The sequence below is a fragment of the Dipodomys spectabilis genome, unplaced genomic scaffold (assembly GCF_019054845.1).
Source record: "Dipodomys spectabilis isolate Male_0828 unplaced genomic scaffold, ASM1905484v1 ptg000002l, whole genome shotgun sequence".
Classification (NCBI taxonomy): Eukaryota; Metazoa; Chordata; class Mammalia; order Rodentia; family Heteromyidae; genus Dipodomys; species Dipodomys spectabilis.
In genome coordinates, this window is record NW_024870679.1 from 17,216,375 (window position 1) to 17,360,553 (window position 144,179).

At 38.8% G+C, this 144,179-nt stretch overlaps 1 protein-coding gene and 1 pseudogene across 5 annotated transcripts; one reads left to right on the forward strand and one right to left on the reverse strand.

The window, feature by feature from the left end:
• Nucleotides 1-40,383: 40,383 nt before the first annotated feature.
• On the forward strand, nucleotides 40,384-118,977 carry Znf644 (zinc finger protein 644). Of its 5 annotated transcripts, none has more exons than XM_042674948.1 (6): nucleotides 40,384-40,480; nucleotides 66,205-66,265; nucleotides 96,482-99,507; nucleotides 99,703-100,305; nucleotides 115,616-115,718; nucleotides 117,283-118,977. In XM_042674948.1, exons 2-6 carry the CDS (start codon nucleotides 66,222-66,224, stop codon nucleotides 117,473-117,475), a joined length of 3,969 nt encoding a protein of 1,322 aa, XP_042530882.1. In that variant the 5' UTR covers nucleotides 40,384-40,480; nucleotides 66,205-66,221; the 3' UTR covers nucleotides 117,476-118,977. The 5 variants fall into 5 exon arrangements, with proteins under 5 accessions (XP_042530882.1, XP_042530903.1, XP_042530895.1 ...); XM_042674969.1 differs by lacking the exon at nucleotides 117,283-118,977 and adding an exon at nucleotides 101,235-101,285 and having other exon boundaries at nucleotides 115,616-115,674; XM_042674961.1 differs by lacking the exons at nucleotides 115,616-115,718; nucleotides 117,283-118,977 and adding exons at nucleotides 101,235-101,285; nucleotides 102,769-102,986.
• On the reverse strand, nucleotides 74,258-74,348 carry LOC122113189 (annotated as a pseudogene).
• Nucleotides 118,978-144,179: the final 25,202 nt, after the last annotated feature.

A 144,179-nucleotide genomic window follows, 5' to 3' on the forward strand; every position in this document is an offset into this window, starting at 1 on the left:
ATTTCTTCCCTTGAAGTTGTTCCTCTCGGGTACTTACTAACACAAAGTCTAATACATGGTGATCAATTCTGATTAGGGCTACTAAAACCTCTGTCTTCAGATCAACTCTCCAAACTGAGTCTGCCAGATCCACCAGGTTTACTGTTTTTTAGCTCCCTGTGCATGCCACCGGCTTCCAGGCCTGTGATCCTCCTATCTCACCTTTAGCCAATGACTGCAAAAGGATCAAATTCTGCCTTACATTCTGGATCTTGTTCCTGAAACATCCTGTCCACTTCCCACAGAAAAAAGGTGGCTCGCTCTTTGTCACTCATTGTCTTCTCGTTCCATCCATTTTAAAGAATCAAGTCACATTACCTTTGGATACAGTTGGCATTCTACACCAATAGTTCTGAGAAAACAGTAACCTAATGAAAAATAATGATAATATCGTGAACTTACTCAGTCAGATCACATATCCTTCCTTCTTTTTAATATTAATGATAAAAAATGTTCTTCCTTTTATATTGCTGTAGTATTAATAGAGGAGAATTGCTATCTTTTCAATGTGCTTGAAAAAAACAAAGTACGTAGCCCTCTGTTAATGACTGAAAAGTGTTTTGGTTTACTGATGATATATATATATATATATATATATATACACACACACACATATATATCATGTATACACATATGTATTCTATATATATATGTATTCTATGTATATACATATGTGTTCTGTTTATACACATAAATTCTACATATACTTAATATACCTAATATGTATATATGCATGTAATGCATTATGTATACGGACATATATTATATATGTAAATCATCTACAAATCACTTCTCACAGTGTACAGCAAGAGAGAAGGAGATAGAGGAGGAGAAGAAGGACAGATGTAAGAGGATTTGGGCAGAATCCAGAATCTCAGAGTGTCCACCTTCTGCTGACACATTCTGTAGGGAGGTGAAGCAGGCACCCGCAGGAAACAAGGCTGTGGTTGATACATTCATTTGTTAAAAACCAACGACTCCTAGTTGAAACAGGCAAGACTGGCTCCACCAGTTCAAAAACAATGATTTCCAAACTTCCAGGTGAATGAGAACAGCTGAGCTCAGAGCCACCCCCTGAGATTGATTCAGGAGAACTGGGGCTTCTGCATTTTAAGGGAGTCTCTGCGGAAGGAGGTGGCCTCCTGTTTGGCAGGTGGCCAGCCAAACATTGGAAACACTGCTGAATGGCCAACACTGTCCATTCTGCTCGCCCATGTATCCAAAGGCTCGTCCCAGCCTTGCTTTCCCAGTATCATCAGTCCAGTCAGATATGCAACTCTGACCCTCACACTTTTTTCTTTTTTTCTTGGCACCTTCACAATAAAAAGGCTGTCGCAATCCTAGATGACTAGGTCTTCTGAATGAACGGGGGTGGTGTGCTTATGTCTGTTTTGGACAGCTTATTGAAAACTCACACATACTGAGTCTTGAGACAAAGCATCGTCTGGGTGACTTCCACCTCCCATGGTGACCTCCACCTCCTATAGCTGGTCTTTTCCTTTTGAGAGGCAAATACTTTTCCCCAGCGCTGGTGATCTTGTGCAGGTGGTAAGGTTCCTTTGGTTAGAGCAAATCTACTCATGTTTGTGTCTGATCAGCTACTTGAGTTCAGTATACCCAGGTTCCCAGAAGCCATGGGACTGAAGATGTGGCCAAAACCCTGAATCTGTCCCATTTAGAAAATGGAGAAAGAAGCTCATGCTGTTGAGTTGTTATGAAAATCACCTAGGTGCACTGACTTTAGCTTCTGCTCATGGCACCCATCCATTTCCTTGTTTTCACCATCTCAGAGTGTTGCTGTCGGGTTTTAATCCCCCCTTTGCAAATACCCAGGCCAATATTCATGCAAACAGGCTGAAAGAAGGGGAAAACAACTGATCCTGAGGCCCCTCAGCTGTTTGCTTCCTGGGGCTGATACAGAATCGGGAAGACTTTTGAAAAGGCTTTGCAGGTAGATAAAGCCCTCAAAAAGATTAACTTACAAAATGCCAGCTCGGGGGCCAACCACACTTCCTAAACACTTGAGCCTCTGGAGGAGTGAGTTTTAACCGTCTAGGAACAAAGCCTAGATTTGGCATGCTTAGGAAGGAAAGCAGCAGCACAGAATTTCTTTGCTTATAAAATAATTGGAAAAAAAAAAAAGAGGTGTGTGAGTGAGGTATGTGGGGGAACTGTGCTGAAAGAAGAAAAAAAGGGAAAATATTTTGCTTTAAAAAAATTTCTGTGAGGCAGATAAGTATTGGTCTTTACTAAATCCTGGAATAAATGAATCTCTCTAGCAACAGGGATGGGTAGAAGCAGAGAGAGCTTGGGATAGTGGGAGGGTCTTCTGCATATGGAATAAATAACTTGAAAAGGAAAAAGGAGATTAAAAACAAGAACCTTAGGGCATTTAATAACTGTGGCATTATATTCTTGCTTCAGGTGGATTATTAGGGATTATCTGATAAAAGCCCAGTGTAATGTTATCTTTGGTTAGTCCTTCATTTTCTCTCATTTAAAAAAATCTCTCCTCCGCTCCATGTTTTTCATTTGGTTATTGATAGATAAACCTTGAAAGCAAAAAGTATTTCATTTATTTTTAGAGAGTGGTTGTTGAGGATGGAAATCAAGGCCATGAGCACACTAAAGTACCCCGCTCTATCATTGACCTATATTCCAGCTATGCACAAATATTGTCCCGATGGGAATGTGGCTTAGTGGTAGAGTGCTTGCCTAGCACGCATGTAGCCCTGGGCTCAAATCCTCAGTACCACATATACAGAAAAAGCCGGAAGTGGCGCTGTGGCTCAAGCGGTAGAGTACTAGCCTTGAGCAAAAGAAGCTCAGGGACAGTGCTCAGGCCCTAAGTTCAAGCCCCAGGACTGGCACAAAAAAGAAAAGAAAAAGATTGTCCTGATAAATGGTAGACTGTATACACCAACCTCTGGTATAGAAGAGAAACAGGCTTTACTGTCAAAAACCTTTATAAAAATCAAAATGGTCGGGCGCTGGGGGCTTGCACCTGTAATCCTAGCTACTCAGGAGGTTGAGATCTGAAGATCATGGTTCCAGCCTAGGCAGGAAAGTCTGTGAGACATTTATCTCCAATTAACCACCCCCAAATCCAGAAGTGAAGCTGTGGCTCAAAGTGGTACAGCATTAGTAGCCCTGAACAAAAGAGCTCAGGGACAGCACCCAGGCCCTACTGTCACCAGACAGAGATGAGGGTTAATGAAGTTTTCCTTCTAAATGTAGGAACTCTTCACTTCCTTGACTTGGATCAAATAAGAATATCTGGACAAGCAAAAGGGCAGGGACACCCTCTAACAGAGTGTGAGTGCTTTCACAGGGAGAGACAGAGACAGAGAGACAGAAATAGAGACAGAGAGACCCAGCTCCTTGGGCTGTTGAAGTGTTTATAGGGTAAAGGCAGGTTGTTTGGCTTCAAAGTTAGGTAAAGATAGGTGCTTTGTCTTTGCTCTAATCACACGTGGTATTACTTCTGAGTTTCCAAGTAAGAATGTGTCCTGCCACAAAACAGATCCTTATACTTGAGGTAAGAAAGGTGCTTAAGTTTGGGGGAAACATTTTTTTTCTCAGGAAAGTATATGTCCTGCCAGGCAAATATTACTTCTTGGGGTGAGGAATGCATCCCTCAGGAAGGAACACATCCCGTTGTCTCTCTTTGAAGCAAATATGGCATACCATATTTCTTCATACCGTATTTCTGAGTTGCCTTCACCAGGCCTCAGTTTCCTTAAGTTATCCTTTTTCATTTTCCCCTAAATGACTTTGGAGCACTGAAGATGGCTGGAGATGAACTGAAGTGTTGTCTTCCCGTGGCTATCATGTAATAAGTCTCCTTTCTCTCCCCTTCATTAGGTCCATTTGTCATATGGGAAAGAGTGCCTACATCTCATTTGGGACTCTTGGACTCTGGACCTGGGGTCTAAAACCTCAGTTTCACCCAAAATTTCTATAGCAGTGGTTTGAAAACAGAAATTTGTTTTTTTAAAGGTGTTTTGAAGCTCTGTTCACAAAGCACAAATTTTTTAAAGACACAAAGTCAGACCCAACAAAGATGGTAGAAGGAAGAAGAATGGAGTTTAATGGGAATGAGTGGCCAAGCAGCTGAAGTGCTGGAGAGGAGGAGAAAAGTTCACTAACTACTAAGAATGGAGATGGGGGAAAGGAAACTGAGCTGGTCCAGTAAGTGGCACAGGGGATTGGGGCCTTGAGTACCTGAAGAAGTCTGGCCTAAGAGTATGTAGCGGTGTGTGTGCGTGCACACATGCCTTGGAGCTTGAACTCAGGGCCTTGGTGCTGTCTCTGAGCTTTTTTGCTCAAGGCTAACACTTTCCTACTTGAGCTCCACTTATGGCTTTTTTTGAGTAGGTTATTGGCGAAAAGAGTCTCCATGGAGTTTCCTACCTGGGCTAGCTTTGAACCACAGTCCTCAACTCTCATCCTCTTGAGTACCTAGGGCTATAGGTGTGAGCCACTGGAACCTGGCAAGTCTGTAGGTTTTTTTTTTTGTTTGTTTGTTTTTGAGTCCAGTCGTGGGGCCTGAACTCTGGGCCTGGGCCCTGTCCCTCAGCTCTTCAGCTCAAGGCTAGCGCTCTACCACTTGAGCCACAGCGCCACTTCTGGCTTTTTTCTTTTTGCTTATGTGGTGCTGGGGAATTGAACCCAGGGCCTCATGCATGCAAGGCAAGCACTCTACCACTGAGCCACCTTCCCAGCCCAAGTCTGTAGTTTTGAATGCTTCCCCAAAGATTTCAAATTGCCTCTCAATTCAGAAGTTCCTCTATTAGGGTGTCATGTTTTGTTAGCCAGCATAACCATCTGCCCAGGCTAGATTCTTTCCTTCATTGTTCATGGTTTTATCTTCTGCAGAGACATGAACTAGACATTACAGGCACAGTTGCCAAGGACCTACGCAAATATTTCACAGATGAAAAAAAAAAAAAAAGACTCTAACCGGGGCTCACTAAACAATACTTCAGCAGGGTGCATAGGTGCTGACCACTAATCCCAAAACTGGGAAAGCTGAGGAAGAGGTAAGGAGATAGAGTTCAAGACCAGCCTGGGCTGTGATGTAGCAAGTTTAAGACCAACCTAAGCAACTTAGCAAGACCGTGTCTCAGAATAAAGAGAAAAACACTATCCCACAGTACTTTGGCGTGCTGAATATGGGATGGGACTGTATTTAGGATGAGATTATGTCGTATCAGAAATCAAAAATATCACATCAGAAATTCATTTGATGTCATTTAATCTAGTAAATATCATAGTTTAGCATAGCCTGTCTTGAACATGATCCAAAAATGCTTGCATTGTCTTGCCATGGGTCATCATGAGAGAATGTCTTGCTGCATGTCATGAGCTAACCCAGAGACAGATCAAAGTTCAAAATTTAAAGTATAATTTCTATAGAATGCATGCTACTTTCTCATCATTGTAAAGTTAAAAAAAATAAATAAAAAACCTTGTAAGGTGAACAATCAGAAACCAAGTTTCTTCTGATCTCCTGACCTACTTTCTTCTATTCCCATTACTCCCCAAAGGCAGTCCATGGAAACTAGAACCCCTCTTTCTGTTTTTTGGTGGCTCCTTAAGGGCTTTGTTGGCCAGAGCGAGAATGAAGGTATCACCTCAATCTAGGTCCATTTGTTATGACTGGTGAGTTTAACTGTATCCTTACACCCTTCCAGGACCAAGGACACTGGTGAGTGACCTTGATGAATATCAGAACAAACCTGTTTTGGAGACAGGCCTACGGTTGATCTTGGGGTCTAGGGTCACTATTGTTGAACCTCAGGTAACTGACTTTGAGCTTCTTGGGGTAGAACTAGGGTACCATAGGGAAAGTGTTGGATAAGCTTGGATTTGGCACGATCCACATCATTGCACCTTGGCTTCCTCTGAGTTACAGGTTGTAAGCTCATAGCTTTTGTTTTATTTATTTATTTCTCAGTCATGAGTTCAAACTCAGGGCCTGGGCACTGTCCCTGAGCAATTTTTTTTTGTCAGTCATGGGTCTTGAACTCAGGGCCTGGGCACTGTCCCTGAGCTTCTTTTATTCAAGACTAGTGCTCTACCACTTGAGCCATAGCTCTACTTCCAGTTTTCTGGTGGTTAATTGGACATAAGAGTCTCATAGACTTTCCTGCCTGGGCTGGCTTTGAACTGCAATCCTCAGAACTCAGCCTCCTGAGTGGCTAGGATTACAGCTGTGAGCAACCAGTACTTGGCTCATAGGTATTTTTTGAATCCTTACTAAGGGCTGGGGAAAATTGTAAAATGGCACAAGGCCCACCCCTCCCCCCTATAGTATTTTAGGACAATATCATCAATGACATTGTGTATAAAGGTAAGACAACAAATATGAGGATAAAAATATACCTTAACTGTATCATGTGCTCAAGGCCTGTCAGTATGCTAAATAAACCCTTACAACTGAGTATTCTCCTTGAGAGGCAGAAAGTGACACATTGGACCACACCATTGATAGACTTCTATCCTTTTGTTCTGGGCTGGCTGAGAAGGATGTGGCTTGTTGCTTTCAAATCCCACAGTGCACAGCTTATATAACCACATCCATAATCTCGTACAGCCCTCTCAGTGACCCTGCAAGGGTTAGGCAACGTAATCAGTGGAGCACTAGACAAGAGTCAACCTGGAGTTCCGCACTCACCTTGTGGTTTTGATAGAGTCCCTTGCTATTTTACTATTTCTTGGCTCACCCGTGAGTCAGGATAGAATTCTTGTTTTGTGGAATTCATACTCCTGTGTGAATCCGAAGGGAGGCTATGCAGCCAAGTGTTAAACCACAATGCCCTTATTACCAATATCTGATCTGCCCTTATTTGGAGAGATTAAATTAAAAATAACCCCAAAACTAAAATTGGCAGAAATGGCCTGCCATGTGTAAGATCTCTCCGCTTACCAGAGGGAGACTGAGACAGGAAAGTGGGTCAGTGTGCTTTCCTTCCCACTGCCCTGCTTCCTGGACTGCTGACCTCTGCAAATCCTCACCACAAAGGCAAAGTGAGAGAAAGCTGGGTCAAACAGACCCCTGTGGTCAGGGTTCTGTGGAGCCAGAGCCGACCTGGGCTCCAGGCACTGTACCACATCCCCATAGGCAAAGTCATGGCCTCTCTGTGGGAAGTGTCCATACCAAGCCAAAGCCCTTGGAGGACAATCTAACCCTTTGCTACATCCAAGTTTGTACTAGGGGGAGGAGCGGGGGCAGAGGGGGGTAGGGAAAGGAGGTGGGGGGAGGGAGACAGGGTTTGAGGTGTCTGTTAATGTACTTGGCAGCCATTATTGGTTGGATAATATAGCTTGGCTCGAACTCTAGGTGATGCTCATTACCATGTCTTAAGAGCTTCATTATCTGGTTCAATTCTCACTACAGACCTCTAAGGATCTAGATGTTATTATTATCACCATTTCTCAGGAGAAAAAGGTTAGGCCTTAGGTTATGCTTCTGAAATCAGGCAGCAAAATAGTCTGTCTTGCAAATCTGGGTTCTTCATTATTACAGTGTTTCTTTGAAAAGAATGTGGGGGGGGAAGGGGAGGGCTGCAGGACAAATATGTCAAAATCCCTTCCTGTTCCATTCCCTCCCCCAAATCTCACCCTCTTCCATCGATGGGAACGGGGAGGAACTGTAACAGTGGGAACGCAGAAAGCTGCCTTTCAATAAGGCTAACAGCTGATTCCTATGAATCAAGAATCACAACTTGGAGCCAGATACATTCTGCCAAAAGATAAGAAAGAAAAGTGCACTTTAACCTTCCATACTGAATGTTTTGGCATCGTTGTAGGCAACAAAAACCCAAACCCTCCCCACCTTACAATTCACCAAATAACCTACGCAGCCTCTCTTTCATATCTCTGTGAGGGACAAGGTTGTTCCTGTTGATTGACAGGGATTTTAGCATGAATATTTAATGGGCAGGGCAGCGGGTACACTTGACTAATGTAATATTTCAAGCTTTACTTTCACACTGAAGGGATTAGGCCTCCCTTAATGCATGTCTACATCCTGCCTCAGCCCTTCCAACATTTTCCACATAGATAATGCCAGTTCTGGGAGCCTGTATTTCCCAGCCCTCAGTAAGCTAGCACTTACTCTCTTCTTGAGATGAGGTCCTTCGTGCTGATGGAATGGCACTGGGCCATTGTCTTATCATTTCCTTTCCCATTCCTCTATGCCCTCTTGGTTACAATGCACTGATGAAATCAATTGGTTAATTGTCATTCATATGAATCATTTTGCCTTTACCATTAACCATTATCTATCCTCTCTCTCCCCCCCTCTATATGTATGTGTATATATGTATATATATATATATATATATTTCATTCAACTCATGTTATGAAACTTTAATGAAAGACTAAATACTTTCACCCCTAAGAACAGAAACCAGGCAAGAATGTTTCTTTTTGCCTTACTCTAATGCAAATAAACGCATTCAGATTGGTAAGGAACAGAAAAAGTTTTCATACACAGATCACACCATACAGTAGGTGGAAGGTCTCAAAAGAATTTACAACAGACTACTTGAACAAATAGGTAGGTTGTGAGGTCACAATACACATTCAGTTGCCAATACAGAAAGCAAGCAAGAAAGCAAGCAAGCAAGCAAGCAAGCAAGCAAGAAAGAAAGAAAGCTATACACAAACCCATTTTTATACATTAGCAGCAACAATAAAATTAAGAAAATGGTGTCAATCATTGAACCAGAAATATAAGTAGTGATAAACTTAATAAAAGAAATAGAAAATGTACATGAAAAGCTATAAAATAGCTGGGTGCCTATGGCTCTTGCCTGTAATCCTAGCTACACAAGAGACTGAGATCTAAGCATTGCAGTTCAAAGCCAGCCTCAGCAGGAAAGCCTGCAAAACTCTTATTTCCAATTAAATACCAAAAACTCCAGAAGTGAAGCTGTGGCTCTAGTGGTAGAGCTAGCCTTTAGCCAAAAAGCTCAGGAACAGAGCCCAGTCCCTGAGTTCAAGCTCCAGGAATACCCCAACACAGACACACACACATACAAACAAATAAAAATAAACTATAAAACATAGATGAAATACATTTAAAAAAGCATTTAAATGGAAAGGCATTCCATGCCCATGAACTTTCTACTATTGAGGTTGCAATTTCCCCCAATTGATTTATGAATCCAATGTGTTCCCACCAAAAGCAGAGCATCTTTCTCCCTTCTTTAAAAAATTGACAGATTAATCCTAACATTTGTAGAAATTCAGTAGACCTAGAAAATCAAAATGTCAGAAAAGAAAGCAAAGTAGGAGGACCTATCTTTATAAATATAAAATTTTATTGTAAGTTCACCATACTCAGCACAATATTGTATTAGTGCAAAGGTGGACATGTAAATCACTAGACAGAATCAGAGTCCAGGAATAAAGCTTACATTTAGGGTGGATTAATTTTCAACAAACATGTCAAACCTTTCCACCAAATAATACTGAAATAATTCATTATCCAGATGCAGAGAAGTGAATTTACCTCATAACAAGATTATCTTGCAGACCAAGATAAGATCTCAGACTTAAGAACAATAGCTAAAACTATGAAACAGGGAGAAAATATTTGTGACTTCAGATAAGGCAAAGATTTCTTAGATATGATATCAAATGTAAACTTGTTTCAAACAAAAGTTTATCAAACTTTATAATTTTAGTACTTCAGAAAAACCCATAAATCTAATCAGGCACTTGTAACAATAATATGAAACAGCTTTTATAGCTTTAGAATGAAAGTAGAAAACATATAAAGGATTTGAATGGACATTTCTCTAAGGATACACCCCCCGCCCCCCCCCCATCACTACTTATTAGGGAAATGCAAATTATATCCAATTAGAGGCTTGTGTGTTGGCCCATGCCTGTAATCCTAGTTGTTTAGAAGCTAGAAATTGAGAGGACAGTAGTTCAAGGCCGCAAAACGTTAGTGAGATTCCCACCTCCATCTTAATAAATAAATCTAGCCAGTATAGCATGTGCTTATGATCTCAGCTATGAGGTAGGCTGTAGGTAGAAAAATCTTGTTCCCAAGTCTGGCCTAGGGAAAAAATGATAGGCTGAAAAGTCTATTTTAAAAGGGCTTTCTAAAAATTAAATCCATGTCTTTGTGTGGTGTGGTGTGGTGTGGGATTGTGTGTGTGTGTGCTGGTTCTAGGTCTTGAACTCAGGGCCTAAGCACTGTCCCTGAGCTTCTTTTGCCCAAGGCTAGCACTCTATCACTTAAGCCCCCATTTCCACTTCAGTGGGGTAGTTGATTGGAGATAAGAGTCTAACTGATTTCCCTGCCTTTGCCAGCTTTGAACTAAAATCCTCAGATCTCAGCCTCCTGAGTAGCTAGGGTTATGGCGTGAGCACTTGGCAAAACCATATCTTTTACTTTTCAATGAAAAAAGTCAAAGAACAACCAAAATCATGTTTAGGAGTTTGTCTGTTTTCAGTAATCAATTGTTTGAGATATACTAGTATAGATAGCTAAGAGTTGTATAAGATTGAGTTTTAGGAATGCTTAAGTTTATCTGATTTCCCACCCCCCAGGTTATCCCTTAGCCAAAGAAATTTCCAAATAATTTTCTCATTTCAGCAGTAATAGGCAAGAAAAGAAGACTAAATCCTTGAACTATTTACTTAGATGAACAGAAATACCTTTTTTTGAGATAATGGATATATGAGATTTAGCCATTAAAGGGTTAGGGTGAAATGAAAATCCTTCTAGTAATAGTTGAATCTGAGAAAATCTTTCAAGGAAATTAAATACTTGATCAAAAAGAGGAAAGGGTTATTGGTGAGAGCTGAGATTAAGCAAAATAATTGTCTGAGAAGAGGTCTCAATTAAAGAAATAAGTAGCTAATAATATCTGCTCAGGGATCTGCTTTTCCTTGAGGTGTCACTTTGGGAAAATGCAGTAAGGTTTCATTTTCTTTTAGTGAAGTCAGGGCAAGGTGCCTTCCCTCTACAAAATGTAAAGCTTACATGTTTTACATTAGGAAAAAATTCAAACCAAGAAGGGATGGAAAAACCTAACCCCAAATTGGAGTCAAAGACATTTGGAAAGCATGCTCCCACTAAATTGTCTTTTGTAAACTGGAATGTAAAACATATCAAAAGAAAGATAGTCAAATACAGGTGCCTTATGCCTGTAATGCTAGCTACTCAGCAGGCTGAGATCTGAGGATCATGGTTTGAGGGTACTCTGGTCAGAAAATTCTGTGAGACTCTTTATCTTTAACCAGCAAAAGCCTGTAAGTAGACGTGTGGTTCAAGTGGAAGAGCTCCAGCATTGAGCAAAAAAACTAAGGAGCAGCAAAGAGTAGTGCTCATACCCTGAGTTCATGTCCCAGTAATGGTACAAACACAGAAAAAAAGTAAAATAGTATTGATTCACACCTGTAATCATGAAACTACACACCTCTATCATTGAGTACATTAGCTCATGGGAGCCACAGAAATCTTCAAAATGATCCGATTGTTTGAATCTTGTCATTGTGACTGATTCATGACATGGTCTTGAATAAAGAGGAGAAAGAGGGAAATGGGAAGAGAGAGAGACTTTCCTAACAATATTTTTCTACCAAACAGTATGAGAATATTTTACCATCATCATAATCACCACAACTAATACATATTCATTGCCAACCAGAAATTGTAGGTGTACCATGTGCCGAGTACATCAGACCAAGTACTTCGTTGAATTTAATTCTCATGAAAGTACTATGGGTTGAAATATTATTAGTCTCACTTAAAATTTTAACAATTAAGAGAGATACATGAAAGTACATCACACAGGCTCTGGACATTGCTAGCATTCAATAGAAGTTTGCTGGGTTTTAATCATCTTCCTTGTTGGAAGTGAAAAAAGTTTTCAATTTCAGTTAACATTACATGCTGTGGTTCCTCTAAAAAAAAAACAATAGTTTTCTGGACTTATCAGAGTTTCTTACGCACAGGTTTTGCGCCAGGAGAGGCAGCTGAAAGAATATGGAATGTGATGGAGAGTTTGAGGAACCTCAATTCACATCTTGGCTCTGCTGAAATTAACTGAAATCATTTTCAGTTCTCTAGGACTCCGTTTCCTAACAGGTAAAACTGAGATGCAGCTACCTCTCTCCCAATAACGTAGTTGGAGGGAAATTAAGTCAGGCAACATATAACTGACATGTCAAACATTGAAATAATGTGAATTTCTTTCTTTCACAATTACATTATGTCATGCCTTAGAACATCATAAGATTTGGTTGAAGAGTGGCTTCTGATTGAAGATTTTGCATGGTGCCAGGTAGTTATGGTTATTTTTTTCAGGCAGGCAGAAACTGTATAAATTTGCCAAATTATTAGTTGTGAATATATTGACTACTTTAGTGGGAAAAATGATTTTGGATTTGGGTTTATATGTGTGCTTATGATTTGACACTGTGAAGAGCTACTGATTCATGAGCTTTGAAAGGCCTTCTGGGCATACTGTATATATGTGTCACAATTTGATCTGGAAATAAATGTTTGTTTGTTTTTGGTGCTGGTCCTGGGGCTTGAACTTAAGGCCTGAGTGCTGTTCCTGAGCAAAAGAAGGCTTGTGCTCTATCACTTGAGCCATAGGGCTACTTCCAGCTTTTTCTGAATATGATATTGGAGGTAAGAGTCTCATGGACTTCCCTACCTGGATGGACTAGTTTCAAATTATGATCCTCAGATCTCAGGCTCCTGAGTACCCAGGATTACAAGCGAGAGCCACCAGCACCCTGCATAAATAGCTTCTTTGTTTTGTTTTCTTTTGTATAATTTACAGCTGCCAATGACTATAGACATTTGAAAAGACAAGCTCAGTTTGTCCTATTATAATCGCATCTCACAGAACAGTTCTGGGATCCCTGATAGGGGTGGATTTCCTTTCTCTCACCCCTAATTCTCCAGTAGATGCCAGATGGGGATCCTCTAATCCAATACAGTCTTGATGCCACCTACCTGGAGCTAGCCACAAACCTCACAGGCTGAAGGCCCAGTCCTGGGCCCACCTCTGACCTGAGATGCTTGTTGCATGTTCGGGTTGAAGCATGTACTTCTGACTAGCCCGATTGACTATCATAGAGATCCCCATAGCCCGCTCATGTTTGATTAAGTGGCTAGAGAAATAAATTTGCCCATTTATTATACATACTAGTACAGAAGATACAGATGAATGGATGCGATAACCAGAATTAGGTCCAGGAGAAAGAACAAGGCACTTCCATGCCCTTTCTGGGTGCTTTACCTTCCAGGTACCTCTCTCTATATAAAGCTATCTGGGAGCCTCCTCCCTCACACTTCAATCTTTTTGTCTGTCTACATATGGAAGTTTCATTATGTTAGCACAACTGATGAGATCATTGGTCAATAGTTTGTCAACTCAATCATTAACGCTTCTCCCCTCCCCACAGGTCTAGGACTGGGACTGGTTCTCTACTATCTGTTTTGTTTCCCTGGCAATCAGCCTCCATCCTAGCTAGGAAACCCCAGCCAGCAGTCATCTCATTAGGATACAAAAGACACTTATCACTTGATAGATTCTAAGGACTTAGGAGCTATATATCAGGAAATTGGAGAATAGATCAAATATATGGATTTCATAATATCACACAATTGGACTTTTTTTCCCTTTCTCAATACTGTCCTCATTAATTGCTGTAAACTAGCTGTTATTCTTCACAATGGCATAACTCATGTGTATATGCTTAATATGTGCTACATTTCTTTGGAGCCCTTGTGCTCCACAGAAACCCAGAGACCCAGATATGGCAAAAAAAAAAATATTCCTAACACATTACTTCTAGAACTAACTGGTCTGGAGATCTAAACCAACATGGGATTGATTGGATGTAATTCCATCTCCTGGAAAGATTTTCTAATATAATTGCTTAGCATTACATTTACTGATTGGGTTAATTTGGATAGAAGTGAGAGGGTTCCCCCCTCCCCACTCACCCCTGTGATAAGTGTGAATTAGAATCCCAGGCTGATTTTACAGAGGAGATTAGGTTATTCATTTCACTTTAATGGCCTTCTAGGGCTCCAGTTCCATTGTTGGTGAAATATAGTATTGCCCGGTAAGTTGATACCCAAGCTTAATGAGTTTCTTGGGAGAATTATTATTAAATGGGGTAGACCTAAGCAGCAAACCCCACTAAACATACACACACATATCATATGATATTTATTTTCTTGGGTCATGAATTCCCTACCATTGTATCTTCTTTCTGGGACACCCATTTCACGGGAACAAATAAAATGTCCATGATCATGAAATATGTTCCACATAACCCGTACTAGAACCAGATTCATCATAGACATCCAGTGCCCAGCAGAAGATGGCTTGGTACATACAAATGCAGACATTTGATTGTAGACCCAGCAAAAAAAAAATACACCAGAAGCTAGGGCAAGAACATGAAGCTGTATTGACAACTGTAGTAGGCAGAAAACGTGGAATTTCACTGGAGCCCAAATTTAGCCATTAAAACTCTAGATCCCTTTATCTCATGCAGGAACTATGAGAACACCAAGTGATGCCTAATTCCTTGGTCAGGATGAGAGTGATAGAGGAAAGCAGGGGAGGAAAGAAGGAAGACAAATCATCACACAGAGACCTAGAGATGAGAGAGAGCATGCGTGAGGGGGCCATGGAAGTGACTACAAGGCTGCAGGAGAAGAAAGAGCAGCCCAGAGGAAGAGTAATGAGAGGGACAGCCCATGGAGAACAGGTCACAGCCTGTGGAGTTGAGGGCTGATTCATTATAAGGGCAGTGGGAAGCTTCTATGTTAAATGAGGAAGTCGCCCGATCAGATTTGCATTTTTATAAGTTTTTGTCTAGTAGCAAGATAGAGAATAGGGGGGTCTGAAGAAAGGAAGGGAAGGAAAAGAAAGAGACAAGAAGGATTTCCCAGGTTTTCTACTTGAGCAACTGAGGGTCTGGGGTTAATTTATGAGGCAAGACAATGCTGGAAGTGTTTATTTTATTGTCTTTGGGAGTGTTTTTTTTTTGGGGGGGGAGATGGGAGAGATGATGTGACTTAAATTTTGACATATGAATTAAAGATGTCTGGGATGCATTGATCAGCCCACGCTACAGATATATATCTATAGATATATATCCATAGAAATGTATTTCTTGCAATTCTGAAGACTGGAGGCCAAAATGAAGGTGCTGGCAAGATAGGTTTCTGAGAGACCTCTCCTCTTAGCTTAGTTACCACTCCTCTCCCTCTCCTCTCTCTTTCTTTCTCTCTCTCTCTCTCTCTCTCCCCCTACCCACCTTTTCTCTCAGAGAAAATGGGGTGGGGAGGAGCTCTCCCTACAGCCCAAACTCACTTCCCACCACCTCCTTTGCCATTGAAATATAAGGGCAATGGGAAGCTTCTGTGTTAAATGAGGGAGTCACCTGATCAGATTTGTATTTTTATGAGTTTTTGTCTTATATTTATATTACAGCAAAACACTGATGTGAGTAGTTTTTCATATGCCCAGCTGTTTCTAGCTGCCCGAACTCTTGTTCACTCTAGCCCCTTGGCTTGGAATGCCATCTTTCCCTCTCTGGCTCACTTATTTTTCCTTCAGTACTGGGATTTGAACTCAGAGTCTTGCCAGGCAAGCACTTTACCACCCCCAGCCATGCCTCCTGTTCCTTATGTTTTAGTGATTTTTCAGATTTCTTTTTTTCCCCAAGGACTGGCAGAGTGGTTCAAGTAGTAGAGTTCTTGCTTAGAAAGCATGAAGCCCTGAATTCAAATTCTACCAACACCGCCACCAAAACCAAAAAATAGAACGAAGATTCTCTCATTAGTGCCTCCAAAATGTTCCTGTGTACCACATTCATCCTTTTCCATACAAATGTAGGGGTTCCATTCAAAGTCAATTACAGTTTTGGGACTCAAGCCATCTATATTCCTTGCTATAAGCTCTGCAGGTAGGTAATCCTTATAAGTAGCAAAGTTTAGAATCACTGAACTAAGACATAGGCCAAAATTAAATCTCACACATTGCCAGTGATACCTCTTTTTTAAAACTGCCTAGCCTAGAATACCCATTAGCAAAGCACTTTTCTATAAGAATGAGATTATGTCTCAGCACATCTTTTCATTTACTTCATACTCAAAATAAATATTCATAACAGGTTCTTGCTAGCCTGTTTAAATGACCATCAGGAGTGTATAAAACCTTCAGAATGCTTGACAGCCTACCCTTCAAAAGAATATAGAAACTGGAAATCCAATTATCAGATGAATTCAAGAATTTCAGCTGCCAACTGTAATTTAAATCACAAACCTAATATTCCTAACCAACACAAACAGTTTCACAGTTACCATAACAAAGCAGCAACAAAAACAAAACAAACAAAAAATGCCTTCTTGATAGATGAAAGCATTTTACAGATACCACAAATATACTCTCAAAGTTTTGTTTTTTATTTTTGTCAGTCATGGGGCTTGAACTCTGGGTCTTGGCATGGTCCCTCAGCTCCTCAGCTCAAGGCTAGCACTCTACCACTTGAGCCACAGTGCCACTTCCGCTTTACTGGTGGTTTATTGGAGATAGGAGTTTCATGGCCTTTCCTGCCTGGGCTGGCTTTGAACCATGATCCTCAGATCTCAGCCTCCTGAGTAGCTAGGATTACAGACTCTTATCTCCACTTATCACCTCACTGGCCAACCACATCCTTGACCTCAGTGAGGTCCTCCGAGGTGAACAGGAAGCCCATATTGCCTTAGATAGGAGGCCACAGTTTTTCCAACACTGGCTTGTTTTCTGATGCCCTTGGATGTCCTTGTGAATCTTGTTCTGGCCTTCCTTGGGAGAAAAGGGAGGCTCTGCTGCCTTGGGAATCCCCCTTGTCTACTCTCCCAACTGAAGTATTCTGGACAATCCTCCAAAAGTTGAATAACCCCAAGAAGTTGTTTTGACACATCACCTGCCTTCCTTAAGCATCTCAATGGAGGAGCAGAGATTTCCTCACATGGTTTAAATGATGTTTGGCAAAATGAAGGCTCAGCATGGTTTTGATCCAAGACCATGATGGAAACATAAGTTACAAATTCCAAAGCAATGACTTTTACATGTTATTGTATTAGTTCCCTATGTCTGCTGTAAATTCCCACATAGTTAGAGCCCTCAAGCAAAACATATTTCTTCTATTACAGGTCTGGAGATCCAAAGTCCCAAATCAGCCAGGCCCTGGTGGCGCACACCTGTAAACCTAGATGCTCAGGAAGCTGAGATCTGGAGGATGGTGGTTTGAGGCCAATCTAGGCAAAAGAACAGTCCTCAAGATTCTGTCTCCAAAAATAACCAGCAAAGAAGCAGGGCTGACAGTGTGGCTCAGGTGATAAGGTGCCAAGTAAGCAAGCCAAGCAGCTGTTTTGCTCAGTTCAAGCCCTAGTACTGCCCAAACAAACAAAAACAGAAGTCTAAAATCAGTTTCACTGAGCCTGAATCAAGGTATTAGCAGGATTGCCTCCTCTTGGAGGTTCCAACTGAGAATCTGTTTTCTTTTGCAGCTTATGGCCATTTCCTCTGTTTCTCTTTCATTACCTCTGGTTCTAGCAATATAGGCCTTCTTCTCTGTGTGGTACAATCTCTTGTCCCTCCCCCTTTTTTTGCCTGTTCTGGGGCTTGAACTCAGGGCCTGGGTGCTGTCCCTGAGCTTCTTTTGTTCAAGGCTAGCACTCTTCCACTTGAGCCACAGCTTTTTCTGTGTATGTGTTACTGAGGAATCGAACCCAGGGCTTCATGCATGCTAGACAAGCACTCTACCACTAAGCCGCATTCCCAGCCTTTGTCCCTACCTTTTGTAAGCATACTTACAAAGTGCATTTAGGTACTACAGCTATGATCCAACACCTTTTTGTCTCAACATTCTTAGCTAAATCCTCTGCAAAGTCTCAGGTAAGGTAGCTTTCATACTTTCTGTAAAAGTATTGGGGATTTCTCTGAGGGTCATTTGAATGTTTTGTAAACATTTAAATTACAGACATCCTTAAATAATACATCCCAAAGTTTATACCAGCGTTAATTTTCAGTATTCTCTTAACGTTTATTCTTGATTTATATATTTGTAATATGGATGAGTAATAATATGAATATTGCAAATATGGATTAGACCAAAGATAGATATATTTCAGTCAGGCGCTGGTGGCTCATGTCTATAATACTAGCTACTTAGATATGATATGAGATATTCAGATCAAATTCAAAGCCAGCCCAGCAGGAAAGGCCATGAGACTCTGATCTTCAATTAACCACAGAAAAACAGAAATGGTGCTGTGACTCAAAGTGGTAGAGCACTAGCCTTGAGCAAAAGAGCTTAGGGACAGTGCTCAAGCCCTGAGTTCAAGCCCTACAACTGACAAAACAAACAAACATAAAAACAGAGATACAATATATTTCAGAATACCTTGTAGATGAGATTATTGTCAACTTAGAAATGCAGACACCATTATAGGACCGGAGAATACACTAAGGAGTTTCAGGAATGTTTTTCTACTCACAGAAGCAGATTCCTATGGCCACATTTAGCATAGATAGACCGAATCTCAGTTGATTGGCTGAGAAACAGACCTTTCAAACCATACTAATCAGACTAATTTTTCCCGAGAATTTGGAATTTTATATTTGGAGATGCAAATCTTACTCCTAGCAAATGCCTAAACTCAGGCAGCAATCTCTTTCCATGCATATAAAAAAGAAAAAAACAACAGAGAAAAGTAGGTTGCAGAAAGAGAAGAATGAAACAATTACCTACGCAGAGAAAGAGATGAGTAGGCATGGAGTTCCACAGAGAAAGAAATGGATACAGCACACCGTTTTCTGTTTTGTTTTTTGTCGGTCGTGGGGCTTGAACTGGGCTTGGCCACTGTCCCTGTGCTCTTCAGCTCAAGGCAAGTGCTCTACAGCTTGAGCTACGGCACCACTTCTGGTTTTCTAGTGGTTTATTGGAGATAAGAGTCTCATGAACTTTCCTGCCCGAGCTAGCTTTGAACTGTGATCCTCAGATCTCAGTCTCCTGAATAGATAGGATTACAGACACAGCACACCATTTTAAGCCCTTTTAGGTTCTAGTTCTTCTTGAAATTCGACGATACATTCCACTCACCAGTTTCTTGAGCTGGCCCTACAATGTTAGAACCTCTCCCTCTCTCTTTCCCTCTATCTCCTTCCCCTTTCCCTTCTGCCCCTTCCTCCCTGCCTCCCCGCTGCCCCCCCCATCTTCTTCTCTCTCCACTCCATTCCAGCTATTTGACTGTACACATATGCATATATATGTTACTTGCTATGAAAATACTTTTATTAAGACAGGGTAGAAACTTGGCAAGGAACATGGTTGTATATTTTTTGCTTTAAGATGTGGACACTTCTAGAAGTCTTCACTTTAATGAAATAAATAAATACTTATTTGAAGCTTTCCTTCCTTTCTGTTAATGGGTTTTTTTTCCTTTTTCTCTTTTTCAGTGATGGAATTTGAACTCAAGGCATTGTGCAGGTTAAGCAAGTACCTCCTATCACATCTAAGTTTCTTTTGTTTTATTTTTTTAGGGTAAAACCATTCTACAATGAATTTCTAGGTGGACCAGCAAACGTTGAAAAATTAATGAAGGATTTCAATCATAGGGAAATTATTTCTGTCATTGCCTGAAACAGTATTTTAAATTATTATTATTTAATTAATTTTAATTTATTTTTGGCAGTACTGGGACTGTAACTCAGGGCCTGGGTATGATCGCTAAACTTTTTGGCTCAAGGCTAGTGTTCTACCATTTGAGCCACAGCTCCACTTGCAGCTTTTTGCTGGTTAATTGGAGATAAGAGTCTCGTAGACTTTGCTGCCCAGGGTAGTTTCAAACTGCAGTCTTCAGATCTCAGCCTCTTAAGTAGCTAGGAATGCAGGCATTCTGGCCTAAATTATTGCTTTTTAATGGCATATATTTATGAGACACAGTGTGATATTTCAACATATATGTACAACATGCACTCATCAGGTTGTGGTAACTAACACTTCCATCTCCTTATTATTAATTTGTGTTTGGAGATTTGGCTTCTCTTTCCTAGCTATTCATAAAATACATAAGGAGTTATTTGAACAAGTTGCAAACTACCCTCATGTTGCAACATGAGCTTTGGTACTCATTATCCAACATCCTTTTACCCTCCTTTCTTCCCACTTTCCCAGCCTCTTGTAATCACTAGTTTACATTCAGATCAACTTTTTTTATGCATCCACATACAAGAGAAAACATGATATTAATCTTTTTGTTTCTGATTTATTTCACTTAACATGATGTCCTTCAGTTCATCTGTTCTGCTATAATGTAAAAGATAGAATAGAATATTCCTTTCAGGGCTGGAAAGGTGGCCTCAGTGGTAGAATGCTTACCTCGCACGCATGAAGCCCTGGGTTCAATTCCTCAGCACCACATAAACAGAAAAAGTGGGAAGTGGCTCTGTGGCTCAAATGGTAGAGCGCTAGCCTTGAGCTGAAGAGCTGAGGGACAGTGCCCAGGCCCAGAATTCAAGCCCCATGACCGTCAAAAGAAAAAAAGAATATCCCTTTCATGAATAAATAATATTTTAGTATATGTGCATAAATATATATGTATATATATTATGGGTAGATATACACATATATAGCACATTTGCTTTATCTCTTGATGGGATCCTAGGCAAGTTCTATTGACTATTGTAAATAATACAACAATAAACATGAGAATGCAGATATCTCTTAAATATGCTCATTTCATTTTCTTTGGATCTATAACTACAAGTGGGATAGTGGTATTATATGATATATATATACTATGTATAATATATATAATTTATGCAATATATAATGTGTTGTATTATATATATATATAGAGAGAGAGAGAGAGAGAGAGAGAGTGCATATGTGTGTGGTGTGTTGGTCTTGAGGCTTGATTTCAGGGCCTGGGCACTGTCCCTTAGCTTATTTGCTCAAGGCTAGTGCTCTACCACTTGAGCTACAGCTCCACCTTTAGCTTTTTTTCTTTGGGGGGGGAGTAGGGGGGAGGTAGTTAATTAGATATTGTCAGATCTCAGCCTCCTGAGTAGTTAGGATTACAGGTGTGAGCCTGTATCCAATCTAGATCTATTTTTTCCCTTTTGAGGAATCACTACTATATACTCTGCAGTCACTGTTCTCATTCACATTCCCTCAATTGTGTGTAAGCATTCTCTTTTCCCATGATAACACATTTTTCCATCCAAACCATTTCTCCAAAAGATATGCTGTTAAGACTTCATTTATAATTAAATAGGTCTTTGTTTTCTTTTGATCTTCCCAATGAATTTAGATTTGGAACAATCTGAATTATGATACTTGCATCTATAGATTTTGTTTCAAAGTCTAGCAATACGAGAAAAGCTTTTTCCAATTTTTATATCTTCACACTATTTGAACATCAATATTTTAGGAAGGAAGTTTTCTTGGTTTCCTTTGAGCTCTGAGCACCAATAAAGCACAAAAACATCAGCATGATCCCCTGAAATAATAACCTTTACATTTGTGACTTATTACTTTAAAAATGACACTCACTTTCTGGAAAACAAAATGAGGTCTCAGGTTTGTCCCAGAAAGCTTTATAGGATATAAAAATACAGGATAACAAAATTCAGCCATTTTGCTATTTCTCAAAAAATTGTACAGTTTAGAAGCTCATTTATTAGATTAAATCATATTTTGTATGATCTACTGATTTTCTGCTATTTTGATTTATAAAAAAGTCACTTTCATATTGTTACACTTAAAAGCTTTCTTCCTATATCAATCACAGTTGATGTTGACCTATTTGAGGAAAGCTTTCCAGTGGTTTGTTTTATGAATCCTTTCTTGGATACTGTCTATTTGTTGAAATATTTATGGATATCAAATGCATTTTTTGTTCATAGTGGCCAAAAAAACTCAAGTTATTTCTGTTTCTCCTTCATATTTATAAAATTATTTTAATAAAAACAATAGAAGCCATATGTGCTTGTGTACATTAAATTCCAAGAGATTACTTTTGTTTCAAAATCTTTCCTGAGTAGTCCTCCTATTTTTTGCCTCCTTCTTTATGCTTGAGTGGAGAACATCTGTTTCTGTTTTCCGTTTCTGTTTTCTTTGTTATGTGAAGTAGAATATCTATGTTCTCTTTTGACAAGAGAAGAATGCTTCAAAAAGTTTTGTTAAATGCCCTTTTATTTATTTTCATTAGTTTAAAAAATTGCAATTGTTATCCAAAAGGGATGGACTGCTTTTTTGGAAAAAAAATGCAAACAAACAAATACAAAGTGAAAAGCTTTTTCATTCCCCCTACTCCTCCCTGATCACCACTGAGAATAATTGGTAGGCTTATTTTAGATCTTTGTGTTTGCACACCTGCATAGGGGTATGTTTTTGTACTGAAATGTGTGTGTATATATTTATTTCATTAAACAGTGGTCCCAAACATTGTCTGGCCTGTATATAGTAAGCTCTCAACAACTTCCATGATCACTATTCTTTCAATATTTATTTGTTTGTTTGTTAGCTTCTCTAGTACTGGAGATTTAAGCCAATGTGTCATGTCTGCTAGGCCAATACTTTACCACAGAGCTCTAGTTTCAGTCCTCCAACATGTTAATGTTTTTCCAGTAGTTATTTATTGAATACTACCGTATAATAAATACTGGGTATGTATCCAGAGGAAGAGAGACACTACACAATGCTTGCCTCAAAGGCTTGGAAATCTGGAAGGAAGCCAGCTGAAGGAGGAGGTAATTGGCAGGCAGTATGATAACTAACCTGGAGGTGTCTCCTGAGTTCAGCAAGAATCTGGACAAGGGCCTAGAGGTCTACCTGCCTCCTCCCATGGGATGGTGATTTCAGGTTTCACATTTCTTCCTTTCTTTTGTGTGTGTGTAGAGGGGGGTGGGGGAGTGTGGGTGTCTGGGTGTGTGGATGTGTGAGAGTGCAGGCCCTGGGGCTTGAACTCAGGGCCTGAGCCCTTTTTCTGAGTTTCAGTGTTCAAGGTGAGTGTTCTACCTCCACTTCCAGCTTTTTGCTAGTGAATCGGAGATAAGAGTTTCATGCCTAGGCTGGCTTCAAATCCTGATCCTGAGTAGCTAAGATTATAGGAGTGATCCACCAGGGCCCAGAAAAGTTTCACATTTTGAACCTCTCTTCTGCTCCAGCTCCACACACAAAACAATCTGATATCTCCTCTTTGATGCCTAACAGACATATACTTCACAAAAATATCAAGAGAGCTCTTTATTTTTATTTGTTTATTTTTTACCTTAAGCCTGATCAGTCCTTTGATCTTAGTAAATGGCACCAGCCGCTCAGTAGCTCAAGCTTAAGCTTCCAATCAGCAAGAAGGAGTTCGGGAATCAAAAAAATCCAAAACAATGACCCAGACCTTCTTTCCTGGCTCATCTACCAGCAAGTGCTCTCAACTTCCGTATCAGGGTGTTTCTCCAGTTTGTCTACTCAGCTGTGTCTAAGCTGCTTCAACCGCCCTGTGCTGCCTCGACCTTCTAACAGCTCTTCCTCCCCTAAAGCTGGAGTCAGGCTTTTGATCTGTCAAGGAAACCATGTCACCGGTTCTCTCCCATCCTTCCCAAACCTTCCCTTTGCACTTAGTTTAACTTCCCAAGGCTTACAAGGCCCTGCGCAATCTGCCCTGATTCTCTCTGGTTTCATCTGGGTCCACAATTGATTCCATGCTGTTCTCTCACTAGGCTGACATCCTTTCTTGTCTGAGTTATTCCAAGTTCCAGCATTTTTTCATTGAGTTTCCTGTGTCTGAACTCTTCTTCCTCAGCGCATCGATGTAAGCAGCTAATTCTCATCCTGTGCATCTGCTTGCTCCCATCTTTCCTCCTCCTCCTCCTCCTTTTTTCTCCCCCCCTCCCTTTCTTTCCCCCTTCCTTTTTCCTCCTCTTCCTCCTCCTCCTCCCTCCTTTTTCCTCCTCTACTTTTTTTGTGCTACAAGGGTTGAATTCAGGGCCTCATATTTACTAGACAGGTGTTTCACCACTAAAGCTCTTTATGCCTCAGTCTTGGTTTAGATAGAGTCTCATGCTTTGGCCCAGGATGATCTGGTATTTGATCTTTTTACTTATATCTCCAGCATCTGGGTTGTTGGTTTCAGGTGGTGTCCTGATCAATCTTTACCCAGTCTTCCCTAGTTCTGAGATCCTCTCAAACTCCACCTCCCAAGTAGCTGAGATTTACGTAGAGATTTCAGATAAGAGCCACCACGCCCAGTCCTCCAAAGTTTTTTCAAACCGCTTTATCTACCACAGCTTCTCTGATAGCTAGCAAAACACTCTTGCATCTCCCTATTCATTTCTCTCACAGTACTTACCACAATGCGAATCTTAATTATGCATTTGAATGCTTATTTCACTCATTTTCTTATTTTCTTCCCTACTCTGCACTGAATTAGAAGCTCGGTGAATGATTCAACTATTATAAGTTTTGTTCACATCACTTAGAACAGTACCTGGTACTCAGGTGCTTAATAAGTACTGATTAAGTGAATGAAAGAAATATCTAATCAATATTTATCAGATTACTCCAGTCAATACATATTTATTAGGTGGCTTCAGTTGCTGGTTGAAGTGCAGGACTTCATAGAGTGAGGGTGGCTTTTGGTGTAGGACATGAATAAAGAGCCAAAGTCAGCCAGGTTGACACATTTTTGGAAGGTGAAAAAGGAGGAGATACTGGAGGGTCAGGAGGGGAAGATGGAAGGGGGGAATGTGGGAGAACAAGCTAGACGAGTAGGCTGGGAATAGAATAATAAGATATTTGAACTATGCTATGGAAGTTAGATTGAATCCTTGAGTGACTGGAACCATTGGCTGATGCTGAGAAATGAAAACTTGGCCTGTTTCATTTTCTGGAGTTGCCATCATAAATTACAAGCTAAAGCGACACCTGTATGGGAGAATCTGACCTGAATCCTTCTCTCATTTAGTAGCCCTCTTCCCCTTTCAGCAACTTTATTCTTCCTCTGCTACCATCTTTCTGTGACTCTGGCTAGAGAAAAATTCTCTATTTTTAAAATTACGTGTGATTGAATTAGATCACTCACCACAGGAATATCTCCCTGTCTTGAGATCTAAAATCATAATTGTCTTGGTATATAATATAACATAGTCAAAAGTGGAAATATTATATATATATATATATATATATATATATATATTTGTCTATCTGTTTATTTCTAACTAGTGAATAATCTCACCATCCATCTCCTTTTTTTCTTTCTTTCTTTTTTTTGGCCGGTCCTGGGGCTTGAACTCAGGACTTAGGTGCTGTCCCTGAGCTTTTTCACTCAAAGTTCATACTCTACCACTTGTGCTATAGCTCTACTTCTGGCTTATTGGTGGTTAATTGGAGATGAGTCTCACAGACTTTCTTACTTGGGATGGATTTGAACTGCAATCCTCAGATCTCAGCCTCCTGAGTTGTTAAGATTATAGGCATGAGCCATTAGTGCCTGGCTTCTCCTTTCTTTTTCTAAGACTTCTTTTTGTCTATTATTGCTAGTTACCATTGAGCTATTAATAAATTACTTTAATGTTGAGTATTTTATTATTAAATATATGGGAACATTTCAATCCTATTCGTGTACTATCAGTAACATTATGACAGCTTTTTTTTTGAGGGGGGCAGGTCATGAGGCCTGAACTTTGGGCCTGAGTGCTGTCTCTCAGCTCTTCAGCTCAAGGCTAGTGCTCTAATATTTGAATCACAGCGCCACTTCTGGCTTTTTCTGCTTATGTGGTGCTAAAGAATCAAACCCAGGGCCTCATGCATGTTAGGCAAGCACTCTACCACTGAGTCACCTTCCCAGCCCAATATATACATAGTTTAAAAGCTGTTACGGGGCTGGGAAGGTGATTCAGTGGTAGAATGCTTGCCTTGCATGCATGAGGCCCTGGGTTCAATACCTCAGTACCACATACAGAGAAAAGGCTGAAAGTGGTGTTGTGGCTCAAGTGGTAGTATACTTGCCTTGAGCACAGAGAGGCTCAAGGACAGTGCCTAGACCCTGAGTTCAAGTCTCAAGACCGGCATAAATAAATAAATAAACCATGTTTATAAAGCAGGAGCTGGTGGCTCACACCTGTAATCTTAGCAACTCTTTATCTCCAATTAACCACCAGAAAACTGGAAGTGGCATTGTGGCTTAAAGAGCTAGAGTGCCAGCTAGAGTAAAAGAGCTCAGGGAAGTGCCTAGTCTCTGAATTCAAGCCCCACATATATGTAGATATGTTTATATTTGAAGATGGGTTATAGATTTACAAATGCAGTTGGATTTCATATCTCCTTTTTCCTCTGAAAATTCTGTTTCCTTTTTGTAATTGAAGCGCTGAATATAAGACATATAAAGTGTTTATATTTGTTGTGTCTCATTTATTTCTTTCTTATTCACCAGTTCTGTAATTGAAGCTACAGAGTGTTAGATTTTATTATCTGCAGGCTACTGCTTGCTCTTTTTCTTTGGTCTACTCTATCTTAGCGAAAATGTGTTTTGCTTCTGCAAATAGAAAACAAAATTAAAGAAAAAAAATTTTCACTCTATGTTGAAGGAAGGCTTGTTTTGTTGCTATTTTATTTTTTAACAGCTATTTTACATATCTAGTATTTCAAAACATATTGACAGTAGCTTTTAAGTATTTAAAAAATTCTTGCAGTTTTGCTATAGCTACAATCAAGGCAAATTAACATTAATATTTTGGTGACATTGTTTAATATACATAAGCTTTCTGGTTGCAGTAAGAACAACCGTCTTAAGACAATTTATTTTAAATATAGCAAGGAAAGACTTAAGATAAATTGTAACTTATAAAAACAGTTATTTTCTGTTATTTATTTATTTATTTGTTTATTTTTGTAGTGGTGGGACTAGGTTTTGAACTCAGGGCCTTGTGCTTGCTAAGTAGGTGCTTAACATTTGAGTCATGACCCTTGCCCTTTTTACCTTAGTTATTATTCTAATAGGGTTTTGCTTTATGCCTGGGCTGGCTTGAACCACATCCTCCTATTTATCTTCCTATTTACATTTCCCACCTAGCTAGGATGAAAGGCATGTATCACCACACCTGTCAGGTTACCCTCAAAATATGATCTTTACAATCTTCATACATAAACCACTCTATCCCATTCACCTTTTATTCTTTATGCATGAAAAGTGTTGTCATAAATAATTCTTGCAGAATAATCTTTTTGTATGTATGTGTGTGCTGATCCTGCGGCTTGAACTCCACTTCTGGCTTTTTGGTGGTTAATTGGAGATAAGAGTCTCACAGAAGCTGGGTGCCAGTGGCTCACACCTGTAATTCTAGCTACTCAGGAGGCTGAGATCTGAGGATCGAGGTTCAGAGCCAGCTGGGACAGGAAAGTCTGTGAGACTCTTATCTCCAATAAACCACTAGAAAACCGGAAGTGGTGCTGTGGCTCAAGTGGTAGAGCACTGGCTTTGAGCTGAAGAATGCAGGGACAGCGCCCAAGCCCAGAGTTCAAGCCCAACGACCGACAAAAAAAAAAAAAAAGAGTCTCACAGACTTTCCAACCCAAACTGGTTTCAAACCATGTTCTTCAGATCTCAGCCTCCTGAATAGCTTGGATTACAGGTGTGAGCCTTTGGCTCCTGGCATACAATGCTCTTTCAATAAATGAAAAACTACACAGTGCTAGGTACTGATTTCCTGTAAGATTATATATTTGGCTAGATAATGTTGGCTGACACCTATAATCTTCTTAAGGATGTGATTTCTGGGGGTGGGGAGACCATCAAATAAAAAAAAATCAAGCTTCCCCACATATATCTGGTTTCTAAAATCATTATTTCAACTAGTATGTTAAAAAAGATACATTGACGCTGGGCACTGCTGGCTCACGCCTGTCATCCTAGCTACTCAGGAGGCAGATATCTGAGGATCAGAGTTCCAAGCCAGCTTGTGCAGAAAAGTCCTGTAAGATTCTTATTTCTAGTTAACTACCAAAAAAAAAAAAAAAACCCAGAAATGGAGCTGTGGCTCAAACTGGTAGCATGTTAGCCCTGAGCACAAAAGCTCAGAGATAGCATTTAAGTCCTGAGTTTAAGTCCCTGGACTGGTATGTACATGCAAACACACACATGCACGTGCACGCACACGTGCACGCACACACACATTGCAAACATGCCTAGGAGGAAGTAGATAGCATATTCATGGAAGTATGGGAGTAATACTATTTTCCTTTTAGGTTTACCTAAACTCTGAAGCCCTCTGCCCCAAGGACAGGATCTTGATTAAAAAGTTTCAGTCTAGGCTGACCAAAAAAGCCTGTTCTCTCCACAGGCAGGCAAGCCCTAAAGAGAAGGCAGGAAAAGTAGATTTTCTTAGACCCTTTCTTCTCCGCAAGTCATGGATCATATGGAAGCCAGGAAAATGTAAAGAAAGCCCTCTTTAGGGAAAGCAGAGGAACGAAGCATCCTTTTCCTAGTAAAATGTAAGATGAAAGCCTATTGATTTTATGTCCAAAATATCTCTGACAATATTGCCTTCTCTCCATTTCTATTACCACCTCCTGGATCCAAGCTAACATCATCTCTCACTTCTACCTCTGCAATCGCCTTCTCACCATTTTAACTACTGAAAACATCTATTCTCACCTCCTCCCAACCTCCTCTCTACACAGCATCCATAGTACCATTTTCACAATGCAAATCACGATACTGTATATTTTCTTCCACCCCTTTCCACTTTCCCTCTTAACCATGGCCTTTAGCATAAAGTCCCATATCATTTTCAGAGTTTACAAGACTTCCTCCTTCAGTCTGACCCTACCAAAGACTACTGTCTGATTTTATAAGTTGCCCTTTGCTTTTCCATCTCCAGTTACACTGGCTTTCTTTCAGGCCTTGAATGCCACAGGGCCTATGATGTGTTGTTCCCTGACAGGAACTCATTTCCTCTTTCCAACTTAGTGTTAACTTCTGTTCTACCATCACACCTCAGCCAATCATTAGTTGGGGGAGGGGGTGGCGGGGGATGGGGGAGCATGGCTTTTCTGTGCCACTGAGTCCTTTCAAAGCACCATGTACCTCTACTTCATTCTAGTTTTCAAAGATGAGTTTACATTTGTAGGTGTGATTATTTGATGACCTCTATCTCTTTTATTAGGTTCTGAGCTAGATGAGGGAAGGCATCCTGTTGCTTTTTCCAAAGCTCCCTAGTTCCATACTTGGTCCCTGGCCTATACGAGGTTCTTGATAAATGTCTGTAATGCTGAAACCCTGAGGTCAGGGTAAAGATTAGGCCTAGAGTGAGGTTTGAGGGTTTCACTAAAGCAATGACACATTTAAGTGAGACTTTCAGGTTGACTGGCAGTAGTGAGAGGAGGGGAAAACATTCTCAACAAAAGGAACAACACATGGAAAAACCTGTGGAGCTAGCACTAATCAGTACAGTGTGTCCAGGGCACAGAAAGTCTGGGGATTGATGGTAAAAATACACAGTCTAGTGAAGAGTTCAGAATCTATTCTAAGGGTAATGAGAAGTTTTTGAAGCTTCTTTACTTCCCTCCCTACCTCTCTCTCTTTTCCTTCCTTCCTTCCTTCCTTCCTTCCTTCCTTCCCACCTTCCCTCCTTCCTTCTCTCCTTCCTTCCTCCTATGCTGAGGCTTGAACTCAGGGCCTGGTTGCTGTCTCTGAGCTTCTTGCTCAAGGCCAGAACTGTACCACTTGAGCCACAGCTCCACATCTGGCTTTTTTGGTAGTTTATTGGAGATAAAAGTATCATGGACTTTCCTGCTCTGCTGGTTTCAAATCCTGATCCTCAGACTTCAGCTTTCTGAGTAGCTAAGATTACAGGCATGACCTACTGGTGCCCAGCTTGAAGTTTTCTTTCTTTCTTTCTTTTTTTCTTTTTTTGGTCGGTTGTGGGGCTTGAACTCTGGGCCTGGGCTCTGTCCCTCAGCTCTTCAACTCAAGGCTAGCACTCTACAACTTGAGCCACAGTGCCACTTCCGGTTTTCTGAGTGGTTTATTGGAGATAAGAGTCTCACAGATTTTCCTGCCAAGGCTGGCTTTGAACTGTGATCCTCAGATCTCAGCCTCCTGAGTAGCTAGACTAAAAGTCGTGGGCCACCAGCACCTGGCTGAAGTTTTCATTTGGGAATGAAATGGAGAACCTTATATATGCTAGACAGGTGCTTTACCACTGAATTACAACCCCAGCCTCCTTTTACCATTGATAAAACAAACAATAGTGTTGACCAATGAAGTGTGATGATGAAAGAAGAGGTAGATCAGAAGCCACTGCAGGGGTTTTTTGTTTTTTGTTTTTGGGTCTGGTTGTGGGGCCTGAACTTTGGGCCTGGGCACTGTCCCTCAGCTCTTCAGCTCAAGGCTAGAGCTCTACCACTTGAGCCACAGCACCACTTCTAGCTTTTTTCTTTTTTTTGCTTATGTGGTGCTGAGGAATCGAATCCAGGGCCTCATGCATGCAAGGCAAGCGCTCTACCACTGAGCCACCTTCCCAGCCCAATAAATTGGTTTTGTACATTCTAACTTTGGGACATTCATAAGACAACCAAAATGAAGATATTCCCTCAACAACTGGAAATATGAGTCAGTTGGAAACAGGAGTAGTTTATAGTCCTCTTCAGAGATCTGCCAGGAGATAAAAATCAGGGAATTATGGAGGTGGTCATTGAACCCCTTTAGGATCTATTGGTGATGGATGAGACACTGCAGACCTCTTTTTTTTTTCCAGTCAGTCCTGGGCACTGTCCCTGAGATTCTTTTGCTCAAGGCTAGCACTCTACCACTTGAGCCACAACACCACTTCCAGCTTTTTCTGATGTGGTACTGAGAAATCAAACCCAGGGTTTCATCCATGCTAGACAAGCACTCTACCACGAAGCCACATTCTTAGCTCTGAAGACCTCCTTTTTTTTTTTTTTTTTTGAGTAAGAAGAGCACCTCAGATAGTCCTGAGGAATTCCAAAATGTGCTGATAGATGAGAAGGACATTGTGATAGGAACTGAGAAAGACTTCCCAAAGAAACTGCAGGAAAACCAGAGCTGAGTGGTGCCTGTCTGCATAGGAGGAGATCTCCTCTTATATTGGCAATCAGATTCTGCCATCTGTACCTCAGTTTGGGGGGAGAGAAATAAAACCTTGTCCCACCTTTCTAGGATGCCCCTTTCCTCTCCTTTATTTTAGGAAAAAGAAAAAATAATTCCCACCCATCACCCGTCTCTAAGAGCACTTCCACTTTTTGTATAATCACCTGTCCATGAATGTCTATCTTCTTGCTGCACCAGAAATTGTATCTGGCACATAAATAGAGTTCAATGAGTACATGCAGCATAGATCACATTAAGAATATCATTTATTGAATATTGGTTTGGAGTGCCTAGGCTAGTGCTTGATTTAAAGTCTTCTTAGAACAAAATGAAACTTTCCTAGCTACTCTAGGAGTCTGAGATGTGAGGAGAGAGCAGTTCAAAGCCATCCTAGGCAGACAGATCCAAGATTCTTTTATCTCAAATTAACCAGCTAAAAGCCAGAAGTAGATGTGCGGCTCAGGTGGTAAAGTGTCAGCCTTGAGTGGAAAAAGCCACTCAAAATGGTTGAGGCCCTGAATTCAAGCTATAGTACCGGCAAACAAGAACAACAAAATATACAACACAGAAAAAGAATGTGTGAGAAGCCAGATGATTCACACTTTAAGGAAACTAAGGCTAAGAGAGAAAAGTAATTTCTCCAAAGTCACATAGTAAATTGCAGAGCTGTACGTTACCAGCAAATAGACCTGATTCCAAAGTCCATGCTTGTAATGATCACCTCTCCCAACCCAAGTAAACATTCACATTTCTCCAGACTTTCTATAAGGGAGACATTTTTTGAGCTGGCAGCTTTCTAAATTCATCTCAAATTCTAGCACCTAAGCCATAGCCTACTCTCATTCCAAGAATGTTTTACCCTGGGTCTGACTGAGCCTCTCTGAGCTATCTTCCTCCCCTACCTGCAGAACCTAAGTCTGCCCACCTGAGAAAATTCTGGCTCTTTAGCCAGAATTGCTTTCCAATTCTCCAATTCCATTTTTCCTTCTAAGAATTTCTTTGCCCCCTCCCTCGATTCCCAGGATTGCTTGGGAATCCATTGCTCTGTGTATTTGTAGGGGTTTCCTATCCAAGATAGTGTGGTGCCTGATCAACATGAAACCCACTTGTACAATCACTTAAAGATAGTAAGGTAAATAATTTGTTTGGATTATTTCTTATTCGGGTCATGGGGTTTGAACACAGGGCCTGAGGGCACTGTCTCTGAACTTTTTGGCTCAAGGCTAAGAATCTACCACTTGAGTCATAGTACCACCTCTGGCTTTTTTTTTTTTTTTTTTTTTAAGATTATTAATTGGAGATTAGAATCTCATAGACTTTCCTGCTTAAACTGGCTTCAAACTGTGACCCTCAGATCTCAACCCTCTGGAGTAGCTAGGATTACAAGAGTGAGCCACTGGTGCCTGGTACAACAAGGTTTGGATTGGGCATGGTATTTCATGCCTATAGTCCTAGCTACTTGGGACGCTAAAGTAGGAAGATAGTGTGAGCCTAGGAGTTCAAGGCTAACTTGATCCACATAGTGAAACTCTCCCCTCCCCTTCTCCCCTGCTTCCCCCCCTCCCCCATATACTCTGTCTATCTCTCTCTTATACATCTTTTAAATTAAGTGCTGGAGGTTGACCCTACAACCTTGAACTTCATCTATTTTTTTCTAAAGTTAAAGTTTCAAAAAGCTGAGGAAATTATAAATTCCAGCACCAATTCTCTCTGTTTGTTTATTTGTTTGTTGTTGTTGTTGTTCTGGTCCTGGGGTTTGAACTAAGGGTCTGGATGCTGTTTCTAAGAGTTTTGCTCAAGGCTAGTGTCTTACCAGTTGAGCCACAACTCCACTTTGGGTTTTTGAGTGGCTAATTGGAGACAGGAATCTCATAGACTTTCCTGGTTCAGCTGGCTTCAAACTGTGCTCCTTAGATCTCAGACTCCCTGAATAGTGGGGATTACAGGCATGAGCCATTGTTGCCTGGCTGACTTTCTTCATTTTGAAGAAACTTATTCATGGATTTTGTCTTATTTTCAGTTAATATTTCAAATATTTTTTCTGGCAAGTATACTTGCAGGCAAAACATTGAAACATTGATATTTGGCTAGGTTTATACTTTACACTTATTTATGAATGGTGATCATCCAGGAATTCCTGACCACATCACTTACCATGTAAAATGGAGAGCCGGTGCCTTGCTCTGCCTTAGGGAGGTATCTGTCACATGAGTATATCACTGATACTTTATCTCTTCCAGGATATTGCAGGCAAAACCCTCTTTTCTCATTTTGTTCCTTCTTAGAAAAATCTCATTGTCACAAGAGAAACAAGAAAACTTTCTATCGGGAGCTATTATTTACTATTTCTATCAGGAACTATATATTCAGTGTGAGGGAAAAAGTTGCTGTTTTGGTTTCAGGGCTTCTTTGCAACATTTTTTTCTTATTAGTCAGATTGGCTATCATAACTCATTTCCAAAGTTTGCAGCCAAAGTCATCAATTTCTGTTACCAACCCTTAGGGACATCATTTTCAGGTTTTTTGTCCCCTATAAAAATTTATGCTTTAATTTTTTGGATAACTGCAGAAGAGGAAAGAATTTGGAAATATATGTCTTCTTGGCTTTCCTGCATTACTGTTTGGCATTCATTTCTGGTGTATCTTTGCAAAATATGCAGTGTGCAGTGCACAGTCAGCCGATGTACAATCATCTCGTGGGCTTTCTTACAATGTTCCAAACAAATTTACAAAAGTAAAAGAAACTTTTACTGCTGGGTGCTGGTAACTCATGCCAGTAATCCAGCTGAGATCTTAGGATCTTGGTTCAAAGCCAACCCAGGCAGGTATTCCCCTCCCTCCCCTCCTCCCTTCCCTCCCTCCCCTCTCCCCTCCCTCCCTTCCTTCCTTCCTTCCTTCCCTCCCTCCTTCCTTCCTCCCCCCCCCCCCCCCCCCCCCCCCGCTCCCCCTCTGTCCCTCCCTCCTTCCCTTCTTTCTCTCCTTACTTTCTTACTTTTGCCAGTCCTGGGGCTTGAACTCAGGGCCTGGACTCTGTCCCTTGAGCCTGTCTTTACTCAAAGCTAGCATTATACCACTTGAGCCACAGTGCCACTTCCTGCTTTTTCTGCTTATTTAGTAGTGAGGAATTGAACCCAGAGCTTCACACATGCTAGGAAAGCACTCTACCACTAAGCCACATTCTCGGCCCCTCTTCCTTTGTCTTTGTCTCTATTTGTCTGTCTCTTTTTCTGGAATTGAACTCAGGGCCTTGTGCATACTAAGCAAGCTCTCTACCTTTGAACTATACAGCCCCTGAAAAGTCTCTTCAAGAGAATAAAGAGATAATTTAACATTTCATCCTATTTGATGGCTTAATAACACATTACTTAATATGTAAAGATTTTCTGACTATCTCTTATCCAACCTGGTAATACAGCAATTTAGCATTCATGTTTAATGAAAGATTGATGTGAAGGTTTACTGAATTTCAAGGGAAGAAAATACCTCTCTTCTCTAACAGCGCACCAGATGGCTGCATATACTTCTTTTTTGCTCTCAGATGTCTAATTATGGATCCTAGGATTGCTGGCCACATTTTCTCCCAACTTACAGCATAGACACTGGAAAGGAGAAGCAAGACGTGGGTCAAGATTGAAAATGAGGACATGTGACGTGACCATCTCTCATATGAGTGGCAGATCTGGAGCTGGTGTGAGTCCCTGGGTGACCTATGCTTAGGAAGCACTTGGTCTTTGCAGTTTTAGAGGATCAAATTGCTTATCATCAGGCTTGGAAATCTGAAAGCAAGCACAATGCATATTTGGACTACGGATATTCTATACCACTAATAATTATTGAATCTGGGTGCTGGTGGCTCATGCCTGTAATCCTAGCTACTCAGAAGGCTGAGATCTTCCGATCACTGTTTGAATCCAGCCCTGGCAGGAAGTTCTGTGAGACTCTTATCTCCAATTAACTACCAGAAAACCCAAAGTGGAGCTGTGGCTCTAGTGGCAGAGTGCTAACCCTGAGCACAAAAGCTCAGCACCCAGGCCCTGAGTTCAAGCCCCAGGATTAGCACAACAAACAAACAAATAAATCATGAAAGAATGAAAAATGTCTGGCACAATAGCAGAGCAAATGCCATGGACATCCGAGTGCTTCCAGAATACAGTTGGGGAGATGTTTTCATTCTTCTTGTTGTTGTTATTTGTCATGGGGCTTGAACTCCAGGCCTGGGCACGGTCCCTGAGCTCTTTTTGCTCAAGGCTAGTATTCTACCACTTTGACCCACACCTCCACTTTTGATTTGCTGGTGGTTAATTGGAGATAAGAGTCTCACGGCCTTACCTGCCGTGGCTGGATCCTCAGATCTCAGCCTCCTGAGAAGCAAGGATTTCAGGCATGAACCACCAGCACCAGGCACGGGAGATGTTTTCTGAGAAGAGAGGGTAGTGTCTTTGTCTATACTACTGATGTGCCCCAGGAAAAGTTAGGTAACAATATAAGGATGTCATTGTATATTCTTGGCCTCTGTTATCAGCAGAACCCTAATTCTATCAAAATGGCAAGCGTTCTGGGTCTAGGCTCTCTACAGCAGCTATTTCAAACCTGCTCTACATTCTTCAAGCCATCTGTCTACCTCCTTCGTGTTGCTTTGTATAGAAAGCCTTGCTGTCAACTTATAGACCAAATGGATACCACTGAGGAAAAAAAGAATGCCATCTGCAGGACACCCCACATAGAAACAGGTCAAACAGAGGTTTTGTGCTCTGTTCTCCAAGTCTACCCTTAATACTCTTCCTATACAACCTCTTCAAGCAACTCCCTTCACACCCCTCCTTTTCTCTCCCTCACTCTCTTTCTCTCTCTCTCTCCCTCTCTCTCTGAAGCTCTCTTTGAAACATATCGAAGCAAGTAAATAATAAGTATAAAACATTTTGATAAGCATTGATATATATCTCCTGTGAAATCATCACTACAGTCAAGATAAGCAAGCCCTACAAATATTTCTTGTGTCTTATTTACTGTTTGTTTGTTGGTTGTAGGGCTTGAACTCAGGGCTTGGGCACTGTCCCTGAGCTTTTGTGCTCAAGGCTAGTGTTCTACCACTTGAAGCCACAGCTCCATTTCCAGTTTTTAGGTGGTTAATTGGAGACAAAATTCTCACGGACTTTCCTGGCCCAGCTGGCTTCAAACCACGATCCTCAGAACTCAGCCTCCTGAGCAGCTGGGATTATAGTAGTGAGCCACCAGCCTCATGTCTTTTTATAATGCTACCCCTACATTTGCCTCTTCCTCCTCCACAATAGGCAGCTACTGGTCTGCTTCCTGTCACTAATCTGGTTTGCATTTTCTAACGTTTTTGTCTCAGACAGTCATCACACAATTAAACAGTGAAGATTCTGAGAGAGATTGGCTTCATACAGTCATCTGTCAACAGGCATTTGGATTATTTCCAGCTAGGGGCTATTACCAAAACAGCTTGATAAATGTAAACCTTTGTGCAGGTGTGCACTTTCTATTTGTTTGTTTATTTAGATATTGAGGGTCTTACATTCGGCATGCAACTGGTTTAACATTTGAGTAGTGCCCTGAGTCCTTTTGCTTTTTTAGTTTTTCAGATAAGGTCTTGTGCTAACTTTGCCATCCTCAAATGTGAACCTGTTATCTCCACCTCCCATCCAGTTTTTGGCAATCAAGGCCACTTATGTTCAAAATAGAATCTCACTAACTATGCCTGGATAAATCTCAAACTTCACTCCTTTTTACATACTATCTTCAAAAAAAAAATCTAGTTCCTTATTTTATTCAATACTGTTCATAGCATATCTGCAAGGAACTGTCTTTTTTGCTTTTTCCTGGTAGCAGGGTTTGAACTCAGAGCCCTGTACTTGCATCAGTTTAGCTGATGTTCTACCACTTGAGCTACACCTGTAGTCCAGCTTTTTGTTGAGTGTTTTGGAGGTAGAGTCTCTTGGACTTTGTTGCTGGGGCTGGCTTCCAGATCTCAGCTCTAGAGTAGCTAGATTATAAATATGAGCCACTGGCAACTGTTTTTTCTTTTGTTTTCTAACAGTGTATTGTACAGTGTCTTACACAGAGTAGATGTTGGTGGGATTGAATGGAATTATTTACTGTATACCTACTATGTGTAAGGCTGGGTTGGGATCAGCGTGGGACAAAAATAAATATAAAATTTGGTTTCTGGGGCTGGGAAGGTGGCTCAGTGGTAGAGCGCTTGCCTTGCACGCATGAGGTCCTGGGTTTGATTCCTCTGCACCACATAAGCAAAAAGAAAACTGCCGGAAGTGGCGCTGTGGCTCAAGTGGTAGAGCGATAGCCTTGAGCGGAAGAGCTGAGGGACAGCGCCCAAGCCCAGAGTTCAGGCCCCACGACCGGACCCAAAAAAAAAAAAAATTGGTTTCTGTTTGCATCATTCTCTATTGTCTATTCTAAACATCCTCCCTACCTCCACCACAATAACAAACATACTGAACTATTCGTAGTTCTACTAAAGTGGTTTGTCTTACAGTTTTGGTATTCAGAGGTGGGTCCCAAACTAACAAAATTCCAAACTTAGTTTCCAGGATAGTAGATTAGTTGAGGTTTAATTCTTTGACTAGAATTTAGAAGTACTGGAATGAGATTTTTTTTCTCCAAATATTTCTTTATTGAGGTTGATTACATAACTTTCATGGTACTATGACACGGTTATACTTAGCTAAACTCACAATTAAAAATATTTTTAAAGTCCAGTACTGTTATATTTTCATTTTAAGCATGTCATAATTTCATTCACAGGAATAATTCATGGATTCATAGATTGTGATAATATTGTTAGATGCTTAACATATTAACAGTAGTTCATTTTTGATTTATCCTTTTTTTTGGTAAAAGATTTTCATAGTGAGTAGGTGTCATGATTTTTCTTCCAGGGTCACTGTTTCCACATTTTGATTTTCATTCTCAATTGCAATTTCATTTTAATGTGTTTAAATGTTTTGGCATTGAAATATACAACAGGTCCTTAGAATTTTCCAGTTGCCTGAATTATTTTTTTACCTTTTTGCATTCTTATTCAAGCATTCTGTACTTTGATTTTCTCTCATTCACAGACAGATTTCTAGATCATTTTTGATGATAGCTTATTTCTTTGATTACTTCTATCATCATTCCTTTATAGTCTTACAGTATAATTGCTGATTCTCACTATAAAGTTTTATTAGGGAGACAGTTTCTCGAACATTGCTGAATTGAATGGTTGTTAACTGCTTGTGGTGTGATCTTTCTGCACGTCAGGGGTGTATATTCACAAGAGTTCTTGTTGGTGAAGTGTTGGTTTTTTGTTTTTGTGCCAGTCCTGGAGCTTGAACTCTGGGCTTGGCTCTGTCTCTGAGCTTCAAATTTTGTTCAAGGTAAGCACTCTACCACTTGAGCCGCAGCTGCACTTCTGGCTTTTTTGAAAAGTTTATTGGAGATGAGGGTCTCACAGAGTTTCCTGCCCCAGGCTGGCTTCAAACTGTAGGCCTCCTAAGAAACTAGGATTACAAGCATGCATCACTGACATCTGGCTGGTGGTATTTTTTTTTTGCCAGTCTTGGGGCTTGAACTCAGGGCCTGGGCACTATCCCTGAGCTTCATTTGCTTGCTCAAGGCTAGAGCTCTATCACTTCCGGCTTTTTCTGTTTATGTGGTACTGAGGAATCAAACCCAGGGCTTCATGCATGCTAGGCAAGCACTCTTATCACTAAGCTACATTCCTTGCCAGTGGTAAGTTCTCTTGTAGTGACATGTGAGAATTTCCACAACGCATGTTTTTGCTGTCAGTCCAAGAGTAAAGAGAGACTGTCCAGTATTTTTTCACTTTTTTGTTATAATAGAGGTGATGTATGAAGGGGTTACATATACACAAGTCATGTAATAAATACATTTCATTTCGTACAGTATCATCTGTTCCCTCAAGTGAATGTCCAATTTTAGTGGATTCTGCAAATGAAATGATCTAAGGAGCAGGGGGATGAGGGGAACAGGCACCACTCATTTGTCTACATACTGAAGGCAATCTGTATTTGGAAAAGAGCCCAAAGAACTGCAGGATTCTGAGAAAATGACCCAACCTCTCTTTGCCACATTGGGTTGCAATGAAATTAAAGAAGTTGAAAAATAATGCTTGGTACATAATAGCACAAACTCAATTGTTACTATGATTAGCCAGTGTTCTGCACTGAATATTGCTCAGTGGAATCTGTTCGATGGAATCCATGCTGGCCTCTGATGCTGATGGAGGCACTCTCCTTGACACGAGACTGTTTCTCATTCTGAATACCAATAGCGGTAGTGGGATTGGAGGATCATGGTTCATGATGGCTGCTCAACGAATGAACACGTCTTGAGTTCTCCAGGAGAAAAATATGAGATTCCAAGAAGCCAAAGGGTTGATGAAGGCCTGATTCAAGATCTCGGGGGGTGGAGGTGGGGGTCACAGGCCAGCAGGGCTGCCTCTCAGCCCTCAGCAGGCTGTGGTTGATGCCTGTGAAGAAAGGGAGAATTCCAGGATCCTCTAGGGCTTCTCGGGAAGAGTTCACTGGCATCTCAGAAGCTTCTGGTATAACTTTAACTGGGAGAACCCTAATATAAGTGTCCTCGCCGGATCCACGGCCATCTTTTAGGGTCAGGATCAGCATTCTCCCCAGCAGGCTCCTGGAGATTGCCACACTGCCTGGCCATCCTCTGTAGGCCCAATGGGTCCCCTTAAGACCCTCAAACCTCCCCCTTTGCCTGGCACCCACTGCCATCTCCAGCTGTTGGAAAAGAAAAGGCCTCTGTGCCAACTGGTGGTGGAAAAGCAGAGGCGAGGCCTGCTGCACCTTAAAGGGCCCGGGCATGCCCGGTGTCCGGGTCTTCCAGAGTTGGGTCACCACCATATTTGGAACGTGCTCACTCCGGGGGCGGGAACGGCCCCAGGAGGGGAGTGGTCCCGGCCAGCCGCGGGGGAGGGGGCGGCCCCACTCCCCCCCACCCCCAGCCCGGGCACTACGGTGCCCCAGGGGCGCCCCTTCCTCCCCGCCCCCAGTGGGTCCTAATTGGCCCGGGGAAACCACGCCGCGCCGCGCCGCCACCCCCGCGGCCCGCGGGGCGGCCGAGGCGGGAAAGCCGCGCGCCTGCGCCGTGGGAGCCGGGCCCAGGCGGGCGCGGAGGGGGCCGCGGAGCCGAGCCGCGCACGGAGCGGCGCGTGACGCGGGGACGCCGCGCGCTCCCAACGTCGCCCCGGTTTGACGCACACGGCACCAAACTGTGAGTTTCGGGGGTGATTTGGTTGGATTCGCCGGGGGCCCGGACGGGGGTTTTCGGGCCTCGGGGGGCGGGTTGGCGGCGGCGGGGCTGAGGGTGGCGGCGGCGCTCGGGGCGGGGGGACCCGGCCCGCGGCGCCCGGGCCCGGGGAGCTACGCCCTGGGCTGGGTCCCCACCATCCAAAAGGACGCCTTTTGCCGCACAGGCTAAGATGGCGGCGGCGGCCGAGGAGGCGGAGTTGGTGCCGCACCGGGAGCCCGGGCCCCGGGTTCGGGGAGGCGGCGGCGGCGGCGGCGGCGGCCGCGGGGGGCCGCGGAGCCTGAGGTGAGCGGCGGCGGCCGCCGCGGGGCGGGACCGGCGGGGGGGGGGGGGCGGAGAGGCGCGGGCGGGGGAGGGCGGGCGGCCGCGGCCGTCGGAGGCGCCCGAGGCAGCGGACACAAAGGCGCCGGGCCGGGCCCTGGACGTAGGGGTGGTGGTGGTGGGGAAATCTCTCGAGTCACCCGGAGCCGAGCGGCCCGTGCGCGCCCGCGGGAAGGGGCCGAGGTCGGGCGGCCCGGGGAGCCTGTGGCGGGCGCCATGGCGGTGCTCTGACTCCCGAGTAACGGGGCGGTCGGTGGGGGGAGCCGTCATCCACCCGTGCGCCCCGCTCCCGGGCGGCTACTCAGCCCCGGCCCCTGCGCCGGCCCCGGTCCGAACTACACGCACCCCTCCCCCGGGCGGCGGCCCCGATCCAGTCACCCCCCCCTTCCCCACCTCCGTCCTGTCCCGTCCCGTCCCGTCCCGCCCCGCAGCTGCTCGGGCCCGCTAGGTGCCTGGGAGCCACCGCACCGCCGCCAGAGGTAAATGAGCTCGCCGTGTTGGGGTTTCCCGGGCTCTGGTGGGTGTCCAGCTAAAGCTTTTTGCCTCTCCAGGTCTGACTCCCTGGCCTTTTTGTGTGTCCCTGGGAGCTTAATCTCAGCCAGAGGAAAATGCAGGTGTGCGAAAACCCGAAGATGAGTTGCCCCAGACAGACCCTCCTTCTCAGTGATTGGAAACTTAGTTGGTGGAGCTTTAAAAGGTTTCTGGTTACCAGACGGGCCACAGACGACTTGGGATCCATCCGTGGTTTTAAGCCACCATTAGTGGACAGAAAAAGAGAGAAAGTTTTTGGCTTGAACGGTTTGACGTGCTATTTGATTTACATGTAGTTGTTATAAAAACTTTTTCGTATTTTAGACTTCAGATTTTGTGTGGTCATTAAACTCAACGAGGTGGGGGAGGGTATACGCAACCAATTAGGGACCTGAAACAGGGATCTCCTTCTGTAAGCAAGTTAATAAATTTCAACAGAAATACCCAAACATATCTGTCTGGCCAGTCCTAATGCCAATTTTATTGAACCTGGGTGATGAATTAGATTTGCTTCTTTGCAGTAGTTTATTCCCACTGCAGAGATGTAGTTACATTATTGAGTACTGTAAGAAAGAAACATTAAAAAAAGGAAAAACCCCCAAGCAACTAAATTTCCTCAAAGAAAGGAAACAACTTCTTTGCCTTCAGTGCCATTTGTAAATCTCCAGGAAACTTAATGTCTGCAGTATTGTGTCTTGGTAGGTTTCATGAGAAGTTAGTGTTAAGATTGAGGTTTTAGTTTAGCTATATTTTAACAAGTGAAATATGAATGGCTAATATTATTTAGATCCCTTAGATTTTCTATGTTCAGAATGACGTTTGAACTTTTCATTACTTATGACTTCCACTTCTTTTTTTTTAAAGGTATATATTTTCCTTTTTCAAGCTTTTTCTTTAGAGAGAGGACAGTCTTGTTAGTTGAGTAGAGGATCTATTAATATTAGTACAATGGTACAATTTCATAGTGGAAGGACTCTACTTAGTTCCTCTTCAGTACATTGAGGACAACTAAGTTGGTGGCATAATGGAAAATTTTCTATCAACATCTGTCCCATCGTTTATTTGTAATATTGCTGGGGTGAGGTGAATATTTACTACTTATAATGGTTTAAAAAAAAACAGTTACTGAGAAATACTTGTTAATTAAATACTGCCAAATCACTGTTGTTTATGAGTTGTGAAATTTTCCAATAGCATATTTGACCTAGAAATATAAAAATTAAAGAAACATCTAAGCACTTGATAATCTTTGAAAGTCGAAAGTAACTGCTGTTATTACCAGCCACTAAGGAAGAGAAGAGATAAACACTGAAAACAGTGGTGCCTGGTACCTTTCATTTTGTGATGGTGGTTAGGGTGGAAAATAAACATGCCATTCAGACTGAAATTACTTGTGCACTACTATTTGCTACTCAACTCTGTTAGGAAATTCAGCAAATAGTAATATGTAAGATGGGATCCTACAGTGATGTGTTTTCCATGTAAAATTTGACAAAAACAGTTAAATTTGTTTGGAGGTTCTGCATTATTTTAAGTGCTTTTAAATTGTTGAGTTTCCTAAGTAGATAAGATAGCTCATAATTTTCAACACTGTGTGAGTAGATTTAATTACACTTTGTCTTCTCATAAAGTTACTTTTTTTGTTGTTGTTGGTCGTGGAGCTTGAACTCGGCCTGGGCGCTGTCCCTGAGCTCTTCAGCTCAAGGCTAGTGCTCTACCTCTTGAGCTCACAGTGCCCACTTCCAGCTTTTTCTGTGTATGTGGTGTCAAGGAGTCGAACCTAGGGCCTCATGAATTCGAGGCAAGTACTTTACCACTAAGCCACCTTCCCAGCTCCTGATAAAGTTACTTTGAGGTTATTTGTAATTACACAGTGAATCTGTCACTTGGAAATCTTAAGTGCTTTTTCGAAGTTTAATTTGTCATTCAAGGTATGGGAAAGAGTTTGGGTTGAATTGAGATTAATGGGTAGAAGAAGGGGAAAAGAAAGATTCAGGGAGAGTCACAACATGGTGAAGACCCTTCAGAGAACATTCAGGTCTATCTGGCATCCTTAAGGATTATTTGGTTCCATTTACTTCGGACATGAATAGGAATGAGAATAGATCTTATTCTGTGAGAATACTTAGGTTTTCTTTTCAATCAGGTGGTAAGGCACTTGTAGCATATCTAGAAATTGACATTTTGAAATATCTAACCTTAATTTATAGTACACTTAGTTCTAGCAAACTTGTTAAAAAAGTGTTGTCTTTAAAAAAAAAATCATTAGCCTTGTAAAAAAAAAGCATGAGAATGAATGATTCTATGGTTTGGATACTCAATGTTTTACTATTTTTCATGTTTAACCTAAGTATAGAGCAAAGTTAACAGGTGTTGCTTTAATGGAAATACTTCAGAAGTGGTATTTCTTAAAGTTAATTAGAGGTAACTAGCTATTTTAAATAGTGCCAACCATTTATACCATTGAATTTTGAGGAATTTGTAAATCCTCAAATTGATTCTATCACTAGCTCACCCTGCTGGTTAGCTAAAGTATTTTCCTCTTCCCTGTCTTTAAAGAAACAAACAAGTATTGCATTAGACCTAAAAGGTAATGGGACACCCGATCATTCCAGCCTTTTTTTCTGGGAGCTGGAGTCCACTTTGAAAGGATGTCTTTTCTTCTCTTAAGGCCTCAGTTGTTCATCCTTTCCTTCCTTTCTTGTCCTTTCCTATCCCTCCCTTCTTCCCTCCCTTTTTTCTCTTTTCTCTCCCCCTATCCCCTTTCTTTCCTTTTTTCATTGTCCTTGGCTTGAACTCAAGGCCTAGACCCTGTCCTTGAGCTTTTTTGCTTAAGGCTAGTACTCTACCACTTGAGCCACTACTCTACTTCCTGCTTTTTAATTGGAGTTAAGAATCTTATAGACTTTCCTGCCTGGGCTGACTCTGAACCATGATCCTCAGATCTCAGTCTTTTCTAAGTAGTTAGGATTATAGGCATGAGCCACCAGCTCCCAGCTACTCTTTAATTTCTCATCTGTCAAAGTTGAGTTGTGTTGATGATGAGTTAGTATGCTTTTGCATTTTAAAATTTTAAACAAATCCTTTGAGATTAGAGATAAGCTAGATGTTGGGGTGTACACCTGTGATCCCATCATTGGGGGGGCTGAGGCAGGAGGATCTTGAGTTTGTGGCCATCCTGGACCACAGAGAGACTCTGTCTCCAGAATTAAAAACAACAACAAAAAGGAGACCCTTTTGACACTTGAGAAATCTTACCAAGAAAAACAGAAAAGTCCTATGAGGTGACTTCACAGGAGAAAAGCAGAGGATTTCAAGAGAAAAAGGAGGCGCCTACTAAAGCAGAAGCAGTAGCAGAGCATACTTCTCTTGGTAAGGGAAAGTGACACTGTATTAGGGTTGGCTTTTCTAGAAATTTCCACTCTCCTCCTACTAGTCTTCCTACCTCTTGCATGTCTGTACCCGTGGTCTTCTCATTTCATTCAGGATTCTTGCATTTTTGGTATTTCATAAAAGTATAGGTAAGTGATTAGTTCTATAAAATTGACTTTTACTAGATTCTGGCAGAATTGGCTGTAGTTGGTTAGAGTGATACAGATTTGTGTAGTACGCTTTCTTCAGGAAGTATTTAAATGGGGAAAAGAAGTATGGGAGAGACTTTTTTTTTTTTTTGCAGTGTGGGAGTGGGGACTGAGGATGAACCCCTAGTCTAGAATTTGCTGAATACCCCTACCATTGAGCTATAGTCCCAAACCTGTGAATACTTCTTGTACCAGATAAACTTGTTAGCCAGACAGACAATTATTTGTCTAGCTTTTTAAAAAGATCAGTATTTTAATCTTCCATGGTATTTATTGTTATATTTAGAAGCTTCATGTGTGCACATATGTATTACAGGTTTCTTGAAGATGATGTTCAATGTGACCAGTACTTTTTTTTTTTTTGGTCGGTTAGTTGTGGGGCTTGAACTCTGGGTCTGGGCGCTGTCCCTGAGCTTTTCAGCTCAAGGCGAGTGCTCTACCACTTGAGCCACAGTAACCCTTTCTGGTGGTTAATTGGAGTCTCATGGATTTTCCTGCCTGGGCTGGCTTTGAACTGTGATCCTCAGATCTCAGCCTCCTGAGTAAGTAGGATGACAGGTGTGTGCCACCGGCACCTGGCTTAACCAGTACTTTTAAGCACCATTTATTGCAGGAGTGATCCCGAGTTTGCAGATGGGTGGGTTGTGGAGGTAGACAGCTGCCTTGCTAAAAGTGGAACTAAATGCCTTTGCTCACTATTGATTTGCTGAATAGTGAGAACTCAGTTTGTTATCTGTATATGTGTAGAAGCACAGTTGCATATGTAATTTCACATGTATAAAGAGGCAGAAAGGAATAAGGTTTAAAAGTAAAGCTGTTCAGTTTTAGCCATGTGAGCTATAAACAAATGCATTTAATGGTAATGCCATGTTGGAAGTATTGGGTTCATGTTGTAGAATTTATGTACAGTTCTTTGTAGTACACAGTAAATACTAAATAAATGTCAGCTATTAAAAATAATAAGTTATTGTCATTTTTTTTCTATAGTAACTTGAAGTTTTCACCGAATGTATTTGGGAATTGGGCGCTTTTTCTATTGTCCCAGTTTTGAGGTCATGTCTACAAAGATGACATTGTTGTAAAGGAAATGAGGCTGGCATCAAAGTGGGCTCTCTGATTCTAAGGCAAGACATGCAGCTAGGTTAAATATTTTATGAGTACTTTCCATTTAATGATTCAGGGGTAAGTGGATTGTACCTGGGATTGAGGGCTTTTAGTGAAGTTACTTACCAGTCAGGTGTTAATTTGTCTTCATTACAACATTTTAAACTTCCTTAGCCTCTGTTAAGTTTTTGACCACGACGATGGTAGCCATTAGTAGCAGAGAAGAGTGAGGAATGGCTGGCACAGTAGCTAGATTAGAGTGGAGAATGTGTTATTTTCAGTCAGTAGTCTGAGTTGGGGAAAATTTCCCCCCAACGGTATTCCCTTTTACTGATTTCTTTTGTGTCTGTGGGTGTTCTCTTTCCGCTCATAACACTTGCCCATGTACTTCTTTGCTGGCATAAATGTTACCTTTTTCCCCTCTTTAATTTTCTACTACCTGCCTTTTCTACAACAAACTAATCTTAAGTTTTTAATAACATTGTAAAAAGTAGCTAGTAAAAATAATTTTAAATTCACATGAGGTATATGAGTATAATATGCTAATCATTTATGTATAAAATGGGGGAGTTACCCATAATTTTACACTATTATTTAATCAGAATGAAAAGGAGATGACATTGTCAAATTAAATTATATAATTGAAATATCTGCTATTTGCTCCTTATAATGATGCTGTGAGGTGTATATGCTCATTTTACACATAAGGAAACATTTCAAACTCAGATCATATAAATAGTAAACTAGAACATCCAGATTTAAACCTAGCTGTATCCTGATTCTGAAGATGAACCTTTTTTTTTTTTTTTGTCGGTTGTGGGGCTTGAACTCTGGGCCTGGGCGCTGTCCCTCAGCTCTTCAGCTCAAGGCGAGCGCTCTACCACTTGAGCTACAGCGCCACTTCCGGTTTTCTGGTGGTTTATTGGAGATAGGAGTCTCACGGTCTCTCCTGCCCGGGCTGGCTTTGAACCGCGATCCTCAGATCTCAGCCTCCTGAGTAGCTAGGATTACAGGCGTGAGCCACCAGCGCCCAGCGTGAAGATGAACCTTTTATATTCTGCTTCCTTATCTTTCTATATCTGTACATCTACCTGATTAGATAGTTAGAAAGGTCTGTCCCCTGGTTTTAAATCTTAGCATTATGAAAACATTTTTCTGCCTACTCTTACTTCAAATAGTGTCTTACTGCTCATATTGTTTATTCATAACACCATATAAAGGCTCTTTGTCTTAGCTGCTGGACGTTGGTACAGTGATATTGGTCCAAATAGAAGCTGCTTTTTCTTTATTGAGTGACTAAGATGGAAAAAAAAAAACAAGCTTAATGAGAATGAGTTCCTAGTGCATTAGAATTACAACAAGTTTATGTTCTCTGTTCTATCTGGCTGGACATTAGTATTGAATGTAAGTAAAATGTAGATGACATTGTTTTATAGCCATCTGAAATTTTTAATTTTTATACTTTGAAATACCTTAACATTGAAAGCCATTAAAATGATGTTAAAAATAGGTGGGGCATGATGAGACAACACCATTCCTGCATTTTGTTTTCTTTGTGCTGGTCCTAGGCTTGAACTCAGGGCCAAGGTACTGTTCTTCAGCTTTTTTCCCTCACGGCTAGTATTCTACCACTTGAGCCACAGCTCCACTTCAGTCTTTTTGGTGGCTAAGTGGAGATAAGAATCACATAGACCTTCCTTCCCTGGCTAGCTTCAAACCTTGTTCCTCAGATATAAGTCTTTTGAGTACAATTACTGGTGTGAACCCCCAGTGTTTAGCTAAAAGTCAATTTTATTTGTAGCCTTTGAAATTATATGGGCACATAAGCCATATGCCATTGGCTCATGCCTGCAATCCTAGCTACTTAGAAGGCTTGATATCCAGAGTATCATAATGTGAAGCCATCCTGGGCAGAAAAGTCTGTGAGACTCCTAACTCCAAAATAACCAGCAAAGCTGGGAAGGTGGCTCAGTGGTAGAGCGCTTGCCTTGCATGCCTGAGGCCCTGGGTTCGATTCCTCAGCACCACATAAGCAAAAAGAAAAAAGACGGAAGTGATGCTGTGGCTCAAGTGGTAGAGCGCTAGCCTTGAGCTGAAGAGTTGAGGGACAGCGCCCAGGCCCAGAGTTCAGGCCCCACGACCAGACCCAAAAAAAACCCCAAAAAAACCCAGCAAAAAGTAGGTCTGAAGGTATGCTCAGTTGGTAGAGCACCAACATAATCTGAGTGACTTAGAGGCCCTCTGTTGAAGACTTCGTCCAAAAAACCCAACAACAACTAATGAATATTTAAATCTTATTTAGTTACCAGTAGTTCTTAGTAACATTTTCAAAAGAATAGCTTAATATTGACTTCTACATTCTTAATATTTTTGTTTTTGGTATATATTCTAAGATAACCATGATTGCATTTAATGTTATTAAAAAGTCAGAGTATACTGTTTTTACCACAAAAATAATAAATACATGAAGTAATACATAATTAGCTCAGCCTTTCTAAAATGTATACATATTTTAAAATGTTGAATGCCAAAAATATAAACTTTTTGTCAAAAAATAATTTGAGTCATTTATAAATAGATCGTATATACCAGCACTGCTCAATAGAAATATGAATTCATCCACAAATTTGAACTTCTTTTTTCCAGTGCCAGTCTTGGAGCTTGAACTCAGGGACTTGGCATTGTCCCTGAGCTTTTGTGCTCAAGGTTAGCACTCTACTACTTGTTCCACAGCTCCACTTAAGGCTTCTTGGTGATTAATTGGAAATGTTTCACAGACTTTTCCTCCTGGGACTGGCTTTGAACCGCAATCATCAGATCTCAACCTCCTGAGTAACTAGGATTGCAGGCACCTGGCACAGTTTCAAATTTCTATAGCCACATTTCAAAAAGAATAGCTGAAATTGTATTAATACCTTTGTTAACTCAGTGTACCTGAAATGTTTTAACACACAGTATATTTACCTTCTCCCTCCCCCTTTCATGTTTCAAAATCCATTGTTATTAAAAGAATAATTCAAAGTTCAAACTAGCCAGACTTTAGTTCAGTAGCCACGAAGTTACTGTATTGGATAATGCAGGGACTGACAGTCTTTTTTTAGGAGTATGGAGCAAGGATTAATGGGAATAAAATTGAATCTTAAAAGGATGGCTGAGAAAACCAAATGCTTGAGAAGAATAATCTTTTAAGGAATTAATGAGAATTAAAGTAATAGTTAGACATCAAAGCCAGGTAATATAATGACTTGAATACAGTTGGATAATTTTGGTTTGGTGTGCATGTATGTGTGGTGAACAGACAATAAATATATATTGGAGTGTCACTGATTCTTCAGTTAGTTGGTGCAGAGTTAGAAAAATGCTGGAACAAATACCAAAGTTAAAAAGTGTCAATTTTGGGGTAAAGTAGATGATTATTGATACTGTGGCTCTTCTGGTTTTTTTTTTTTTTTTTTTCCAGTGTGGTTTATGTCAAGATTGGATAGGGGCTTCTTAGTTTTCATTAATGGTAACTTTTTAAAGGTTGGTTTTATGACCAGAAAACTTGGTTAGAATGCAGAGATTGGAGTTGCTTCCCCCCAGATAACATCATTGTCTGGCTGGCTTTTCATGACATTATTGGTAAGGCATGCAGCCAAGGAGTGTGTGGAGGAGGGCTTGCCTCCTTCTCTAGATGCCTTTTGGGCCTCTTTAATAGTAGCTTCTAGGCATTATGAGTGGTAGTTTTCAGGTATTTCAAGTTGATTAATAAGGTATTTGAGTATTTCTTATGAGGAATATAGAGGTAGGAATAAAGTGATGTCCTCTTTTTACAGTTAAATATCTACCTCTCAACAGATTTTGATGCCTTTTAATGTACAAATGACTAAATTATTTTTTGTACAGATGGCTACACAGGAGTTTGAATTGCTAAAGCCCGTGAAGGAGACTTCATCAAATGAGAATTGAAATGGGATCATTGGATCATGATTCTTGAAGTAGTACCCCCTCACACACACTGTAATTAGTAATTATGCCATTTGTAGTTCACTAAACAGATCAATGGAGGCCTTATATATAATTAAGTGGTACTTTGGAGAGAAAAGATTTCTTTCAGAAATGTGTATTACTTGTATGTTACAAATGTACATACTGAAAATACATGTCTTCACACTATCTAATTTTGAAGAATGGATATGTTTTATATACTGTACAGAAATTACCATGAAGGGCTGGGAAGTTGGCTCAGTGGTAGAGCGCTTGCCTTGCATGCCTGAGGCCCTGGGTTCCATTCCTCAGCACCACACAAGCAAAAAAGGAAAAAAGCCGGAAGTGGTGCTGTGACTCAAGTGGTAGAGCGCTAGCCTTGAGCTGAAGAGCTGAGGGACAGCACCCAGGCCCAGAGTTCAAGCCCCACGACCGGACCCAAAAAAAAAAAAAGAAATTACCATGAAAATATTTTCTCATTACTATTTGGGTTATGAATATTTTTGAGCTAATGAAATTTTTACCCCATAGAAAAAATTTTGTCATTGGAGCAGGTTGTTCTAATACATTATTGCTTCAAGAATTTTAAAGTTGTCTTGAAGAAATAACAAATCTCATCTCAACTTTTCTTATGATAGCTTTTTGAAGTAGAGAAGGCAATGCAAAAGTATTCTTCTGTCTCCAAAGTATTAATATTTTATATGTAGCTTTTGGGGGCAAAAACAATTAGAATGTTACTATTTTAAGAACAGACTTCTGTGCCTAGAAAAGTTCATTTAAGAATGGATTATGTGGGGCTGGGAAGGTGGCTCAGTGGTAGAGCACTTGCCTTGCATGCTTGAGGCCCTGGGTTCGATTCCTCAGCACCACATAAGCAAAAAGAAAAAAGCCGGAAGTGGCGCTGTAAATCAAGTGGTAGAGCACTAGCCTTGAGCTGAAGAGCTGAGGGACAGTGCCCAGGCCCAGAGTTCAGGCCCCACAACTGGACCAAAAAAAAAAAAAAAGAATGGATTATGTTTTCATGTTTTGAAGCCATATTTAAATGTGGTTTTGAGAGATTTGACCTTTAACATACAGAAAAATCTTGTTTCTGTGATTGTATTTCCTTAACTTGTTTTTGTTGCGTCAATTAAACCAAGTTGGAACTTTTACCATAGGTAGAATTGCCCAACTGGAATAGGATATGGCTCCTTTTCCAAGGAACTGATACTGTTAAGAAATAACTTGAACACTAAATTACAATACATTTGAGGTATTGAACTGACATAGGATATAATATGAATGCTTTTTTGTAAGAATGGATTAATAAAGCTTGGCAAAAATAAGTTTACATAAAAGTTAAGGGGCATGAATTGCGTGGAAAGAAGAGACTTAAAAGAGTAAAATAGAATAAAGGAGATGTTAAAAAAATACCATGTTTAGGGTTGGATTTGTAGAGTGTAAGCATTTTCCTTTGTCTATTTTAAGTGAATATAATTAAAAAAGAAACTTGATAATCAAGTGCCATGAACTGGAGTGATCTAGAGTTTGGATCAGAAATTTGGAATAAAGAATTCTACTGATTGTTATTGACCCCATAGCTACATGAAGAAATGTGATGAGTAGTTAGAGACAGGATGCTTGGAGAAGAGACTGAGAAGAAAGCCACTTGAGATCATCTTGGTGTTTGGGGGAAGGTATAGCAAGAGATAAGATGGTTAGTTTTAAAATAAGTCATGTGAAGTATTGTGGCTCCTGTTTGTAAAGCAGAGCCAAAATTAAAATTAAAACAATGTTACTATCTTTCGGTATTCACAATAAAGATGGTTGGAGATAGGGCTTGCTTGAGTTATAAATACTGAGGCACTTCTGCCTTATTCATAAAAAACTTAACTGACGAGCTTTTTTCCTGATATGTTTGTTTTGAAACTAAAAATCAATAGTTATGCTACAATTGAGGTATTTTGAAGTAAAAAAAAATTGAGATAAGCATTGAGCATATAATATATATATATATTTGTCGTGTGGCTTGAACTCGGCCTGGGTGCTGTCCCTCAGCTCTTCAGCTGAAGGCTAGTGCTCTACCACTTGAGCTACAGCGCCATTTCCGGTTTTCTAGTGGTTTATTGGAGATAGGAGTCTCACGGTCTTTCCTGCCCGGGCTGGCTTTGAACCATGATCCTCAGATCTCAGCCACCTGAGTAGCTAGGATTACAGGCGTGAGCCACTGGCGCTCGGCAAGAGCATATAATTTTTTAAATTTAAGTTTAATATTTGCTGATCTTGGGGCTTGAACTCAAGGTCTGGTGCTGTCCTTGAGCCTCTTTTGTGTTCAAGGCTAGTGCTCTACCGCTTGAGCCACAGTTTTGGGGTGGTTAATTGGAGATGAGTCTCACGGGGACTTTTCTGCTTCAACTGGCTTTGAACCGTGATCCTCAAAATCTCATCTTCCTGAAAAGCTAGGATTACAAGTGTGAGTCACCAGTGCATGTATTGTATTTTTTTTATGAATAAAGACCATCCTTCAAATAGATAAGACAAATATAAATAGTGACAACAGTAATTAATTTAAATCTATTTCTTCTTTTTAAAAGTTAAAAACATGGGACAGCAATTTGGAAGTTGAGTTTTAATTGAGTTGTTAGTAATATGTTAGTCTTAATACATTTACATTTTAGCCATTCTTGCAGTTAATGTAGGTCTGTCTGCAGTTAGTAAAGATGTTAAGAGTGAGTTTCTGTGAACCTGGTAAAATAGAGGGGCATGACCATGAAGCAAGTCAGCTAAAGTAATAGAATAGATTGCCCCCTACTGTCACTGGCAATTAGAAATATGACCCATAGCTCTGAAATTTGGGGTTTCTGTATCAGTAGAGTGGTGAAAAGTAGAGGCATCCGACAACTACGGTTCCCTGAATTAGTGGTATGGGTATAGAAGATTTCCTGAAGGCCTTGCTCAGACTATCCCAAGTTTATAATTCCCACTCAGGTCCTTGCTGACTTTGCCTTGCATACCAACTGTGACATGCAACCATTATTTTAAAGATAGCAATGAGGACTTGATACATCTAAACTGATAACTATTCATTTAAACATAGTGGGTTTAATAGCCATCTAATTGCTATCAACTTCTCACTAGAATGCTTTTTTAAAAGGAAGAAAAAGGGGCCAGGTGCTGGTGGCTCACTTGTAATCCTAGCTACTCAGGAGGCTGAGCTCCGAGGATCAAGGTTCGAAGCCTGTTGGGCACTAAAGTCCACAAGACTATTATCTCCAATTAACTACCAAACAAAGACAGAAGTGGAGCTGTGGCTCAAGTGATAAAGTACTTACCTTGAGCAAAAAATACCTCAGGGACAACGTTCAAGCCCCAGGACCAGCACAACAACAACAGCAACAAAGAAAAGAAAGAAAAAGGAAAAACCAAAAAGGCAGAGTCTCAAGGACAAAGAAAAGAAGAGTCATCACAGAAGGAAAACCTAAGTAGTAGGGAAATAAGTAGTAGTAACTAACTTTGTAGAAAAAGCTGACTTGTACTATCAGTAGAATGCTTAGAATTGGTTTAAGATTATTCTTGTTTGAAATTTGAGTTACTTCAGAAATTGGTGAAGGAGTGCTTTAAAAAGAATTGCCTGAAAGTGTATATAACAAGTATCAGTTGTGGGGCTAGGAAAAGGTTTCTTACCTTGTTCTCATGTGTTCAACTGTAGGACCTCTTGTGAACACTAGGCATAGTTCAGGTTAAGGAACCCACCATCAGCGAGAACTGGACAGAAATTTATGTGTTAAACTGGAAATTAACTCCAACCGATTCTGCTCCCAGTTCTGAGAATCTTGGCTGTCAGGATCCTGCCCCCTGAGGTGAGCTTGGAAAACTCTCAAAGCAGACTGATTGAGGAGATAAGGAACAAAACAAAACAAAACCCTATCAGTAACTTGAGGATTTATCAAGTAAGTGGCTTAGATTTCTCATACTGTGGTGACATGTACTCCCCAACAATCTCTAAGTATGGTACAGTTTCTTCTCTTTAAAATTTTTATTAGCTTCTATTAGTTGTATGGAGGACATGTCATTGTTCTTTCTCCACATGTTTATACTGTATTCCAGTCAATCTCACTTCCTCTGTCACACTCCCTTGTCCCCATCTTCTCCTCTCCCCAAGCTAGCATTCCCCAGTAATTTTCCTTGATTCTTTTCATAGTTTCTAAAGCAATTTTTTATATCATTACCCCACTCTAACTTTGAGAATATTTGAGGAATAAGCCCAAAATGAGAGAAGGAAGTAGAAACATAACAGTAAAACTAAACTTCGTTAAATGAGGTCTTTGGGAGTATACTACAAGAAAAGCAGTGCTTATAGACAAGAGCTCTTAAAAATTTATGATAGAAGGAAATTTAGATTTCTTTTTTACAAAATTCTTTTGGTCCTGGTTCAAAGGCTTTGAACTCAGGGCCTGGATGCTGTCCCTGAGCTGTTGTACTCAAGGCTAGCACTTTACCACTTGAGCCATACCTCCACTTCTGACTTTTTGGTGGTTAATTGAAGATAAGAGTCTCACAGATTTGTTGCTTGGGTTGGCTTTGAACCTTAATCCTCAGATCTCAGCTAAAGATTAAGTAGCATGAGCCACCAGGTGCCTTCTTGGTAAATAGTCTTAATAGGTTGAGAAATAAGGCTGAAAAAGATCTTCCATAGAGGACAAAAAAAGAAAGATGGTAAGCTGGGCATGCCTATAATCCTAGGTACTCCTAGGAGGCTGAGATCTGAGGATCATAGTTCAAACCCAGACCAGGTAGGAAAGCCCACGAGACTTACCTCCAATGAACCAACCACCAGAAAACTGAAGTGGTGCTGGGACAGTGCTTAGACTCCAAGCTCAAGCCCCATGACAGATTAAAAAAAAAAAAAGTAAAAAGGGAGAAATATAAGAAAATCAAAACACACTTGTAAGTCCAACATATGAAAAGTAAAATTTCGGAATAAAGGAAAAATCCTACAATCCCTTAAGTGTGATTATAAATCAGTATTGAAAAGTAATCAGTAGTGAGATTGTGCCTTTGAATCCTGGGGGAAAGTTATTTTCAAGCCATTCTAGAATAACTCTCCTAAGTTGTTAAATATGGGAATTTATATAAAAATGGAAAGTTTGCAGTGGAATATTAAATGCCCTGGGTCTCAGGAAGTTAATAAAGTTATAGGCTTTAATCAAAGTGGCCAAGTAAATGCAAAGATGAAAGATCCCAGAGACTGGATTCCATACAAGTGGTGACTGGAGATTTCCCAGGAAGATGGTGAGGGTGATCCAAAGATGGTAATGCTGCATTATGAAGAGTAAACAGTGCAGAAGATTGGGACAGGAGGACACATGGATTTAGAGGCCTTGTGGGTGGGGAGGAAGGGGAGTACAGAGTTAGTATTCTATAGCTGAAATGGTTGGAACCAGAAATGTTGCAGATTTCAGAATTTTTTGGATTTTGAAGTATTTAGAGTTTCCACTTGAGCAACAGATGTTCAAAACACTTTAGATTTGAGGTTTTTGGATTAACATGTATGTAGAGGATTTTTATGATTTAACTTACATGGGTTATTTGTAAATTTCTTCTAATAGTTCCCTGATTTTGGTATGGGAGTAACATGTGGCCATTGAATTGTCACTGCTCAATTAGCTTTGTGGTTAACTGATGATTGGATGGATTTGTAAAGTGCTTGAGACCAGTGAGTTCCCAGTCTTTGTTGAGGATCTTTGGTTACTTAAACACCTAGGAAGTTTACAATTCTCCATACTCTGCTTATTCATAGCTTCACAGCCCTTGATGAGCACTTAGAGGTCTCCTCGGGTCTTTTTTCCTGGACAAATGCAGAGCCCAGCACATAAATTGGTCTTCTAGATTTGTATTTACAGACTCATGCTAGATTCATGTTTGCATTCTCATGTTAGATGTTAGAATTTGAGATTCTCATGCTGAGTCATGTTTGCATGTTTACACTTTCTTGGACTCATGCCTTGGTCATTGTTGTGTTAGCTTTCTGTTGCCTTCAAATTGATAGTTTTCAGTATTTTGGTCACTATTAGGATCAGTGGTAGTATTGATAATTACCTATTAAGCTATTATGGAAATTATTGAAGGCTATGTTAAATTAGCATGTTTGGATTGATAGGTGGATATCATAATGTTAGAATGATATATCTACCTCTTGGTCTGAATTTTTAATGTAATTGCTTCATTCCTAAATATGTTCTCTTGGCTTTGTGGCAAAAATGGCCAGTTGCTACTCAGACCTTATTAGCTATTGTTTTGGCTGAAGACAGTTCTCAGTAGTTTTTGCTGAGCATTTGAGATCTTCCATGTGGTATGCTAAATTCCTATCTGTGAAGCAATTTCTATTGCAAGGAAGACAAGATATTCTGATTATCCTAGGGTTCATTTATTTTTCACTCCATCTAAGATCCTAGAACCAGTGCTGCTTTAATAGTTGAGTAAGAATTTTCCAGGAAAATCACGGTTCCACTAACAAAAATAGAGGGAACAATAGGAAAATAGGAAATTGCTGTATAGCAGTTTTCATAGATTTGGGGGGAACCCTAAAGTTTTAGTATATGGCTTAATTCTATCTAGGAACAAATTTGCACCAAAAATGAAAAGAATGACAATACCTGAAAAAATGATTTTGCCCAATTTGCATATATTTCTGAGTTTGAAAGACTTATAACAAAATGTAGTGTTTGATAAAAATTAAGTTGTTGGGCACTGGTGGCTTATGCCTGTAACTCTGGCTATTCAGTAGGTTGAGATCTGAGAATCTTGGTTCACAGACAGCAGCGGCAGGAAATTGGGTCAAGTCACTTTACATCCTTTTACAGTGATGGATAACCTTTAGGGACAGCACCCCCAGTCCCTGAGTTCCACAGCACCCCCAGTCCCTGAGTTCCAGCCCCAGAACTGGTACCAAAAACAAAACAAAAGAATAAAAAGAATGTGATAAGATTTTCTTTTTTTTAAATTTTTTTAAAGATTTTCTTACTTTTGAAAGCCTGAGTAATATTCCATCATTTGCATATAGTACTACATTTCCCTCATCCATTTATCCATTGATGAACAGTTGGATTTCCTCTGTATTGTTGATACTGTAAATAAAGCTGCTGTAATCCTACTCAGAGGACTGAGGATCCAGAGGACTGTGGTTCAAAACAATCTGGGTACAAAAGTCCTGAAGACTATCTTCAAAATAGCAAAGGGGGAGGGAAGGGATAGTGGGAAAATAACAAAAGAATGGGTAACAGTGTTTGACAACAAATGTATTCATTACCTTACTCATGTAACTGTAACCCTTCTTGTACAGCATCTTTACAAGAAAATAAAATTTAAATAAAAACTCTTGAAATTCACCATTAAAAAAAACCAAACTAGCAAAAAGCTAGACTGGAGGAGTGCCAGTTGAACAAGGAAACCAAACACAAGCATGAGGCCATGAATTCAACCTGGTACAAGGGTGGGGTTGGGGTTGGGGGGTGGCTAGGGGTGAGGGAAGAGGGAACACATGATAATTATATTAAATATTTGGAACTTCCATATTGTCTTCCAGAGGGGTTACACCATTCTATATCCTAACTGACAATGCACCAAGGTTTCTAGTTTCTGTATAACCTACCAACACTTCATCTTCTACTGTGTGTGTGTGTGTGTGTGTGTGTGTGTGTGAGGGAGAGAGAGAGAGAGAGAGAGAGAGTCTGTGTGTCTGTGTGTGCATATACTTCATAGTGGTCATTCTAATAGTTGTGAGGCATTGTGGTTTTGATTTGTTGTTCTCTAGCCATGGGTGAGGCAGAACATCTTTAGATAATGCTAATTGCATACTCACCTATAGAACTTTTAAAATTTGCCTTGTTTTATTTTATACTTGTCTTTGGAGAATTGTTCTAAAATCTAAAATTGTTTTGGAAGTTTCTTAGTTTTAAAATTAGGTTATTTGTTTTTTGTGGTTGAATATGAGACCCTAATAATGTTGTATACTAACTCCTTATCAGACACATGGTTTACAAATATTTTTTTCCGTTCCATAAGTTGTCATTTTACTCTGTTGACTATTTCCATTGATGTTCAGAAGTTTTAAAGTTTGATATAGTTCTATTTGTTAGTATTGTCTTTTGTTGTCCTTTGGTATCATATCCAGGAATTCTTTTCCCTTATGTTTTTTTCTAGGAGGTTTTAGGTCCCTTGAAATGAATTTAAGGATGGGTTTTCCTATTCATGAGGAAACTCTCATGGGATTTGGATAGTCATTACATTGATCTGTAGATTGCTTTGACATCTTGAGATGGACAACTATATTAAGTCTTTGAATCCTTGAATGTAGGATATATCTGTTTTTTCATGTCTTTATTTCAGTACATAAATTTTTGTAGTACAAATATTTCACTTTCTTGGGTTAAATCCTAAGTACTTTATTTTTATTGGATGCTATTTTAAATTAATTATTTCCTTTTTTCTGGATTGGTCATTTTTGTTGCATTTTTGTTCTGTTTTAATTCATTTCTTTAACTGTTTCTTGTGTGGACTATTTAGGATTTTCTTCATGTACGATTATATCATTTGTAAACATAATTTTATTTTCTCCTTTCCAAATTGTGAATGCCAAATTGTGGTTAGAACTTTTAGTATTGTTTTTAATTGAAATGGTTAGTGGGCATTTTTACCTTTTTCTTTTCATAGAAGAAAATCTTTCTTTTGCCTTTGAATATATAAAAATAAATGAATATATGTTTGCCTAACTTGTGGGCCTTTCATTATGTTAAAGTTATTTCCTTTTATTTTTACAGTGTTAAGTGGTTTAACGATAAAATGGTGTTATATTTTGTCATTTTTTGTGTGCATCAGCAGATAGTGATGGGATTTATTTTTCCCCTTCATATTATTAATGGACTGATGATGTTGATTGCTTTTGTATGTTGAATTATCCTTGCCTTACTGGAGTAAGACCCTCTTGGCTACTGTGTATAATCCTTTTAAAATGCTGATAGATTTGTTTTGTTGATTGTTTTTGAGGATTTTTGCATCATTTATCAAAGACACTGAACCATAGTTTTCTTCTTGTAGGTTTTTTTTTCCTGTTTGATTTTGTAGTCAGAATGATGTTAATCTCATAGAATTAATTTGAAGTATTTCTTTAATTCTTTGGAAGAATTTGAAGGTGCTTAGTGTAATTCTTTGTATTTGATAGAATTCTCTGTAGAAACCATTTAGTCCTGGGTATTTGTTAGGAAGGGTTATTGTTTGTTTTTGTGTTATCACATCCAATTTCCTTTGATTATTCGGTTGTTCAGTTTAATTTATTAATTTTATGATTCAGTTTTGGTAGTTTTATGTTGTTAGGAATATATCCATTTTGTTTAGGTTTTCCAAATTGGTGATGTTTACTTGTTCATAACATTCTCATATATTTTTGGCATTGGTTATAGTGTTCCCTCTTTCATTTCTGATTTTAGTTGTCTTCTTCATTTTCTAAAGGTTTGTCAATTTGTTTGTTTGTGGGGCCTGAACTCTGGGCCTGTTCGCTGTCCTTCAGCAGTTCAGCTCAAGGCTAGCGCTCTATCACTTGAGCCACAGCGCCACTTCCGGTTTTTTTCTTTTTGGCTTATGTGGTGCTGAGGAATCGAACCCAGGGCCTCATTGAGCCACCTTCCCAGCCGGGGTTTGTCAATTTGGTTTATCATTTTTATTTATATGTGCCTTAATCTTTGTCCTTTCCTTTCTTGTGCTAACTTTTGGTTTAATTCTTTTTCTGGTTTTTTGAAATGTAAGCTTAGGTTGTTGATTTGAGTTGGCTTCTATTTCAATGTAAGCTTTTAGTACTGCTTTTGTTGTATACCACAAACTTTGGTATATTATTTAATTTTCATTTGTACTCATCTATTTTCTAAATTCTCAAGTATTTTTATTTCCTGGCCCACTATTTTTGTTAAGAATGAACTGTTTGGCCATATGTTGTGGTACATTAGTATAATCCCAGCATTAAGGAGATGGAGGCAGGAAGATCATGAGTTTGAAGCCTGCTTGTACTACATGGTGAGAATTTGACTCAACCCCTACTCTCTTATCTTTAAAAAAAAATAAAAGTGAGGTGTTTAATTTCTACATGCATATGAAATTCTTAAATTAACTCTGAAGCCTGTTCTGAAATGTCAGTTTAATTTTCTAAAATACTTTTATCTCTTCAGTGTATTTAAGAAAATTAAAAGGCATTACCCTTAAACATTGTAAATTTACAGAAAATTTGAGGACAATTTAATGTTCTTATGTTTCCTTATTTTTCCTCAATGCTATTATTTTACATTATTATGGTACATTTGTTACAATTAGTGAACTAGTGCTGCCAAAGTACTATTAACTACTACCATAGTTGATTCAGATTTCCTTAGTAGAGAATGTGTGTGTGTGCGCGCGTGTGCACGGGTGTATGTGCACACAAGTATGCTGTGCTACCAGGGTTTGAATTTAGAATCTTTCACTTGCTGGGCTAGCTTGCTCCACTATACTCTATCACTTGAGCCACATCAGTCCAGCTCTTCGCTGATTAATTTGGAGATTTCATCTCCAAATTTTCTGCCAAGGCTGTCTTTGAACCTCACACCTTCATTCAGATCTCAACCTTTTGAGTATCTGGTATTACAGTTTTGAACCACTAGCACCTGGCCTAGATTTCTTTAGTGGTTCTTTTTTTATTTTATTTTTTCAATTTAGCGTCCTTTTTTTGTTCCATGATAGCATTTCCATTTCATTTTTTTCCTCCTGCTCCTCATGACTTTGTTTCGATGACCGTAACACTATTTTTAAAATACAATTTTATTATTATTAGGGTGTTGAACAGAGGGTTAATCATTTCATAAGTAATGAGTACAATCCTTTATGGACAGTGTCACCCCTTCCTTTGCTTTTCCCCAGTTTCCCCATCCTGTCCCTGCCCACAAGTTGAATAGTTCATTTCTCACATAGAATATATTGAATCCCATGACTGCATTTGTTCACCCTTCCTCCCTCCCTCTCTGAGTCTTTTGTCCACCTTAAAAAGACAAACTCAAAAACCACATTTCCATTTCCTGAAATTTGTTTCAGTAAATAGTATAGTTCAGATATATTGTAGTACTTAATTGGAACTTGTCTGTTGTTTTCATGATAGACTTAAAATCCCACTAAGGCAAAACCAGCTGACCAGCTGTTTTTGCGTGTTCTCTTTTCTGGGACCCCTTCGTAGTGATTACTTAGCTTCCAGTTATACTTTTAAGGTATGTATTTAAAAGTACTTTCTATCAAACTTCCTTTAAGATCTTCAAAAAATATGTTTTAGAGGGAATGGGTGACATAATTCAAAAAGAAATGTATTCATTATCTGGCATGTAACTGTAGCCCCTCTGTATATACCTTTATAATACAAAAAATTAAAATTAAAATAAAAAAATACATTTTAGCTGGGCACCAGTGGCCCATACCTGGAATCCTACCTACTCAGGATCTGAGATCTGAGGATCGTTGTTACAAGGCAACTTGGGCAGGAAAGTTTGTGTGACTCTTATCTCCCAATTAGCTACCAAAATAGCCAAAAGTGGAGCTGTGGTTCAAGTGGTAGAGCTCTAGCTTTGAGCAAAAAAGCATGAAGAGAGACTATCCAGGCCCTGAGTTCAAGCTCCAGTACTGTCCCCTTCCCCTCACCCCCCACCCCCCAAAAAAAGCTGAAAGATAACAGGTTGGTAATGGTGTGGAGAAAAGGGTAGTCCTATGAACTGGTGGTAGAAATGTAATTAATAGTCATTATGAAAAACAACATGGGATAGAATTACCAATATGATTCAGGAATCCCACTTCTGGATATATTTCCAGAAGAATTGGAGTAGGTATGCCTGCAACCCTGTGTTCCTGTAGCAGTGTTTACAATAAGTCATGAAAGCAGCCCAACTGCCTATCTTTAGATATTTAGGTAAAGAAAGTGTATATGTGCAAAACGAAATACTGTTATGGTTAAGAAGGAGATAACATCTGAGATAACACTGTATAACTTATGAAGAATCTTAGCCAGGTGCCAGTGGCTCATAGTGCAATCCTAGCTACTCAGGAGGATTGGGATTCTAAGCCACCTGGAGCAGAAAAGTCTGTGAGATTCTTATCTCCAATTAAACACCAGAAAAAATGGAAGTGGCACTATGGCTCAAAGTGGTAGAGTGCTAGCGCTGGGTGAAAAAGCTCAGGGACAGCGCCCAAGCCCTGAGTTCAAGCTCAGTGGAGAGGATTGTTTACCTTAGTTTAACTAGAGACAAGCAATGGAACTGTGTGATTAAAGGGTATGAAATGTCATTAGGAGAAAGAAGCTTGCATAGTCTGTTACACAGAATGGCACCAGTAACAAATAATGTATTGCATATTTCAAAAATGATCAGAGGGGCTGGGAAGGTGGCTCAATGGTAGAGTGCAAGATCAGAGTAGGGCCTGGCTTAAGTGGAGGAACATTTGCCTAAAATGCTAATAATAATAGATCTTAAATGCTTTCTCTCTCTCTCTCTTTCTTACTCTGTCTCTCTCTCACACACACACACACTCACACAACACAGCCTGTGAAGTGATAAATTTCTTAATTACACCACAATATAAATCCTTTACATTTTACCCTATATATGTGTAATTATTTGTTAATTAAAAAATTAAAAAATTTTAGATGTGCTGGCTTGGTTTTTGGTGGATAAATATAGTTGCATTTCCTCAGATTTTGAGGTATAATCATGAGCAGAGCAAGATAAAAAAGCAATTGAAGTTGCAGTTTGTAATGTGTGTATGTGGTGCTTGTATATATTTTTATGTTTTGGTGTACATAGCAAAAATTACCATTGTAAGGAATTTAGGTGTATAGTGAAATACATTTATGTGGCTGTGTAACCGTGTTAGGTCCTTTGTGTACTACTCTGTTCAGACTTCCATACTAAAGTGCCCCAGTATATAGTCTGAAACAACAGAAATTTCTTCATAGTTCTGAGGTAGGAATTTCATGAAAATGTGCAGATTTTTTCTCCTGAGGCCTCTCTCCTCGAAGATAGCCTTTCTTCCTCCTGAGGCCTCTCTCCTGGAAGATAGCCTTTCTTCCTTGTATGCCTGCCATTAGGACACAAGTGAGATTATAGCCTCATCCTATGACCTCATCGAATTTGTTTGCCTCCTGAAATGTCCTTTCTCTGAGTACTGTTAAATTTAGTTTGGCTCCAATATATGAATTTTAGAGGGAGGAATATAGTTGTTCAGTTCACTATACATTTTATGTAGAGATGCTATTAATTCATTTCCTTGAGAACTTGAAGTCTAAAATAGTAATTTTTACAGGACCAAAATTCACGACTATTCTTCCTCTGGAGGCATTCCTTTTTCTTCATCCTACTAGCTGCTGGTATTTCTGACTTTGGCCATATCTTTCCAGTCTTTGAGACCAGCATTTTCAGATCTTTATCAATTGTCCTCATTGCCTTCTGTTTTATGTGTAGTCAGATTTCCTGTTACTTTCTTACAAGGGTATGTGTGCTTGCATTTAGGGCCCACCCAGATAATCCAGGTTAATCTTTTCCTCTCAGATTTTATTAATTGTATTTGCAAAAACCTCTCCATCCCCCATGTAGAATTCAGGAATTAGGATGTAAATATCTTTGTTGGGCCTTTTTTTTTTTTTTTTTTCTTTTTGGGTTGGCTTGGGCGCTGTCCCTGACCTCTTCAGCTCAAGGCGAGTGTTCTACCCCTTGAACCACAGCACCACTTCCGGCTTTCTAGTGGTTAATTGGAGGTAAGAGTCTCACAGACTTTTCTGCCTGGGCTGGCTTTGAACTGTGATCCTCATATCTCAGCCTCCTCAGTAGCTAGGATTACAGGCATGAGCCACCAGTGCCTGGCAGGCCATTTCTTTTGGCTTATCATACTTAACAGTAGACTTGCTGCAACCGGGGCTTCAACTCAGCGGGGTGTTGTTGCTTAGCTTTTTTTCCCTCAAGGCTGGCTTGCTACCACTTGAGCCACAGTTCCACTTCCAGGTTTTTGCTGGTTAATTGGAGATATAAGTCTCACAGAGTTGTTTGACCTGATAACTTAGCCTCCTGAGTAACTAGAATTACAGGTCTGAGGTACCAGTACCCAGCTAAATCATTAACATTAGTACTAAAATAATATTTGTCGGGGCTGGGAAGGTGGCTCAGTGGTAGAGCGCTTGCCTTGCATGCATGAGGCCCTGGGTTCGATTCCTCAGCACCACATAAGCAAAAAGAAAAAAGCCGGAAGTGGCGCTGTGGCTCAAGTGGTAGAGCACTAGCCTTGAGCTGAAGAGCTGAGGGACAGCACCCAGGCCCAGAGTTCAGGCCCCACGACCAGACCCAAAAAAAAAAATAATATTTGTCTTTCTTCCATTTTCTTTGTAAGGCTAGTACTTAAATTAGTGTAGGTTTTCTTGTTCACAATTTTTTTTTTCAGGATTGGAAATGTTTAGGGAAAAATCTTGGTACTAATAATCAGAACAATTTTTCATTCACTCAACAGACCATTGCACTGGTCTGATTTTTGTCAGATTTTATTTATGAAATAACCAGATATTTCAAGGTTTTTCAGTTCTTAAAGATGTAAATTAAGTAGCCTGTGTTTTGCTTGACTTCTATATTCCAAATACATTTTTGGATACAAAAGAAAATTTAAATTTTTTAATTTACCTCACATGTGCTGAAATGAAACAAATGAAAGTTCTTGTCCACAGTGTCTGCAATATAGTTTAGAAAATACACGATAAAACCAATGACTTCAGATTTAGTTTTATATAGTAACTTAACACATACTTTTTACACAGTTGAAGGAAATAAGGCTCTACCAGAGTGACTGATATAAAATATTGAAGGAATATTACAGTATTATAATCATGTAAATAAAAAGGCATTATCAAAAGTAAAGAGATAGGTAGATATGACTTGCCATGTGGAAAGATATGAAAGCTGGGAGCCATAGCTATGGGAAGTGCAGTACAGTTTAGTGTGGTGTAAACATTCAATGAATGAGAAAATGCTGATGGGTGTGTTCAAGATGACCATTGTAAAATGATTACTTATAGTTTGGAAAGGACAGATTTGAGATGATAGTGTAAGTTTTAAAAGTTATATATAGTATAAGTTTTAAAGCTTAAACTAGGCTGAGAATTGAAGTAATTATAGTGGTGCCATTTTGTAAACATAAAAATTTCAGAATAATAGGCTGACCAATAAGAGATAATGTAGTTTTGGGGATAAGATGTAGTGATTTTTCAGAATTTGAAATGTGGTAGTATAAGGTTTTTGACAACATTTTCAGTAGATTATTGAAGGAGTTATATACACTAGATTGAAGATTAAATCAAAGCAAGAAAGCATCAAAATGTTATCTCTAGAATAATGATACTTAGCATTTTGTAAGTTCTTAGTGTTAGATATTACTATTACTACTAGTAGTAGTCATTGTATAGTCTTTTAGGCCACTCATGTTTTGTCTTCAGTTTTTGTATATTTATGGTATGAAATAAAATTTTAATTAGATGAACATTGACTTAGAAGTAACTTTTATTAATAAATATAATAAGCCTTTTCTATTCATGGGTTGTGGCCATATTAAACATGTATAGACTTGTTGATTTCTAAACAATATAACACCTTATTTACATAATATTTGCATTGTATTAGTACTATAGTCAATCTATAGATGGTATATAAGTATATAGAGAAAGCTTATCTGGAAAAACATGCTGTTTTGTATAAGGGTCTTTTCCACCTGTGGATTTGTGGGTTTTTGAAACAACTTCCCACAGATGTTAACTATTGTCATTGCCAAATAGTAAAATTAATAAAAAGAAGTTACTTTAAAATTTTAAAAAGAGAACTACAATGTTAGTATTTTTAAATAAAGCAAAGGAAGTTGTTGTGACAGTTTTAAATGAGATCTACAATGTTTCTCGTTTAAATATAGTATTGTTCCTTAAAAAAATGATACTGGGGTTAGCAATAGTTTCCTGAAAGTTAAAATGGTCATAGCTTAGTTGAATATTTTCTCAGTTGTTTTATCAAGAAAGTATTTGACTTGTAAATTGTACACTAAAAGAATAGTGTGTTTGTAACTGTAAGAATTCATACCTGAAACTAAAAACTAAATGATGGATTTTTACATATGTTTTTTCAGGCTTGATTTAATTTCGGATGAGATTGTTCTTGCAGCGAGATGTTAATAAGACAAAATCTAGGTAAGTAGAAGACTATTTTGTTGAATATCACAAGGTAGAAATAAACTTAGGGTTTTTTTTGGTAAACTTATGTTTTAGACATGTGACTTCAAGTTTAGAGTTAAAGATTTAGTAAAAGTTTTAGTGTGAATTAGCGTTTTGATAAAGTTGCTTTGATAGAAGTAAAAAAAAAATAACTCCATGAGATTCCTTTTATGTTGAGTTATTTATAACATAAAAGTTTCTTTTCTTTTTTTTTTTTTTTTTTTGGTTGGTGGTGGGGCCTGAACTCTGGGCCTGTGCGCTGTCCCCCAGCTCTTCAGCTCAAGGTTAGTGCTCTACCACTTGAGCCACAGCGCCACCTCCGGCTTTTTCTGCTTATGTGGTGCTGAGGAACTGAACCCAGGGCCTCATGCATGCAAGGCAAGCACTCTACCACTGAGCTGCCTTCCTAGCCCTAACATACAAATTTCTAACGACTAGTATGTAACTAGTTGATGTAACTGAACTCACCAGTTTAGTACAAGATATGTGGGACTGTTTCATTGTTCTCCTAAGTTGATGCATTATATGAGCACTCTTCACTTTTATGATTTTTACTTCTATGTTCTGTTAACAAAATTTTCCAAGTTAGGACTTCTTTCTGTTAATATAGTGTTCATAACTATACATTTTTAATTTTTTTTTCTTTTTTTTTTTTTTTTTCTGTTGGTTGTGGGGCTTGAACTCTGGGCTTCAGCGCTGTCCTTGAGCTCTTCAGCTCAAGGCGAGTGCTCTGCCGCTTGAGCCACAGCACCACTTCCCGTTTTCTAGTAGTTTATTGGAGATAAGAGTCTCACAGGGGCTGGGAAGGTGGCTGGGGCTGGGAAGGTGGCTCAGTGGTAGAGCGCTTGCCTTGCATGCATGAGGCCCTGGGTTCGATTCCTCAGCACCACATAAGCAAAAAGAAAAAAGCCGGCAGTGGCGCTGTGGCTCAAGTGGTAGAGCGCTAGCCTTGAGGGACAGCGCCCAGGCCCCAGAGTTCAGGCCCCACAACCGGGACCCCCCCCCAAAAAAAAAAAAAAAAAAAAAAAAAGAGTCTCACAGACTTTTCTGCCCAGGCTGGCTTTGAACCATGATCCTCAGATCTCAGCCTCCTGAGTAGCTAGGATTACAGGTGTTAAATACCCGTGTCCGGCTAAAAACATTTTTCTTGTGGATATTTCTATTGAAGAACTTTTCTAATGTAGTGTTCTGATTAGCTTTCTAAAGACCATTAACTTTAAAAAAAACTAAATTGTGATTTAAATTTTAATTTTTGGCTTGGTATATGGCAATACTTTACTGTAATTATAAGCTGTAGAAATGCTAAAAATTGTTTCTAATTAGTGAATAATGGTTTGGAATATAAATAGAATTTAAAAAGAATGTATTGATAAAATTACAATTAAATTAGTTTTTCTACTTTTACCATATATGTCTTATTGTCATAAATTGGTTGATGTTTTTGTTTCTTTTGTTTTGATGGTGGTCCTGGGATTGAACTTAGGGCAAACACTGTACAGCTTGAGCCGTGCCCCTAACCCTTTTGCTTTAGTTTGTTTCTGATAGAGTCTTGTACTCTTGCTTGGCAAAAGCTTCAGACCACAACCTCTGCCTTCCAAGTAGCTGGTGTGTGTTGTCATTCCTGGTTTGTTTTTGAAGAGTGTATTGACAACTTTTCCCAGACCAGCTTTGAGTTGTGATGCTCTTGTCTTGTGTGGTAAATACTGCTATATAGAAAAAAATATTTTATTTTTGTTAAGGTAAACTTCCATTTTCTTCAAGAAGAGTTTGTTTGTTTACTTACTTATTTTTGTGTCTGTTCTACAGCTTGAACTCAGTGCTTGGACACTGTCTTTGAGCTTTTTTGCTCAAGGCTAATGCTCTGCCACTTGAAACAGAGCTCCACTTTCAGCTTTTTAGTTGATAATTGGACATAAGAGTCTCAGGGACTTTTCTGCCTGGGCCTGCTTTGAACTGCCCTCCTCAGATCTCAGCTCTTGGGTAGCTATGATTACAGGCACTGAGGCCTGGCCAGTATCTTATTTTTATAGCATTTATTATTGTAAAGAACAATGCCTATAAAACTTTTGAAATAGAGAAATATCTATATTTTTACTTTAAACTTTTACAGAAATTTTTGTTGAATAACCTTTGTTTTGATTACTTTGAAGTTTTTTTACTGCTTTTAATATAATTTGACTTAATTGAAACTAACACAGACAGGTATGAGTTTTTCTTTCTGTATGCATTTACATTTAGTGACATGTAAAACTTAAAGAATAAGGTTGAATGACTATTTATGTATATGTTCACATATGTAATCACCACCTAGATTTAGGTGTACAAAATTTTGTTATCCTAAAAGTTTTTTGTCCTTTTTCTTTCCTGTTCCGATAGTCTTCCCTTGAGAAGTTGTGTCAGCATGGTTTACTTTTAACATTCTTTTTAAAAAAAATTATTTTATTTTGTAAAGATGCTGTACAAGGAGGTTACAGTTACATGAATAAGGTAATGAGTACATTGTCAAACATTGTTACTACTCCTTTGTTTTTCTCATAACCCTCCCTCACTCCTGCCCCCACTTTTAACTTCTTAAATTTTATGTATGTAGACTTTGAAAGTATGTACTCTTATATTTGTCTGTTTTTCGATGTTTTTTGATCCATGTTGTGAATATGTCTATAGTTTTTATTATTGATGAGAAATATTTTGTTTATTTGTATTTGTTTGTATTTTTTAATTGTAAAAATGCTGTACAGAGGGGTTACAGTTCCATGAGCAAGTTAATGAGTACATTTTCTATTGAGCATTGGTCATAGGGCTTGAGCTCTGGGCCTGGGCACTGTCCCTGAGCTCTTCAGCTCAAGGCAAGCGCTCTACCACTTGAGCCACAGCACCAATTCCAGTTTTTTGTTGTTGTTGTTGTTGGTCGTGGGGCTTGAACTCTGGGCTTCGGCGCTGTCCCCTGAGCTCTTCAGCTCAAGGCGACCACTCTACCGCTTGAGCCACAGTGTCACTTCTGGTTTTCTAGTGGTTTTATTGGAGATACGAATCTCACGGAGTTTCCTGCCCGGGCTGGCTTTGAACTTTGATCCTCAGATCTCAGCCTCCTGAGTAGCTAGGATTACAGGTGTGAGCCACTGATACCCGGTTGCTGAGAAATATTTTAATGTATGAATTTCCCATTAATTGTTTGCATGTTCTGTCTGTAATTTTCCAAGCCTCTGTCCCCACTTGCCAATTTTCTCTCCTACCTTATTTTGGAGGCCTTTCCATTTTCTTCAGCTACAAGCAGAATAAAATGTAGCCCTGTTACATAGTTTACAATGATTTCATTGCAGCCATGACAGCATGCTCGAACTGTGTGAATAACCCAGTATGATATCTAATACTTACAGTTTAATGTTCCTAAGTATGTGTTGTTAGTCCCCCCAATATCCTGCTTCCTTAATTGCCAGTACCCTTTGACTTCACTGTCAGCATATGTAGTTGGGTTATTTCAAGTATTACCTCATGAGCTTTGAGCCAGGCCTGGTAATACTACAGTAAGTTGTCTTTTTTTATATTAGACTATGCATTTGTTGAAGGTAGATACCATTCATATATCTTATTTATCTTAGTATGGTGCTTAGGCTGCTGTATGCATTCAGTGAGTGTTATATAATTCTTACTGAAAGGAGATAGGGATATCACAGTTTCAGTTATTGTTTGCTATTGGAAGGAGCCAATGAGAGCATTCTGGAAGCAGTATTCATATATCAATCCAATTGAAATACACTATCCAGTTATATTCCCAGTGTCAAACCTTAAATAAGACTGGGTGGCCCATTGTTTGATTTTGATTACTGTTTCTAAGCAAAGGCATAAATGTAGTTTGTGGAGATTGAAATATTTGTTGCTATTTTTTTTATTGTGAAAATACTATATTTGTTGCTATTTTCTTTGTGTGTTTTTGCTAGTTATTTCTTTAATTTGAAGATGTAAAGAGATGTGTGTTGAACTTGTATAAGCAGAAGAGTAGGAAAATTGGTCACATAAAAAGTGAAGAAAATTCATTTCTTTTAATTTTTTTTTTGCCAGTTCTGGGGCTTGAACTCAGAGCCTGGGCACTGTCCCTGAGTTTTTGCTTAAGGCTAGCACTCTACCACTTGAGCCATACTGCCACTTCTTGCTTTTTCTGCTTATATGGTACTGAGGAATTGAACCCAGGATTTCATGCATGATAGGGAAGTTCTCTACCACTAAGCTGCATTCCTAACCCAAGAAAACTCATTTCTTGAAGGTAAAAAATGATGGAGGAAGAAATTAAGGAATTGCTTGGAACTGTGATAACAGTTTATATTAATATGGTTTAGGAGCTTGTTACTTGCTGAAATGTAGTTTTGGAAATTTTGTTACATCATTATAAATGTGTCATAGTTAAATAAGATACTTTTTAAAGAAATGAAGCATTTTGCCTAGTTTTTTCTTCTATATTTGATAGTTGGCATTTGGGCTGGCTATTGTAATCATCTGGGATTTTTATGCCTGAAGTTTGATTGCCCTCTAGCAAGTCCGGAGCAAGAGGAGATTCTTCCCCACTGGGGTCAATTTGTTTCTTTTCCTCAGTGCAGCATCTGCCACGAAGGCTGAGCACTGAATGGTCACTAACGCCATCTCACGCTGTTCCTTCTGCCTCCTGAAAGGGTTTTCTTAGAGTATTACCAAACACAAAGTTCAGTTACTTTTTTATTTCATCTTGGATATGAAGTGTGCTTCTATTTCTTGTTGGTTTGAGGATCCAGAGAAATGTAACCTTCAAACTACTTGATTTACATGTTTCTGCAAGGTTTTAGACTGGTTTTTCTCTTCAGAGATCTGTAGATATATCTGTTTGGGTTATAGGTTCCTCTTCCTCACCTGATTTGGGCACTAAAGAACAGAATTTTGATTAGAGAAAATATTGACTAGGAAAATAAGGGCAGAGGAAGCATGAACTAAAAGCTATTTTAATTTTTAGAAATTATTTCATAGAAGATTTTCACTTAACCGAACATTCATTTTGTTAAATAAATATTAGCATTTTCGTAAATGCACTAAAGTATATGTTTTTAATGTAGGGATTCACTATTAGCTCTATTTGCTTTCTTTCTTTTTTTTGGGGGGGGGTGGTGGTCCGGTCGTGGGGCCTGAACTCTAGGCTTGGGCACTGTCCCTCAGCTCTTCAGCTCAAGGCTAGCGCTCTACCACTTGAGCCACAGTACCACTTCTGGCTTTTTTTTCTTTTTGCTTATGTGGTGCTGAGGAATCGAACCCAGGGCCTCATGCATGCAAGGCAAGCACTCTACCACTGAGGCCTTGCTTTCATTTTTTATTAACAAATCTTCTTTTGAGGCCATTGAGAGATAAAATAATACTGTGAAAGTCCTATCCTGATAAATAAGTTAGTTATTTCAGTATTGCATTTAACAGTATGAGGTTAGGAAATAAATGACTGGCTTGAGGTCAAGTGGATAACTTTGGAGTCAGAGTTAGAACCTTAGTCTTCTACATCTTATGCACATTTTAGCTGGTATTGAAGCCTCTTAGGTACTTCTAGCTCAGCTGAAGACTATGTACCCTTCTGTCACATTATCTGTGCTCAGTATTTACTTAATTTTTTTTATTGAGTCATTTAGTGTTTATGAATTGGTTATTATCATTGGTACTATAATGATAGTAGTCTTAAGAGGAAATATGACAAAAGTGTACAATTGGAGTCATGTGTGTGTTTAGTGTTTTGATTTGGCCTGTACTCTTGGAAAGTAAGACTATTGCATGTTTTATTAATATATATTCAGGTACCTGTATCAGTATTCATAGTAGACATTCAATACATTTTTATGGAATGACTAAATGGAAATATTACAAGGCATCCAAGAAGTGACAACCTAAAACTTTGAGGGACTGTATATGACTTACAAAATTTTGGGGAAGGACTGTTGGCAAAAGAAACAGCATACACAAAGGATGAGAAAGGTAAGAGAAAGGCAAAGTTGGCAGCGAAAGAAATATATTTTTTTAGCATAAAGTTCTACCTGGGATGTGAATGTAGTAGTGGCTGGTGTGAAGAGATAAGACTAAAAAGTAAGACTGGAGCCATTTTATTGAGGATCTTAGCCATTTGGAGATTGGCTTAGTAGAATGAGAAAACATTGAAGGAGCTTAAATATGACAAAGGGATAATCTGTAGGTGTTTTGTTTTTGGTGCTGGATATTGAACCTAGGGCCTCATGTACTCTATTGAGCTACAGCCTGACCTTCTACTTCTGTGTTTTAGCAAAAGAACCTAATGAAAAAGTGGAAAAACAGATCACAGGGGAAGCTAAGTTGTATTTAGGATACTCAGTTAATGAGTAGAGGATGCTGGCTGACCTTAGAATGGCAATAGTGAGGTTAGAAAGATGTGGGAGCATTTGAGAAAGATTTAGACAACAAAATTAATGATCAGTTACAATGGAATAGGAGAGAGAGTAAGAAAGGAATTAAGGTTGATTTCTATCCTAGGGACTAGGATATTCCTATTCACAAATAGGAACAGTAAAAAAAAAGGATAGCAGGTGCTGGTGGCTCAAGTTTGTAATCCTAGCTACTCAGGAGGCTTAGATCTGGAGGATTATAGTTCAAAGCTAGCTGGGACAGAAAAATCCATGAGACTCTGTCTTCAAAGTAACTAGCAAAATACTGGGCTAGAGGTGTGGCTTAAGTGGTAGAGTACCAGCTGAGCAAACAAGCTGAGCCAGTCTGAGGTTCTAAATTCAAACTTAAACCAGCAAAAACATTTTTTAAATAAAGAAGACTTGGAGAGAACAAGAGATCTTCAGACAGTTCAGGACATCAGAGTTACAATGTTAGGTGGTATACAAGGCCTCTAACTTGAGAGACATCTGACAGTCATCAGTATTAAGTCTTCCTTTCTCACACATTGATTTTTTTGTTTATTAATATTGTCTAAAGAGTATTGTAAACTATATTTTGTTCCGTGTAGATGCTGCTCTTTATCAGATTCTGGCTTCTCTTCTCCCTCTTCTCTCTTCCTCTCTCCTTCTTTCCTTTCTCCTTCCCTCCCCTCCTATATCATCCTTGCATTCCCTCCCCTCTCCTTTTCTTCCCCTTTCTTCTCTCTTTGTTTAAACAGGGTCTTATGTAGCCCATGCCTGGAATTCACTGTAGCCTAAGTTAACCATCCTTGAACTTGTCAAGACTTCTCCTATCTCTGCCTCCATGTGCTGGAACTACAAGTGTATACAACCATATCTGACTTTTGCTTATTCTTAAGAAAGATTTAATACCATTGGTGAAAACTTATACTATTAATAACAAGAATCTTACCAAAAATAGTTGCCTACTTAAGAGTATATTGTGTTATTTTTTGAATTTGTATTAATAGTACATAATATAGCTGTTATCTAGTATATATAGTATAGTGGTATGTAATATAGTAATAGGAAATAAATAATAATTTTGGTAATGTTTGATAATGGAAACATGGTCTACCTTGAATAACAAAATTTAGGTTAAATGAACCTGAAGTCTTCAGGTTAATCATGGCTCAGTGAGTCACGTAAATAATGTCTATGAATAAAAGGTATGTGTGAGAGCTGGATTTTGCCTTTCTTGTTAATCATTTACACTCATTGTCCAGGTCAGTTTTTGGGCACAGAGATCCCCAGTAAATATTAGATTTTATTTTTAATTAGGCTGACTTTAAATACTACTTTTTTTTTTTGTCAGTCATGGGGCCTGAACTCTAAGCCTGGGTGCTATCCCTGAGCTCTTCAGCTCAAGGCTAGCACTCTACCACTTGAGCCACAATGCCACTTCTGGTTTTCTGGTGGTTGATTGGAGAAAAGAGTCTCACGGATTTTCCTGCCCGGGCTGGCTTTGAACCTAGATCCTCAGATCTCAGCCTTCTGAGTAGCTAGGATTACATGTGTAAGCTACCCACCCAGCTTAATGTCACTCTTTTTTACATGAATGTTTTGTCAGTTTGTATGTCATCCTTACCCAAGGGCCTTGCTAATCTTTTCTGTATTGTTTCTTTTTTTCTTTTTAAAAAAAGTATATATATATATATATATATATATATAAAGTCATAGTGAGCATGGATGCTATGAATTAAAAGGATCTTATCTGCAGTATAAAGGTGATACTTTTGCTTGAGCAATACATTTCCTTAAATTATTCTGTAGTAGTTCATATGTATAATACCTCCTCCACTGTATTCCCCTTCCCACAAAAACATTTATCTATCTAACTAGAACGTGTTTTTTGATACCACTGTCTAGCACTGGATTCAAAGGATTTTTTTTAATGCTAATGCAAGCCCCATTTTCCTATTAAGCTAAAACCTCTCTGCCTACTTCCTTACTAGATCTTTTTTATTTTGTTCTGTCATATAACGTGTGTTTATCTTTTCTTTCTGTTCCCATTACTGTTAATTTTTATTTCATTCTTTATAACATTGTTCTGTGAATGGTCTATCTTGTACTTTTGTTTAAACCATTTGATTGAACTTTTAAAAAAGTAACTGGTATTATTTGCCCCCAGAGAATTCCTTAAGAATAAATTTTGATTATTTTTTTTTCTTTTTTTTTTGGTCGGTTATGGGGCTTGAACTCCGGGCCTGGGCGCTGTCCCTCAGCTCTTCAGCTCAAGGTGGGCGCTCTACCACTTGAGCTACAGCGCCACTTCCGGTTTTCTGGTGGTTTATTGGAGATAGGAGTCTCATGGTCTCTCCTGCCCAGGCTGGCTTTGAACCGCGATCCTCAGATCTCAGCCTCCTGAGTAGCTAGGATTACAGGCGTGAGCCTCCAGCGCCGGCTAAGTTTTAATTCTTAAGTCACACAAAATTCAGAAGTTTCCAAATTCATATTTTTAGTTAACAGTTTCATCTCCTGCTGTTTGTAAATAGACATTTTGCTGCAACCTAATTGATTATTGCTATGATTTTAAAGTATATTTTTACCCCATCTTCTTCACTAGTGTTAGCTCTTCTCTTGAAATTTAGCTTATCAAAAGAAGCTCAGATTCTTTTTTTGTCTTGAGGTGATCTTGTTAGTGATGTGTGGCAATTCTCTAAAAGATAAAATGCTGATATCTTCTATTAATACTCTCTGTAGTTGATAGATTCATATATATATATAATTTTTATTATTATTATTTTTGCCAGTCCTGGGGCTTGATCTCAGGGTCTGAGCGCTGTCCCTGAGCTGTTTTTGTTCAAGTCTAGTGCTCTGCCAAGTACCACTTATGGCTTTTTCTGTTTATGTGGTGCTGAGGAATCGAACCCAGGGCCTCATGCATGTGAGACAAGCACTCTACCACTGAGCCAACTTTCCAGTCTATGTTCTTATATTTTTTGACTGATTAAAAATTAACAAGTTTGTATGGTATTTGCTGTTTGTACACATAACAAGCTCTTAGGAACTTTTTCTGGTTTAACAAAACCATGGTAAATCCAGGTTTACCTCACTTAATATTATAAAATATCAGGCATTGTTATAAATATTGTGTCATTCCCATTTTGTAGATGACAAGACTAAGTTGCAATGAGTTTAGTTATGAAAGAACTAGGATTTGAACCAAGTAGTATGGGTTCAGAGTCTTGTGTTCCTGAAGATTATAATGTTACTCTTAGCACAGCAGTAAAGTAATTTCATGCTTACTTCACTCATTATTGTTCCTCACTCTCCTTGGTTTTTATTATCTCATATGGACAATTTGTTTTATTTACAATAGTGTGCTTAAAGTTCATCCATGTTATAACATTTTGCCAAATTTCTTCCTTTTTAAGGCTGAGTAATACTTCTCTATGTATATACTACATTTTGTTTTTCCCTTTATTCATTGATGGCCTCTTCAGTTTCTTCCCTATTTTTTGAATATTATGGCTAGTGCTCCTATGAACATGGGTGTATAATAATCTCTTTTGAGACTTTGATTTTGATTATATACTCAGAAATAGAATTGCTAGATTATATGGTAGTTCTATTTTTAGATTTCTGAAGAACCATGGTATTGTTTTCTATAGTAACTTCACTATTTGATATTCCTACCAGCAGTACCCAGAACTTAGTGGTGGTCATTTCAGTTTCTGCTTACGTATGTTGAAGTAGTCTCTATTCCTCATCTGCTGGGTATGTTTACCATGAAAAAGGATATTGAATTTTGTCATATCCTTTTTTGCGGCAGTTGACATGATCAACATGATATATTTTTTGTTTTTCATTTTGACAATGTGATACACTTAAATTATTTTTTTGTGTTAAACTTTTTCAATTTCAGGAATAAATCCCTGTCAATCACTGTATACTCATATTAATTTGCTCTTGAATTTTTTTTGTTTTAGTAACTTTTTTCATGTTCTCACTCTCTTCTACCCAAATAATTAAAAGACTCATAGATGGGGGCTGGGAAGGTGGCTCAGTGGTAAAGCGCTTGCCTTGCATGCCTGAGGCCCTGGGTTCGATTCCCCAGCACCACATAAGCAAAAAGAAAAAAGCTGGAAGTGACGCTGTGGCTCAAGTGGTAGAGCGCTAGCCTTGAGCTGAAGAGCTAAGGGATAGAGCCCAGGCCCAGAGTTCAAGCCCCATGACCGGACCCCCAAAATAAATAAATAAATATATAAAAGAAAAAAAAAAAAAGACTCATAGATGATTTCTATAATGAAGCCATACTGTAGCTTTTTATTCTTAACGCTTATTACTAAGGAATGTATGTTCAATGGAATGTGATAGCTTTCTATTAAAAATCATTTGAATATCTTTGTTTTGGTTTGTACATAGTTCACAATCACAATACATAATGATATGATGCATAGGTTTTAGACTATTATTTATCATGGCTGTTCATTATAGTGTTGTTGGAGATTTATATACATTCCATTGCCAGAATGACTTAGATTAAATATTTTAGAATGAGAATTGGTATTTTTTAAATTAAAAAAAAAAAAACAAACCTTCAAGTGCAGACGTATTTGAGAATTATGACCTAGTTCCTACATATTAGGAATTATATGAAAGCCGAGCACTGGTGGCTCATACCTGTAATCCTAGCTACTCAGGAGGCTAATGGTTATGGTTCAAAGCCAGCCCAGGCAGGAAAGTCCCTGAGACTTTTATCTCCAATTAATCACAGAAAAAGCCAGAAGTGGTGCTGTGCTCAAGTGGTAAATGCTAGCTTTGAGTAAAAGTATTCAGGGACAGTGCGCAGGCCCAGAGTTAAAGCCCCAGGCCCAGGAAAAAAGAATTACATGGAATACTTAAAAACCAACAAACCTGGAAATCTTAGTAAAGTTGAATGAGTCAAATTCCAGGAATGTAGTTGTAATAGTGTGTCTCTTAAAAGAATTTCTCTGATTTGTTGTGTTTCTGGGTCTCTATTAAGAAAATTTCGGCCTACAAAGGAGGAGGCAGCAATGCTTGATCAAAGAAATGTACTCATTATCTTGCCCATAAAATTGTAACCCCTCTAAACGGTATTTTCACAATTAAAAAAAAAGAAAAGAAAAAGAAAATTTCGCCCTCTGCCAAGGAGCCCTAGAGTTTCTCCTATTCCATCCTGCAATGTTTTCAGAGTGTCTGCTTTGACTCCAAGGTCTTTGATCCATTTGGAGTTGATTCTGGTGCAGGATTTTCTTCAAGTGATTAACCAATTTTGCCAGCACCATTTACTGAAGTGGCTGTATTTCTTCCATTCTATTTTTTTAGCTCCCTTATTGAAGATTAGATGGCTATAGGTCTGTGGGTTCATTTCTGGGTTTTCAGTTCTATTCCATTGGTCCTGAGGTCTGTATGGTTTCCCTTATTTGCAATAACTAGTATATGCCTGAGACAAGCAAAATCGGTCAGATAAGTTGATGTTAGGTGAAATGAACCCTAAAATAAGGATTCAAATGGTTTTTCTTTCTTGCTATTGTTTCTAACATATTTATAAGATGATTTCTTTGTTGCTTTGTATGTCCTTCCCCCACGGTATAACTCCTGTTTTCGCTGTATTTTATGTTGATATAATTTGTGGAGGGGAAGGAAAAAAAATTGTTTAAATAGAGATACAGGTGGACCCATTGCAACAATGAAATGTATAAGACATTATGTCAAAAAATGAACTTTACAACTTTGGCGGGCGGGGAGGAGGGTGGGAAGGCAGGGATGGTAAGGGGAAACAAAGGAGGAGGCAGCAATACTTGATAAGAAATGTACTCATTACCTTGCTCATGTAATTGTAACTCCTCTGTATGGTATTTTCACAATAAAAAAAATTAATTAAAAAAAGGATTTCCCAAGTTTTCTGAAGCATGTCTGGGATTTTAACAGTAATTTTTGCAGTAACATTTTCTCAGTGACATAAATTAAGGGCTACAAATCTGAATTTTCTGTTATATGGATTGAAAGGAGATATATGTGTCTTCTTTATAACATTTGGAAGTTAAGCTGTTCTTTGATAATTAAGAAAATTGACAATGGTCTCCTATCCAATAATAATTTATCTCATTGCTAATCAGTGTTGACTTACAGATAGCTGCCCTCTTGCTTTGTCCTTATGACTTTTTCTCTGTTCTTGCCTATCCTTGGTATCCCTTTGTATGTACTAGGCTTCTTGAGGTTGAAATAGGGCCCATCCTAATAACTTCATTTTAACTTCATTTTTTAAAGGCCTTCTTCAAATATAGTCATCTGTGGAGGTATTGAGGTCAGGGCTTCAATTAATTTGAGAAGAGACATAGATTTGTAATGATGAGTCCAAAATATTCTTGTATATAATGAATATTATTTAGTGACATCTTTAGAGCATAATAATGGGATGTAATACACTGCTTAGATTTGTGACTTTTGGTTTGTTACGACTAGTACTATGTGTTTATTTATTGGTACATCTGAAAGATACACTTATTTAGTAAAATAGTTGTTTATCTGGGGGAGGTTATTACGTGTATATTACTTATGCTGTAATTTTAGAGGCTGAGAATTGAACTCAGGGCCTCAACTATGTATATTCTTTTCCTTCATTCCTTTTTTTTTTTTTGGGTCAGTCGTGGGGCTTGAACTCTGGGCCTGGGCGCTGTCCCTCAGCTCTTCAGCTCCAGGCGAGCGCTCTACCACTTGAGCTACAGCGCCACTTCTTTTCCTTCATTCCTATCCACTGTGACAAAGAAACAGAAATAGGTTATACTGTGTCAGAATCATAGTTCTATCATTGTATAGTCACTAAAAAGCTCTAATGATAGAGTAGATAAGTGTTGTAGAAGTTTAAGTTATTCTTATTTTCTCAGAAGAAATAATAATGATTAGTACTAGAACCATAGTCTAAAGTCTTATTACTCAAAATACATTAAAATGAGAGAACCACCTCCAAAACTGAAGTATATTAAAGAGAGTGCTTATGTAAAGTTCAAAAAGAACTTAGATTGTATGTTTTTAATTTGGAGGGGTCACCTTTTTTCTCAATGTAATAATGTACTATGTTTTGATTTTATGATGTTGTAAGTTATATCACATCACATATATAACTTTTTATTTAAAGTTTTCAGTACATACAAGTTCCTTTACAGGCATACAAAAATAGTAAATCATTTATTGATATTGCTGATGAGGCACATGAATAAAGGTGTGATCTGTGTTATACACTAATGCTTAACCATACCTGTAGAATATGATAACTTGTAATAGTGTTTAGATGTGTGACCTTTTATAAAGTATTTAGAAAAAGAGTTGTGGATCTGAGGGGGAGTTATACACTTGATATAAGTATACACACATATATATTTGAGAAAAGTTATACGGTATCAAATCATATAATTTTCCATAATTTTTCAAGTTGATTTCAAAGATGAATTTTAATACAAACTTGTAACTATGCACACACTGGTAGCTAGAGAGAAAGAGAGGCTATATACAAACAATAAAGTATGTTTGATGGAATCAATTGAAGTTAATAAAAGGAAAGTTTGCTTTGTTTCTATAATTTGACTAATTGCAGGCCTATGTTGTTTACTCTAGTGAGATTACTTTTTTGTGTCGCTTTAGGTTTTCTATTACCATCTAGTTGTTTTAAAACATATATACAAAAGAAGATATGGTTACTTTTCTTTTGGAACCTAGAAAACCTTTTTCATGGAACTTAATTCATTTGGAGGAGATACATTAATCAGTAATTATCAGAAGATATCTCCGAGAGTAGTTCTGCATGAATATATTAAAAAAGAGCTTAAGGAATGTCAGGGGAATCAGAAGGAGAGGAAGGGTTACCGATGAATGAAGAGGATCAAAGGACATTGCATGTTTATACTGATGTTGGGCACCTGTGGTTCACTCTTGTATTCTCAGGAGACTGAGATCCAGAGGATCAAGGTTCAAGGACAGTTCAGGCAGAAAAGTCTACAAGATGGTCTCCAAAATAACCAACAAAATAGCAAGAAGCATGGATCAAATGGTAGAGCACCAGCTGAGCAGGCAAGCCGAGTAAGAACCAGAGCAAAAAGCCCTAAGTTCAAGCTGCTTAAAAGTATTGCTTAAAAGCAAAATAAAATGAGACAAAAGAGGAAAAATGCGAGAAGAGGGGAAGAATAGTATACGCAGAAAATTTGTATTTGATCATAGTGCACTAAGTGCATGTGTTGAAATATCACAATGAAACCCTTTCATATTATAAATGAATGCTAGTTCAAAAATAATCTATAGAAAATAAGAAGTGCTTGTTAATGTGTAGAGGAAGGCTTTGGGTAGTGATACTGAAAGCTCAGTTGATGGGAGATTATGAAGTAAGGTTAACTAGATTTGGGTGATGGACAGCTGAGAAGAGGGCAGAGAATTCCAGACAAAGTTTATGATGAGAAATATATTTGGTGAATTTGAGAGGCCTCACAAGTTGTATCACTGAGGAGTTGTCAGAGGGAAATGAGTGACTAATGTGGTAAGATAGGGCCCAGTACGGCTAAGTAATTTTTACCATTCATCAGTGGTAAGGATTTGAATTATTTAGCATTATATAGCATTGAGAAAGGAAACGTGTCAGAGGAGTGATGAATTTAGAAGTTTCATTCTTCCTACTGTATAGAGAATAATTAGTAAGGGACCAGCACCTATAAAGAAATCCAAGATGCTATTTAGATTTCTTTCTGCTATTACACAGAAAAGTAGTCACTAATTTTGTTGAACACATTAGGTACTATTTTAGACCAAAGAGATATCTGTGACCAAACGTGTCTCCATCTTTGAGAAACTTTTACTTTGAGGTAGGGAGGAAAAAACCCAAATAATTAGTTAGGTAACCCATATATTCTTTGTGTAATATGAAGAAAAATAGAGCAATAACAGCAAGTACTATTTAGGATGGTTTAGGTAGAACTAAGAAGGAGATAGTTGGGCACATGGTGAAAGAACTAATCTGTGTCTATATTCCTTGGTGGAACTACAGGCAGAGAACATGAGGCCAATGTGCAAAGTATAATGGGCATCGTCAAAGAATAGCAAGGAGGTTAGGGTGAGTACAGTGAGAAAGCAGCGGATGAAGTCTATGTACATTAAATTGTGTTGGATGTAAACACTGAATTCCTTTGATACTTTTCATATAAACTCTACTCATAGTATTTCATGAAAGAAAAATAGCAGTCTATGATTAAAACAGTTTTTATCCTCGTAAAGTAGGACAAACGTACTAAAAATATTTACAGAAATTCAGTGTTTTGGATTTAATTATGCCCCTTTAAAACGTTGCCTCCCTGTTTCCCAGAGTGTGAGCTTACTTAGAAGCTCAGATTATTATAGTAAGCAGTAATTCAGACTGATTATCTTTTTTTTCTTTTTGGTCAGTCTTGGGGCTTGAACTCTGGGCTTGGGTGCTATCCCTGAGCTCTTCAGCTCAAGGCTAGTTTTCTACCATTGCGCCACAGTGCCACTTCTGGTTTTCTGGTGATTTATTGGAGATAAGAGTTTCACGGACTTTACTCCTAAGGCTGGCTTTGAACTGAGATCCTCTCTCAGTCTTCTGAGTCATTAGGATTACATGTTTGAGCCACTGGCATCCAGCTTCATAATACTTTTGTTGTTCCTTTGTGCCATTCCTAAGGCTTGAACTTAGGGCCTGGGTGCTGTCTCTCAACTTTTCTTGCTCAAAACTAGTTCTCCACCACATGAGCCACAAACCTCTGCCTTTTTTCTAATTAATTGGAGATAAGTATCTCATGGACTTTCTGTCCGGGTTGGCTTCAAACTGTGATCCTCAGATCTTAGCCCTCCCATTTGCAGGGATTATAGGCATGAGCCACTGGCACCTGGTGTTTCATATTCTTATGTAAAGAGGAAATTTGAATACCAAGATGCTCATGGAAGGAGATGATGTGTACTTGAGAAGATAACTACTTACAAGCCACGGAAGGAACCAACCCTCTGATACCTCAGTCTTGGATTGCTACCTTCCAGGTCTGTGGGACAGTAACTTATTGCTAAGGTAACCCAATCTTTTAGTACTTGTTATAGCAAACTAATATTAGCAAACTAGTACAGGTAAAGAGCAAAAATTTTCTGTTTCCACTCTCTTCATACCTTCCCCATACTTAACAAAGGGAAAAAGTTATTAGGAAACTATATGTTCATTTAGTTGCCTGTGTGTGTTTCACTAATTTCCAAATAAATTGTGGGGATTTTTTTGAGAAATGTAGAATTAAAACATAATAAGCAACAAAAACTAGTGCAGCACCATGTTTATAGTTTCTTGTCTTCCAAGAAAGTTTCACCTCTACATCTCTTAACTGCCATACGGTAGGTACCATACAAGTTTTCCCTGACAAAAATTAGCCTCTTGTTTAAAAGTTTTCACCAAAATTATGATTGATTTTTCGATTTCATATAATATTGAAATATAACTGTTTCAATTATTTCAAGGTATTTTTGGGGGAAAAGCTACCACTTGGTGGCAGTACGTAGCTTAAAAATGAACTAAATTTTAACTATGCACTGTTAAACATAAATGATTAAATTCAGAGGGGAACTATTTGATACAATCAACTTGATAGTATAAGTGTTTGGTTCTTTATAAGTAAAATAATTATTACTACTGTAAACTGGGATTTTATCAAAATGTCTCTGAATATAAAAATTAAAGCAAGGCATAGTTTAGTATGTAAATTTTTTATAGAAACCTTCAGGCATCCTTTATCATTGTCTTAATACTTTTAGTCTAAATGTACAAAAATATGTCAGTATTAGAAACAAGATATCTTTATAGCACATTACAAGGTGTGAATTTTCTTTTATAAAGTGAAGAAGCTGATCTGTAAAAAGGGGTTCAGTTCCACCTGTCAGTTTATGTATAGAATGCCTCTTGGTCAGTGCCCTTCCACTATCTCCCTTCTCACCTATCCTAATGCTACTCATCTTCTCAAGTTTCCTCATTCCATATGTACATTGAATGTCATAACTATATTTGTCACCCAGAAACTGAATTGTTAGAAAGTAAGGTAAAAAATATTAGGAAAGCAAAATTTTATCATACTTAATTATGTTTCTTGCAACTTATGGAAAGCTCAGATAATTTCTCCCCCCCCCCCCCCCCAAGTATGAGGCTTGAACTCAGGACCTGAGTGCTGTCACAGCTTTTTTTGCTCAAGGCTAGGGCTCTACCACTTTGAGCTACAATTCTATTTCTGCTTTCTGGTGGTTAATTGAAGAGAAGAGTCTTACACTTTCCTATTCCTGCTGGCTTTGAACCGTGACCCTCAGATCCCAGCCTTCTAAGTAGCTAGGATTACAGGCATGAATCACTGGTGCCTGGGTTCAGATAATTCTTTTTCAAGATTTTTAAAAGTCATTTAACTGGACAAAGTGTAATTGAAATGTAAGAAGTAAAAATTGGTTGTGTTCACATAGTTTTAACTCCTAAATAATTGATATATAAAACTGTAGTGAAGTATTTGTGTAGTGTCTTGTTTTTAGGTTACATATATAGGATATTAAAGACTAGGGTCATAACTTAAATGCTAGCAAGTTTGATGCCCTGGAGAAAGAGAGGAGAGAGAAAAGAAAGAGCAAGGAAAAAAGACTAAAGGGAAAGAAGTAAAGCACATACAGGAAAGTGCATAAAGTCTAAATATATAGCTCAGTGAATTGCCACAAGTAAACACTCCATAACCACTACAGATCAAGAAGAAGAGTACTATTAATAAGCCAGAAGCACTCCTGTGGTTTCTCCTTCTCAATCACTGTTCCTTCCTTCCTTTCCTGTAATTACCACCAGCCTTTGACTTCAAAGCATCTTTTTTGGCTTGCCTTTCAAAGTTTATTTAAGTATAATTATACAATAGTGTTATTTTGTTTGTGGATTATTGTGCTCTTCCTTGTGCTTAGGAGATTTTTTAATGTTTTCAGATGTACCTGTAATTCGCTCTTTGATTGTATAACACTTTTTTAACCTAGGGTTAAAACCTTTTGGGTTAAATAATGCTGTCATGAGCATCATTTTGCATGTTTCTTGTGCACATGTACAACATTTCTGCTGGGTGCATACCAAGAGCAGAACTGGACTATTGATATCTGTATGTTTAAACTTAGAGAGAAACACAAGAATTGTTTTTAGAATGATGGGGTGTATGACTTCTTCAACTGCATATCATGGTTCCTCTTGCTCTGTGTCCTCACCAGTGCTTTTGGTCCTTTCAGAGACTGCACTTGCCTGATTTCAAATGAAATTGAGTACCTGTCATAAATGTATTGCTGTTCAAGTATCCTCTTTTGTGAAGTTCACCTCTCTCACCACTGTTTTTTTTTTATAATTACTGTTTATTCCTCTGTGTAAATTGGGATTTCTATTGTTTTCCTTTTGTTTTTAGGAGTTTTAATATATTACAGATAGAAATAGTTATATTTGTTAGAAAAACATAACCCACTTTGTCTTGAATTCCTCCTTCCTAATGTTATCTTTTGATGAAAAGGTCTTGCTTTTAGCGTAGCCCAGTTGTCACTATGAATGTGAAGCTACTCTCTTGTGTTATGTTCTAGAACAAGGCAATTCCCCTATCCTCACTCCATATCTCCCATCCCTTAAACAGAATATTTTTAGTTTACATAGGGATATAGTGCTCTTGACTTCCTATACTGTATGAAAGTACTTAGCCTATGATGAGACTGAAAATGATATCCTAAAAACTAAAATTTTTCTAGAACATGCTTTTACATATTGTATGACATGCTTTTAGTCTAATATTTTCAGACTCTTCATACTGTAAGTTTAATTACTTTGGTTTATAGAAAACATCTACCAAGTAACATTTAACAAGGCCGGTGTTTACAGCTCAATCAAAAAATTAATATAAGGAAGACGATAAATTTGGAAACTTGCTTTGGTAATGTGATAAAAGGGTATTCTTTAAAGGGGTGGTACAAAACAGTTACAGGCTCACGCCTATAATCCTAGCTACTGAAAGAGACTGAGGATCTGGAAAATCATTGTGCAGACCTAGCCCCAGCACAAAATAAAAATCCAAAAACCTCCCATCTCTGATTAGCCAGCAAAAAGCTGGACTAAGGTAGGACTCAAATGCTTAGAGCATCAGCTGAGAGTAAGTAAACTGAGCATTACACCCTGAGTTCTTCAAGCTCTGGTACCAGGAAAATAAAATTAATTAAGTAATTTTAAAAAAGGAATGCTTTAGAGGTAGAGTACATTTCAGATGCAACATTCACAGCTATTTTATAAGAAAGATGATACACAGAAGTTTAGGAACTGGAAATTGTCATTGATAACTCAATACCCCTTGAGAAGTCTTTCTATATTTTCATTGTGTACATACTCCAGTTTACAGATAATTTTATTCAGTAAATCTTACTACATGTTATAAAAGTACTCTATATACTTACTTTTAAAATCTTGAGTTGTTTACCTTGGAGCTACTCCATAACTCCTAATATGTTAGTTTATTGTACTTCTAAAAGGTTTTGGTTTTTATTTGTAACCATTTGGTTGTATGGAGAGGTTCGTGAATATTATATCTTCATGATTATATAACTTTATTAATGTATAATGCGTATCTTCAGGTTCAAGGCTTTGTGTCCTAAATTCTGTTTGATTTTATGATAGTGAAGATATCTTTTTGACATAAATGCTTGTCCAATTTATCTTTCCTTGCCTTATTTTCAGCCTCTGTGTTTGATGCTTTCAGAAACAACACAAGGCAGACTTCAAAACAAATCTGAATGCATTTTGCTCAGCACATGAGCTTTTCACTTCTGTATTACTTAAATAAAGATGTATTATTTGTTTGAACTTTATACCCTCTCAATTTTATTTTCTTTTTGTTCTTTCATTATACTTTATATTTTTATTGGATTAGTCAAAGATTGGCCATTGTTTACTTCTGTGGATTAGAAATTTATATTTCATTGTCTCAGTCATTACCCTTAACATCTTAACACATTTTTTTCTAGAGTTTTTTTTTTCATTTATTGTTATTGCTTTAATTCAGTGACCATTAGTTTAACCTTTCAAGATGAAATATTTTTGGTGTGTCTTATCTTCTCATTTCATTTGAATCATTTTTAACAGTTATTAGTTAACTAGATTTAATTGTATGTTTTAGAGGTTTAATTCCTTGCTAATGTTTCCTGTTCTATATCTTCATTTTCCTTTTATCCATTTCTCACTATTATTGAATAGTAAGTTACTTATTTGATGGGATTACATGAGTTATATTTTCATATGTTAGTGGTAAATGATTAGAATCTTGCTCAGAAATGCCCATATGTTTTTGTTATACTCAAGTAGTAGTTTGGCTAATTATTAGGGAATTCTGGTTTGAAAAAGTAATGTTTTCACCATCATACTAAAAATGGCAAGGAGAGGAAATACATATTTATACATTGGAATTAAAGATGCAAATTCCTACAAAGCTGGAGAAATGGTTTGAAGGCACATATTATTAAACTGGAAATATAATAGGACTTTCATGCAAGAATATTGTAGCATGTGCTAAGTATAATTCCAAATATATGTTTTATGGATAATGAAAAAAGAATAGAAGGATAAATATGACTACTAACACTGGTAACTGAAGTGGAAGAGAGGGGAGAGGATGAATGAGATTGCAACAAACATGTATGTAGAGAATTATTTTTAGACAAATTTAATTTTCTAGTTTAAAAGTTTCTAGTCAGTGGCTAGTTGCTTACACCTATAATTCTAGCAATTCAAAAGTCTGATGTGGTTCAAACCTAGCCAGTTCTTGAGACTCTTAGCGCCAATTAACCAGCAAAAGCTAGAAATAGAGCAGTGGCTCAAGTGGTAAGAATGCCAGTTTTGAATGAAAAAGCTAAGGAATGGTGCCCTGGCCAAATTATTAGCACCCAACTCCCCAAAAAGTGTTTTCTCCTATAAGTTTGAAGATGTATTGCGGGTTCTTACTCCTTTCTAATTTGTATTTTGTTTTTAATCTTGCGTTCTTTTCTGAAAAATAACAGAAATTTCCTTTTATTTTTATAGTTCTGAAATGTCAGGTGTCATGACTTTTTCTTCATCTTGCTGAGCAGTAATCTGAAGACTTATGTGGTTCTTGATTCTTCATACTCTTTTTTTTTTCTCATTCTTCGGTTCTGCTTTCTGTAATTTCTCCCCTATGTAATATATGAACTTATCTGTGTGTTATCTGTGTGTTTCTTAAACTATTTTTACTCCTTCACCCCTTTTTTAAAAAGATGCTTTTTCTGTAGAATACTTAAGTTCACTCTAGCTGTATGTATACTCTTCAATGAACCTATTAAGGATTCATTCCTGTTGGCAATTTTTTATTTCAAAATGTTTTGTCAGCTTCCTGTCAAAAACAGATATTTTCCTATACCAGCTTAATCTGAGGATATTAAAATATGTATTTAACTCTTAATTTTTCTAGTGATTACTTTTTAATTTGAAGCTTAATGTAATTTATTTCAGGCACTATTAGAATTACTAAAATTGTAACTTAATTTATGTGTAAACTAACAACAGTCTTGTATGCTAATTTCGGCCATTTGTGCATCCCTACACACACGCCTACTTTTGTGAAATTTTTTTCTGAGATAGTAGGTGAATGGTAAAGATTCTAGGTGCCCTCACATTCAACTTAGTTTTTCTCTGTAGGACTCTGGAATCGAAATAATTTTTAACTCCAAACTTTGACGCTATTTGTTCATTGACTTAACACTTAGTCTTGCTCTGGCTCATATTTTATATACCGCCTGGTTTTTATTTTCTTTTTCTGATTTATTTCACTTGACACTAATTTCTCTATTCTTTCCAGGAACCCTCGCTGTGTCTGTTGTAATTTGTGATTTTGATTTGTCAAGTTCTCTCTCTTTCCTAGTCCTTTTTTTTTTTCATTTTATTGAGATTTATTAGAGAAGTTAAATTTCATGTTTGGTAGACCCTCAGGAATCAGAAACTGTTAACTCTTTGAGTGGTCAATTCATATCCTTTTTCCTTGGAGTGCAAAGATCCCTTTACTTTGTTACTTACTGAACATCATTTCTTGGAAGCCCTGCTGCACAAGAAGGTTTCTAATTCACTTACTCTTCAGCTTTTGCCCATTTATCATGCTTATTATACCCCGGGAATGGTTAAGTTACCCAGGTTATCTTCTTCCAAAATAAATTTCTTCTTCAAAGGTTCACCTGCACTACTTGTCATTCAGCACTACTATAGCCTTTAGACATCAGAACAGAGTTCAACTTCCATGCATTTTGGAAATGAAACAAGGCAATGGCATATAGGTCATGGAGCTTTAACAATGAATGCTAAGTCTGTTCTACATGTTTTCACATACAACTGTCTTACTTAACCCCATAATTTTATAAAGTAGAATTCTCTCTTCTTTTACTATGACACAACTAATATTAAAAGTAGATGCTGTGGAGCAATTTTAATAGCAATAAGAATAATTTTAAAATTTCCTGAAGTGATACTAGTTTTATGTATGGCTTAGTTACTTTTTCCAGGTAGAAGTGTTCTATTGATTATTTAGGTTTCACTGAGGAGGTAAATTGGAAATAATTGGAAGAATAATAAGCCTATAATGTATAGACTTACCAATGGTCAAAATATCCACTTTTGAACCTTGACTTTGTTTATGTGGATAGACTGAAGGAAATTCTCTTAAATTACAATTGTTTAAATAGAGTTTTAACATTTGGTTATTACTAATGACTTTGTATTTTCTAAATATCTAAATTACATAATTTTGTGTAATATTTGAGTAAATTTTTATAAATATTCAAATCAGAAATAAACATGTCTTATAAAACTAGAACTGAACCTGTAATGCGTAAGAAATTATTAGCAGTTCTAATGTAAATTGGTAAAGTAGTAATGTTGTTTGCTACACAAAAATAATCTCGTAGGGTAGTGATTATCTTGGAATAGCTTTCTTAAAAGATAATTAGATTTTTTTTTTTTACTGATTTTAGAAAAGGTTGAGAATTCTTTTTTTTGGGGGGGGGGGTTCTTTTTGCTTATGTAGGGGGGGATGGTTTCTTTTTGCTTATGTGGTGCTGAGGAATCAAACCCAGGGCCTCATGCATGCAAGGCAAGCACTCTACCACTGAGCCACCTTCCCAGCCCCATTGATTTTAGAAAAGGAAAAGTAAGTTGGATAAATAATTACATTAAGAAAATTCACATTAAATAAAATATTAGTTCATAAAAACTTAAAGTTTTGCTTATCTGTAGTGTTTTTCAAAGAATGTCACTTTCCTATCTAAATAAATAAAATTTGAATTTGAATGTACATGGTAGAATTTGAATACATATGTAACAGGTAAAAGGTTAAGAATTCATTGCAGGTATCAGAATTAAAGATTTGTAAAAAATTACCTGAACTCGCAATAAAATTAAATTGCCTAACAATTCATTCTGTGGGTACTAATACACTTACTTCCCCCCCACACACACACCCACCCTCCTCTTCCTGATAAATATTCTGTTGGCAACTTTTTCAAATAATAGAATAGTTTCATTCACACTGACAGATACTAACTTTAATGTGCCTTGATCTAGTACGCCTTGATCCCATGTGATCCACATTTTGAAGGTAGAAGTGTCATTAGCAGCAACATTGAACATTCCTGGCTTTTAATTTCTTAGAACCAATTCCTTAGTTTTCCTAAATAAACACTAGGTAAATAGACATCTTCCTTACCTCTCACTGATGATTGCTACATTTGTTGGCACAGTAGAGTTTTTTAATAATGTATTTTTAAAATTTTATTGTCAAGGTGATGTACAGAGAGGTTACAGTTACATAAGTATGGTAGTGATTACATTTCTTATCTAACTTGTTACCCCCACCCTCATTTTCTCCCTCTTTCCCTCTCTTCTCAATCCCCTACCCTAGGTTTGGCACAGTGGTAGTGAAATTCGATCTCCTTTAGAATTATTTCTCTCTTGAAGACATTCATTTCACATGTACATATAATTATATAATCTTGGCCTCACCATTTAAGAGTATTTTCTGTTTTTGTAACTATAAGCAAATACTTTGTTTTCCTAGGACTTTTAACCTTATTGCTTCTTTTGTACTTACTAGACATATTTATAAATGTGATGTATTTATTTATATTAAACATCAAAAAACTAAGCATTGACAACAAACTCATCTCAGACTTAGAATAATACCAAGACTATAAGTAAAATGACAGTTTATAACAGTTAATACTCATGGTCAATGGAGGGCAAAGTTGACACCTTATGTTTGAAATGTGAGATTAATCTATTGTAACTAGGGTTGGTACCTTCAAAGTATTTTAAAGATTTGGCTACCTATATTTACACTATTCATTTCACAAGTGGGGGTCAAACATTTTATAAGTTTGAGAAGCACACAGCATCATCATTCAATTTTAGCATTGTTTCTTGTTGGAGCTACTGTGCCTGTCACTCACCTTGTCAAACCCAAGATCAGCACCATTGTTTTCTGATCTTATGAACGTGTAATGAATAAAAGCCATTTCATGCTTAATGTAACTTAGCATTCTCCATTGGGTACAACTGTTTATTTATTGGCTTGTGTCTTCCATTTACAGTACTCTTCATTAAGAAATTAACCTTTATGAATATTTAATTGTCTTTTTACTTGTGTTGATTCTCATTGTTACATAATTTTGCTAAATTGTTAGTTATGCATTTGTAGTGCAACCTATCCCATCATCCTTACGTTATCTACAGCAATGTTTCCCACATAGCAGCAGAGTTTTGAGAGTTTTCTTGATATTCATAATTCTGTGACCTCAGTGTATTGTCATTTACCACCATATTTCTATTGCTAGTCAGCTTGTTGACTAAAGGATTATTTCATGTAATTGTGAATCGAAAGAGTTGAAGATTGTGTAGTGCAGTTCTCTAATTTTTAACTCATTATTTCACATTGTGTTAAGTATTAAAATGTAATATAAAGATGTATGGTACATATTAGGAAAGATGTTAGAAATCAATCCCATATTCCTTGTATAGTGTACCTGACAAATAGTCTACCTGCTGAACCATTCTTTCTTGCCTACATGTAAAGCGGCCCTTTGCAGTGTTGAAGGATTCCTGTTTCTAGTTTTTTAAATTGTGAGCCTAAGTTCTCATATATATGGTTTGAACACACTGATTTCTTCTTTCTATATGACTTTCAAATATTTGAAGATTGTTAATTGTATGGGTTGTTATGTTAAGCATACCACCTTGTCTCTTCATTTTATTGTATGGCATGATTTTCAGTCACCCTTATACATGTGTGTGTTTTAGTATTTTCAATACAATGTCCACAATAGAATACTACCTAGGTGAAATGATTATGTAATATTCTCTTTCTTCTTAGGGATTGTACAATGGATGAGAAATAGGTTCACAAATTTGTATTGTATGTATAGGCTTACATACTGTACTAATTTAAAAGTAGCTAATTAAGATTTGTTTTGCAATTAGGATGACAGTTGTGAATGGCTCTCTCTTCTTGACCTGATCTCATACATTTCTAAGCGAAATTGTCATGTATTCTTAAGGGTAATTTAAATGAACATAGGTTTTGTGAAAACCTGACAGATACTAACTGTAACTCAGCTAGTGGGCAACAGTATAATTTATTTATAGCTGTGTAGCTTTCTTGCTAATAAACTAATGTATAACAAGAGCAAATTACACTATATTTTTGTGTGAAATTATACTACATGACAAAGGTTGGCATTATGTAGTAAGGACCCACAAAATGTTAACCTACTTGCAATAAATACAATTTATAATGTACATAAAAGAATGGAATTAAGCTAATTTTCTATAAAAAAAGAATTATTTATGAACAGAAAGTGGACAGCATAGATTTGATGACAGGAAGGTTGTATCTAATCTGAATTACTGAGTGACCTAGGAAGCTTGCTCAGAGGGATTACAGAATAATTATGTTAATATGCAATTATCACCTCATTTCTTCTGTAGTAACCTCAAGATGTAGTGTAGTGAGGGTGTTATAGCAAGTGCTGATAGTTTGCAAAAATACTGATGTTTGAGATTTCTGAGACAATAAGTCTAGCTTGAGGCATATAAGTGATGATCTGTCATCTTGAAGACAGATCTGACCTTTGTACTTTTTTTTAATGCTCACAGTATATAACTAGAGGCAGTTATAGCTGTAGAACTCATTATTATTGTCTGGAAACTGAAATATGTTTTATGTAGATTTTAAATTCCCATTTGCAGCTTTTTTTTAAAGTATGAATTTTTAAAAGAACATCTTTAAATTCAGTTAAAGGAAAATTCTATAAATGTGTGAGTGTATGAGGAAAGATTTAATAATGGTATCTAAATATTGTTTTAAAAGACTAATTGTAACAGAAAGTTAATTGAATATTTAAATTTAGAGAATCCAAACAACATAGCATTATGATTTATTTTAAATTTGTTAGCTTCTCTTTTTAAACTTATAGATAAACTTGTCTTCAAACATGTCACTTTTGTTATGGTAATATAAACTGATATTGATGACTTTGTTTTATATATGTGTGTGTGTGTATACACACACACACACACACACACACACACACACACACACACACACACACACACACACACACACACACACACACACACACACACACACACACACACACACACACACACACACACACACGACCATGTAGAGCTACTTGGAAAACTATGACAGTATAAAATTAGCTTATAGGTCAAATGCTGTCTACCTAGAAGCTACATAGCCCTCTATGAATTGAGAGAAGTAAATGTCAGAATTCTTAGCCTGTTATTTAGTGCTACAGAGCTTGATGATCCATTGTTTTTCATTGTGTCTCTGCAACAGCTGTGATGACTACTGCTACTAAGGACAAAACTATTTGGAGCATTTTATAGTATGTATAGAGTGTATTCTGAAAACTAAACTAGGAAAAATTTTTATTATTCCTAAAATACTAGATTACTGAATCCATTTCATATATTTTCTAACTGATGCAATAGAGACTCAACATTAATGTGCTAGGAATAGGAAAGCCTTGCCACCATAAAAAAGTAAAATTTAAGATTAAGCTATATTTTATTATGTGGTTGTCAAGGAAAATTTTGTTGCCTAATCTTAACAATAGTTTTAATAATATATAATTAAGTATTTTGCTAGAGATTTGCTTCATAGATACAATACCTATGATTGCATTGCATTTTTTAGTGTTTTGGATAAAATAGTTTGGTGTCTTCAAAATGTGCATTTATGAAAAGCTCTTACAGCCATTCTGGTAATGAGGATGCAGTCTCCAAGCCGACATGGTATTCTCATAGTTTGTCACCCTGCTGTTCAGGGGGTACCAATGAAGTTGCTTTAAATGGAAAGCGTCTGTTCCATCTCTGAACCTCTAACACCAGAACAGATGGATGGAACATAGAACATGGAAGGTTTTACCTCTGAGGTGGTAACAGTGAAGCCACTCATTAACACTGAATTTACCACTTCGTTAGCAACGTTGCTTCCTGTTGAGAAAAGCTAATACAGCCTTTCAAATTGACTGAGCATATATTTGTCTACCTCTGATTATAATAAATAGGAACAGAAAGTGTCATTCAAGCTAGTTTTTTTTTCTTAAATGTCATCCACTTTAAATTTATGAGATTGTTACAATTGAGGTGTTTTACTACTACCTTACTGAGAAATACCAGGAATGGCAGAATAGTATCAAAACTCACTTTTTGTTGTCATTTGCATACTGCATCCTAACACATGTTTATGTGCTGCCCATTTTTAACTTCTGTGTTTGTGATGTAGAAACTCCTGCTGGGTGCTACATTAGCACCATTTTGGGGTGATATCATTGAATATGATCTTATTGGAAGTCTATTTTTATTACTTTGGAAGTTTGCCAAACTCACAATTCTAAAATGTGTGAGGGATGGAATAGTGATTATTGATATAAATAATACCAAAGAAAGATATGTATAATTATTATAGTAATTGTTATATTAAATATTCGATGGAAAGAATTAGGTCATATGTATGAGGGTTTGTTTTAAGAAATTAGGAAGAAAGGTCTTTAAAATAATTGTTTGATTCTTGAACTGGGTTTAATATTTTATAAAGCATGAAATTTATACTATAAAAGTAGAAATTTATTTAAAATGTCATAATCTCTAAACAGTGAATTATAAACTCCTGTTGTCTTGTTTTTGTGTGAATCCAGAAATTTATGGTTGGCATGCAAGCTATCTGCCACTTGAGCCTATGTCTCCAGTCCTTTTTGCTTTATGTTATTTTTTTCGGATAGGGTTTCATGGTTTTTGCCCATTACTGCCTCAGACTGATCCTCCTATCTGTTTCTCATATAGATAGCATACAGTATAAGCCATCATGCCTAGCTTGTTTATTGAATAGGGTCAAGCTGGTCTTAAACTACAGTTCTGCTGATCTCTGCTTCCTGGGTAGATGGGGTTGCAGATATGAACCACTGCACATGGCCAAAATCCTGATATCTTTAAGAAGCATTCTATTGAATAGACAAATTTGAGATATTGCAGAAAAATGTGAAGCTTTCATTATTTGAGGAACAGAAACTCTGTCTTGTTGAGTGTATCTCTACTAGAGCAATATTAGTACTTAGTTAAATGCTCAGTAAGTACTTGGAGAATGAATAAACTTCACTTACTCCTCCTATGTTAAAGGATTTTTTTGCCAGTAGTTACCACCTGGGAATGGATATTCATTCAATGTTTCTTCGGTCCTTTATTGAACAAATATTATCTAGCACTTAGGCCAAGTGCTATCTTGGTTCTAGAAATACAAGGGTGACTGGGTTTAATCCCTTTCCTCACAAACTTAAGTTCTTCCAAGAAGACAGCAGTGCGGGTCTTGTATGGCTATATTTTCGAGTAGGAGATCAGGCTATAAAGGAACTCTTAAGGTTAGTAATTATAGCCCTGGTGTTCTTCTTACAATGAGTCAGTATATTGTCAAAGCATTTTTGAAAAATTGTATATACATTTTATATGAAATAGTCTATATAGGATGTTTCATTTGTAAAAAAAAATCTTCAGATTTCTGCACTAGATTGTCAAAACATAAGTTTTATAGTTGCTTTTAGAGAAAACATAATTTGAATAAGGAATAAGTAAGACCTTATGAATAAAGTATTTTTATAGTTGGTAGACTTAGAACTTCATCTTGAGCAAAGTAATCTTAAACAATTTGAAATTAAAGATTGTTAGTTTTTGTTTTTACACAAGTTGCTGGTGTTGATAGATATATTTAAACAAATATAGCTTTCTATTGTGTAATTTTGATATCTTTCTCCAGGAATAAACTTGTACTACTGTGTAATATATGATAATTCAAATTATCTTTTAATATAATATTTACCACTAATGTACTTAATTTTCTTTTATCAGCAATCTGTATAAGAAGTTTTAACTTTTTCACTTAGAATACTCATTTGCATTGTATGCATGAGTGTATGTTATCTTTCTCTATATATAATACATATATTTTGAATACACAGTGTTGAGTTGTTGCCTAGCAAAAACAACAATATTAATCTTTGAAATAATTTTTAAGTGGCTTTATTTTGTTCAGTGCTTCTTCATTCTGGGAGAATTACTAGGATCTTGAAATAGAAAGTAAAAATTAAGCTAATAACATGTACTTTTCAACTCTCCATACGTTCCAATAGTATTTTTCTATACAAATCTAAATTTTTGTTTTCCATTTTCTAGACTAAATGTGTTAAATGGGCTTGCCAACAATATGGATGATTTGAAGATAAACACCGATATTACTGGTGCTAAAGAAGAACTCCTAGATGACAGCAGTTTTATCTCAGAGAAAGACAGTGGAGTTCATAAATCAAAAGATTGTCAAACATCATTTCAGAAAAACAATACTTTGACCCTGCCTGAAGAATTGTCAAAGGACAAATCTGAAAAAGCCTTAAGTGGAGCCCAGTCTACACTGATTATACATTCTGGTGCTCCTGTTGTTTCTAGTGAAAAATTTACCTTGCCTAAAGGAGCTATTGTTAATGGACCAGTTTCACACTCCTCCTTAACTAAGACTTCCAGTATGAATAAAGGCAGTGTTTCAATAACCACTGGACAGCCTGTGGATCATCCATCAACAGAATCTTGTTCAACTTTGAAGGCAGCAACTGATCTTCAGCTCTCCACATCACAGAATACAAGTCAACACCAAGTTCTGTTTTTGTTATCAGATGTAGCACATACTAAGAATCCAACCCATTCCATTAAAAAACTACCTACCTCTGCTTCAGTTGGTTGTGACATTCAGAATTCAGTCGGGAATAGTATGAAGTCAGATAGCACTTTAATAAACCAAGTAGAGGTAGGTGAGGAGAGAAAGGATTTATTGGTAAAGGACGGTTGTATCAATACATTAACAGGAATTTCCTCAGGTACAGATGAATTTAGGTCAGAAAATGATACAGACTGGGATCCCCAAAAAGAATTCATTCAGTTTCTTATGACTAATGAAGAAACAGTAGATAAAGCCCCCATTCATTCTAAAGTAGGTCTGGAAAAAAAGAGAAAGCGGAAAATGGATGTAAGCAAAATAACTCGTTATACAGAGGATTGTTACAGGGATTCTAATTCCAGTAAATCAAAAGTGGTAGAAGTTGACTTTCTGGAACAGAATGAAGAGGTACAAGCAGTGGACTCAAAGAAATATACAATACCAAAAGTAAAGCCTGAGTCAACTGATGAAGATTTGGAGTCTGTAGATGCTTTTCAACATCTAATTTATAATTCAGAGAAACGTGGAGAAGACAGTTCACCTGTTCATACTAGCACTTTTATTTCAAATACCTTAAAAAAGAAATGTGAAGAGAGTGATTCTGAGTCACCTGCTACTTTCAATACTGAAGAGCCATCATTCTATCCCTGTACAAAGTGCAATGTGAATTTTAGGGAAAAAAAGCACCTGCACAGGCATATGATGTATCATTTAGATGGGAATAGTCACTTTCGTCATCTTAATGTTCCAAGGCCATATGCTTGTAGAGAATGTGGACGGACATTTCGAGATCGCAATTCACTTCTAAAACATATGATCATTCACCAAGAAAGAAGACAGAAGTTGATGGAGGAAATTCGTGAATTGAAAGAACTCCAAGATGAAGGAAGAAGTGCGCGATTACAGTGTCCCCAGTGTGTCTTTGGTACCAATTGCCCTAAAACATTTGTGCAGCATGCTAAAACCCATGAAAAAGACAAAAGGTACTATTGCTGTGAAGAGTGTAACTTCATGGCGGTGACAGAAAATGAACTGGAGTGCCATCGAGGCATCGCCCATGGAGCCGCAGTAAAATGTCCTGTAGTCAATTCTGATGTTGCCCAGAGAAAAACACAAAAAAAGACCTCAGTGAAAGACTCTGTTACGGGATCATCCAGAAAATCGGCTTCCTACGTATGTAAGATGTGTCCTTTTACTACTTCAGCCAGAAACATTTTAAAAAAACACATGGAGTATTTACATTCCTCATCAAGTGTTGATTCATTTGGTAGTCCTCTTGGTCTTGATAAAAGAAAAAGTGATGTCCTTGAGGAACCAATAGATATTGATGGCACTAAACCATTAGTTAAACAACAGTCAACCACATTTCCAAAGAACTCTGCTTTAAAACAAGATGTTAAGCGAACATTTGGGTCAAGCTCACAATCAAGTAATTTTTCAAAATTGCATAAGCGGCCACATAGAATACAAAAAGCTCGGAAAAGCATTGCCCAGTCAGGGGTAAACTCGTGCAATCCAAACAACACTCCTCACAAGACTGTTACAGTTAAGAGCAGCGTCGACCAAAAACCTAAGTATTTACATCAAGCAACAAAAGAAAAATCTAATGCTAAGGTAAATAACAACTATTTATATAGACACAAATATGAAAACTACAGGATGATTAAAAAATCAGGTGAATCATATCCTCTGCATTTCAAAAAGGAAGTTAGTCCATTAAATTCTTTACATCTATTTTCATCATCAAGTAATTCTCACAATAGTTTCATTTCAGACCCACATAACTCTGACACCAAAAGGCCAGAAAGCTTCAAAGACCGCAGGCGTGTAGCTGTGAAAAGAGTAGTTAAGGGGTCTAAGAAGGAAAGTTCTGTTGGAGGAGAAGACTTGGATAGCTATCCAGATTTTTTACATAAAATGACCGTTGTTGTTTTGCAGAAACTTAATTCTGCTGAAAAGAAAGATAGTTATGAAACAGAAGATGATAGTTCCTGGGATAATGTTGAGCTAGGTGACTACACTACACAGGCCATAGAAGATGAAACCTACAGTGAACTTAATCAAGAACATGTAAACTTATTCCCTCTATTTAAAAGCAAGGTGGAAGGTCAAGAACCTGGAGAAAATGCTCTTGGTTATGATCAGAATGATGGCTTTTATTTTGAATATTATGAAGATGCTGGCACGAACAACTTCTTACATGAGATACATGATCCTCAACATTTAGAAAATACAGAAACTCCATTGTCAAAGCATAGTTCTGTTTTTCATTGGACTGATTTATCTCTGGAAAAAAAATCATGCCCTTATTGCCCAGCAACATTTGAAACAGGTGTTGGGCTGTCAAACCATGTCCGGGGACATCTTCACAGAGCAGGATTAAGCTACGAAGCCCGTCATGTTGTATCACCAGAACAAATAGCCACAAGTGACAAAATGCAACATTTCAAAAGAACTGGCACAGGGACACCTGTGAAGAGAGTTAGAAAAGGTAAGTTTTCCTGTGGATAGTTTGGGCTAATTAAGTCTGTGTTCAAATTCAGAGGATTTGAAAGTTTTTGTTGAATTTGATCTTTATTAGAATCTTCTAACTTCGTATTTCAGAGTTAATTCCTTTTAGGGTGGTTAATTTGTAAGAAAAAGAAAAAATACAAAACTGATACTACTTTTAAAAAATTTTTTTTAGCTATAGAGAAATCTGAAACTACTTCCGAACACACTTGTCAGCTCTGTGGTGGTTGGTTTGATACTAAAATTGGTTTATCAAATCATGTTAGAGGCCACCTGAAAAGACTTGGAAAGACCAAATGGGATGCTCACAAATCTCCAATCTGTGTTCTGAATGAGATGATGCAAAATGAAGAAAAGTATGAAAAAATTTTAAAGGCATTGAACAGTCGTCGTATTATTCCCAGACCATTTGTAGCTCAAAAACTTGGATCAAGCGATGACTTTCTGTCTCAAAATGTTTTACCTCTTGAAGCATACCGTAATGGCCTAAAGACTGAAGCTCTGTCAGTGTCTGCATCAGAGGAAGAAGGACTGAATTTCATAAATGACTATGAGGAAACAAAACCCGAACTGCCCAGTGGAAGAAAGAATCAGTCTCTTACACTGATAGAACTTCTTAAAAATAAAAGGATGGGAGAAGAAAGAAGCTCTGCCATTTCTCCTCAAAAGATCCATCAGACAGCAAGAAAGAGATTTGTTCAGAAATGTGTTCTTCCCCTAAGTGAAGATAGTCCATTGATGTATCAACCACAAAAAATGGACTTGACTATGCACTCAGGTAAGAGGACATTTATCATGTAATTTTAAACACAGTTCAATTATGCTTTCTTACAGAATATTCAGAGTACTTTTTCAGAAACTTCTTATTTAAGCTGCTTTTTTTGCAGAACAGATTGATTATTCTACTGTCATTTCTATATAACTGATCAGTTGATGTCTGCCAGCACTGAATCTTTGTGCATCATTTCTTGGTCTGAATGTAAGGTGAGAACAAAAGCAACACACACACACACACACACACACTGTTCTGTAAAAATAAAAGTTTGCTTTTCTTCAGGATGGTTACACACACACACACACACACACACACTGTTCTGTAAAAATAAAAGTTTGCTTTTCTTCAGGATGGTTACACACACACACACACACACACACACACTGTTCTGTAAAAATAAAAGTTTGCTTTTCTTCAGGATGGTTGTGGATGGGAAGTTGGTGTTGTTGAAAAGCATAGAGTTACTAAAAAAGGAAACTATACATATTTTTGCCAGTGTTCCAAAGTAACAGTATTTTCTGAATTAAGCTTTTTGGTTCTCCCATTGCTTAGGTGAAACAAAAGAAAATAACCTCTTTAAACCTGGAGGATCTGTGTGTGTGTGTTGTATGTTGTGTATAACCCAAAGAAGCTTCTTTCTCTCCATTTTTTTTAAATTGAAGGATAGTTTGATTTTGGAGAATTATTGTGATTGTAAAACATACTTGCTTGGACTTTTAGATTTTTACATTGATCTTCTTGTAGAACTGAACAAGTGATTCGCCTTAGTGCTTGTACATTAGTCGAACAGTTTTTCTCTTTGGAAGGAATACTTTGTAGGCAGGAGGATTTTGTAGGTAAATGATGTGGCAAATAAAGTAGCCAAACTTTATTTGGTATTCTTAGGTCTGGTTTATACTTGTACACTAGAAGAATTTTAAATTTCTTTATAGGTTTCTTTTGGAGGTTGAGCATGTTGAAGGTTTACCTATATGGTCTCTAAGGTGAGTGTCTGAAGTAATAGTAATTGAATAAGGATTGGTAATGAAAAGAATTACTATAATGTTGATTTGTCTATTTTTGGCAGACATTGTGGGGTATCCCAGATATTTGTTGTGCAGTTTTGACTTAGTCTAAATGGGCTTCTGGTTAATAGTGTGCTTTCTTTCATGTGGAGTCTGTCCAAATTTGTAGTTTTCTGGTACATTTTTTAGATGATAAATGTAGGGAAGAAGTGCTAATGTTTTTTATCAAGAGGTGCTGTACTTAGGAGAAGGGAATCAAATTGTAGCTGTCATAATAATGTTGAAGAAACCAATTGAAGCATGTTGGGGAGTAAGGGTTTTCTGAGAAATTACAAGTTTCTTACTGTTTCGACATGTTTTCTTTCCTGTGATACTAAAATGTTAGTTTGTTGATCATTTATTAGCACAAAGATTTTAGAAAAAAAAACTTTAATTAACTTTCACTATTGATTGCGCATTCGGAGTAATGAACATAAAATGCCCTGAATAAAATGTTGTGTCTAACAGCTGTTCAGTGGTGTGTTTTACCACCTTTTCTCCCAGCCTTCATCAGAAAGCCTAATTTAGTATGGAGCCTTTTACGGTTTTGTGGATAAAACACTTTAATTACCACTTTGTCAACTAGATTTTTTAATTCTTTTTATTGGTAATGTTGCAAGCTTTGAAACTTACCAACAGAACTGTGCTTTTCAAATCACCAGATAGTGTTTTAGTAAGTTTAAGAAATGCTCTGCATAACACAGAAATCTGCCAGAAATCGATAGTGCTAAATCTACAGGACCTTAGAGTGTCAATCACTCCTCTTCTACCTTTCCAAAGTTCATGGATTGGCTCTAAATACTAACTGCAAACTACTAGTAGTTAACCTATTTCCCCCTTCTTATTTTCATTTAACCTAATTCAGTGAACGTTTTTGTAACCATCTTTCCTATGGTACTTTTCTGCACACTTTAAGCTAAGAAAACTTCCACTTTTTGAAGTGAGAACTGGATTATAGTTTTATTTTGAATGATAGGTATGGCTGGGAAGTTTAGAACATATGTGCATTGCAGTGTAGCCTTTACAAGTGCTGTTAGCCTGTCCAACCACTCACACGTTTGTGCACAAAAGAAGAGTGCTGGACTTTTGACTGGTACAGGTATGTTTGAACAGATATCACAGCAGATCTGTTTGATACAGAATTCCTTTTTTTTCTCACTAGATTGGTGTTAGTTCAGATCATATGTAGAACTTTCTTACGTGAGCAGTAGTTGAGTCTGAAAACACATTAAATTTCAACAACTTGTAAATTGTTGGGATAGGGTTTTAAGCGAGTAATTCTTTTTCATTTGGCTCATTAACTAGATTGGGGGAAAAATAACCTATCAAAGAAGTATGCAACTTTGGAGTCTACATTAAGTTCATTGATTTTTTTTTTCATTTATACTATTTTTTTTACCTTAAAATTTATTTTTATTTATAGATTCCAATAAAGACACCGTCTCCTTGGTTAAAGAAAGAAGAAGATTATAGCAATGCTATCTGGAAGAAATACTTTGGTAGAAAAGGAAGAGTGAAATTTTAAATGCATAGAGTTGATTAGAAAACTATTCCAACTGAATGAGTTTATATTAGTTTACATTTCGAGTCTTTGAAAGGACAAGCCTTAATAATGGCCCATTTTGACAACTGAATAAATTTTAAGTACCCCTTATCTATATCTAGATTAATAAACATTATACACATACATTTTAACATGCATATTTCTGTGCTTTTTTGGTTAGCTAGTCCAGCCTCTCATATTCCTCTTTACACCACTTATTTGTGAAAATTTTGTCAGCTTGCTCACATGTAGTATGCCTCTTATATCTTTCAAAATGCTCTCTTTGATTGTTCATTTGTAGTCTTTTAATCCCTCCTTCAGCAAATTCCCATCCTCACATCTTAAGATATGTCCTTTTTTTCAAAATAGATGTATGTAAATTTTTTTTTTTTTTTTTGCCTAAAATTCTCTTTCCCATCTTTTTATTTCTCTTCTTTCTTAAGCTCTAACCTTCTGCTTTCTCTGGCTGTTCTATTCCCAATCTTTTCTCCTTACTCATGTTGTATGGCTTATATCAGTATGTTCTTGCTGCCAATGAAATGCTTGTATTCATACTGGTGTCTTTCTTCTGCTTCTTTGCTTTATTCCTTGATGTGATATACACAGGACCAGGATACTATTGACTATTTATATTAAAAAGGAGAGGAGGACTGGGAGGGTGGCTCAGTGTTAGGGTGCTTACCTTGCAAGCATGAGGCCCTGGGTTGAATTCCTCAGCACCACATAAGCAGAAAAGGCCGGAAGTGGCTCTGTGGCTCAAGTGGTAGAGCACTCGCCTTGAGCTGAAGAGCTGAGGGGCAGTGCCCAGGCTCAGAGTTCAGGCCCCACAACTGACCAAAAAAAAAAAAAAAGGAGAGGACAAGTGAGTTTTACTTGACTAGATCAGAGCTGCTTCTATGGGGTTGTAATTTTCATGTAACTCTACCATCATCAGGCTTAGAAGGTAACTGCAGACATTAAAGTTGGGGGTAATAGACAGAAAATGCAGACATGGGAAATCATTATTAGGATTATTGTTATCACAATATAGTCTATTGGTATTGATATTGTGCTATGCAGTTTACATGCTTAACAATTACAAACAGCCATCTGATGTACACATTTTATAGTTCCCTTTTATTGGAAACTAGGACTGGGAGAAATTCAGCAGCTGTTTGAACCTATATAGTTAATAAATAGCAAAGCTGAAATTCAAATCAAGGCTGTCCTTAAGAGTTGTTTTTAATCACTATTCTCTGATCATATATAGAGACTCCTAAGGTTTCTTATTTTAGAAAGCATTTGAAAATTCTAGAACGAATAAGTTGGGGATAAACTGGGGAGCATTCTAGTCAAACTGAATAAATAAGAATCCTAATTAGAATGATAGAAGAGGTGATATTGATCAAGATATAATATAGTATACTCACAAAATGGACAGATTGAACTGAATGAAATCCTATATACCAGCAGGTTATAAGAAATACCTCAATGTGAGTTAATAGCATCAGTTCTTCTTTTGAAGAATAAAATACCTGGTCCTGCTAAACCCCAAAATTGTAGCAATGTAAAGGTAAAATGGGAATAAAGCCTCTATCCATAAGGGTATCTGTTGTGTTTCTATGTGTTCCAGTTTAGTCTGTCTTTATTCATGTGGATTTTTACTTGTTTGATCCACTCTTGAAGAAAAAGCTTAGATACCTCCAAACTAAATAGTAAAAGGCTGCTTGGTTACCTGTGAGAATAAACTTTAAAACCTTTTTAGCAACAACCACTGTTAGGCTTCTTCTATGGGAATTTGTGGCCTTTTGAAGGAGTGAAATCCTTCTAACTTAGACTTTCCCAGCTATCCTTGAATGAACTGAGGATGCTATTTCTCTGCTTCTCAAAAATTCTTACTTTGTGGGGCTGGGAAGGTGGCTCAGTGGTAGAGCGCTTGCCTTGCATGCATGAGGCCCTGGGTTTGATTCCTCAGCACCACATAAGTAAAAAGAAAAAAGCCGGAAGTGGCGCTGTGGCTCAAGTGGTAGAGCGCTAGCCATGAGCTGAAGAGCTGAGAGACAGCGCCCAGGGCCAGAGGCGACCGGACCAAAACAAAAACAAAAAAAACTAAGTGACACTTTTCTACTGGGAATTTTAATAGCAGTATTATTTGGTTATCACTGTAGAGTGCTGTACTCATAGCCAAGAATTAGTGCCACTTTTTAAAAAAATAATTTTTATTGAGATTGTGATTACATAAATTTCACGTATTTCACAGTATTGTATATAGTGATACTTAAAATCACAAACACATTTTAACCTTCACAAGGCAAATTGTCATTATCATGGTCTATAAAGTTTGTGAATTCTATAAGCTTTGACAGTACAACTATTTCTTCCACATTGGATGATACGTACATTTCTTTTTTTTTCTTTTTTCTTTTTTTGGTCAGTCGTGGGGCTTGAACTCTGGGCCTGGGCGCTGTCCCTCAGCTCTTCAGCTCAAGGCAAGCGCTCTACCACTTGAGCTACAGCGCCACTTCCGGTTTTCTGGTGGTTTATTGGAGATAGGAGTCTCACGGACTCTCCTGCCCGGGCTGGCTTTGAACCGCGATCCTCAGATCTCAGCCTTCTGAGTAGCTAGGATTACAGGCGTGAGCCACCAGCGCCCGGCCGTACATTTCTTTTCTTGGGCTTAGTGTCAGCTGTTCCCTCTCTCCATATCCTTCCCTCCCTCCCATTGTTGCCTTTGAGTTGTTTAGTTCATTTTCCTTAATGTCCAGTGCAGCTGATGGGCCCTTGTGCTGTATTTTTCACCTGTTTCCCTCTAATTCTGTGCCTTCCTCCTAGCTTCCCTCAGATGTGCACATATATGTACTATATATAAGGTCAAGAACTTGGAGTCATTTAGAAGTGATACAGATTATTAGAAATTATGACAGATTAAGTAGATGTCCTTTGTTTCTTAAGTCCTGTTTACTTTGTCATATCTCTTTGCTTTGGATTTAACATCCACATGTCAGGGAGACCATGTGCTGTTTCTCTCTCTGATGTTGGCTTACCTCGCTCAAAATGATTTGCTCTAGTTCCATCCATTTCCCTGTGAATGCCATTATTTTGTCCTATCTATTGGCTGCATAGTATTCCATTGTATATAGATACCACAATTTTTGGATCCATTTATCTGTAGTGGGGCATCTGGGTTGTTTCCATATCTTGGCTATTGTGAATAGTGCAGCAGTGAACATGGAGGTGCATGTTTCCTTGTATCCTGGTTCCTGTTGCTCAGGGTAGACGCCTAGAAGTGGTATAGCTGGGTCATAGGATATGTCTGAGATTGATACTATATTAGTATTATATGTTATCCCTGGTTAATAAATTGTACAACATCAAGAAATTACTTAAGAGCTAAGGATGTATGGCTCAGGGCTGAGCACTTGTCTAGCACACACAGGGCCTTGGGTTCCATCTTCAGTGTCACAAAATAAACAACTTTGGGGGGAGGGGAGTCGATCGTGGGCCTTGAACTCTTGGCTTGGATGTTGTCTTCAGTTCAAGGCAAGTGCTCCCGCTGATGTACCTATCTTAATCCCACATATGTAATCTTATTCACTCACTTGAATTGTGTGTGATACACTCTGATATTTTGTTTTTATTAAACATTACTGCTATCCACTTACTGTCCACCAAGTAGTCACTGACAAGAGATTCATGTTGCCCTCAGTCCCCTTTTGTTTAGCCAACAACACTATCTTAGAACTCTAATACTTTTTCCGTGGCAGCAGCTAAAATATTTTCCTTCTTGATTCATTCTAATCCATAGATTAAAATTTCAAAACCAAATGCTGACTTTGGGGATTTAAAATAAATTGGAAATGTCTAGCTACTTATTTAAATTTAATAAAAAATGCTTTTGTGTATCTCCAAAATATATTTGGAAAGGACTTTATTTCATTATCTTCAGAACACTCTCTTCATAATATTTTGGAACTAAGGCACAATAGTTATTACCTATAACAAATGACTGATTTAATTAGGGAAATTAGTTTTCCAAAGAGAAAAATGTTTTAAAAATTAGTATTAGACATTTATCTGATTTGGGGAAGGGAAGGGGAATAACAAAATGCTGAAACAAGGACCAAGAGTGACCTAATGCAACAATGATACTCACAAGACACTATGTTGGAAATGAACAACTGTTGAAGGGTGTTGGGGGTGGGTGAGGAGGGGGGATAGTGGGAGAAAAAAAAGTGGGTAACAATGTTCGACAAGACTTTATGTAACTGTAACCCCTCTGTACGCACCTTTATACAACAAAATAAAATATAATAAAAATTAGTGTTAGAACTTTTTAGCTCCAATTTTAATGCTAATGTAAATGTGTCTACCCTTTTCCTTTTTGTAAGGTCTGTGTTTTATTTTTCTTATCCATTTTTCTTGTCTATTTTTATTTCAAGTATATATTGCATGTTACCAAATAGATACTTTTGCCTGTTTAAAACTTTAATAATAGGCCATAGAGGCCTACAACAAGATGTGCTAATGAACTTATATAACATAGCATCAGGTGCTGAGTGCTTGCTAAGACACTAGAAAAGTCTTTCCTGTGTTGTCAAAAGTGCTGTGGGAGCACTTTATGCTGTGATTAAAAAAATAATAGCAAAAGAAAAAAGTATTGTACAAGCTTCTCAGTGTGTAGTGATTTGTATTTTCTTGAGTGTATGCAGTATCTTCTTTCATATTAGTATAATATATATTCAAGCGATTGCATATTCTTCTTATTTTTGCCTTGCCAAACAATAGACTAAATATAATTTAATCTCCTGGCATATGTAGAATAACTTATCTAGATACTAAATAATTATTGTTTATTACGTTCCCCAAACTAAGCTATTGGCCCACTCTACCAGCAGACTATTGATTGATTATTAACCAATTCAGTGAACATTCTTTCAACTTGTACTGTGGTTTATGCATTATACAGAGATAAGTTGAGTCTCACATGTAGTAAACACATACTCATATATACAAACTATTAAATATAAGACAAATAGACAGTTGTGCTTGAAGAGTTACTCTGTGAAATACTTTGGAACTTTTTTGAAGACAGTACTTAAGGTGGACAGATCAGCAAGGCTTTTGTAAGTAGTACTTGGTTTTGGTTTGATCTTCAGTTGATTTTTTATTTTTCCTGGTCGTGGGCCTGAACTCTGAGTCTGGGCACTGTCCCTCAGCTCTTCAGCTCAAGGCTAGCGCTCTACCACTTGAGCCACAGTGCCACTTCTGGCTTTTTCTGCTTATGTGGTGCTAAGGAACTGAACCCAGGGCCTCATGCATGCAAGGCAAGCACTCTTATCACTGAGCCACCTTCCCAGCCCCTTCAATTGATTTTTTAAGGGTAGAGGTTCTTGGATCCAGGGCTTGGATTGAATCAAAGAATACACTCCACTACTGCAATCCCCCATCCCTGCAAACAGTATTTCAGTGGACCCTCAAGGATAGCTGATTGAAATGGAAATCAGGGCCTGTATAGGGATGGAGCATAGCTGAAGGAAGGAGTCACTATGTGGGAAATTATTAGAAATACTTGGGAGTAGAAGAGATAAGGAAATTGAATTGGACTGAGGAGGAATCAGGTAGAGGATTTAGAATGCTAGTTGCTGGAGTTAATTTTGTAGTGAGGCACTGTTCAATGCTTTAAATAATTTATATAATACATTATAAACTACCTTTTAAATAAAAGTTAAAACTTTGATTAGGAAAAAGATATTGTTAGTGATATTTTCATTTTAAGAGTTCTGTTTCAGCGGGGCACAGTGCCTTATGCCTGTAATCCTGGCTGCTCAGGTATCTGAGATCTGAGGACTATAGTTTGCAGTCAGCCAGGGAAGGAAAATCTGTGAGATTCTTCTCAAATTAACCACCAGAAAGCCAGAAGTGCAGCTATGGCTCAAGTAGTAGAACACTTATCTTTGAGCTAGAAAGCTCAGAAATGGCATCCAGGACCTGAATTTAAGGCCCAGGACAAGCTGGTCATGTGTGCACGGACACACACACACACACACACACACACACACACACACACACACACACACACACACACACACACACACACACACACACACACACACACACACACACACACACACACACACACACACACACACGCGCGCGCACGTGCCAAAGAGAGAGAAAATGGGAATGTATAAGTCAGTCATGGTGTCTTACATCCTAGTTCAGATGCCAAGATTAGGAGTAACATAGTTGGAAGACAGACAAAAGAAATCAGGAAGCCAGGTGTGGCCTAGCTACTCAGGAGGCTGAGATCTGAGAATCATGATTCAAAGCCAGCCAGGGCAGGAAAGTCCATGAGACTCTTATCTCCAGTTAACCGCTCAGAAAAACAGAAGTGTGCTGTGGCTCAAGTGGTAGAGCGCTAGCCTTGAGCTGAGGGACAGTGCCCAGGCCCAGAGTTCAAGCCCCATGGGTGACCTCCCCCCAAAAAAATCACGAGATTCTTACTTCAGCCAGTAAAAAAGACTGAGCAAGGTGGACCTGTCATTGCATAGGACACATAAATAGGAAGATCATAATTCAGACCAGCATGAGCAAAGAGTGGGACATCATTCACAAAATTACTAAAGCAAACAAGGCTGGAAGTTTGAGAGCTAGAGTACCTGCCTAGCAAATGTGAGCCCCTGATTTCAAACCCCAGTACTCCTGTCCCCAAAAAAGGTGAAAATAAAAACTCATTGTATGTCTTTATGCTTAATTCTGGGTTAAGAAGGAAACATTGCTTTTCAAAACAATAAAACAATATTGCTCATCTTGATAATGATTGGCTGATTATGTTGGTATAATTAGAGAGAATTTGTGTTTATAGAAATAGGAAGTATATTCCAATTATAATGTGCTTCAGGGAAGGGGATTCAAGGGTTTTTCTCAATAGCTACCTTTTTTTTTAATGGGCCAACAGCTGAAGTTGAAATGAGTACATCCTTTCCTATTTAGGATACTATTCATTGAATTTTCATTATTCAATGAAAAATAAGTATGTAGTATCATTTGTTTAAAAGATAGTAAGAATTTCAAGACTGCAACAGGAGAGCATTCAGCCACATGAGGGACCCTGTGCAACTGTGTAGGCCACATACAAATGAAGTGTGTCACTTAGTGCAGATAAGGCACGTAAGCTTAAGAATGCCTTTCATCAAATTGCTTCCTCTTCACTTAGCACTGTCTTTTACAAGCTAATCTATTTCTTTAAAAACAACAACAAAACTCTCTGGGTTTCTCAGGTGGGACTTAGAGAAGGAAAATACCAATTGGCACTGAGGCTATGAGCCTTGAAGGATTAGTGGTAGTAATTAGAATTGAGTTTATCTTAGTTTGCTACTTGGGACGAGGCATCCTTTTCTCACCTCTTCACTGCCACCATCACTACCAACTTTCTTTTCTCCCCTCTTTGTTCTTTTTTCTTTTCTTTTTTTTCAGTACTGGGTTTATGAACCCAGGCTTTCTGACTTGGTAGGCTGGCACTCATGCCACACCTCCCAGCCAGGCTTCATATTTTCTATTTATGTTTGAGATAGGGTTTTGTTTCCTGCCCAGGTATGGATCCAGGTGCTGTCTGCCTATGTTATATTTTTGGTAACTAGGATAACAGGTGCATTCCACAGTATCTGGCTCTTCATTAAGGAAAGGTCTCAAGAACTTTTTTGCCCTGGCCAGCCTAGAACCACAAATCCTCACAACATCAGTACTGACTTACCCAAGTAGGTTAAGATGTTTATGCCCATCTCCAGCAGCTTTTTGTGGTTGGAGAAAGATGGTTTCTGGGCTTTGCATTATTTTTATTCTTGCTAACTATAAAAAAGTGTCTTCCCTCCAGTAGGATTTATGGCTTTTATTTGGGGTATATATAACCAGATACCATTGTACGTTTTACTCCATTCCACATGATTTATACATCCTTTCTAAAACTTACTACATTGTAATAGTATTAAGAGATGATTACACCATTAGGGCTCTACTGTAATGAATACTCTTCATTCTGGGAGTGGCTGATTTTCTAAGTAATAGGTTTCTAATACAAAGGATGGCTTTGGTCTCTTTTCTCAATCTCTTTATTTTTTGGTGTTACAACCTAAAGCAAAGATGCTTATCAAGTGCCAAGCCCTTGGACTTCCAGTCTCCAGAGTTTTGAGTGAGTGGGAAGTTGTTTGCTTTTACAGATTCCTGACAGCAGCATTTGAACTGGGTGATAGTTAAAAGAATTCCAAAGAGTGGTCTTCAAAACACTTGATTCTGTGAATGGAGCGTTACAGGTGGATGATCCTGATGAACTATCAGAAAAGAGCTATTGGAAAAGTGAATGTTCTAAGAGAATACGTCTGGTTAAGACCAGAATATGTGTATGGACTATATAAACGCCATTCTGAGGAAGTCTCAGATGGGAATGTGGACACAGAAGTAAAGGGCATCCTTGCTACATTGTTGTGAACTTGGCAAAAGTGTGTTCTTGACCTTAGAACTTTATAGAATGCACAATTTAAAGGCAATGAATTAGGATCTGGTGGGTGAAATTTCTAAACGAAACATTCAGCTACTTTATGAACTCTTTAAAATGCTTCCAAAATTGAGAGAGGAAGGAAGGGACTTATAGATAAAGTAAGAATTTGAAAAAAATAAATCACAGCCTGGTCATGCAAAGAAGGAAAAAGTGTTCAGGAAAGCATACGAAAGGTACCCCCAGAGACTCTTGCAAAAAGGTTGCTTGTATATTAGAAGCCTGGTGTTGTTCATCAGGGCAGTGCCTGAAGGCATGTCTTTGCTCCCTGCATTCCTATGTGGTAGCTTTGGCTCCATTGTTCCCAGGTGGGTTGGTTCACCCACTGTTTCAAAAGTCTTAAGTGGTAAGCTCTGGCTCATGCCCACAGAATGCAAGAGCTATGGAGGTTGGCTACCTCCATCTAGATTTCTAGATCCATCTAGTGGATAGTGTGGGCTAACTGGGTGCTGGGATGGAGACTTGCAAGGCCCTCGCTGGATCTTGTTCTTGAGCAGTGCTGAGTGGACCTATAGTCAGAAGTGCTGTACAGTCCATATACTAGGGCAGTGGGAGTCAGGCAGCTTCCAGGACCACAGGACGACTAGACACCATTATGTAGCTCCAGACTGGGAGAGTTACAGGCACAAAACTGGCCCAAAAGTGCTGAATCCTGAGTTTAGCCCTGCTACCGAAGGTTTGTGGGCCCAGACACCTCAGTGTTTTGGGGAGGTAGCACATGAAGAATGGTAATTTTGGAGGGTGAAAGATTAATGCTGTTTTCCCTGTTGAGTTTTGGACTTACTTGGAAGCAGTTATTCTTTCTCCTCTTTGGAATGAGAACGTCTGATACCACTGTTCTTGACTGATAGAGTAGTAGTTGAGATCTTTCATGAAAAGACCCAACAGTTTTCTAGATGACGTCGATTCACTTTCTGCCACCTTCAGTAGGTACCTGGAGTAAATGAATTTGTTCCTTTCAAAAGAAACAATTATAGCCTTAGAGAAGAAAATTAACCATTTCTAAATTTAATGTATTTTTGCATATTTTACATATATTTAGAATGTTAGGTTGAAAAAACTGAAATTTTTTTGGGGGGGGGTCCGGTCGTAGGGCCTGAACTCTGGGCCTGGGCGCTGTCCCTCAGCTCTTCAGCTCAAGGCTAGCGCTCTACCACTTGAGCCACAGCGCCACTTCCGGCTTTTTTCTTTTTGCTTATGTGGTGCTGAGGAATCGAACCCAGGGCCTCATGCATGCAAGGCAAGCGCTCTACCACTAAGCCACCTTCCCAGCCCTTGAAAATTTTAAAAGATGTTTGGAGTTTGTTTTTTTAAAAAAAAAAAACAACACAAAACAAAACACTGGTAAGTGAAAATAAAGCCCTACAACAAAGAAAGACTTTTTATAACAAACTTAGCTGTTTGGCAGATTGCTCATAGAATACAACTTGTTACACCTTTGACTATCAGTGAGCTCTCTATTGTTCTAAAATTGAATATGCTAGATACTCATTCTATAGTTAATGTTTTAGTGATTCCAGAACAAAATTGCTTTCCTTCCAGATAGGATAAAATCCATTAAGTGGAAATGTTTGTTAGACATAATCTGTACATCTTCTTTTTCCTTCGGACCATTTTGTGTAGATGGTCTTTTCATAAAGAGGTACCATATAGATATCCCCTCTGTATACATGTTAATAGTTTAATAGTGTGTTAAACACTTAGTTTTTAAATGTATTGTTAGTATCAGAGGGATAGATAGAATGCTAGTATTAGGGAAATAAATGGATTCATATTTCAGTTTATTCATACTTAACATACTATAAGGTTTAAAGTGATGGATGAGCATAAGAGGTATTTAGAATTTACTACTTGAAGACTTTAATATCTGAACCTTATTTAAAAGATTCTAAGACTTTTCAGTGCATGAAGTTCTCTAAATAGTAGCCCAGAAATTATGTCACATGCTGGCAGAGTTGTCCTCCTTCCTCAAGACAAGTACCTTCAAATACTAATTCCTATAACAACAGTGGGATTCACATTTAAAATTTAAATCTGCTCATTCATAAAACAGCCTGTTAGAGTCCGTAGGCCTTCAAAAGTCAGAAAAAAAACATTTCATTCTAAAGTCTAAAATATTTCTGCATATGACAGCATCAAAATATAACTTAAATGTTTTGTAACTGGTAACATTCTTTTGCATACTTTTTCACCCTCCTTTGCCTTTTTCCTTCAATGTGTTTTTTACCCCAACATTAGCATTCTGTGAACATTGTTTTTAAGTATTGTTATAATGTATTCTATTTGTATTCTACAGTAACTTATTTACATTTTAAAAGGAATTGAATACAGTGTGGCAACTTTGACAACCAGCAAGCTGTTCAAAGTAAGGTTTTACCTGTAATCTCATGACAAACCAAAAGCTTGCTCTGTTTCACACTACAGTGGCAGGACTGTGTGTGGTTTACCTTATAGGTGGAAAGAGGAGCTGGCATCTAGTAGCACTTACCTCTGAATTCTCTGGACTCTTTCCAGTGTGTGAATCTCTAAAATCCACTTAAATTCAAATTGCTCACCACAGCAATTAGGAAAAAAGAGGTTCCTAACAGAATAGGCGGCACTTTACTCTTTTGCACTAGTTGTGAAGAACCTGGTTTTACACACAGTGTTTTTATCTAAGTTAACCAAGCATACTTTGACATGAATGATAGAAGTATATTGGCTGGAAAGATTACTCACATTACATGGTGGTAGAACAGACTTCTGGTTGTACACTGTCTAATGTCCATGATTAAATTCTGAGTTTTGCCTTATTTTCACCCTAAAGTATTTGTTGAGTTCTCTGTGTGCCAGGCTCTTGACTGAGATAACTAATGAAACTGTCTTAAGAGTTTTGTATTCCAGATTTTGCTTGTTTAGCTTTGAACTAGCCATTCTTTCATATTTAACCTGACTTCTAATAGTTCTTTAATTAAGTCTTGTTCTACAAGTAAACAGAAAAAGATGATGGGTGCTGGCTGTTCCTTTTATCAACAGCCAGGTAATCAGAAATGGAAATCAGTGACTTCAGTGAGACCTAGGCTTCTTATGGCTTTAATTTTCTGTGTGGTGTTTCTGTTAGTCTTGGAACATAACTAGCATAAGGAACATTTTCACTGGTGTGTAATAATAGCATCTGTCCTTTTGGAATCTGGACATGTAACAGTTCATTTCACAAAACCATTGCATAGCTGTTCCTGTTCTCTCTTGGTCAGAATTTTTTCAGAGGGTTTCACAGGCAGTATAAGAAAAGCCATATGAGTGACTCTTCTGTTGCGTTTCTATCCATGACCCTTTGGGTCCCCATGGGTAAACTCTTACCGTCTCTTCCTTAAGCAGCACCCTGGATCACTACCATCCCTTTGGCTGAAGGATCGCTGCGTCTGCATTCAAAGACTTACAAACATTATATTCTAACCATTTCAACTTATTTATAAAAATATCTTTTTTCAAAATTAAACTTTTTGGAATAAATGATTTAAGAACACTTTCCTTTTAAGTCACATTTTAAAAAGAAACTTGAAAAAAATATAAAATGAAACAAATAAAAATAATACTGGCTCTAGTTCTAAACTTATATGCAATAATACAGATTTATATTTATTTTCTAATGAAACTTACATGTTTGCATAATTGTATGTGGAGTGCAATTTGAGTTTTTAGAAAGGGGGGCATAAAGTTTTTTTTACCCTTGAATTACTATGAAATTGATTTTTTTCATTGAACTTTACATTATGTTGATGTATTGCTCAGCCTTCAAAGCATGTTAGACCTACTTAATAAAATGGTAATCAAATACAAACTTATAATGATCTTAGAAGATTATAATTTTTTGAAAATATGGAAGATTTAACTATATTTTAAAATTATGTGTGACCAAAAGTAAAGATTGTCTTTATTGTAATGATTGACCAACTTAGTTTAGTTTTATTATTCCATTATTTGTTCCCAGTCCTAGTTTGCTGTAATACTGTATTATTTGATTTTTAAAAAGTACATGACAAATGACAAATATATGTGGATAGTGCAACTGCTATTAGATAATCAGCTGAAAGTGCATGCTGGTAGGAAGTGAATGCACATTTTAAACTATTAGATGACTTAACTTCTAAAAATGTGTCATTTAGGTATATTTTAAAATATATAAGGAATGTTAAGTCTTTCTCTTCCCTTTCTTAGCCTTAGACTGCAAGCAAAAGAAATCAAGGTCGAGATCTGGAAGCAAGAAGAAAATGCTAACATTACCTCATGGTGCTGACGAGGTTTACATTCTCCGATGCAGGTATATGCCTATTGCCAAATCTGATTGATTCTACGGATTTTGTTTTAAAGTGTTGGGATTTTAAGCTTGGCAAGGGTACATTCTCAACAGTCAAAGGCTGTTCTCAACATATAAGGGCACACAAAATTTTACATGACTTGTCCTAGACTGTTGTTTACTTTGGCAGCTAATCAAGTGCATTAGTCTAAAACCTCTATGTACTGTGATGATAAAAGTGATTTGTTTTAGTTGTCTGTTTCATTTTATTTTTTGGTGTTCTTTGGGTTTAACTCAGGGCCATACCCTTTCTAAGCAAATACCCTACCACTTGAGCCATGTCCCCAGCCCTGCTTGTTTTAGCTGTTGTATAGGATAAGGCCTCGAGTTTAACCCCAAGTGGGTCTAGACCTCATTCTCCTATTTATGCCTCCTATCTAGTTAGGATGGCAGGCACAAATCACTACCACACCCAGCTTTTATAGGTTGAGATGGGTACTCACCTGGGCTGGCTGAAACCATAATCCTCCCATTTTCTGCCTCCTGAGTAGCTGCCGTTAGAGATGTGAGCTACAGCATTCAGCTGTGTTTATTCAGTTGTGCTTGATTTCCTTTTTTTTTTGGTCCGGTCGTAGGGCCTGAACTCTGGGCCTGGGCGCTGTCCCTCAGCTCTTCAGCTCAAGGTTAGCACTCTACCACTTGAGCCACAGCGCCACTTCCGGCTTTTTTCTTTCTGCTTATGTGGTGCTGAGGAATCGAACCCAGGGCCTTGAGCATGCAAGGCAAGCGCTCTACCACTGAGCCACCTTCCCAGCCCCTGATTTCCTTTTTTAACTGTCTTAAGTTCTTGCTTATATGGAACATATTTTCTTTCCCTCATATACATACCGTGCATATACTCACAGGAAAATGCAGAGTTACACTTTTAAGTGATTTTGAATTTGAGATGTGTCTTTAGATTGATACATTTTGGAGTAATTGTTCTTGTTGTAAATGAGTTTAAAGGATTAGATGTTAAAGGCATTTAATTTCTACTTAAATAATGTACTACTTACACAAAATTTTACTGTTATTATATTATACTGTTGTTTACTTCAGCAACTTAGGCCTCTGTTATATTATGACTTGTAAAAGTGACTTGTTAGGAAAAATAGGAAGTTTTGCTATTAAGTCATTCTGACTTAATTTAGAAACTTGTCCATCACAAGTGCTATATGTAGTATGTAATGAAGTTTATTTATTTGTGTGCGTTTATCCATAATAGGTAGGGGATGGTTGTTTGTTTTGTATTTTTTAATGTTTTATTGTTACTATAAAGTTTTGTACAGAGGAGTTACAGTTACATATAGTTACTGGTAAAGAATACATTGTTTTGGTTCAATGTCACCCTTTCTCTCACTTTCTCCTGGTTTTTCCCTCTTTTCTCACCCATAAGTTATAGAGTTCATTCTCAACATAGTGTCTAGTGAGTGCCACTACTGCATTTATTCACCCTTGAAGTTTATTTCTTATGCTTGAAGAGTTTGTGTGAATTGGTTTTAAATGGAACCTGTTATGATAAGAAAACAACTATCAACTTCTCCTGTAGGTTTTGTGGCTTGGTCTTTCGAGGACCACTGTCTGTTCAGGAAGACTGGATTAAGCACTTACAGCGACACATTGTAAACGCTAATCTTCCACGGACTGGTGCTGGCATGGTGGAAGTCACGTCACTACTTAAGAAGCCAGCCTCCATTACAGAAACTTCATTTTCTCTACTAATGGCAGAAGCGGCTTCATAGAACCAGGAAACCTTTCAAATAGCAAATTTGAATTGGATGTATATTTGAAATTCTTTGTCTTTTTTTTGTAAGCCACGTTAAATTATCCATTTATAAATACTAAAGCAGGAAAATGGGGAAAAGTGAATTACAGTGACATCAGAGCAAACTGAATATAACACAGTAAGTAATCTATATATTTTATATAGGGGGAAGATGTGTTTTTAAAGTTTACTAAGTTTTGTTGGTTCACTGGGTTTGCTCAATAAAAATCTTACATCTAAGAGCCATTTATAAACTGTTACCCATGGAACCTTATAGACAGACTTATTGGGAAATTGTGTTTTCTGCAGTGTTACCAGACTCAAAACTCTGTTGATTCCCCACAAGACTTGCATAGAAAAACAAGATATTATATTTTGTTTGTATGTATTTAGTGTTTTGTATAATACCAGGAACTGCTAACTAAATTCACTCAATGTAGGGCATTAAATATCATGTACATCATAGTTTGAGACTGTTCACTCAAATAGGGGCAGAGTACTATTCTATCTAGATGTGTAAGTGTTTTTTTAAAATCACATGGAATGGTTTTTTTTATACTAAAAAGTGGAGGGAGATTTGTTTAAACAAGTATTTCTAAAAGAAATCTGTACATAGTTCTGGAAATTATTTGTGGTAAGGAAATATTCTTTACTCCAGTTGCATTTCTCAGACGATAAAGTGGTGCATCCATGCTACCTCCTACTTTGTCAACAAAGATGCTATTTACCCTTTCCATTTTTGTATCATAATAGATTAAAAAAAAAATCTAATGTTCTTTATGGCAAGACATCCTTTTGTTAACAGATTGGTTTCTTTTTAACATTTTCCCTAAAATTTGACATGCTTATAAGGACAGGTTTGTCTCTTACTTTATTTAACATTGTAGAAATGTAATTAATAATGATGCTCACTACACAGTTTAGAATAGGCTTTCTCATTTATATTATCTTCCAAATTTGATCAGTTAGCAAAACTTAATACACAAAATATTTCTACATATGATGAGAATGTTTACAATTTAAATTTTAGAACTTGTTTTGGATGTGATTATATGTACAAAAATTGTGTAACACTATGCTCATGCTAAGAACCTCCATAAAGGAATTATTGAAATAAATGTGCTGTGAGGAATGGAAAATATGGTGCGGGTGTCTTGGTCATAATAGATTGTGATTATACTTCTGAACGCTCGTTCCAAAAGTTAGTTCCTTGAATCTGAAATTAGATTCCCTTACAAATAACAGTTTTGTATGCAAGCACCATTTCATTTAATTTCATGTAGTTTGGCTAATATAATAGAGTTGAACCAAGGATATGCATTGATACTTTCCTTCATATGTAAATAAAGTTAAAAAACAGTTAAAATAAGGAGTATTTTGGTAGAGTATATACATACCTCACTGTCAGTGAAATTGCTTTCCTATGGTATATCTCCTTACCAGAAAAAGAAAAATCTCTAAATAAAAAAAGACTTAAAGCAAATTATAATGTCTATAAGTGAAGCATTTCTTATTACAATTGGTGGAGATAGTCCACTTGAAGCTTGTGTTTCATTAATTTAAATTCTTATTTTTTGCTAGGTTACTTTGCTCACAGGATGTAGTTTTTCTAGAAGTGTCATGTTGATCAACATAATACATCTTGATTAATTAGACCTCTTTATCCAGAACCTTTTTTTTTCTTTTTGTGTTGGTACTGGGGCTTGAACTCAGGATCTAGCTGCTGTCCCTTAGCATTGTCACTCAAGGGTGGCACTCTGACACTTGAGCCACAGCTCCAATTCCAGCCTTTTGGTGACTAATAGGGAATAACAGTCCCATGGACTTTTCTGCTCAACTGGCTTTGAACCTCTATCCTCATACCAGCTTCTTAAGTAGCTAGGATTACAGGCATGAACTTAGTTACCAGCACCCTGCTCAAAATGAGCATTTTTTTTTAATCCTGTGATTTGTTTGTTTTCTACCATTTCTTTTTTCTTTCTTTTCCTTTTTTCTAATGAAGGAGGGTGGTTTTCGATGACATCATATCTTTCCTTTACATTTATCTTTTCTTAAGATGACTTAACTGCTAATTTGAAATGTAATGTCATGAAATTTCAGAACCAAAGGTTTGCCCACAAAAGATGAAAGATTGAGCTGTGCACTGGTTGCTCACACAGGAGGCTGAGATCTGAGGATCATGGTTCAGGCAGGAAAGTCTGTGAGACTTATTTCCAATCAACCACCAAAAGCCAGAAGTGGAGCTGTGGCTCAAGTAGTAAAATGCTAGCCTTGAGCAAAAAAAGCTCAAGGACAGCACCCAGGCCCTGAGTTCAGAAGCAGCACAGAAAGAAAAATTGAGTGTATGAATTTCTAGACCTCACTAATACTTTAAATGATATATTTAAGCTATTTGGGGGATGATTCAATCTCTTAGCTTCATAAAGTTTCTTCTCACTTAGAAGGACAATGCAATGAAGTTGTAAAGCCATTCACTGGAATGACAGAAGAAACTTATAGAAGAAACTAATATTCCCCCATGCATAATTTTAAAAATCCATTTTCTCAATAGCTGCTATTGTGTATTTCCTTTATTGTTGACATTTTGTGTCTACTCATTTAGGACACTTTAAATGGTAAATCAAAATCAGGAGGAAGTGGAGCTGTGGCTTAATAGTGGTAGAGTGCTATCCTTGAATACAAAAGCTCAGGGACTGTGACCAGGCCCTTAGTTCAAACCCCACAGCTGACCTCTCCCAAAAATTTGGTGGTCTGGGGCTGGGAAGGTGGCTCAGTGGTAGAGCGCTTGCCTTGCATGCCTGAGGCCCTGGGTTCGATTCCTCAGCACCACATAAGCAGAAAAGAAAAGCCGGAAGTGGGGCTGTGGCTCAAGTGGTAGAGCGCTAGCCTTGAGCTGAAGAGCTGAGGGACAGAGCTCAGGCCCAGAGTTCAGGCCCCACGACCGGACCAAAAAAAAAAAAAAAAAAATTTGGTGGTCTTAGACAGACAGACATGCCATTTCCTCTAATGTACTGCAAAGAGCCACTGTAATTGTCCTCCCCTTTTCCTGGAGCAACAGTTATGAAGTCAGTCACCATACCAGTGTTGCTCATTATTATTTTGTGTTTTGATGAATAAATGCAAAAGCAAACAAATGTGTTTCTCACTGTGGTCATCTGGAGAGGGTTCTCAGAGTGACAAGGATGAATGCAAGTTTGAAATCTATGGTTGTTTCTGGGGAAAAAAAATAGAAAGTGGTGAAGAAAATACTAACCAGGTTATCATAACTTGATTTCTAGGTCTGGGTTGTTCCCTGCTTTTACCAAACAAAAGTCTGGAATTTGTTCTGGTGTTAGTTTTCTTAACAGTGGAACCCACACGTCCTCCTGTCCTATCACCTCTGAACTAGGTTATTGAAAGTGCCCACACTTGGAAGTGGTGCTGTGGCTCAAGTGGTAGAGTGCGAGCCTTACACTGAAGAGCTCAGGGACAGTGCCCACGCCCAGAGTTCAAGCCCCATGACCAACCAAAAAATAATTGTCAGAGAAATTTTTCTCATTTGCTCACTGTAGTAAAAAAACATGCCCACACTAACAGTAAAAAAATTGGCCTAATAGCATGAAAAGTTACTAACAATGGCATATAAAAGTAAGATCCTTTTAAGATTTTGCTTCATTATAGTTTGTTTATGTAACTGACTTTCAGGATATAACTTCTGGAAACTCAGAGGTCATTCTGGCAGAGATAAAAAGCAGAGCTGGTCACATACACTATCACCACACGGAGACTCTAGCAATTAGACATAAAGCTGGATAAAATCACAAGAAGAGCCATAAATAAAAGAGAGTCTTAATGTGATTTAAATACCGTGACTGCGTTGCATTCAGTGTCAGCCTGGTCACCAAGTACAACGCAACGTCACCCTCTATAGAGATGTATTCTAGCAAAAGACTTGTGCATCTGCCATCTGGCCCCTGATTGAGGGAGCTCATCTCACCAAGTGACACCAGAGGGATGCACCAAATTAGCTTAAATGTGAACACAAGCCTGGATAGCACCCCTAGTTTATATTCTTTAAACTTGGCTGGTGAACATTATTAAAACGGTCTTCTAGGTAGGCCTATAACCAACCATTCATTGATCTTATTTCCTATGTCAAAGCCACAGCTTAAGAAAATCCTGTGAATTGAAGAGCCAGTTAGGTATACTTTCATCCTTTATGTGGTAAAATATAGCAGTAGTAATATTCTCAGTTAAGTGAGCTAAACTATTGACGAGGTAATTGGACCTTGTGAACAGGAGTTTTTTGAACAGGGAACTCCAAAAAATTTTGTTTCTCTGTTCTCTCACAACTTCCTGGAAGTGTGCCAAGTGAACACTACTTGAGAGGGTTTTGTAAGGTTTTCACTTTCATTTAATACCTTAATCTGATTGGAGGCATGTTCCAGCAGAAAGATCATCCAGTTTCTCCACTCCCTGAGATAGAAGCTTCTGGGGTTACCTCAGTATCGTTTATAATTCTGGAAGTAAAAGAATAATTCCAGGAGGAACAGTATGATTTACCTAAGTGGAAAGTATTTTTCCTTATAGCACTTCTGTTATACTTTAGATAAGTAGTTTGCTGGCTTTTGGGAGGTAAAGAAACTATTATGTGTTCCGTTACTTTAAAAGCATTTGCAAGCCAGGCACTGGTAGCTCACGCCCATAATCCTAGCTACTAAGGAGGCTGAGATCTGAGGATTTCAGTTAAAAGCCAGCCCTGGCAGGAAAGTTTGTGAGACTCTTAACCTCCAATTAACCACCAGGAAAAAACACAAGTGGCAAAGTGGCAGTGCCCAGGCCGAGTTCAAGCCCCATGACCAACCTCCCACACACACCCCCCCCCCCCAAATAAAAGATGCACATAGAAAGACCCCTTGATAATCCTAAAAAGACCTTGGTGCTCTGTGGTGCTTTTCTGACAAGATCACATGACTACTGAAGGAAGAATATGATGTGAAAAATCAGGGAAACCATATGGTTTCTTCATATGGTTATAGAAAGCCATGACCCCCCATTGGAATAAGAATTAAACTAGCATTAATAAAAGGAAGTATGAACACAGACTTCTTGTGACACACGTTTTCTCAAGGCTGAAAATAGTTACAAGTGAGAGTCAAAAATTCCAAAATGACATGATCAAACAGTAGATATGAATACATTTTCATGAAAAGTGAAAATACACATGCAGCTAATAAGGTATAACAGTCAAGAATGCTGGGGAACCTACTCAGCTAGACTTGTTAAGGGCTTCAGGCATTGGAGCATGCCTCAAGTCCATACTTCAAGAATTGACCTCAATTACTGAGGAGCCAATATTAATGAAGACGGCAGAAAGCATGGTAATGCTAATAGTTTCAAATGTCTAGTCACTTGGACTCCTTGCCTGGAAAACTAGTGGAATTGGTGAGTGTGTAGCGTTGGGCTGGTGGGGGGTTGGGCTGGTGGGGGGGGGGGGCGCATTAATAAACTCATTTGAAAGAGCATTAGGCTGCACTGGGAAGTTGGCTCAGTGGTAGAGTGCTTGCCTCGTTTGCATAGGCCCTGGGTTCAATTCCTCACACCACATAAGTAGAAAAAGCCGGAAGTGGTGCTGTGGCTCAAGTGTAGAGCTCTAGCCTTGAGCTGAAGAGCTGAGGGACAGCGGCCGGGCCCACAGTTCAGGCCCCATGACCAACAAAAAAGGAAAGAAAGGAAGAAAAAAGCATTAAGACTAGATAATAATTATTAAAGGATAACACATCATCTAGTCTAATAATTGTCCCTAAGCTGCCACCATGAGTGTAAGCCCCACTTAGATATATGGTAAGGGCCATTATGTGGAAGATAAGAGCAGTTTCTTCTTTTCTAACTACCAAACCATTAAAAATGGCCCTAAGCTTCAATATGAGAGACTGGGTTGAAGGATAGAGAGCAACACTGGCAAATGAAGCAGGTGACTGAATCTTGCTCTGTAAAAGTTGCAGAAACTCACCTCTGTCCCTCAAAACATGAGTTTTCACTTTGACCTGGGAAAACCTAGAGGAAGAGATGGTAAGTTACTCAGGACTTCGAAACGCTGATACGGATAGTCACTAGAAAACCAAACCACAGAAATTAGGGGAGAACATATATATCCTTCTGGTACCAGCATTGAGCTAATTAACTTCATGGGAAACTGTTCGGGGATAGTAAAGGAGTCTTCATTTTTGGTTTTTCTAGCTGACACAATTCTGAATTAACTGACACATTGGCATCTCTCTGTGTGTTCAGCTTTTGGAACAGCCACCTCCTGGAGAGGTTTTAGATAAACATTTGGCATCAATAGAAAGCTTTGTTTATCAAACTGTCGATGTTTTTCATACAATATCCATAGACCGTCAGAAGATTCAAGCTGTTTTAGAGGCTGAGACCCTAGGTGTTAGACCAGTTGAGGGCTTGAGTCCTGATGATCTGAAGGCGGGTGCGCCGAAGATAGAACTGTTTTTCTGCTGGTAGAGATTCTGAGAGATGGTGTGGTGTTTTAGATTAGAACTTTAGAGTTTCATTCAAACAACCTATTAAGAAAAGTATCCTCAGCCAGGTAGGGGCTGATGGCTCAGACCTGTCATCCTAGCTACTCAGGAGACAGATCTGAGGATCGTGGATCACAGCCAGCCTGGGCAGGAAAGTCCATGAGACACTTTCTCCAATTAAACCCCAGAAAATGAAGCAGAGCTATGGCTCAAAGTGGTAGAGCATTAGCCTTGAAAAAAAGTTTAGGGACAGTGTTTAGGCCCTGAGTTCAAGCCTCTCCATAAACAAAAACAAAATTTATCCTTGAGAATCACTAATTCAGCATCAATAAGAAGAGCTTTCAAGAAGATTCAGTGCAGTAGAGGGTTGGTTACAGATACCTGAAAGTTGTAGCAGTTCAACTCCAGTAGCGTACTGTTCCCCTCTGTCCCCTCTTGCTCCAACACACCAGGGATCCTTTGTTACCTGTATACATAGCAGAACAGTTGAGAAGTATCACTCATAGAATAAATGAATCCTTGTTGAGACCAAGTAGAATTCCCTTCTGCCCGGTGGTAAAATATAAGGCTGCCTGCTTCCTCTATGAAGCTATTGTTTCTGCATCCTCAAGTCTTTATTAACAAAACAGTTCCTCCAGGTTGCCCTTTGTAGTAGTGTCCCCCAGGTCCTGACGTGTTTGATGGCAGAAATGATTTTACTGTACAATCAACAACTGATTTCCAGGAAGCAGTCAGCTAAACACAAGCTACTTGAAAGGTGGGCAAATCTCTGGTGCCTGAACTTTTGAAAACAGCCTGGAAAACATTGTAACACCTTGTCTACAGGACCAAACAAAAAGCTAGAGAGCATGCAGTATTTTGGATTTTGATATTTTTGTGTTTAAAAGACACATAGCACGGAGAACCACCCTGCTATTCAGTAGAAGTGACTGGAAACATTTAGGGATGTCAACTTTGAAAAATAAACTGTCACAACATTTTGTTTATAATTTATTTCTTCATTCTCTGAACATATCTTGGTGACTCCTGAGATGGTGTATCTATCTACATCTTTGTTGTATAAGAGAGTACACTAACTTTCCTAAGATCAAAGCATCCAAATGTCCTGGGTTCCTCTGTACAAATTATCTCGTCTAAGAATTGGAATTTCTTATTGCTTCCCCCATTTACTTAGGAATTTCTGCTGTTTTTAAGACAAAAGTTTCCCAAACTTCCCCTGAGCTTTAGGAGAAAAAAAGAATGGATTCTTAAGAGTATGATCTTTCCAGTCATGGTATGGCTTGTGCTTATAGTGTAGTGCCTTATATGTCTATGCTGTTCATTGGTCTTTACAACAGTTCTCAGAAATAATGGTTATTTTACAGAGTAAAGGAGAGCAAAGTCACCTGCCATCTGGTTCACAACGAGATTAATTTTCATTTCTGCTACAAAAGGTGATTAACATCCATAGCAATGTCATTGTCCAGGCTCATATTCAATGATTACTCTATTTGGATTTAATAAGTAGTTCGTGAGAAGAATCTGTTGAATAAGGTTAATTATTATTTGATGTAAGCTGAGCAGAAGTTAGAAAAACATTTAGAAATGAAATTCTTGGGCTGGGAATGTGGCTTAGCAGTAGAGTGCTTACTTACCATGCATGAAGCCCAGGGTTCAATTCCTCAGTACCACATAAACAAAAAGCTGGAAGTGGCACTGTGGCTCAAGTGATAAGAGTGCTAGCCTTGAGCAAAGAGAAGCTAGGGTCCTGAGTTCAAGCCCCAGATCTGGCAAAAAAAAATCTGATTTTGCCACTAACAGTGAATTTAAACCCAAATGAATTCAATACTGAGGATCCTAATAAAATTTCGATGATAGGTTTGGTTGATTCATTTGTTCTTTAGTTAATGCCAATCATCCCCATCACAGCTGAAGAGAGCATCATCCCTTAAGTCCGTTTAATACCATGTGCAAGACAGTACTAAATTTCACCCAGGAAGTTAATGAAAATGTGACTCCGTCTTCTTCCTGTGAGTCACTGCTGCTATCCCCTTGCTATTCTGTAATGAGTTACATTCTTTGTCTGGTTCTGACTTGGTTGACATGAACCACCAGCAAGATGACTGTGTAGAAGAAGAAAGGAAAGAATACATCAGTCGACATTGTAAGGTCACAATCTAGAACCATTGGGCTTCCAGGTCCTCTGCCTTAATGTCACACTTACCCTCTGGTGTGAAAAGAAAAGAAACGGAATCCTGAACAATGTGAAAGCCTACAGGAAGACTTTCTACAGAAAGATGTGTAGATCTTACAGTCAGATTCCAGCTCCATTTACACTATAGGTGCTAAAAAGCAGTGAAGGTACTTGGATTTGCCCAGAGTTGGAAACTGTATGTGGATGAAAGGTGTCACTGAGGGAATCACATTGCTTCACCAATGGGAGCTGATGGGAGATCTTCCTGCTTCAAATGACATTGTTTCCAACACATTTCAAGTTTGGCCTACAGTGAAGATTAGCTCTCTGCGGTGCCCAGGGGTATCTTTACAATGTCTCTTGACAAGTGTTCCTCTGTCACCTGTCTCTTGTGGAGCCTTACGGGCTATTGTTAGGAAGGAGAGTTCTAGCCAGAGGCAGATCACATCACATCCTAAAGGTATTGAGGATGCCCTTAAAAACTGAAAGTTTAAAAAAAAAAAAAGAATGTCAGGCCTGGGCCACTTTGAGAATAAGAGTATGATTTCCAAACTCTGGCCAAGCCCAATCAGGAGCTGTTTCTCATATGCCCCAATTTTTATAAAGGGAAGCCCTAGGGAAAGGCAGGATTTATGTGGAGTGCCACCAGGTGGCACTATGTATGGCTTGAAAGAACATTGATATTCTCTGGATGGTAAGATGTTTCTTGCCTTAGTTTACAGAGATGCCTTTTTTAAATAGCTCTGTCATCAGTGGTGGATGGTGCCCTTAAAAGGGCTTGGGAAGGGCTGTGGTCTAGTGACATTTCTGAAGCTACCAATATCTAAACTATTTTCAGGAGCGATTGTAATAATCAATTGTAATAAACCATAGAGTGAGGCAGAAAAAGGGAAAGGAAGCAGTATTCATAAAAAATATTAACTTGGGTAGGATCAGGGAAAAGCATCATCAGGCAAGTAGCAATACAGAAGCAAGTCAGGTATTTCCATCAAATCCCATTTAATGAAAGAACATCATTCACCTGTAAATAGGTGGAATCATAGGAGATCTTTAGCATTCCAACATTTTGACCTGCAAAAAATAAATCATGAAATATGCAACTGTTGAAAACAAAGTAAAACATAAAAGCACACTCCCCTCTTAGTGGTAACAGAATGGTGGAAAACATAAATGATCTATTAAAAAACCAAGATAGCCAACTCGTTAATATCAAACACCTATGATTTCTAATCCAAAGTATCTTCCGTATATCCAGACACATGACAAAACAAGATCAGAAAGAACTTGAGTTTAAGTTAAGCAGATCTTTTCTGTTAAAAGATAATTTAGCAGTGTTGCCGGTGGTGAAGGATCTGTAACCATAGAACACATCAGAAAGGGTCTCATGCTGTCAGTCTTTCTATGGTGAAGCAGAAGAACCTTGGGTGTGGAGTTTCCTACCCACAATGCAACCTTGACTCTCATGGTGATCTACCACCCCACAACTGCACAGTCAACATCTGGCTATAAATAAGCAAATGTTGGACCTGTCTATGCCCAACTCCTTACCCTGCCCTAGGGCTGGGTACAAGTGTTCCCTGTCTGAGCAAGCTATCTGTGGTTTCTCCATCAAAACATGTTTGCCAACAGGAGTTGGCAAACGCATGTGCTTGCACATACCATTACCAGGGCTTAAACTCAGGCCTTGAGCTCACTCAGCCTACTTGACTATGACTGGCACTCTACCACTTGACGCCCACATCTCTGCCTCTGCTAGCAGATTTTAAAAGGCCATAGGAAGTAATAAGAATAGCTTTCAATTTTCAACACAAAAGAAAAGCAGGCTTGGGATTTCTTTTCTTTTGGTACCAATCCTAGAAACTGGCTGGAACTCAGGGCCTGGGTGCTGTCTCTGAGCATTTTTGGTCAAGGTTAGAGCTCTACCACTTGAGCCACAGCTCCACTTCCAGCTTTTTTGGTGCTTACGTGGAAAACAATCTCACAGACTTTCCTGCCTGAGCTGGCTTTGAACTACACTCCTCAGGTTTCAATTTTCTAAGTAGCTAGGCTTACAGGCATGAGCCACTTGTGCCGCGTATTTTTATATTAAATTTATTAATAGGGGCTGGGAATGTGGCTCAACGTTAAAATGTATTGAACATGTGCCAGGCCCTGAATTTGATACCAGTACTGAAATAATTAGAAATTATGAATAATCCCAGAATGTAGAAAAAAAGGCAAAAAAATAATATCTTCATAGTATTTTTGTGGGGTTAAAAAACCAAAGGTATGTTATCAAATTGCCCCCCAAATGATGAAAAAGTAAAAGGAAACAAACCAATTACTTAGCATAGTTTTGGTAGATAAGTATAAGATGATAGTTGGGGGCTGGGAAGGTGGCTCAGTGGTAGAGCACTTGCCTTGCATGCATGAGGCCCTGGGTTCAATTCCTCAGTACCACATAAGCAGAAAGAAAAAGGCTGGAAGTGGCGCTGTGGCTCAAGTGGTAAAGCGCTAGCCTTGGGCTGAAGAGCTGAGGGACAGCGCCCAGGCCCAGAGTTCAGGCCCCACGACCGGACCCAAAAAAAAAAAAAAAAAGATGATAGTTGGTTTGCAATATCTTTTCATACACAGCTGACTTCATGGTGCTTCTGTAACGTAGGTGTTATTTTCCTGCTTGTACTGAATAAGAAGCTGAGGCCGGTTACTACAGGTTTGGTGAGTTCTCCAGAGGCACACTAAACTGGAGTTCGGTTTCTAATGTAGGTTTTACTAAAGTGCGTTGCAGTAAAAAGCAAAGATCTGTGTTTGGCATCCTGCCATTTGGTATTGATACCTGATACTGTTCCTTGTTATATTAAGTTCATTTTAAAAAAACTAAAACAAAAACAAAAAACTTCCCTTCAAATGAACCTCTCTGACTTTCAGTTTCCTCATCTGCAAAATGGCAACAATGACCCTCTGCTGTAGAACATTCCTGAGAGGATTCAACACAATATTTAGAAAATTCAGGGGGCATTAAAATGACTCAAATCTTGCTTTTCAAGTCGTTTAAAACTTCAGCCTTTCTAAAGTCAACATTAAGGGGAGCTGCTTAGGAGGCTGAGCTTTGGAAGGGCTGCAGTTTGAGCAGAGAAGTTCGTGAGGACCCCTCTCAGTGTGTATCTACATCTGTCATTCCCATTTCCCACAGTGCCAGACCAGCTTGGGCATAAAAGCCATGAGACTCTATCTCAATAGAAGAAAGTAGGTGTGGTGGTGCATGCCTCTTTTCCTCAACAATGGGAAACTCAAAATAGGCAGTTTGTGGTCCATGCCTGCAGTGGGGGTAGGGAGGTGGGGAGTGAAACTCTCTTTAAAATAACTGACTAGGTTAGAATGAACTTGTGACTTTGAAATTATGTAATCATTTAATCACAATCAAAAAAAAAAAAAAAAAAGAACCTCGGGGAAGGGAGGGAGAGAGGGGATGGTAGGGGGAAAACAATGGAGGGGGTAACAATGTTCAAGAGGAAGTGTACTCATTACCTCACTCATGTAACTGTAACCCTCTGTATAGTAGCTTTACAATAAAAAAAAAGAAAAAGAAAAAAATAAATAAAATAACTGACTAGAAGCATGGTTCAGCAGTGAAGTGCCTGCCTAGCAAGCATGAGCCTCTGAATTCAAGTCCTATGCAAAAAAAAAGAAAAAAGAAAAAGAAGGAGAAGAAGCAAAAGAAGAGAAATGCCAAGCTGAGTTCAGACTGAGATGGCCACAATACACATATCTAAAAAAAAAAAAAAAAGAAAAGAAAATCTCACATCCAAAACAGAAATAAAACTCTTACAACTAATTACAAAATAAATTGCCTAATTAAAAAAATGGGCACAAATTTCAACAGATACTTTAAAGGAGAAAATATATAAATAGCCTGTTGGCATGTGAAAAGATACTAAATATGACTAGTCATCAGGGAAATGCAAATTCAAACTACCATTTTATTTCAATTATTTAATGTGTTATAAACCAACCTAAAATGTAGTGGCTTAAAAACAATGTCAGTCGGGCTGGGAGGTGGCTCAGTGGTAGAGTGCTTGCCTTGCATGCATGAGGCCCTGGGTTTAATTCCTCAGCACCACATAAACAAAAAGAAAAAAGCCGGAAATGGCACTGTGGCTCAAGTGGTAGAGCGCTAGCCTTGAGCTGAAGAGCTGAGGGACATGCCCAGGACCAGAGTTCAGGCCCCACGACTGGACACCCCACACACACACAGAAAAAAAAACAATGACAGTCATTGGACGCCAGTGGCTCACCCCTGTAATCCTAGCTACCCAGGAGGCAGAGATCTAAGGATCGCAGTTCAAAGCCAGCCCAGGCAGGAAAGTCCATGAGACTCTTATCTTCAATAAACCACAAAAAAGCCCAGAAGTGGCTCTGTGGCTCAAGTGGTAGAGCGCTAGCCTTGAGCTGAAAAGCTCAGGGACAGCGCACAAGTCCAGAGTTCAAGGCCCACGACCAACAAAAACAAAAAGAACAATGACAGTCTATTTTTTTGCCTGCATGTCTGCAAAAGCAGGAGTGAAGCTGATCAATCACTTCTGTGCTGCAAAGGTCCCCTTCTCTTCAATTTCCAGTCACATCTTTTTCACTTTAATCTGTTCTCAACAGTCTCATTGAGGGTGACTAAGTTTCCACTAGAAGCAATTTGGAGAACATTTCCCTTTTATTAACAGTTCCCTGGAGGTCCTTCTAGTTTCCACCCAAAGCTACTACCTAGAACAAGTTTGTAGGCACTACAACACACCTTTCAGGAATCTGCCTACTAACTGTTGTGTGAAAAAAAAATAAACTCTTGGGGCTGGGAAGATGGCTCAGTGGTAGAGTGCTTGCCTTGCATGCCTGAGGCCCTGGGTTCGATTCCTCAGCACCACAAGCAAAAAGAAAAAAGCCGGAAGTGGCGCTGTGGCTCAAGTGGTAGAGCGCTAGCCTTGAGCTGAAGAGCTGAGGGACAGCACCTAGGCCCAGAGTTTAGGCCCAACGACCGGACCCAAAAAAAAAAACAAAAAACTCTAAAACATAAGAGTGCAAAACAATAACATTAATTTTAGCCAAGAAACTGCAATTCAAGACAGCGCAGTGGGCCAGCATTCAGCCCTGCCTCACATAACGGGGGTGGCTCAGTGCAAAGTGGCTGGAGCCCCAAAGATACAGGTGCTCTAGTCAATACAGGCTTGCAGCTGGACTTTAGCCAGGCTGTTACCTCTAACACTGTCACACAGCCCCTCTGTATTGGGCATTCTTCCAAAATGGTGGCTGTCACCATTTATCACTCATTCCAGGGTAAGTGTCTCCAAAGAGACCAAGGTGAAAATTGCATCACCTCTTCTGACCTTGACTTGGGAGACATTCACCATTATTGCTGCTGCATCTATTCATTTAAAGTGACTCATTAAAGGATGATGTCAGAGTGAGAAGCTCTGATGTTCTCCATAAAAAAAAAATGCCAAAACTGGTTCAAAAGTCTCTGGGTCAACTTTTTTTTTTCAGTACAGTAAAAATGAATCAAAGGTTTGCAGCCAGCTGTGAGCTCAGTGGCATTTTAATGTGCCCTGGTCCTGCCCCTCCTACTCAGCAGTATTAGAAATAACTCAGTATTAAAAAACAGTAGTCCAATAATTACCTGAAGGAGAATCATGGACTTTATTCACAAACAGAGGGGCAGCGGGAAGAGAAAAGGAGACAAGAGAGAATGATGAGAGACTGAATGCGACCACAGTACATTTTATGCATGTATGAGAACATCATGAGACCTTATTATTTTATACAGTTAATAGACACTAATAAAAACAGGTTGGTTTTTAAAAAGAAAGGGCTAGAGACATAGTTCAGTGGTAAGACACTTGTCTAGTATGCACAAGGCCTGAGCTCTAGCACTGCAAAAAGTCTGGTGGCTTCCAGGAAGTCTGGCTGAAATGCTCTTCATTAACTTGCCTCAGCACCCATGTAGTGTTAAAGCTGCACAAAAGCAGTCTTTGCTGAAACACTCATATGCAAATGTTTTGGTTGCGTTGGCCAAAATGGTAGGTAACAATGTGGCGAGCAGTGAAAAAGCTAAAGAGAGAGACAGGAGCTGGTGGCTTATGCCTGTAATCCTAGCGACTCCAGAGGCTGAGATTTGAGGATGGTGGTTCAATGTCAACCCAGGCAGGACAGGAAAGTCCATGAGACTCTTAGCCCCAATTAACTAACTAAAAGCCAGAGATGGAGGTGTTACTAAATGGCAGAGTGCTAGCCTTGATAAACAAAACAAAACAAAACAACAACAAAAAACCCTCAGAGACAGAGCCTCAGCCCTAAGTTCCAGGCCCAGGATTGGTACCAAAAAAATTCTATATATAGTAAAACAACCTATCAAAAATGAAGGAGAAACCGAAGAATTCCCTGATAAATAATACAGAGATCATTGTGTTGTTATCAGATCTTTCCTATGTGAAATGTTGAAGATTTTTAAGACTCAATACACAGATAAGACCCAACTATATGCTCTCTACAGGAAACTCACTTTTAAAATCAAATACTCAAATACCTTGACAGTAAATGATGGGAGATTATATGCTAGCAGCCACTAAAATAGAATGGAATTGGATACACTCACATCAAACACAATAAACCTGAAGATGAAATTTCCTGCTAGAAGGTTGAAAGATTAAGGTATCAATAACATATAACAGTTATGAATATATACAACACCTAAGTGGCTTTGATTTTTTTTTTTTTTGCAAACTGGCTACACTATTTTATAGTCCTACCAAGATCCAATTATTCCTTCTTATCTCTATTCTTACTCTCCTGGTCAAAGTCACCATTATTCATGTATTACCTGGATAATTGCCATAGGTTTCTGACAGTTAGTTCTTGCCTTCTGTCAGCCTGTTCCCAGCTGTGTTCTGATGAGTCTGATAAAATACAAGCAATATCATGTATCTGCTCAAAATCCTCCAGTGGTCCCCAAGCACACTTCAAGCAAGAGCAGAAGTAAAGTAAGCAACTTACATTAGTTGATGGCATTATAAATGGAATCTTTTTTAGTATTTCATTTTCTAATGGTTGCTACTAGTATATAAAGTACTTTTTTTTGACTTTGTATCTTTCCACTTTTTAATCTGTTAAGCAAACTAATAAATAAAGATAAAGATATTAACACTTCTCCCTTTCAAATTGTTTTGCCTTGTTTTAATGTTTTATTACCTGGTTAAAAACCCCAGCATAGCATTGAAAGAGTAGGTATTGTTGTTGTATTTGCAAAGTTAGGAAGAAAGCACTCATCCTATTACTCTACGTATGATATTTTGCTGTTAGTTTTTTTTCTTTTGCTTTTCTTTTTTGCCAGAGTATCACAGACTTTCCTGCTCAGGGTTGGCTTTGAACCTTAATCTTCAAATCTCAGCCTCCTGGGTATTGAGGATTACAGCTTGCTGTATTTTTTTAAAAATTGAAACATATAGGTATAGTTTTCTAAACACTTTCTTATTATTTGGTGCTCAAGTTTTTCTGATGCTTTTTCTGCTTCTGTTAAGATTTTTCAATAATTTTTCTTCTTTATTTTGTCAGGATTGCAAATTACATTGATTTCCAAATGACCAAGTTTGAATTCCTAGGCTAACCTATGTTTGTTTATACTATATGTGGTTTATCTGATCCATTGTTACTTTATATAATTTGTTAATATTTTGTTAATGAGTTTTGAATCTCATCATGTGGTGTCCTCCACATACTTGAATTTCTTACATAATGGCTGGCTTCTAAGTGCAGATGCCACCAACACAGTTACTCAAAGTTCACGTGTTGCTTTCCCTTCCTTGTAGACAAAAACTTAATTTTTTCCTAGGTAATTTATTTTCAGGTATGGCATACTTCAGAGAGAGCCATGACCATTTCTATTACCAGAGGAGGGAGATGGATTAACTTAATAAGTCAGTCACAGCTAATCTGTCCTTCTTGCCAGCACTTGGTTTAGAAATAGGCCTGTGACACAACTCTGGATAGAGCTAGTAGCAAAGTCTGGTCATGGGGCCTGAACTCTGGCCCTGGGCGCTGTCCCTCAGCTCTTCAGCTCAAGGCTAGCGCTCTACCACTTGAGCCACAGCACCACTTCCGGCTTTTTTCTTTTTGCTTATGTGGTGCTGAGGAATCGAACCCAGGGCCTCAGGCATGCAAGGCAAGCGCTCTACCATTGAGCCACCTTCCCAGCCCTCCTTGGGTCTTAAAAAAGGACACTCAACAGAAGACTGTCCCCTTGCTATTTCTGGATAGTAGTATCTTCATTTATAATGTGTGACCAATTGCATTACCACCTTGAAGAAAGAGAACGTAAAGAACAATTACACATCCTGAGATAGCTAAAGAGAAATATGGAAAAAACCTGGGTTATTGGTGATAATCCCGGGATCCAACATTAACCAATCCTGTTTGGTGAAAAACATAGAACAACTCCCTTTTACTTCAGCCTCTAGCATTCTGAAAGATCAAGAGGAGATACTTTAAAAGGAGAAGAGGCTGGATGGAGAGTGACTCTCTATTACAGAACACTGACAGCTGGGGAGAAGCTCACTAGACAGAGCTCCCCTGGTATGAGCAAGGTGCCGAGTTCCACCTCCAGCCCCATTCTAAAAAATGGGACAAGAAGGAAAAAAGGATGAGGGGAAGAAGAAAGAGAAGAAGAAGAGGGATGAAGGAAAGGAAGGAAGGAAGGAAGGAAGGAAGGAAGGAAGGAAGGAAGGAAGGAAGGAAGGAAGGAAGGAAGGAAGGAAGGAAGGAAGGGAGGGAGGGAGGGAAGGAGGGAGGGAGGGAGGAAAAGAGGTAGAGAAGAAGGAAGAGAGGATGGGATGGAAGAGAAATAATTATTTTAATAACTAGTTACAGAGGGATTATGTTTGATATATTCAAATCTACAAGTTACAAAGGAGAGTAAGACACTCCAGAGTTAAAATTTCATTTTACAAACAAAATTTAAATCTAAAGAAAGAAAACTGGTTTTACTTTTACCTCCCATTACTAGAGAAGTCCTGTTAATAATAGCCCTGACATTAAATGGAGGAGGGAGGAAGAAGCACGTCAAAAAAAAATGATCTTGAAGGTACACAGTGATTTAGAACACATCTTCCAACTGTGCACTGAAACCACAGATTTCAGTTTGAACATTGGTTTTAAAGACAGAACATAGAAGAAAAATCTAAAAGAATGACTAGATCTTAGTGTCCTGTCGAGGCCCGGTTAGCAGTAGCGCCATGTCTCTGCCAGGAACTCTCTTTGTTTTTTGACACTCAATGAGTTGCAGTGGATTTAAGTTTAAGCAGTTCGTAAGTCGCTGTTCGGTGTATTCATTCTTTTGGCCTTTTCTACAATGCATCTTGGTGTTTTGCTTCTCCCTCTTTGCCCATAGAATCTTTCTTTGACACCAGTGAGATGAGGGATCCAACCCAAGCATTACCGTGTTTTTGATCACAGAATTGCTTTATAATTCCCCCGCCCCCCCCCCCCCCACTGTATATCTTGCCTTGACAAGCAAAGGTATTAATGAAAAGTATATATCATTTATCATTATTATTTATAACTAAAAGTAATGTCTCAAATGCGTATAACTTGGACTCGTGTGTGTGTGTGTGTGTGTGTGTGTGTGTGAACTCAGGGCCTGGGCCCTGTCCCTGAGCTTTTTTTTTTTTTGCTCAAGATTGGTGCTCTACCACTTGAGCCACAAATCTACTTCCAGTTTTTTGGTGATAAGAGTCTCACGGACTTTCCTGCCTGGGCTAGGTTTGAACCATGATCTTTAGATCTCAGCTAACTGACTAGCCCCTCTAACTTGGACTTTTAAATGGATTAAGTTTTGCTTTATAAAATCACACCAGGGATTGGGGAGATAGCAGAGTAGTAGAGCACTTTTCTAGCATATGTGAGGCTCTGGGATTGATCCTCAGAACTGTGAAACTAACAAACAAATCACATGAACTTAGTTTCTGTCTATTTATCACAGACAGGCCAAACTTTGAGGACTGGCAAGAGCTTGCACTCAGGTACACAGAAACTATGGCTTTCAATTAATTGCTCACAAATCTATTGTAAACTAGAAAACATTTCCCCTCTCTTTGTAAAAAAAATAATTTACTTTATTGTTATTATAGAGGTGACGTATAGAGGATTACAATTCTATGTGTCAGATGATGAGTACATTTCCTTTCATAAGTGTCTTCTGCTCCCCCACTCTCTCCCAGTCCCTCCCTTTCATCCATGTCTAGTGCCTTTATCTTTTTTTTATACTTTCATGCCCCTTTGTTCAGTGACTAGATATTAAGTTTATGACCTATGGCCAACTCTGAAGAGCCCTAAACCCTGGAAGACCTTATTCACTCCTGACTTGTTGATTCCTTGACTGGCCGTAAGACATCACATGATCAGAGGAATCCAGTGCTCTCTGCACAAAACACTTGCTATTTATTAAAGTACACATGCCAGTGGATTTCTTTTAGGTCTAGCTCAATGGCTGTCAGGTCTCAACTGCATGTGTCTTTATTAATAGGCATCCAAACAGCAAATGTGAGTGTGTGTCGCAAAAGGGTGAAGCTCATCAGGGGCCATAAAGCTATCATTACGGGAAGCATACTGGGAACAGGACCCAGCCACATGTGGACTCCTTGCTCTTGGGATGTGTCTTTTCTGGCTCCTCACTGAGGCTTCTCTCTCTAACCTTCTTGGAGCAAACGGACAGGGAGGCAGCCCTGTTATTTCTGCGCTTTCAGATCTTCTGATCTGTCTGGCCCTTGAAACTGTGTTCTCAGAATGTCTGAATTTGATCAGTACTCTAAGATGATTATGTTCTCACCACAAGTGGGTTGTGAACTAAATGGATTGAGTCGCATGGACAAGATCAATAACTTTCCCTCAGCATTCTTTTTTTTCCTTCCCCCAAAGGAAGTTCCCTTTGGCAGAGGCCATTAATGGGCATTCTATCCATCAGAACTCAGCAACGAATATGGAATTTTCTGGATTTATCTACTGGGCAAAATTAACTCCAACTCATTGCTAATTTGGCTCCTAGTTTTGAAAAAATACACGAGTGATGTCCAGGGTTTTGAAATGATCAAGTAAGAAATAAAATGGTTAAACAAAACACACACACACACACACACACACACACACAAACACACACACACACACACACACACACACACACACACACACACACACACACACACCCCAGGCACCTTATTTTCAAAGTTTCTTTTCTACTACAAACAAAGTAACAGAGGCAAGCAGAAGCAATCTCATAATTTCATAATTCAGGACTACTAGCCAATGTATTTTATTTGCTCCAAACTTCTTTTCCTGTATGCTTGTTTTATAACAAATAAGGATGAAGCATGGACAAGACCCTTGGTTTGATCTTGGGTTTGATTCCTTCCTTCCTTCCTTCCTTCCTTCCTTCCTTCCTTCCTTCCTTCCTTCCTTCCTTCCTTCCTTCCTTCCTTCCTTCCTTCTCTTCTTTCTTTTTAATGGTAAGCCTTGGGTTGAAGAGCTGATGGACTAATCAGGGTCATTTAAGGAAATGGGAAGAAATGGGCTTCCTTCTTACATATACTCAGTGCTTGTATTGTTAGGAAATACAAGCAATCCCTGAAACTTTTTCCCCTTGGGTTACCAGAATCCGAGACATTGATGACATTACATCGGTCGTTCATTTTAGATTCGTGGAGCCCACAAAAATCAATAGTTTTCCATTATCAGGTCCAGCTGGGTCACTAGCCTGTCAATGAGCTGTTACAATTGCTGTACAGGGGTGAGCCTGACCAGTCAATTGCTGCTGACAAGAGGAAAACATGCTGACAGCCACGGGAACAAGTCAGAACACAGATTTGCACTTCAGTCTGCCATCCAAAGAGACTGGGAGCAAGGCCATTTTCAAGACACAGGGCACACTCTCCAGGAGGTCTGTGGGTGGAGTAACCACCTCTGGTTTCCTAACACAAATGTCTAGGGGCCTGTCCTAGCTCCAGACAACCACCTCTGGTACAGTACATCTATAGTCCCTGCCTTTGTTAGAAGCAATGAGCCTGCCAGAATTTCCCTATACAGATCCCATTTTACCCAGAGTAAAATTAGGAAGAAGCCACTTTACTTTTATTACCCCTGGTCCAGATGAAACTATACCTCCTTGCAGAATATAAAAACTGAAAGAGGAAGAATATGAGCCAGAGGCCACGCATCTGAGCAAATATAACTAAACCTGTGGCAAGTAAGTACTGATGGAGAAAGAAGGTCCTCTGGCGTTGGTACATAGAGTGTATCCTAAGTGTCTCATTTATTTTGTAATCTCATCCACACTTTGATCTCAGTGTGTGTGTGGGAGATACTTAACCAAACCAAGCAGCTCTAATTGGTGGCTCCTCCACAGCCCTCAGCCTCAGATGCAGTGGGCTGCAAGTCGAACTGAGAAAAATGGTGCTTGCTCTGCCCATAACTGGGAAGTGGGAGGGACGGCATGGGCCTTGCCCCAGCACATGGAGGGAAACCCTGCCTGCCTTGTCTACTGGGGCATAAGATTGTTGTGTGATTCAAAATGAGGTAAGTGAGAGTGAACTCTAGCCAGGTAAGGCACTGTGCGTGAGTGTGTGTGCATGGGTGTGAGTCTGGCTCTCTGAAAATGAACTGGGCAGCAAGATGTTTGGAAGCAACTGGAAAAAACAAAGTGTTACTGCGGATCACTTGGTTTGAGGCTGGACTGACTTCATTTGCTGGACGCATGCTAAAGACCACCGTGTGAAAGGGGGATTTAGAGGACAGCTCAAGAGTCTTAGTGACTTTTGTAATGCTCCTGAACTCATGGAGAAGATGTTTAGATGCTAGCAGAGAGGAAATCTATTGTCTGGGTTGTTGCATAGTGAGAGGCTTCTGAAGCTGGGTGAGGTTTTTGTTTGTCTGTCATTGTTATTGTTGTTTTTTTTTTTACAATGTGTGGGTTTCTTTGTGCTGGTTTGGTATCAGATATCTCATGTAAAAGAGCTATAAAGATAAATATTTTGAATTTGTTTCAATATTATGATTTTTTTAATGTTCCTCATTTATTCATGTTCCAAGTATTAACTATAGCCTTCCCCCCTGCGCCTCCCCCCACCTCTATCCTCAGGACCTCCAGTCTCTGGTTTAATGACAACTGTTCACCAGTGTTCAATCATCAAAGCTAGTATTCACTGTTTTCCTGAAAGCTACCAACTACGTTTTTATGTCCCCCTCCTAATATATTCTTACAAAAAATAATTTTAAAAAATGAGGAGGGGAAAGTAGTTTTAACAAGAGGAAATTTAGTAGTAATTATATGGTCTGGGTCTGTGTCTTCCAGCACTTAGAAAAGCATGGAACTCATCAGAACTCTCACAGCATTAATTAAAAGGAATTTATGTGTGTGTGTATTTTTAAATAAAATGCCTCATATTTTTGCTCCTTTATTCCTCCACCCAGGGTGACTCCGTGGAGGGCTGTAGGGGATTCAGGTTAATATGTTGACATACTTAACAATGCCGGGTCATGTTGCGCAATACGCTTCACTGGTTTGCTTCAGCACACCCCCTGACAAGGCCTAATCATCCCTACCCTAAAGGCACAGGGAAAAAGAGGATTTTAATTACTGCTCTGTATGCAAGTTTGCCAGCATTAAATTGAGACATAATTAGGTCTCTGAATTTTAATAATTGTCCTAGCTAATTGGGCAGACAAGTACGTTATGCAGCAGCCCGTGATTAGATAATTAGTATTTCCAAATGACAAAATTGGGCTCTTGATTACAAATTCTACATGAAGGGAGGGAAAAGGTAGCAAGCAGAGCTTTACAAGCCTATTAGGGGAGAGTTTAGTGACGTTGGTAATTTAAAGTCCAGTAGGAAGAGGCATTTCGTTCTCAGAGCTGGCCTACAAGGGATCCCACATAAGGCTCCTCTCCAAAATGCTGTGCTTTTTTCCAAAGTCTCTTGCCTTCTCCTCTTTCCCCACCCCTCAGTTTAACAGCCATGAGAGACCTTGGGTAATTCTCTCTGGGTGGATGGCAGGTGATAACTTTGAAAAATAAATCACAAGAGCCAGGTGCCCATGGTTTACTCGTGTAATCCTAGTTACTTAGGAAGCTAAGCCCTAAGGATCATGGTTCGAAGCTAGCTCAGGCAGCAAAGTCTGGGACTTTTTATCTTCAATTAAACAGCAAAAAGCCAGAAGTAGAGCTGTGGCTTAAGTGGTAGAGCTCTAGCCTTGAGCAAAAAAAAAAGCTAAGGAAGCTGAAGGACATTACCTGGGTCCTGGGTTGAATCCCCAGTATTGGAACGCATGCACGTGCACACACACACACACAAACACACAGACACACACACACACACGTGCACACACACACACACACACACACACACATCATAGGATATAGCAAGGGTAGAATACAGGTAATCCAGCCAAGTCAGGGGTATATCTGTGGTTTTCTATTGCAAATAGCTGTGTTTTTACTTTTTACCCACAATTCACAATTCTCATTTTATTATTAGCTTTCCTAAAATCCTTTTAGTCAAAAAGATCAAATTAAGATCCTAAATTTTTGCCAGGCATGATGTTATACCCCTGTAATCCCAGCACTCAGGACATATTATTGGATGAAGAATAAAATTATATAATATTTTACTATGATGATGATGATGATAACTGCTCTGGTTTGAAAATGAATCCCCCTCATTATTGAAGGCTTGGTCCTGAAGCCATGATCCGAGGCACTTCTCTGATCATGAGGATTGAAGCTGCAGACCCCAGAGCTGAATAAGCTGTAGGAAATAGGGCCTGGTTAGAGTAAGCAGGTCACTAGGAATGTACCTCTGAAGGATATAGTTTGTCCTTGGCTTGCTCTCTCTGTCTGTCTGTCTCTCTGTCTCTCTCTCACTCTAGATGACCACGAACTGAAACTAGGAGCCAAAATAAATCATTCCAGGACTAAGTTGTTTTCTTAGGTCCTGTGACACAGTGGTGTAAACAGTTTGACACAGTCAAACTGGATTTGAAGTCTTATTAGGTATGTAACTTTTTTTTTTTGCTGGTCCTGGGACTTGAACTCAGGGCCTAGGCACTGTCCCTGAGCCTCTTCGTGCTCAAGGCTAGCACTCTACCACTTGAGCCACAACTTTATTATCACAGAGACAGAGTTTTAGCTACCAAACTTTTCTTATAATCAGTAGGCTGGGTTCTGGAGTGCCATGTTTTCAGGCAAAAATGATTAATTACATGCAAACTAGAACGCTTCTAAAAACGATCTATAGCTGGTCCCCGGGTGACCGACTAACGGATATAAGTTTGTTAGGGAAAACTCAGAACTGGGAATAATAGTGAGGGAAATAACAAAGCTTCCACAGCGTGGTCCGGTCCCACCAGACTGAATCCACATGTGTTACAACGTCCTTAGAGCTTGGTGTCATTATTATTTATGAAAAACAGAAGAGTTCTGGTGGCAATACAAGTCTTCCCTCCCTGGGTCAACTTTGTATCGCCCAGACACCATCTCTTACAGGACATCATTACCTAGGAGAGAGCAGCACCGTGAGCCCTGAAAAAGAAGAGGAAGTGAGTGAGAACACCTCCCCCCCCACCTCCACCCCACATACACACGGCTAGAAGTTTACAAGGAAAGACAGGAGCAACATCAGAGAAGAGGAGGAATCCTTGTGCCCCTCTGTGTGTACACCATAAGGAGACCTTTCCTCGGGGTCCTCCGTTCTAGGGGGTGCATCCCTCACTTCCCCTCCTCCCCTCTCCCCCGGTGAAACTTCAGGGGGTGTGGGCCGTGGGAGGGGGTGAGCTTCCGGGGAGGGGGGGGACAGGGTAACTGTCGTAAGGATGCTTCCCTTGCCACACGAGGCTGAGGCTTCTCTCCCTCTCTTTGTGAAGAAGTGCGCGTATGACTGATCGCTCAACACCTTGTTGGTTCTGACTGCAGAAAACACACCTTATAAATATATGATAACCATCCTGTAATCGAGAGTGTGACAATTTACTTCACAGTGCGTTTCGGGCTGCTAATTGATCGTTTCAGTCCAGGGACGATTTGGAATAAATTATAGCCATCAAAAGGATATCACAGCTCCTTTTGGTGGAAAGGGTTTTTCTCGTAGCTTCGGGTTCCATCTCCGAGAAGGAAGATTGCACCCCGCGGGCAGGGAGGGAGGAAGGGAGGGCAGGAGGGAGAGAAGAAAGGAGGTCAGTGGGCGTGACCGAGACCTGGTGGGCGGTACCGGGGGCGGAGCCTATGCCGTTACGGGCTAGGCTTTACCCTGAGGAGGGCGGGGCCGAGACCCGCGCTGGGCGTGAGGGGGCGGGGCCTGGAGGGGGCGGGGCGGAGCCTGGCACGCGCCGTGCGCGCGCGCGCGCGAGGCGGCAGCAGGGCCGCTGTCAGACGGTAGAGGCCCCAGGGCCTCCCTTCCCGCTTTCCTTCCTTCTCTCCCGGCCTCCCTCCCTCCCGAGGCGGCGGCGGCGGCGGCGGCGGCGGCGGCGCGGGCGCTGCGGGCTGGGGCTCTGAGAGGCCCTGCGTCCGTCCTTCCCGGCGCCGGCGCCCCGCTCTCTCCCCCGCTGCAGGCCGCCCGGCTCGATCAGGTGAGTCTCCCTGGGCCGGGGGTTCCCGGCGGCCCCCGCGCGGGGCGGATGCGGTCCCCGGTGCTGCCCCCCGCACCCCGGGCGCCGGGTCCGGTTCCCACGCCGCAGATGGGGAGGTGGCGGTGGGGAGCGCACCTCGGGCGTGGGCCGAGCCGGAGGGAGCCCGGGCCCGCGGCGGGGCGGGAAGGCGCGGCCGGGCGGCGGGCTGGGGTCCGCAGGGCCGGGGGCCTGGCGCTCCAAACCCGGCCCTTCCCTAAGGCCGCGTCTGGGCGCCCCGGTCCCGCCCCTCCCCTCGGCCCAAACCCGGTTCTAGATCTCTCCTCCCCTCCCCCCCACCTGCCCTCCTACCCAAGGGGCGTGCCCTCTGACCTTTTGTCCTCTGCTGGCCTGTTCCCAGCAAAGGAGGGAGTGGCGGTGGTGAGGTGGTCTGGCTGAAGAACCCCACCCCCACCCTTCCCCCTGATTGGGGGCCCTACTTCTGTTGCCTGGCCCTGTCTGTCTCTGTCTGTCTGTCCTCCCCGCACCCCGAGCCCCAGGCACTTTTCATTCTCCCTTAGCGCCGGAGGGGGCAGGGAGAGGGCCCCGTGGCGCCAGCTCACCCCACACTCTTCCGACCCCAGGGTGCCCTCCGTGTGTGTTTTGTTTTTTTTTTTTAAGTATTCTGTCACTCTAATCCATTGTGTCAATCTAGGGCAGGGTTGTTTCCACGCAGGAGATTTTTGACAGCAACCATCACACCAAGCTATTATGAAGTGCGAAGTGAGTTCTGGAAGGACAGATCAGACATAGAGCTGTTCTTCTCCAACACAGTGTCTTAGAGGGAGTCGCCATCAGTAAGAGGCATTTTAATTCACACGGTACACATGCTTTTGTATTTGGTTGACATCTTTCCAAATGCTAAAGGAGGTAGTAACATGTCTCGTTTTGTAAGTATTTATCTATTGTTGGACTCATCAAAGTCTCCATAGGAAGATGGAGGGTCTTCTGTCCCTCTTCTACCTTTGTACTTGGAGGGACTGAGATGTCGTGTGACACGTATTCGAGTCCATCATAACTTGGAGAGAAAGTTCTAAGACCAAACATTTTCTAAAACTGAAACTATTGGAAAAGTTAAATGCAAAGTCAAACTCAAATCTAAGCAAATGGACCAAATTCTGTAGTTAGGCCAAATTCCGAAGTTAGTTTTACAATGAACTCTATGTATTGACCCATTAACATCTTTCTTTACCTCATCTCTACCAACTGGATATGTATATTTTATCTTGTTGATGAGAAACTCAAGAAATGTTAGTAGGGAAGAGTTAAAAACTATGGTCTTTCATTTGTACAAATAGAAAACTTTACTGACAAGGGAATCAAATTAGGAATCAGAA

What these genes read in the sequence shown, in the direction of transcription:
- Znf644 (XM_042674948.1), top strand. Translation starts at nt 66,222, where the DNA reads ATGAGATTGTTCTTGCAGCGAGATGTTAATAAGACAAAATCTAG. An exon ending in TGTGAAGAGAGTTAGAAAAG is followed by an intron (nt 99,508 to 99,702) that starts GTAAGTTTTCCT and finishes AATTTTTTTTAG; the next exon opens with CTATAGAGAAATCTGAAACT. An exon ending in GGACTTGACTATGCACTCAG is followed by an intron (nt 100,306 to 115,615) that starts GTAAGAGGACAT and finishes TCCCTTTCTTAG; the next exon opens with CCTTAGACTGCAAGCAAAAG.